This window comes from Neopelma chrysocephalum, unplaced genomic scaffold, assembly GCF_003984885.1.
Source record: "Neopelma chrysocephalum unplaced genomic scaffold, ASM398488v2 Primary Assembly neopelma1_71, whole genome shotgun sequence".
NCBI classification, from domain to species: domain Eukaryota; kingdom Metazoa; phylum Chordata; class Aves; order Passeriformes; family Pipridae; genus Neopelma; species Neopelma chrysocephalum.
This window is the reverse complement of record NW_020897731.1, coordinates 14,954,040-15,080,236: the sequence shown is the minus strand read 5'-3', so window position 1 is coordinate 15,080,236 and position 126,197 is coordinate 14,954,040. Positions and strand designations below refer to the sequence as shown.

Sequence of the window (126,197 nt, the reverse complement as noted above, 5' to 3'; positions counted from 1 at the left end):
GTTTGTATTTGCTGCCATTGATTTTAAGGAAGGAGTTGTGGATCAAAGAGCTACTTTGCACAAGGCAATTCAAGATTAGCATATTGAGAAATAGTCGTCTGTCCACAGGAACAATTAAAGCTTACATCACCACCAATATTGCAGAAAGTGATTTGTATTGGCAAGTAGATGGCAACTTCATTGCCAGGTGTTGCCATAGGTGCTCAGGCTATTCAGATCATGCCTGAACACTGTACTGGTTAGGAACATAGCCTGACAGCTGGCAGAAATGGAGCAGATGTAATGGACATACTGGTCATAGTACCACTCGTGTATCCAGTATGTCCTGTGCACAAGAGGCAACAAAGCCTGCCTTAAGTTGGGAATCTCATGTGTCCAAGATCAAGTACAAGGACATGCTGCAAATGATTTCCAGGTTGGGAAGTGATGGAGCAGAGGAGCTGTGAAGTTGGGTTTTGGAAAAATATGTAGTGACTAAGTAAAAAAATGAGAAAACACAAGGACTGGTTGTTCTGGAAAGAGAAGGAAGGCAAAAACATTTTAAGAATAATTGTGAATGTTGCCTTTAGATCATTTGGAGACCCTTTTCCTAAAGCTGCCATAACTTTCACCCCATGCTACCTGAAAAGCTGCTTCAAAAGTACATTTAATCATTGCATTCCTGTTCTGTGCTAAAACATAATTCAGCAATGGAAACAGCTGAAATCAGTTTTTCCCCAGAACAGCAGGACACAGATGTTACAGTGTACGTTCGTCCTTCATATGCTCTGCAAAATCCCCACAGGCTTGGACTTGCAGGGAGAAGAGCAGCAGGGGGTGGTCAGGCCCTGGGCTGCAGCACCCTGGCCCCATCCCCACTGCCTAAGCTGGGGTACAGCACTGGAATACGGATGAACCTCTAGCTGAGTCACTAAAGCAAGTACACAAGTACAGAAGTACCTACAAAATGCTTTGAAGGTCAAAATATTCACATTACTTATTCTACATGAACTCTCGTAAGCATTTTGTGATTCTTCCATCCAGCTCTGGGGCCCCCAACATAAGAAGGATGTGGACCTGTTGGGAGAAGTCCAGAGGAGGACCACGAAGATGATGAGACTGGAGAAACTCTCCTACAAAGACAGGCCGAGAGAGTTGGGGTTGTTCAGCCTGGAGAAGAGAAGGCTTCCAGGAATACCTTATAGTAGCCTGCCAGTACCTAAAGGAGACCTACAAGAAAGCTGGACAGGGACTTTTCGAAAGGCCATATAGTAGTAGGACAAGGGGAATGGCTTTGAACTGAGAGAGGGAAGATTTAGATTAGATAATAGAAAGGAATTTTTTACTATGCAAGTGGTGAGGCACCGAAACAGGTTGCCCAGAGAAATTATTCTGGTAGTGTTCAAGGCCAGGTTGGACAGGGATTTGAGCAACCTGGTCTAGTGAAACTCGTCCCTGCCCATGGCAGGGGGTTGGAACTAGATGATCTTTAAGGTCCTTTCCAACCCAAACCATTCTGTAAGTCTATGATTGCAATAATTACCTCTTGCCTTGTGATTCATATAGCCATAAGTATACCTTAGTGCCTAGTTTTAAATGCATAAGGTACATTTTACAGGTACCACAGTGGCTTTGCTGCAACTGCCTTGGAAATTCTCTTGGCAGGAAAGGTAAGGCTGCAATGCTGGTCCATAGGGACCCCAGACCATAAAGAGGAGGTAGCTGAGACATCCCTGGGCTGATTACCTCTGCAGATAGTGACCTTCTATTCTACAGCTGTGCTGGAGAACTTTCTAAACTTCAGTAAGTGTCAGCACATCACCATGACCAGCTATACTGCAACAGCTCCAGAAAATCTGCGATGCCACCTCTTCAATGCTGTACCCAGCAATAAAACACAGTAAGGACCTCCTTGGCAAAGATAAGCAGAAGGGGACAGCATGCAGAAGGGACAGGGGCCTTCACCTCTGCACATCCTCCCTTACCACCACCTGTTCCTGACAGCTCACATAAAGGGTTGTTCTGCGTGATTTGGGATTAGCTCAGCTCTACCTGCCCTGCTGGACTCTGTCAGCATGACTGTAAGGAATAGCAGCAGAGGTGGCCCTGTGCATTTCAGTGCAAGGGAGCAAAGGCTAACCAGGAGTGCCAGATGGAAGGAACAGGAAGAGCCCAAGTTTCTATGAAGACACCCTGGTGCTAACTTGCTCCTGGTTCCCTCAAAGAGGAACGGGTTAATTTAGGGCACTGGATCCCCTATTTGCACTTAAATGTAGCTTTGGAAAGTGTATCTGACCCTCAGAAACACACACTTCCATGACTAAGTTGTCCGCAGGGGCTAGAGTGAATGTTGAATGCTGGGTTGTGTGGCTTTAGGCACCAAAACACTGTCGTTTTATTCTCAGGGTTTGCTCCAATGTCATCAGCCTGGAGATGCAGCTAGCAACAGCATGCCTTCCAGGTTCATGAAGCAGGGGATGGCACCTATGCAACACCCAGTTCAGGATCAGCTTTATGTTTGACAAAGCTGTTTCTACCATGAGATTGTGCCCTAGTAAAATTAGATGTTCCTAACCCAACTCTGAGATGCAATGAAAAATTGGATGGAAGTGAACTACACAAGCAATAGAGTCTTTCTTTATGATGAAACCTCAGAAGAGTAATTAATTTAATCAGCAGACTTCAACACCGCTGTTCATAACCTGAGATGTATGAAGAGGTTAAGCTATAGGGGCCAAGTTATCTTTATGACCTTTACCACCAGGAAAGTTTACAAACGGCAATTAGTAGATTCAGAGGCCAAAAAAATTAACCCAGATAGAAAGCGTGTAATAAACCTCTGACATTTAACTTAGCAAGGTTGAAACAAAAAAGCCAAGGCATAAGCTGGGCTGTGCTACACCCACCAACAGCAGCAAAAGGAATTAGCATTGATCTTCTCAGGAGAACAGGTTTGCAAAACATCAGTTGTTATATATTCCAAGGTCATAAAAGTAAACCCATTTCTTTCATGCAGGATCCAGAGTTGTTGGACAGTATTTAAGAGAACAAAAGCAAACTATGAGTGATTCTATAGATCCTTGATAAGATACTTTTCTCCTAGTTTTGCAATAAACCTTGGAACTTCCAGCTCGGTACCAGAGTAAAACCCTTCTCTCTAAATAGTATGCAATTAGGTGAGTTACTTGGTATAGATAAACTGCTCTTTGGGGAGGTCCTACTTACAGTGAGACAGCATAATCCATAGGAGTGGTAAAAAGGGGGGGAAGCTCATGTACCAGGTAAAAAGTAATAAAATTCTAACAAAGCTGCACGCTCTCCCCACTGCAGCTCTTTCTGGATTAAATGAACTCTCTATTTCCTTTCCCTGCAGATTTAATCCATTTAAGAGAAATCTTTATATCTATAAAACAAATTGCTTGTGTTTGTTTATTCAGCAATAACACCTGGTGCACCTGAAGGGTCAACACATGAGAACTGCAGAGCTGTAGGTAAGCCCAGCATACTTTTGGGACACCTCCAAAGCAGTGGTCTTGCTCCCAGGGCATGAAGCATTCATGGGTGCCAGCAGCCTCAGTGGGACCCAGAGCTTAACCAAAGCAGCTATTCTAGCACAATGCTCTAATTTTAAAAGTACCATCTCTAAACTTGTAAAGAGATGCTTAATTTTGAAAGAAAAAAAAGCTACAGTTGTTAAATCAAAGGAATAGGGAAATCACTAATGGTACATGCTGTCCTAGCTTAGCACACCCACTAAACATAGCAGGCAATGAAAAAACCCCAGTATCACTCTGTTTTGTCTTGTATTCAGCCCCATCTAGAGCAAGTTATTCACACACCCTGCAAAAAAACTCCCATAGAGTGCTTGCTGCTGGGCAGGCCACAAGAGTAGACCTCAATCAAAGCAAGACCAACAGCAGCAGGACCATGGCCCAGAGGTATAATCATATTTTGGTGCCTCATTTTTAACATTCTAAAGCATCTCATCAAAACTAGATGCCACACCACTGCATTGGCTCTCTACAGTATGTGATAAAGCCCTATCTCCCAAGTGCAAAACCGTCAATTTTAGGTCCCACTGCATCCCCTCAAGGCTTCCTTCTTTTGGGTTCACTGCGTGTAACTTTTCAGATGTCCTTTATGGACAGGAATTTCTGAAATCAGTAATTGTGCTATGGTCCTTCGCTATAGGCAGGTCTTCATGTATTTATTGGATTTGAGCCAATACTCATACAGATCTGATTAACATTTACCTTCCTGTTCCAGCTGTTTTTTCTGTTTGTTGATTTTTTAAAGAAAATACAAGTTATAAAACAGCAATGTAACATTCACAGCTGCAGCACAGTGGAAATGAACAGTGGCTGACGTTTTGCTGCTGCACAAAGATGAAGTCCTGCTTCCCAAGCTGGCCATATGACCATTCAAGAAAATACACCCAGACTGATGACAATCTGTTAGTATATCTGCAGCCCTTCTATTTGCTCAGCAGCATTGCCTCCTCCCCTCTGCTGTACGCATGGAGAGTTTCATGTGTGAGTCCCCCTGGGGTAGAGAGGGAAGGTGAAGGAGTCACCTGCCTGGCTGGGCTCAAGAAGACCACCTACAAAGAGCAGGAAGAGATACAATGGAAACAGTGTCATGGGGGAAGGTTAGAGCATAGACAAGGACCAGGCTGCAGTTTAAGTGCTGTGGGTCTCTTGAACTAGACCAAATTGCCTCCAACACAGTCTTATTACATCTGTTTCCTCATAGCAGCAGTTGCACAGCCTCTACACTCGAGGAATCCTCCAGAGGATTGTAATCTGATGCAACAGTGAAAGTTTAGGTTGGTACGGTGCATTGACGCTGTCTGGACATCAGAGAGGTTCACTACGTCACTCTATCACTCCCCTCCTCAGCGGGACAGGGAGGGAGAAAATAAGACGGGAAAAAAAACCCTCATGGATCAAGATAAAGGCAGTTTAATAAAGCAAAAGCAAAGGCTATGAGCAGAAGCAAAAGAAGACAAAAGATTTCTTCTCTACTTCCCACCAGGAGGTAGTGTCCAGCTACTTCCTGGGAAGCAGGGCTTCAGTACGCATAGCAGTTGCTACAAAAGAAAAATTCCCCCTCTACACCCCCCCTTCCTCCTTCCTCCTAGCTTTTATAGCTGAACAGATGTCATATGTTATGGAATATTCCTTTAGTCAGTGCATCAGCTGTCCTGGCTTTGTTCCTTCCCAAGATCTTGCCCACCCCCAGCCTACTGATGAAGGGGAATGTTGGAGAGACAGCCTTGATGCAGTGAAGTGCTGCTCAGCAGCAGCCAAAGCACTGGTGTGTTATTGACACCTTTCTAGCTACCAATACAAAGGACAGCACTGTGAGGGCTGCTATGGGGAAAATTAACTCCACAACCTGGCGAAGGGCTCAAGTTCCTCCTGCCATAGCACCCAATGTCTCCAGCAGGCATTTTCTCTTGGTTCCAGCAATATACCAGACTATCCTGACCAGGTGTAGGGACCAACCTACACAGCTCATGAAACCTTAATCTGCAGTACTGCGAGGGCTAACAGACTACTTCAAATCAGATCTGTTCCTAAGATTGCTAGGCCCTGGATCACAGTATAAATTAAACCATGGCTTCTGAGGAAGTAATGAAGCAGCCTTTCAGAACAGCAGTCTTTGCACTAGCCCATAGGATAGAATTCTTCATTTATTTAGTCCTTAATGAAAGATTAACAGGAACAATTCAGCTAACAGGGCACCAAGGCTAAATCACTTCTTGCATCTTGGAGAAAACAGCACATTTAGAGCTAAGAGCAGGGTTTTTTTTGGTTTTTTATCTTTAAAAAATTGTCTACAAGCATGGCCTTGAATCACCTCCAGCAAATAGAACAGCACTTGTATGACCCCTAGAGGTCTCAGGATTTAGGTGAGCAAGTAACTCCACAGGAGGAACTTTTTGCAAGGTGCTTTCACAGCAGAGACACTTGGGCCCTGCACTCATTCTTAACATCACTCTTCACCTCTCCACCTCTCCCCCAGGGGCAGAACCTCTAGACTGGTTTTCTGCTGATGCCTTGGGAACCAAGGGTTCCAGTGTAATGCTTCTACAGACACAAAACTTGCTGGCTGGAAGCACTGCTGAGAATTCATACAGCTTGAGGGTGCTGTGCCAAATAGACACTTGTCCAGCCCAAACCACTTTAAACCATGGTGTTGAGAATGCTGTCTGTTACAGTTCAAACAATCTCTGCAGGGTAGTGAACATGGCATTCAAAAGCAGAACTGAGGAGGTGTACCTGAAGATGACTAAGTTTTGCCCATAACCCTGAGTAACATACCCCTGAGCTCATTTGCACTTCACTACCGTTTCAGTGCAAGAGGGTGAGAAACCAGTTTACCCTTAGGTTTGGGATGTTAGTGTCAAGTCTTTTTCATACAGTTTTTCATAAACTCTCATCCTTTAACTATGAAGAAAGGGATTGTCTCGTGACTACCATTATGTTTTCAGCTATGTTAAAAATACTAGATAAAAGCAACACGAGTTTCATTCACCTCATATATCTTGCTGGCAGTCAACTAGAATATTAAAATGCTAAACAAAAGTAGGCACAACCTGCAGGACAGGACAATATGCTTAAAACAGCTGTGAACGATGCCAGGCCTCCTGTAGAGGAAGCTACCAACTTTCTGTGAAAAAGTGGGTGAGCTGGATCAAAAATTATTTCAATAATCATGCTTTCAGAAGGAAATTAGGGCTATGATGTAGCCCACAGGAAGCCAACCTTCCAGACCGTATAAGTGACAATCTTCATACTGAGGGCCACCAGATACTTACCTTTGGGAACTGAGATGAAGTGAAACTACCAGTAGATGATGGCAGCAGGTCCTCAGGGGCCCACCTATCCATCAAGCTGGTGAAGGCTTCGACACATCAGCAGACTCAGGGTAAGCTGGCATCCTTGTCCTTGACTGACACAGTAAACCCCTACCCCAGAACAGACCCGCTGCTGCAGTACAGCCCCAGGGTAGGAACTGTGTTAAACTTGCTGGCAGTCCATCCCTGAACATAGACTGGCCAGTGAATGACATGTACAATGAAAGTAGCTATTTCACTGCTAGAACGTGCTCTAGTGAACAGTAGTCTCAGTAATTTTACATTTTTCAGCTCCTGTTCAGTTAGATTTCCCCCTCTCTTTCCTCTTCTTCATTTTGCAAACATTATGTAACGTTATGTAGCATTACTTAGCAATACAGATGTGTCTGCTGTCATCCTCTAACCAACTGTGGCCCTATGGAAGTCACATCATCACTTCCATCCCCACTTAAAATGGACTCCACACTATAGCCAATTGCTTTATCTCTGAAGGTCTTTTCTAACTTCTGGAGGCTACTCCAGATGACTTTACCATCTATTTAACTTTATTGTTAGAGTCCATTTTTGCTACGTTTTCAGCTAGAACTGAAAATACAGAATGAATAAAAGAGCCAAATCTATTACTTACCTATTGCACCCTAACAACAGAACCATAAAGATGTGTACGTTAATCACATTATCATTTTTCAGTTGCTCACACTATATTGTCTCAAAAATCTCCTGCTAACATATTCCTAAGATATCCATTATCTTATAATGGATAATTCAAAAGCAAACAAAACCAGAAAATGATGTGATTATACAGTATTTAAGACCACTGTTAATCAAAGTTGTCTGGTAGTGGTGACACATAGCAAGCAAATACCCAGTGAATCCCAGTTTAATCATTTTATTCACTGAAACACAATAATCTGGGTTAAGTATAAGCAATTTTTTAAAAAGCATGTGATTTTTTGTTCTGTTCTTCTTTTGCCAGCTCTGCCATTGCATTTAGATTAATCAAAACCAGTGCATTCGTCCAACCAAAGTGTAATGCAGGAAAGACTTTCTGGTGTGCTGTCTCCCGAGCAACTCCCAACACCATAGATAAAATCTTATTCAATGAAGAGTGATATGAATAAAAATAATGACATATTAAAATCTGTTCCAAGTTCTTTCAAAACAGAGTCAAAAGTTTATTGTTAGTAGCTGTATGAATGTCAAGGCACAAAACATGGTAATGGCAGAGGAAACAAACAGCAATACCTGCTCCCCAGAAAAATCCATAATTCTAGATGGGTTACTTACAAAGTAGTACTGAATCACTTTTTAAATAGATGTTTTCAGAAGCTAGAATAAAAACCAAATATTTGAAAGTGGAGCTAAAAGCCCTATTTGAAATTGAAGCTGCCCTTTTTTTAATCTCAGTTTGCATTTTCTGGATGTTCACTAGATGGACTTATGCTCTGAACGAGGAGTACCCAAGAACAGACCACGGCATGACAGTTCCAGGTGCGGTTTTTGCACAGACCATATTCTCCACCACCCTGCTATGCTTCGTCTCAACTGATATCCCTCCCTCAAAAGTTATATTTCTATTTCATCCAGTTGCAAAGATATCCCTGAATTGCCTTCTCAAACACAATGGCTAGAACTACACCTGACAGAATATACCGCGCTGTCATGTCCAGCCAAAGCAACTCAGGGCCCCGTGTGACTTAGGTATGACTTAGTTCACCACTAGCTTGCTGCAAGGTCAGTCCCTGCATTCCAGATAACCAGGAAGCAGGTTGCACCACTGAAACGCTCACCCTTGTGGTATAGTGTATTCCTGGTGGCCTTGCAGATCTTCAGTGGTCTGTGGCCTACAGACTAAGAATCAAATGCAAATCATCAAAAGTATTTAGAAAGACAGACATTAGGGCAAACCTTAGCTAGGTACTTGCTATCTCAGTTATTCCTTACTGCAAGCAATGTAAAAACATTATTGTTCACTGCCATCTTGCAGAATGGAGTTCTTAAAAGGTGTCTGGAGACAATGAAGCTCAATTTGCACAGTACAAAGTAGATATAAACTCCTCTGCTACCTCTTGTTCCTTCCACACTGCTGGACTTGTCTCTAACAAAGAAGATAGATTTCTGCTTTTTAGTAGACTTCAGAGAACAGAGAGAAAAGAAATGTTCAGCTTGCTCTCCTCCTTTAATTGACCTCTAGGTCACTCACTCTGCCTGCAAGTGTAAAGGAGGTGGCTGCACACAAACTCCTGAGGTTGCCTTTGGTCCTATATCCTGTCGCTGATGAAAAGATTTTAAGAACGAAAGCAAGAGTCAATATATTCTTTTCTTCAATGAGTAATAGAAGTTTGTAAGAAAAGATGGATTCTTCCCAGTTTTATAAATAGAATGAGAGGAGTTCCCTTTCACCCCCTAGTCTCCTTTTCCTATCTCCTAAACAATCACATTACAGATCTTCTGCTTCTCAAATTGGGACTGATGCAGAGTCAGGAGTTCTTGCTACACTTCTGCATTTCTTGAGAAACATGTCTGAGACACTTGCCATAATTCTGGCAGGGTCAGAGAACCAAGCTTTGTTAACCAGTGGACAAAACATGCAGATGCTTACGGTGTGATGTCTGTATTCCTGAAGCATGTTGAAAATCACGTCTCCATCTCACAATATCATTTATGTTCAGGATGATCCTCTTGGGTTTAGTTTGAATCCTTAGGCTGCAATTTCCACCAACAGAAACAGATTTTCTAGGTTAGGAAAGGGCTTCTGCCTAACTTTCTGCAGCACTGGAAATGCAATACCCCAACATCCCATCACACTTCAGCTCTGTAATTCTGCTTGTGAAGAGAGCAGTGAAGGCATCACAGGAGATAGGTTATGTTTCTCCTCATTTTAATACTGCAATGATTCAATACAAGAGAGGAGAGGTGATCTCTCTGCAAAAAGATGGTACAACAAAAGAATCTGTCAGCTCATTCCTCAAAGGTCTCTGCAGCACACACTCTGCAGCCGTATTTTTACGGCATCATTGTCTTCTTTAGGAAATATAAAGTCACCCTGCTGACTTCATGTTAAGCCTGCAGAGTTACTCAGACAAGTGTATAAATAGTTATTTTTCTGTTACTATAATCATAGTCATTCATCATTTCTGCATTTAATCTTCCTGAAAGGTTACTGGATCTAAGCACAAGGTGCACAAAGAAAAAAGTAAGAGAGCAAAACAGATAGAATTACATGAAACAGTCCTGTCTCCACTCAGCACTAGAGTTGTCACGTACAGTTCTGACTACTAACATACATGGTTGATTTAGAGCAAGTTTCTTCTTGCTGAAATAACTAAATACAGAGATATACAAACTACATTACAGATACACAAATCACAGGGCTAGAGGATGTAGCTTAAGCTGTACCAGGAGAGGTTCAGGCTGGACATCAGGAGGAATTTCATTGTGGAAAGGGTTGTAAGGCATTGGAATGAACTGCCCAGGGAAGTGGTGGAGTCACCATCCCTGGAGGTGTTCAAGAAATGATGGGACATGACACTCAGTGCCATGATCTAGTTGACAAGGTCGGTGACCAGTTAAAGGTTGGACTTGATGATCTCAAGGGTCTTTCCAACCTAAATGATTCTGTGATTCTGCAAACATTAAGACCTTGGAGAGATACCTAAGCTACTGTCCCTATGGTTTAGTTGGAAAATCCTGAGCTAGCTTTAAACCAGGTAGCCCTTTTATGGCAGCAGTAGCTTGGGCTTGTCAACAGAGTCATGGCCATGTGGCATCACATTATGTTTTTTACCCTGGAAAATTATCAAGTCCAAAGATGCAACTCTGAGGGTCCCAGCACAAAAGTTAAGGGACCAGCTTCTACTGGCACTCATCATCTGCTGGTCACAATCTTTATCCAATCCTCTTATGAACTAAAAGAGAAAAGCTTTTCTTACAAGAGCAAAAACAATCACTAAATGTAAATGAAGGAAGAAAGAAACACTTGAGAATGTCTTCTGATCCAAAGAAAAGGATAACAAAATAATTAACAAGCAAATTTAATAGTTAATAGGTTCAAATAGCAGCAGTATTTTTCAAATCCCATTCTCGTAAGATACTTCTTTAGTACCACCAGATTTTCACATAAAAATACTAAGGAAGTGCAAAGTATTATTTCAACATCCAAGATTGCAACATATGAAAAGCACCAACATGATAGAGGTCCACGATCCACCTATGATTGCAAACTTTCTCTTACACATGGACAGCCCACAACTGCAACATTTTGTTTTTAACAGAATGGCATGGACACAATCTGAATTCCTAAGAAAGATATTCTGAGTCAGACTAAAGGTCTGTCTAAACCTGGAAGCTGTCTCCAATGGGTGTCACCAGTGGGATGAAGAGCATTGAAGAACATGCAGTTATGAATCCCTAAAATATTGCTTCACCTTTCAACACTTGGTGACTGTATTTAGAAGTATGCCAATAGATTTTTTTCCATGTTTCTCCCATCTTTAAATCCATGTAGTCTTTCAGCATTCACCAATCCTGTTGCAGAGTTCCTCAGCCTTCTTACATATTGTACAGACTACTCCAACACTGTACCCATTTCATGTACCCAGTTCCTATATTGTAAGAGACTGTGAACAATAGCTCTTTATGCCACTCATAAGCCCTGAACAAACCCTTGGTCATGAGTTTTCCATGCTGAAGACTCATGTTCTGAATATTTTACCCTTATCTTTACATACTTTGCTCCCTCAGCTTTATAAACAATATTTTTTTCCGCAACAAAGTGCAAATCAGTTTGCTCAAGCAGGCAGTGTAAGTGCCAAACCCTGAATTGCATAGCAAATGGGTGCAATCATTTTTCTGCACCATGAGTGAAAATGAACAGTTTGTCTTCTAAAGGAGCTATTCAAAGTTACCCTGGTTGACTGGGAACTGATAATACGCAGAGAACACACTTGAGACTTTTTCCATATACTGAGTTTATTCTAGGCTAGACACCCAGTTTAGCTTTACATTAAAACCTGGACTTAAAGTGTTGCATTATGTATGAGAATCCAGATAAGTTTACAGCATTAATTATTCCACACAAAAGAAAACCTGCCATTAGCAATTCAATGCATCATTTACATCATCATAATAAAAATAAAGATTCTCTTTCTTCCAGTAAATTTGGGCATAACAACTGCCCCACTTTGCCACTTGGCTCCTTGCTCTTAAGTTACTTATTCACAGGTGTGCTCCTATTAACTGCAACAATTATGAAAATTAGTTTTATCACATGAACTTTTGACTGGTATCCATTACAGTGTCATTCTGCCTCTCCCACTGCATCTAGAATATCATGGTTTCAAAGTTCAAGGTGCTTTGTAAAAGTAATTTATTTGCCATGGGCATGCCCAGGGTACTGGTTTCTCACTTTACTACAAGAGAAATCCTTCAGACCTCTATCAATCTGAGAGGGTTAAGAAAAATTAACACACAGAATAGTGGGTTTTGGTGTTTTCAGCAACAAACACATTCACATACATGTAAGTACTAAGGTGCTGAGCAAGGAATGTTGATAATGGCACTACTTTAATAAGCCTGTAAGATCATGATTTTCTGCTAAGTAATGCACAGAGCAACCTTGGCATTTCTGTAAACAGTTTAAAATTTAAGTATTAAAGAGCATGTAACAGTGGACAAAGGACACATGGGGTGAACACTGGTGAAGGTAAATACAATGAGCAGAGACAAAAGTCACAGCCTCCTATTTTAGCAGTGGCAAGTAGCATTTGAAGGCCCATCTTGCACAAATGCCCAGAGAAATGAGACATGTAGGAGGGACAGAAGAAGTTCTTCCTATTTTTAGGCTCAAGAAAAAGAATTGAAGAGAGGCCCTTTGATCGGTGAGGAAGAAGCTCTGGTGATCTGGCATACTGGAGCCATGGTGACAACACAGTAATATTCAGCATCAGGAAACGATAAAGAAGAAGATCAAGGTAGCCATCATATTTAGTAAGCTCAATTGTATTACAAGGGAAAGGCACTGCAAATAGACATACAGAGCCTATAAAATGATAGGAACAGTGATCAGTGAAGACAAGCTAAAAAAAAAAAAAATGGCAAAAGGGCAATGCCATAAAGGGATGATTTCCAGAAATGCCACTGTGTCCCAAACCATTTTTTTCTTCTCCCTGGGAGAGAGAAAGGGCTGATCAAATTTTAAGGTGCAGAGATGCAGGCTTGTGAATACAGTGCTCACTGCTGGGATATCTGCTCCACTGATGCAATGCTCCAGCCCATTCCCTTGAAGTCTTGGCCACCACTTATCGAGGTGGAAAACAGAGTGCTTACCCTGCAGCCTCATCAGAGCTGCACTCCCATACTAGACATCAAGGACAATCACCAACAAAGTCCTCAGCACACTATCTCAACACACTATCACAGCCCACAGAATCAGTTTGTTTATTGTTACAGAATGCAAGACAAAGATCTCACAAGCACCCCGCTCCCAGAAGTCCAACAAAACAAACTAACCCAGTTATTCAGATTTACAAAAGGAATGTGTTTGTTGTCAGTTAAGCTGCTTTCCCAATGATAAGCACGCTCATAAAAAACACCATGACAAAGAAAATCCACATGAAAAACCTGTCCATAACTTTTGCTACTTTTTTCCACTCAATTCCTTTGGCCCTGTTTGCTTTATGGTCTCGAATACAATTAGCAATATACTCGATATTTTTAATAAGCATTTTGTAACAGGAACAGCAATTAACAGTCTCCCTAACATTTTCACCATGAACTCCATGCAAATTTCCATTGAGCTTCTCCCCAAGATTACAGTCATCAGTCCTATTGGAAAGAGGACTCCTTACCCCTTTGTGCCTCTTCTGACACCCATCATCCCCCTCAAACCTACGTTCTTCTTCTTTCTCTCTTTTTGGGCTTGTGCAATTTTCACCCACATCATAAACAAAAAAGATTTTTGACATGTAGTCCAAAATAACCACCCTGGCCCATTGTGGAACAGGCTTTGCTTCTGAGCCACAGTGATGGAGATTCATTATAATGATTGTCAGTGCAGTGGAAGCTGTGATCATGGTCATTGTTGCTATGTAATACTTTCCTGGAATACAAAATAAAATCATATTAGAGATGCTACCCTACTAAAAAAAAAACCAGTGAGAAAAAACGGGACAACATAGTGTTAAGCATAAATGCACATGAAACAAATTTTTAATCATGCCAATTCTCTGTACTGAGATCACACTTAATTTACCGCTTAAAAACAAAGATTAAAGCCATTAAAATAAAATCTCATCTTCATTGCTCGTATGCCTGTTATCAGATGAGTAAGTGACTATTGTATCAGCACTGCAAATATCTACAAGCCCAAACCTCTGATATCTTGAAACACACCCATTGAGAAAGCAGCTCAAAAATGTTTGTCAGGAGCCTTGCTCTTTTCCTAGTGTCTGCAAAATCCCAATGTCAATATCTTCACCTGGCACCCAGGGAATCCCATTTCTCGATGTATTAACAAAAGCAATGATAATGCTTTGTTGGAGCTATTGATGCACCCCACACCAGCAGATCAATGCCTTCACACTCACACAGGCCAGTGAATATCCAGACCGTGCTCGTATCCACAGCTAGCATGCTGACAGCTAAGATGTCAGGGCACAGAGCTGAAGGGTGGCGAGCTGAAGTGAACACAAGCTGTGCTCCTCTACCCTTGATTTTCACAACTGAAGTACAGAGCTGACCAGCCAACCAACCTACCCTGCCTTGTGCCTATACCAAGAGGCAGCTCCCAGGCCCTGCTCTGCCGCTGTGCAGCCTTTGCAGGAAAAGCAAGGGCTGGCAGCAAGGACACAGGACACACACAGACAAGTGTGATGTGATCCCAGTTTTCAAAGGAATTGGAAAGAATAGCGAGAGAGAGTGAGGGAACAGAGAAAACAGATTGAAGCTAGGTCCCTTTTGTTACACGAGTTCTTCTGAACTCTCAGACATAAATTAAATTTCAGCATAATGGATTTCCAGGAATTACAATTCAGTGAAGAAATTGTCAGATATTAAGTCAACTGTGAGTGTGTCAGCCAGGCCATCCAACCATCTGCATCTGACAGAAACGTATCTTGAAACAGTCTGACCTTGTGCTTATAGCTCTTGCTTACACTTCATGTGTTGGTTCTAAAATAGCTTTCCATTGTTAGCTTTATTTCAAGACATGATACCTTATTTCTAAATATCTAACTATACTTTATAAATATAAAATAGCTAATACATAATTTAAAATAAACACAAAATAACTTAAAAAAACTGCAGCATACCTGTAAAACTTCCACACGCATTTTAAGTATTTCACTATGTTTTAAAAATGTAGCAAATTCATCTTCCCAAAAGCCACAAGTTACATATAGATTCCATGACATATAGCCCTGCTATTAACAAGTCATGCTTAAAGACAAAGCATGTAAAGCTCACCTATCAAAGGTACGTTTTCAGATGGAGGCATGATCTCTGCAACCATCAGCTGGAACACAGTCAGAGCAAGAAGAACGGTAACACCTAGAGACACTTTTTCGCCAGAGTCTGCGGGGAGATAGAATCCCAGTGGAGCCAGGAAAGAGATCAAAATGCAAGGAAGCAACAGATTAAATATGTAGAAAGATGACTTCCTTTTCAAAATCAGTGTGAAGGTCACATCTGGATAAGGCTCAGAGCAGCAGCCATAAGTGATGACATTCTTAACTGCTGGCATACCATGAATCTCCCATTCCACATCTTCCACAAAGTCAGAGAGGTCACCACTATCAAGAGAATTGATGATGTCTACCTGATTACCATTATAGGTCCAGGAACCAAAGGTAAGGTTGCACTGCTGGCTGTCAAAAGGAAAATAAGACACATCCACTACACATGAGCTCTTCGTGATAGCAGGTGCATCCCAAGTGATTTTTCCATCATATCTCAGCACAACATTAGTATTCACTGGTTCTGAAAAGTCATCATCAGCCCTAAAAGATAGAAAAATGACAGCCAGGACTGACAGGCAACAACTTAAGAGTGTGGACCAGGGAAGAGGGGGCAAGGGGAAGACCCTCCTTTCACACCATTAAAAGCATGCTCTGAAATCATATTAATGCTGAATTTTAGTAGGAACTTACTATTAAGTAATATTTACAGGTACCACTGCCCATGTCAAACACCAGTGGTGCTAAACTATGTTGTATTTGTTGTCTACAGCTTCCTCAAACTTGATCTCAAACAGGAATCAGTAGGATAAGAGTCCATTAAAAGATTAAAACAATCTGTTGGTCACTACTGGTTTGGAAGGGCAGATAAGAAGTGCAGCCTTCATGTACCAACTTTTTGTGGACAATCTTCCAGAGCTCTCAAGGAGCCTCAGCAGAAAGCACTACAGACTGCCAGGGTATTCAATTCTCAGTGCAGAGAAATTCAGAAAAGCTTTGTTGTGTAGCATAATCAATTTCCAAATCTTGGCTATAGCTTTATTGCAAAATATTTAGATGATCAACAACAAACGTTAAGACAACAAATATAGCCCTTGCTAAGGTAAGGTAAAGTTCAGACTCTGTGGGTCAATTCCTCCTTCAACCCTCTCCCTCCCTCAAATATGCAAGCTAATATTTTCCAGCCACACTCACTTGTTATATAGGACAATATCTGGTCTCCAAACCAAATTGCTTGGAATCCTGATAGAATCCAGCCCATCATATTTATCTTTGTCCCATTTGAGATATGCATCATACCAGCTTTGTCGAATCCATAAGTAAGCTGACAAAATTTGGTTCCTTTCATCCTGCATAAAAACATAGAAATATTTCTAGCTGAAGGTGACAAAATCACATCTTAGATGCAGACAGCCTTTGTGGTATAGCTTTGATGTAGTGCTCAAAACAGGCCAGAATACTAACAAGGCCACAAAAGTAATTCTCAGACAGGTATCTATGCCTATACATTGTACAGGGAGATCACTCTTTTGGACTTTCTCTTGGCCAAACCTTCTTCCTCCTGCACCCTCTCTAGTTTTAATCACAGTGTCTAAGGCTCCCAGTATCTTAAGAATTTCCTTTTGTAAGCTTTAAAATACCAAACAGCTAACAGATTCAGGCCAAGAAATTCTTTGAAAGCTTGGTGAGGCCTTGAAGTTGTAATTCAGAAGTCACAAAAATAATCTTCCCTTCTCCTTCCAGACACATTTTGTTTTGCCTTAAAAGTATATCTAGCAGAACCATATTTATAAAAAGTTACTGAAGGCTGATTTTAGGGATTTTATGTAGAAATTAATTGCATCTTAGGAAAAGCATTTGCTATATTTAAAACTCAGCAGAAGTTGCCTGGAGGGTTCGATACCAACACCTAACTACAAAAGAAGTCTTAAAAATTCAGTGTTGCAAGCAGATAAGAATCTACAAAGAACTGGAGAACAGGACCCTCCTGAGGAAGCATTACTGAATTTGTCATAACAAAATGAAGGGTACTTTTCCTGCTCCTAACAAAAGGCTTACACCTAATACATTTCTGCATATTTTTAGAAAAACAGAACTATACTTTTACTCACCATGTCTTTAATTTGGGACAATGTGATCTGAAGGGTGACATTCAGTACTTTATCTGTGTCTTCCACTGGTCTTAGAGCATTGGAGTAGTCTTCAAACAGTTCGTTAAACAGCATGTGAGCATATTTTCCTTTGGCTGATTCTACAGCTAGATAACATAGATTTGTTCAGTAAATCAGACTAAGTATACTGAGCAGTATAAGAAAACATCCTCTTTCTACTGCTTCAAGTAGTATTTGCTGTAATTATAATATCATTATTATATATTATATGTTATATATATAAAATGGTACATTTATCGTTCATATACTGTCAAATATCATTAGTTCTGATACAAGAGTACACCTGATGAATCTATTCAAATAAGGACAGCATCCACTTGGGGTAAATTAATAGCTAACTTAAGCTTTTCACATCCACTGAAAAAACCCTGTATACAGCAAATCATTCAATTCTGGAAGATAAATATCATTACTCTTATTTTACCAATATCTTTCATAGGCAGAGATTGCTGACTGTTACAGTCAGCAAATTCTGAAGTCAAACTTGCTCCCAGGTTATTGATTTTCGGTGTGTCCCCAAAAGCAGCACTGGTAAGACTCACGCTACTTTCATAATTTAGTCTTTTTATTTTCAAACTATCACCTGTAAAAAGTCTGAGCTGCTTTTCTTCACAAATTGTCAATTATATGATGTATGAACACATCCTTGCACATCTTTTCAAAACCATGTATCTGGAGATGCTTCTTGTTATCCAGACTTAATCACTAAGGATAATTCACTGAAACTTGAGGTTTTAAATGACACTGTTTGGCTGTTCCATACTGTTTTGTACATCACAGTTTCTCCAGGTAGCCTCTGTATCACCTTTATGTAGATTCACATATTTCTGCAAGCAAAGAACAGTACCACTCTGTTACAAACCACCACTGAAGGTGGGGTAACTGAGGTTCTTGTTAATAATAGATCCCTCGGGGCAGATTAGAGTGAAATGACACTGAACGACCTCTCTGTGTGTGTGTGTATACATGGCAGGTTTATTTTAGAAAATTTGGTTGCAATGGAAAGGAGGTATGTACTTGTTTTGGTTATTACCTACAGAAATGAAACTATATAAAAGTATCAAGATATCACTTAAGAGAACATATAAGGAAAAGAAAGAAAGCGAAAGAAAGGATAAGAGTAGATGTAGGAGAAGAAAGATATCACCATATATGATAAAAAGCATTATCCCACATCTAAGGTCTATTTCTTATCAGTCTCCTCCCTTATCTGGTTCAAAACCCAGTTTGATCCTAAACAAAGGTTGTTTTGTAATGATCATCCTCCGGTGCTCAACTCCTTTGCATCGGGGCTGTTCGTATGCCGATCACCAGCCATCCGAAACCTTTCTTCCTCCCCTTCGGTGTGAGGGTGCAAACCTAGCCTTATCAAAGCACCTGCTGCTTTTGCAAATGGCCTATTGTTTGCATCCTTAGCCCTTTCACATTTCAATCTCTCATACATTCACAAAATTTATGCAAATGCCTGGTGGGCAATGTAGGGAACAAGTGTGCTTTAGAATACATCTCTCTCTGGTGATTCACACCGACTTCCTGCACTATTTAGAGTTGAAAGCAAATACTCCTGAATAAAAAGATATCCCAGCAAATCAAAGCTTCACAAGGAGCATTGCAATTCTGGTCTGCATGATCGTTTTGCCTATGCATCGGTGAGACAAAGTAAAACACAACAGACAAATACTCCAGGAGATTAACGATGTAAAGCACAGCAGGTCACAAGATCCCATCGGAATAAAATAAACCTCAATGCAACATTTAGCTATCAAGCAGTATTCTCACCTTTGAGTATCACTGCTGTGAACAGCAACCCCATAGAGACGTAAAAGGAGGACAAGCTCTTTCTCTTCATTTCTGGACCTTAAATAAAACTGTTCACCCAAGGGCACAAAAGTGTTTCTCACCATCCAAAACTAACCAAAAAAGTAAATAAAGTTGCACAGCTGCATAAAGATGCTGGTGCACTGATGCGCTGCTAGAAGCAACTCAGTCCTCCCTCAGGAGTTGACAGGGTCCAAGAGCTCGACTGTGTCTCTGCCACCGCCTGGGGCTCTGATGAACCCTCCCCTCTCGGTAACCTGAGCGCTGACTGCTCTCAAGCTAATACTGAGACAGAAAACAAATAAAATCCTTTGACAGTCCTTTGGTGGGCCATGTTTTACTGCTCTTTTGTTCTGCAATAACCTGCTAAGAACCATTTCTATGGAACTTGTGGACCCTCATAAAAAAGTGATCTCAGTACTTTAATTGGTATAGTTACACTGTACATCACACATCCAACATCACACAGAAAAAAAAAAAACAAAAACAAAAAAAACGAACGACAGTCTACTTACTCCCATGCTGACAAAATGTTTTCACCTACGGAAGTGATGCCACATGGGAGAGATGCAGCTACACCAAAGTCGGACAACACAGGCAATATTTGCAGTAGCCCAGTATCACTATGGAAAGAAGAGCTTCAGTGAATGTAGACAACTTTGAGACCAGTACTCAGCATAGTAAATTAGGAGCAAAACTGGACTCTGCAGATAAAATGCTATTTCCCTACCTATACAGTACAATTTTTACCAGGTGAACTTGACAAGTCATTAAAAAAAATTTACATAATTACTGGACAGCTCTTACATTTGGTCAGAAGAGTTATATGAGAGAAATATGAATATGAAACAATACCACACCTGTCTTGTCATCTACCCTGATGGTCAGAAATTCATTAGCTCTATCTGTATTACTCATGATGCCAAGTTAGTTTCCTAGTACCACAAACATTTTCTTTCAAGTTTCTTAGAGAAGAGGAGATTACTTCCTCCTTTTCACACTCCAATCCATCCTTCCTGTCCATTTTGCCATTCTTTTAGAACAGATAACAGAAAACAGTCACTAAAACAGAAAGTGAAAATATAGAATGAACTATCAGAAAAAAAACCCAATTGGTTCAGAATAGTCTTGATCCACAGAAAACATAAAATACCTTTTCTTTACTCTTGCATAGTCTTTTGGCATAGTTTTTTGGCTAGAAGAAAGGTGATCCCTCCATATGCGTAGTTTCTATATAGTAGCACTCCAGGCAGTCACTGGCTTGTTTGTGCTTTTGTGGAATCTATAAGCCAGTGACATTTATGGTCAGGTTTACTAGGTAAACAATAAATATTTTTGGTCAAAGCATGTGTAATGAAATCCACCCATATCACTTTATTTGTTGAATTGTCAGAGGGAAAAAAAAGTGGAAAACAGTTTAGAAGTCAAAAAGGTCACACAGTCCCTGAGCAGTAAGTAATAAACTGCTCTCTCTGTGGAATGAAGGTATATGCTGTTAGAGACAACAAAAATCAGAGACAAAGAGGAAAGATTTTTGCATACAGTCAGATCAGTGCATTCTCAGGGGACACCCATAGTCCACTGTAGTATATACTATAGTACATTGCCATTCTGTCAGCAAGTAGCTACTGCTTCACATCTCTTACTGTAATTACAAGGGTGATCATGGGTACTACTTTAAGTGAGCTGATATAAACACTACTGGAACCAGGACTAACCTTGCTTTACCACAGGCTTGAGACAACCTTGTGACCTGTTGCACCAGCAATACACACTTGCCAAGCTGTGCAGACTCATGTACTTTAATTTGCATAAGATCATGTATATTAAAGAACCCTACTAATTTATTGTAACAAAATCTTCAGGCTCTCAAAAGACAAAACCAAGAAGCATGTTTACATGTAGTTTACTCAATTTATTCTTATATGCATATATAATTTCATGTTATTAATTATAAACTTGCAAAGGGATAGATCATAATCTCTCAGTTATAATCTTTATTTCCATCACATTGGACATACAGACAGGCAAACATGAGCGCTCATATACAAGAACATGCTTGTTATGTTCGAGATGCTGCATTGATTACACAGTGCTTGTAAAAGTAAAACTAAAATACATTTTAAAGGCTTTTTATTATTAAAAACACAATTAATTTAACAATCTTAGTATGCCAGACCGTTTGGCTTCCTTATATTTGTTCACAGGAAATCTGATTTGTATTTTGAATCAAAATGTCCCTAATGTAGACATTTTGTGTGAAAAGCAAGCATTAACATTAATTGTTTCTTATTGATCTGAGAGGTTCATCTACAAACCCATGCTTCCTTGCAACATGGTTTTAAATTGTGATGTAATCTATGGGAATACTACTCCCAGATCAGACATCCCATTTATATTTATAGTTAAACAGTTCTCTATAGTAAGAAGTTCTGCTACCAAGTTAGGAATTAATATAAAATATGAAGACGCTTACAAAGCTAATCTAAGAAGAGACACGGGTGTTTGGAAGTTAGAATCAGGCCATTAACCCCTTCCAGAACTAGAGTCGTTCCCAGCAGAATTCACAGGGATGTTGTTAGAGTCCCTCTGCCAGCAGATGGCCCCGTCACCCAGTCTACTGATCAACCCAGAGAGTCAAGGCAATTTTTACCTATCACAAAAAATCACACCGCATTTTAGTCTACTTTGATTAATTTCGCAGATTATTTGCCTTACATTTGATGTAAGACAATGTGAGACAAGATGTTCTTTTAAACAGAAAGATAGGCAGAAGAAACAAAACTGTTTTGTGGGTGAATCCGGGGTCTTCCCTGACTTCCTTCTTGCGTCTGCCTACCATACATGAGACCAGTCACAAGAGGGTCTCAGGGTGAGCTAATATATATCATTGTCAACAATGGCACGATGATACAAAACCATGTTTAGACCAAAGGCTGCTTCTGCTGATGCAGAGAGTGATTAAGGCCCATGGCACAATATCCAAGCCTCCTTCCAGATATCTTGTTCAAGCATTTGACTTTATGGGAATGAGTGTGGGCTATTATCGTAGCAGAACATTGTGTCCATGTGTACACTCAGGGGGACAAGAGTGTACCACTCATTGGTGCACTGACCTATTACACCCCTCACATAACACATGTAACTTTTTATGGTTCTAGACACACACACACATGCTATTATCAAGACATCATCAAAAAATCTAAATTTAGTGTACTACCATGTAAGGGAAGTTTGACTTTGCATGCACACTAGGGACAGACTGAAGTGGAGATGACAAGGGAGAAATCTCTTTCATATTAAAACTTCCAACTTTAGATCTTTATCTTTGCCAAACAATAAACAAAGCAGTAGAGAAATGTAAAAACAGTATTTAAAATTTTGTTTTTTCAATCTTTCTTCTCCTACATAAAATAATAAATTGCTCCTGAGCCTGTGGTTTTGACAATTACATTTTCAGATTTTTTTTGATGGATCTTACCCTTTTTTGCATTACAAGTATTAAGAATTTTTAAACCTCCAGCTGGAAAAGCTACAGAAACTGTACTATTGCAGGCCTCAAGGCCGCCTGCACCATTTATAATCCATTCCTTCATCAGAGAACAATAAAGAAGAACAGATTGGTTTCTAAGCACAGTTTGTAAGAAGTGTCTCACAGTCTGCTTCTACTTGCCTTCCTGCCAATTTTTCTCCACAGAAGCTGTCGCATTCACGTTCTTCACAGCATTTGCTACAGAATATTATCTTGTGATAGGGTCAAGCAGCACACTAGCTGTTCAGAGTCAGACTTCCCTCCTTAGACTAACTGGTCTTAACAGCACGGGTAACAACAGCTCTTCTTGCCAGTAGAACAGCCTCACTGTGCCTGCTCTGGAGAATACAGTACCTCATTTAGATGCAATGTGTTTCTCTCTACCTCATTTTTTCTCACCCACCTACTGACTGCTCCTTCCTTCTCTCTAAAAATCCCCTACCATCAGAAATCAACATACTCATTCTTATTTTCTTCCACCCTGCTGTACACATGGAAGATAGGATATATTTTAGGAAGCATTCATAATTCTAGGTCATGACATAATGTAGAATATTAACCACATTTTCCAGGGATGAGAAATCCTTATTTACATGCTACATTTACATGTGGATTTTTTCTGAATATAAGTTTTATTTGAGTGACCTTACACAGGCAGCTCTGCTGACCACCTCCCAGCACCTGAAGAGAAACCTTTTGCACCTAGAAGTCTGGTATTATTTAATATGGTCTAAAATGCAGCATGTTAATCCTTTTTCATCAGCTTGCTTACAAGCTAACTAATATTTTGTCTATCGGTGTCTGGCAGGATTAAGAGCAAAACTAGTTTGTAATTTTAGCTATCAGAAAGCTTTTTTATATACAAATCTTTTTCAACTTTGTAGCATGCCTTTGATGGTGGGATCTGTGCTCTACACAAAGACAACCTCTGGGCCTAGACACTGTTCCAGATCACAAGTTTGCTCTGATAGACACCCTGATGCTCCAAAACAAACTGAATCAGAGAAATATTTCTACCTAGTTACAAGAGTGCTGACAGACTCGAGTATCTTCCTCTCGATGATCACTTTTGAGTCATGGAAGACAGCACAGCTTTTGCAAGTAAAGGGAAGCCCCCCAACTACCACTGCAGGCTGAAGACAGCTCTAGGTTCCCCAGAAAGCAATTTCTTCAGCTTGTATCTATGTCACAAAAAACAGAGATTAAATCACTATCTGAAGAAGTAAGACTGAAAGGCAACAGTTTAGATACTAACTCAGAACCAGTTTCTCCAAAATTTAGAAGAGAGTGGGAACATCCCTTTAAAACACTACCAAAACGTTGTCATGTTCACAAGAGTATCTGCATAGAGGATCATCCCCTGAAAACATATGCTTTCCTGGTAAGCTTACATCCAACTTGCAACACAAAATATGGTACATCTAAACATCTGTGTTCTTAGATGAGTTCTTCAGAGTTTAAGAGCTCCCTACAAAGAACTAAGACTAATGCTGTGCACTAATACAGTGCAGCTGGCTGAAAAGGCAGGATGTCAAAAGATCATGAAGACAAGGAAAAAAACAAAAAAAAGAAAAAAGCAGACCATAATGTATCAACCTAAACTTTGTGTTTGCAAGGAATTCACAGAACTCCCATTGCAAGATGACTGCTAAAACAGAATTCATATGTGGTACTTCACAAGTGTTGTCTATAATTTTACAAATCTCTCTGAAAAAGACAGTAAACAAACATTTATGCTGCAAAAATTGGCATTATCTAATTGTTTCTGTTCCATCTAATCACATGCATCAATCTGCCCAGGTGACTTTTCCATGTTCACAGAATTTAGAGGAAGAAAACACAAGTACTGCTTTCATGAGAGTCCAAAATACCCACCTTGGCAAACCACTGCAAGAGCAAGTTTTTTTCTAAGCCAAATGAACTAGTTTCTAAGTTTACAAATATTCCAGAGCTGCCTACTTTGAAAATATCAGACCAACTACATGGTGGAGAACACAACTCTAAATTACCCAAACAAACCTCCCTGTGGAATAAAGCAAGCAGCAACTACTCATCTCTGAGGGAAAAGAATTTTTGATAAATCATGGGTTAAACTGCTTAAATATCTTACGGTACATGGGTATTGTCATTCTTTAAAATGTCCTAGCATGAACACACCTATATTATGCTGTGGTCTAAGCAAAATTATTTCTTCTTGAGCAAAATATGGTAGTAAAAAAACTGAACTTTTATTCGAACTCTGCAACTACACTCATTCTGACACAATAGAATCATTTATATCTTGGGAACAAAGTATCACCATCTCAGCTGAAGACAGCATCCCTTGTCTTAAGCATCTCTGAGCGCAGTGGCTCATTTAAGAAAGGCAGTATTCATAGTGTTCATTTTCATCTGCAAAATTCTAAGCAATTGTCCAATGCCATTATATTGTTTTCTTCTTTTTAACCCATAACAAATACATTAAAATGAAGTCTTAGTACTTCCAAGGAAGAAAAAAAGAAGTTAAAGTGTTAGTGGGCTGAAAAAACTTATTTTGTCCATAATGACATAGGATTTGTCATCTAGAAATGTTAGCCTACAATACTGACCTAAATCTTACAGGTTTAAATAGCTGCTATTTTTCAAGTGCTGGGAAAGGTGATATGAGGTATAAATGCTGTTAAAACCAAAAAAAAAAAATTGTGCTTTAATATTAAAATACTACTATAACCACATATCATATCTGATTGGTTTGTGTGCTTTGGAAGACATTTGCTGCTTGTCTGCCAATAATTGGCAAGGGGCTGTGAAGTATCTTTGCCAATTGCTCAGCTGCCTGTAGCTTAAGGAAGGTCATTTTATTCTGGAGCAGAACCAAGATGATGGACAAAATGCAAGAGGGATTAGTACAGTCTATAGCTATAACAGAGCTATGAGAAGTCAGACTATCCTACAATCATCCTGTGGTTATAGCTTTTGGGAAATGTGTATAAAAGTGCAAGAGCCAGTTCCTCAAACTAGTATAAAAGAGGTAGTGTAAGAACATTCCTAAAATGTGGAACAATTTTAGCAACAAATTCCATATTAGCTTTACTCCAGAGCTGTAAAAAAAGGAGCATATTACATTGCCATTTGAGACAGCTGCTCCTAATCCAATAGTATTAATGACCGAGGTACCATCAGATCTGGACTCTGTTCTTGGTGGGGAGCTATACATAAGGAAAAAAACATGGGATATGTGGTACGCGTTGTTCTGTAATTTTTTTTCTTCTGCCAGTACTTCAAGGCAATATAAGTAGTTAGTGTGGTTAAGCTACACATTTCAGTGAATACACAGCCAAACTCAGAGAACAAGACAGAAACACATTATGACATCTCGTTGGAAGAGATGATTCAATGAGCACTTGGTGCATTCAGTGCCATGCTAATGCTTCTAGCCAAGCCTGCATCACAACATGTAAGAGAGCCTTCTTCACCTATCCTGACTGAAAAACATAGTTTTCCTTCAAAATAAATGTACTTTCAATTCTATACAGGTTCAAAGTCTTCAACATTAGTAATTACAAATCACCTGAAGAGGTATGACTTAAGAATATGAAATGAAACAAATTCAACAGAAAGCAAGAACAGAGTAAGTAGAGCAGTGGCACGTTGTGCCCAGCATGCTGCTATTACAGCTCCTGCAGATTGTCAGTGTCCTCCTTGCTATGGAGAGGAATGCTCAAGTCTCTTCAATGTGCAAGTATCATCACAACTGATGGATATACATATCTGAAAGCAAGTAAAAGGAAGAAGTCAATGTGAAAAAGACTTCTAAGTGTGCAAAGGGCACTTTGGGGATATTTAAAGTAGGAAATCAGTGGAAGCCCTCAATCTATAAGGTTTTCTTTTTCTGGGTACATTTCATCCAGGTGTTGGTTGCAAACAAGAAACAGAAGCATGGGAGACACAATTGCTTGCATTTGCAGTTTGTCTCAAAAAGTATTCTCAGCACTTTTTATAACACTTTATATAACCACTGAAAAGAAAACCCTAAGAGGTTTAAAGGCATTTGCCTATTTATCCTTTGTTTTCTGGACTTGGCTCTTAGCTATCCAAGCACACTGAATGCTGTTTAGGCAGACTATTAGGGAATTATTTCATTTTACAAGCAAGTACTCATGGATCCTGGTGTAAAACCTGACAGATATCTGATTTTGTTACTTACTTCATTTTCATTAGATATGGAAAGAATATCTTGAATTTCTTTCAAATTTCATCCATTTCAGGAACATGAATTCTGAGATACAATTTCAAAACTTAGAATTTTAGCTGTGTAAGGACATATGATTTACACTTGATTAATTATTCTGAAGTAATTAACAGGTAACATTATTTCTGTCATTCTAAGCAATATATATTTGATATAAGCATCACAATCAGAAGGGAATCAAATGCGTACCAACCAGGTCTGCAAAAATTTGTTGTTTTTTTTAATGAAAAATACAGCTAATCACAGATATGTAAACCAGAAAAGAAACGTCAAAGAAGGTGTATCCTCCCCCATAAACAATGCTAGAAAACTGGTAACAATGGATGAGAAGAAGGCTGAGGCACTTAACAATTTTTTTGCTTCAGTCTTCAATGTTTTCCCACACTTTTTGAGTGGATGGACAGCAGGATGAGGACTGAGGGAGCAGGGTGCTTCCCACTGTAAGGGAAGGTCAAATTTGTGACCACCTGAAGAACCTGAACATACTTAAGTCTATGGCACCCGATGAGATGCATCCCAGAGTCCCGAGAGAACTGGTTGATGTAGTTGTCAAGCCACATTCTATGGTATTTGAAAAGTCATGGCAGTCAGGCGAAGTCCCAGGTGCCTGAAAAGGGGAAACACTGTACCCACCTTTAAAAAGATTAGAAAGGAGGACCCTGGGAACTACCACGCTGTCAGCTTTGCCTCTGTGCCTGGGTAAATCATGGAACAGATCCTCCTAGAAGCTATGCTAAGGCACACAGAGGACAGGGAGGTGACTGGAGACAGCCAGCATGGCTTTACCAAAGCCAAGTCCTGCCTGACCAACCTAGTGGCTTTCTATGATGGATTGACTACAAGAGTAGACAAAGGAAGGGTTACAGATGTGATTTACGTGGACTTCTGTAAAGCCTTTGTCACAGTGCCCTACAACATCCTTCCCTCTAAATTAAAGAGAGCTGGATTTGATGAGTGGACTATTAGATGGATAAGAAATTGGTTGGACGGTCGCATCCAGAGGATAGTGGTCAACAGCTCAGAGTCCTGATGGACATCAGTGACAAGTGGTGTCCCTCAGACGTCCCTACTGGGACTAGTGTTATTTAATGTCTTCATTAATTACATAGATGAAGGGATTGAGTGCACCTTCAGCAAATTTGCAGGTGACCCCAAGCTGAGTGGTGCTGTTGACACATCTGGAGGATGAGATGCCATCCAGAGGGACCTGGACAAGTGGGCCCATGGGAATCTCATGAGGTTTAACAAGACCAAGTGCAAGGTGCTGCACCTGGGTCAGGGCAACCCCCAGTATCAATACAGGTTGGGGGATGAACAGATCGAGAGCAGCCCTTGCCAAGAAGGACTTGGAAGTGCTGGTGGATGAGAGGCTGGACATGAGCCAGCAATGTGCACTTGCAGCCCAGAAAACCAATTGTATCCTGGGCTGCATCAAAAGCAGCATGGCCAGCAGTGCTAGGGAGCTGATTCTGCCCCTCTACTCTGCTCTGGTGAAACCCCACCTGCAGTGCTGCATCCAGCTCTGGGTCTCCAGCACAGGAGGGACATCACCTTGTTGGAATGAGTCCAGAGGAGGTCACCAAGATGATTAGAAGGATGGAGCACCTCTCCTATGAGGAAAGGTTGAGAGAATTGGATTTGTTTAGTGTGGAAAACAGAAGGTTTAGGAGTAACCTAATTGCAGCCTTCCAGGACCCAGAGAGAGCCTAAAAGACAGCTGGAGAGGGACTTTTTACAAGAGCATGTAGTGACAGGACAAGGGGGAATGGATTCAAACTGAAAGATAATATGTTTAGATTGGATATTAGGGAAAAAATCTTTACTGTGAGACTGGTGAGGCACTGGAAGCCAGTGAATCCCAGAGAAGCTGTGGATTCCCCATCCCTGAAGATGTTCAAAGCCAGGCTGGATGGAGCTCTGAGCAACCTGGTCTAGTGAAAGGGGTCCCTCACGGCAGGGGTTTGGAACTAGATAATCTTTAAGGTAGCTTCCAAAACAAAGTTTTGTGATTCTATGCTTCTATTACTTCCCCTTTATTCTTGAAGAGTTTAATTACTTAAATTCAACACTTATACAAGAGTACTTTAGGTCTTTCTGGAGTCAGTATGCTTAGCCTTTCACCCTTAACATGATAAAAATGTGTGAAACCATTAATTAATATTTTAGGAAAGAATTGTGAATTGAAATAGTTCCCCCTTTTACGTCTTAAAGTGATACCCCTCTTATATCCCCTTCTGCTTCTGTTCAGGATCTTGAGAACAGCTAAATGGAAAAACCTTGCAAATATTATTTTGTTGTAGAGATAATGATTTTAGGATTCTGAGCTGATGAGATGTGAAACTCCCAACGTTCAGGAGAAAACGGGTCTCATTTACTTACCAACTGTCTCAGTTTTAGTTGCTATGTAAAAGAAGACTTATAACTCCAACAAGTAATTATAGATCATGCACTGCATTTATAATCCTGCTATCTGAAAATATGCCAGCCTATCAAACCAGGGGTTTTTATAAAGCTAATTACCTCCTTGATGACAATCCCTTAAAATCAATTTCCTCCCCATGCCAGGGTCAGAAGTTACTGAAGTTGGTAACTGTAGTTGATTTTTCCTCATTTCTCCAGCTATTTCCTAGGCTTCAGTTCCACTTGGGGGGGGTACAAAATCTCTGGCTACAGCTACAGAATGTAGGCATAAATAAGAACAAAGGTAATTCTCTCTTCTGCTTCATGTATAAGAGATGTAGAAATTACTGGTAAGATAGGCTTCTATTTTCCCAGTATTCCTGAGCAATCATCATGGCGTTTATTTGCCAAATACCATGTTCCCCAGAAGACAGACTTATATAAAAGCTTCCAAAACAGGACATATATTAAAGCTGCTAGTATTAACACAGCCATTCCTGCCTACTAGGACAACTATTTCCAAAACTAAAATACTTGCAAAAAACTTTCTTTTTTCCCCATTTTGGAAGCACAATTTATTGCTGCAACCAATTACATGGAAGAGTCCTAGCAGGGAGTAAATAGGTCAGGCACATCCACTGTTAAAAAGATATGGGTACTAGGAAACAAAAATATGAATTGGGCAGCCCCTTACCTCTTTCTACAGAGGCCACCCTTGCAGTCCCCCTCCCACCACTACCAAACCCATGTCACATACAGCCAATACACAAACCTTTCACAGCAAGGCAACAAACAGTACTAGAAGCTGGCATGTGAGCAGTGAGCACACACACATACACAGGGGACAGCAAAAATCCAAAGCTTCCAGAGTACAAAGCACTTCCTTATGGAGGTATGTTGAAAGCATCTATTCAGCCTAACTAGCAGCTGCAGCTGATGGGCACCTCAGAATAAAATCCTGGGTAGATGCTACATTTGCATCACCTTAGCTTTATTTACACTTAGATTTCATGCACAGAAACAGAAACTAGTATACAAACAAGCAATTCTAGTGAACAGCCACAAAATGAAAAAGCTTTAGCTGAATGGCAATTAAAACAAGTATCTCTGATATCAGCATAATCAGGGAAGTCTTGCTGCATTTAAGTTAATTCCCACAGTGAACACAATGCCACTTGTAGTAAAGGGTAGCAGATAAGTGCTGCCCTGCATGGACAGGGTGTATTTCTACTAATCAAAGTCTCAGAAATCATGACTAATTATCCACATGGAGATCAAGCCAGCACCAGATTTCAGCTAGCTCCCATCCTTCTGTTACCCATAATTTTCTTAGAAAATGGTATAGGGCAGAGCACGATACAAAACTAGCCTGTTGAGCTATAATCACAGTCCAGGTTTGAAGCAGTGATAGTAATAAGGGTGATCAAAAAGGCTTGCTCACCACAGTTCTCAGCCAGAGGACTGACTCACCAACTCCTATCCCAGTCCAGCCATATGGTGAAAATATATTCCACCACAAACTAGCAAAGTGCTACAAATGCTATTAACAATTAAATTAGAAATGCTGAGCCATTGTACTCTATAGTTATGGTCGAAAACTTGATTTTAAAAAATAACTTTAAATTTAGTAAAATAGCAGGTTGAATTAAGGACAGCAAGTATCACATCTCACTAACTGTAAGGTGACCCATGTACTATTTTTATTATTTAAAATACTAACTAAGCTAATTATGCTCAGAGGGAATTGAGTCTAGAGGATAAAATGAAATATTTTCAGAGGCAGTTTGATGAACAGTCACTGTCATCTGTTTAAACAGTAAAAGATATCGCTTTGAACATCTTGCGATGATCACCATTTTTAAAAGATCATCCTTTGGTGTCTGTTGTTTGGCTAATAGTGCAGCTTATACTTCTCTTTGGACCTTAGTGATATGTTAGTGTTCAAAAGTGTACAGCTATGCCAAAACATACTACCATTTAACTACTTTCTCTTTACAATTATTACCTTAAAGTCTCAGTTTTCCTTCAAAACTTAAGAGTCCGTTTGTCATTGATTGCTCTCAAAGCCAAGATTACCACTTCTGAGCAAAGAGGAACAATAGTACTAGTAGGCAGAAACTGTTTTTAAAAAGGCAATATTTATTAACTCTACTATACAAGATAAAACTGCAGTTCATGCACATCAGTTTTGAGACTCCCTCCACCTTCAACACCACAGAAGCACAAGCAAGTTCTGAGTCAACTTCAGATCACTGCATTGTGAGGTAGAAAATTAATTTCATGTGTTAATACTAAATTTCTGTCAAAGACTAGAAACTGTACAGCTAAAAGCTAACTCTACATAAAGAAAACAATTCATCAGCTTCCATTTTCCTCTTTGTCTCCTTGGCTAGAGTCTCTCTGGGATCATACAGGGCCATCTTGCCAGGCGAGTGACATCTTCTCTGGAATATCCGCAGCGCGCAGCAGTGACAGCAGTCCCCAGCCAGAAGGAATGCACACCATACTGCTCTGGACACAGCCCCAGCAGACCCAGGGCACATCGGAGAACGGTCAGGAACTCTCTCTTTGTTACAGTCCTATTATCCAAGTGCATAAAGAGTGGCCCTTCCAGCTGAGAGCGAACTGTCACATAGCTCCGGAGGGCCAGAACAGGGCACACCCATGGCTCTCCAGACAGCCAAAGGCTGATGATGTGTCTCTCCTGTCCCACAGGAGAGTTACGCAGAAAAAGCACCACTTTCCTCTCCATTAGCTGGAGGTCACTCAGGTACAGAAGCTCAGGCTGCAGTACATTACGGTGCTTTGCCACCATCTCTCCTATTCGAAGTGCCGCAAAAAAAGCTACAGTAAATAACGCACGGAACAGTAAGCACTCATAATGAGTTCCGCATACAGACTCCAGAGCTCCTAAGAGAGATCGCAACTTCTCAATTGTTATAGGCAAGTATCTATCCCTCAGGATACCCGCCTGACGTTTCAACCCTGCCACCATGTGACGGGTTATAGGATCTTCCAAAGGATCAGAGTAACCAGTCAATTTTGATAAATAAGACAGTGTTGCCAGGTACATGAGTGTCTTTGAGGAGGAATCATTAGATTCCACAGCCAAAAACCCTCTAACTTGCTCCACTGGAATTGGCCAGGCTGCAGGCATTCCCACGCTTTTCCTAAAGGCAAGGAATTTCTTCAGTCCTTCGAGGCAGTCTTTCCAAAGCCTATTATCCCCTGAGTACTCCAGCAACGACAAAGTCTTCAGAGGCCAAGGTCCCAAGGAATGTTTCTCATGACGACTAATCTCCTTTCCTGCAAGAGAGGATCCATATTAGCACATGAGGACAAGAGGCAAAAACATGCCACTTAAGGAGCAATAAATACAGTATCCTGAGTGCAGTACACCTCTAGACAACGCGGTGAGTGTATCTGATAGAGACAACTCACACACAGCTAATCCCGAGCTGCTAAACAGCAGAGATATTTTTCAAATGGGAAACAAGCAACATTCCAGGCCCATTTCAGGCACTGGATGTGGTAACACGCTGGGAAGTTACAAGGTTGTGAAGTAGTAATGGAGAAGACAAGCAAAAAGTACTTTTTAAACCAAGGTACGGCTTGCATAAGTACAACGGCAAAGGTCATACAGCAAACTCGAGCAAAACAAAGAAAAAGCTGCCGGGTCGGAGGTACGGCCGCCAGCGATGCTGTTGCCCCTCGCCAGCGGCCCGGCCCCGTCCCTCATTTACCGGCCCCGTCCCGCACTTACCGGCCCCCGTCCTGCACTTACCGGCCCCGTCCCTCATTTACCGGCCCCGTCCCTCATTTACCGGCCCCGTCCCGCACTTACCGGCCCCGTCCCGCACTTACCGGCCCCGTCCCGCACTTACCGGCTCCCGCCGCGCCGCGCTCCCCGCGCTGCCGGGACCCGCCCGCCTGCGCCGCCGCCTCGGTGCTGCACGGTGCTTCTGTGCTGCGACGTGGGGAAGTGACTGCCTGACCAGCAAGGCTCATCTCCAGCCACTCCATACCTGGCTCCCGGGCCAGCAGCGCCAGCATGTCCCAGAAGGGCGCGGCGACAGCCGCAGCCGAGGCGGGGGCACTGCAGGCCATGGCAGGAGGACCAACCCAGCTGATGCTCCGCAACCCCGCGCCACACGAAGCCTGCCAGAGCTGAGCCCCGCGGGGCCCTTTAATCGCCGGGGGTCCGCCCTTGGGAATGCGAGAAGATGGTGCGGAGCCGGCCCCCATCTGCGAACTGGAAGTTGTGAAACTTCCAGGTGTTTAGCACATTGTCTTCTGACAAAGCCTGGAATGTGATTGGATTTAGTGATAAGGTTAAAAAGGAGAGAAAAGTACTTGTGCTACCAGGCAGTTGTTTTCCTGGGTTCTCTAAGACAGGGCTTCCAGAAAGCTTCCTATAGAGATAAGCTCAGGGCAGCTGGGCAGCTGGGAGCTGCCCTGGCAGCTCAGGGCTCGGTTCTAATTTACTCATCAGTCCTCCTTCGCTGTTCATTATAGGCAATGCACTGAGATATTTTTGCACAGTGTAACGAGACGGCTGCCCTTCCACAGTAGCTATCCCTGCAAAATCCCAAGGAAACAGCAAAGCAAGCAGGCTATACAGCCAACAACTTGAGCTTTTGGCTTGGTATTTTCCTTTGGCGTGCCTTCACAGAGCCCACTTGCACTGGGGAGAAGGTAGCTCGGTATCCCAAGGGCTCCTGGCTGTATGGGACACCAGCTGCCCCTGTTTGCTAGTCCTCTCGATCTCGCTTTGAAGAAGGCTGTGAAGGGACGAGGTCAATCGCCTTCCCCGGGAGCCTCCTTTCCCTCAAGATTTAACCATTACTCCTGGCAGACATCGAGGCCGGTACCGTGTTTGTACCTCCCCCTGCTGCCAGCTCTCTCATTTTAGTTACACTATGGCACAGGTTTTAGGCAGCGGAGAACAGGGCCAGGGCCAAGAGGTCAACTCGGCCAGGGCCAAGAGGTCAACTCACCCACGGGCCAACCCTCTGCTCCTTCCTTAGCTCCCAGTTGCAGCACAATGAAGGCAATAACGGGCCTCTGAAGCAGTTCCCAGACAAAGTCTCACCTACAGGCGACTCCCACCCAGGCCTGTGGGAGGAGGAAGCAGGATGGGGGGAACCTCGCACTGACCCTCAGGCACAGGCTCGGTGTGGGGCGCAGCGGTGCATGCAGGGGGGCCGTGACAGTGGGATAGAAGTAAGGGCCGGGCTACAAAAGAGCAGCGCGGCGGCACCACTGAGGGGTCGCTGGTTCGTGCTTCTCACTGCGCGTCTGCTGTTTTGTTGTTGATGCAGAGAAGTAGGGTTGAGCTGCCGACTGCCCTTTCACCCTTCCGGGCGCTGCTGGCACTGCTGCGGCGGGAGCCCGGTATGGGGTGGCTGCCGTGCAACCCGGATGGCTGCAGCGGAGCACGGCGTACCCGCGGACTGGAGACTGGCAATGGGGAAGAGGCTGGTGAGTGTGGCCTTGGGGAGTGTTGGCCGGCTGTGTGGTGGGGGAGGTGGGCTTGGCCCGTTTTTTTATGGGGTCTGACCCCAGTGCTGGAAGACTTCTGGGACCTCTGTGCACTGCTGAATCTATTATTAGTTTGTGGTGGGTTTGCCACTCCCAGCCCCTTGTGCCTGCCGAAGGAGGTCTGAGGTCACAGAAACCTTGCAGTAGGGTGTTGCATCTGTCACCAGGCTTGAGATGTTGCTTTAAAGAGATAAATAGCTGGGGGGTTATGATTTTTGAGAATCTAATCTTTCTCCTGTGGTCTGACTGTTGGAAACTGTGCAGATGAGAGCCATAAGAATGCATGGGACTGGCTTTTTTCAGAGCAGTTCAAGTAAAAGCTGAAACATGTTGAAAGGGAGGGAACTTCTATCTGCTTTACTGTCTGTGAGACCACCTTTTTTGACATTGCTAATGTGTCTTTCTTTCAGCAGATGAGCTCAACCAGATTCCTGAGAAGCATCCCTTGGGCCCTTGGCCCCTGAAGGTTCTGCTGTTACTGGAGGACTCGGGAGATAGACAGTTGTGGCAAATCTACCATGAAGGCCTGAAAAACTTTCTTGCGTTTAGAGAAGGCATGGCTCTGTCTGCAGTCTGGCCAATTCCAGTCGATCAAATAAGAGAGTTTCTGGTTGCCATGGAGTCCCAGGGTCTGCCTCCCACAAAAATAATAATGTATATGGAAGGACTGTCCTTTATCTCCATAATGGTAGATTATCCTGATCCTCTTAAAGATCCTGTTATCCATTCCATGATATCAAGGTTAAAATGTAGGACTCACCCTTCAAATTATGAATACTCTCCTGTAACAATTGAAGTGTTAAGATCTCTCCTGGGGACTCTGGAGTCTGTGTGCAGCTCTCCTTATGAGTGTATATTGTTCCGTGCCATGTTTACTGTAGCTTTTTTTGGTGCACTCCGTATAGAAGAGATGGTGGCAAATCACCCAAGTATATTACAGCCAGAGCTGCTGTACTTGAGTGACCTCCAGCTGACAGAAGGGAGTGCACACCTTTGTTTGCATACATTTCATATGGGCCAACAGAGGTATTTGATCCAACTGAGATTATCTAAAGAGATGTGGGTATGTCCTGTTGAAGCTCTCCGTATCTATGTGGCAGCACGGCCACAAAGACAGGGCCCTCTCTTTGTGCACTCAAATAGTATGGCTGTGACGAAGAGGGAGTTCCTAACTGTCTTCCGCCATGCTCTTAGGTTTGCTGGACTTCCTCCAAACCAGTATGGTATGCATTCCTTCTGGCTGGGGAACTGCAACCGCAGTATCTCATGGGTATTCACATGAAGCGATTAATAAAATGGCAAGGTGGTGGTGAAGATTCATAAGAAGACATAGTTCCATCTATGTGTTGGGCTTCCATAGTACAGGGTATCTTCTGCAATGCACAAATTTTATATTTTATACATACTAAACTTTCAGTGCTCTGTAAAGTTAGAAAGAAGGGGAGGAACAAGTAGAAGGTGACTTTTCCCATCTATAGTGGTTTTGAGAATGAAGTGTCATGGTTTTAAAATTGCTGGGACTTGTGGGGCAGTGTGTATGCTATTCAGCACACTATTTGTTCTAATTGTATTTTGGACCTTTTGTATTAAACAATGTTTTCTTTCGAGAACTTCTCTAGTCTGTTTCATCCTGGTCAAAGGCTATTCATTGCAGTGGTGACAAGCATGCACTCTTTTTACTGTCTAATGTGATGAGAAGTAAAGCTATCTGATAGCTGGTGATTGGAAGCTGTGAGTGTGAAGCTGCTAATTGAATGTGACACCAGCAGGGAGGTTGACCCTCTTGTCCAAATTGCAGTTCTGTAGCAGCTGCATCCAACCTCACCTGCTGCAGTCTCAGTCTCCTTACGTATAGAAGCCTTCCCCTTGACAATTCTTAGTATCTTTCACTGATCCCTCTTGAAAGGATGTATCAAACTTGTATGCTGATCAAAAGTAGGCTTTAATTGAAGCATGACTAACACCTCAAAGTTGACTCTGCACAGTTCAAAAGTAGCAGACAACATAAAGAGAAAGATATCACAAATAACGCTCCCTCTGTAATTTGTGCACATGTTAAAGATGGACTTTTAATACAGATTAAATAACTATATCTGACAAGCAGGATCATAAGAAGGTTGAGTGTCACCTTTCACACATAAGGGTGTTTGAAATAATGGCATCCTGTGCAATGCTTTGCATCAGCATGTTCAGGACCTACCTTGGTGACAACTAGATACTCAGAAAACAGCCAGCATTATGCCACACTCCTCAGTCCTCAAGCTAGTTTCCAATAGGATCCTTAGTTACAGGAACTTCGCACTGCAAAGACAAAGCTATGATAGTAGATAGCAATCTGTTAATTCGCTGGCATACATTTGGCAACTCCCCTTCTACAGCTTTACTACAAGATGCTGCAGAATTAGGACAGTCTGATGCTGAGTCCCAGTCATCTTGCTCATATTCATGATGAAATGTGAAATGGTGTGTCAGAGTGGCTAGAGCTCTCTCTCTATGATTGCAAGGTAATTGGTTTGGTTAAAAAATCCCCATGAAAAATGTGCCAGAGGAAGCAGAGGTCTCAGGCTGAGTAATGAGAGAGAAGGAAGAGTTTGGCTCACCAGCCTTGGTTATTGAGGGGAGGCAGGAAGAAAGCTTGCTTCAGGAGTGAGAGGAAGACTGGTTTGAAGTCAGAATACAAAGGATTTTTCTGGCTCATAAATGTTTTACTCAAGAGGGAAAAGGGAGTTGTCAAGGAAGGACAAGTAGGATTTTGCTTTGTGCATGATGGTGGAGATGGAACTGACTGCACAGGCCCAAGTGTTTGTGGGCATGACTGCCCAGCCTTATGCTGTGTGATCATGTATGGAATCCTGGGCTGCCCTTTCATCTTGAAACTCAGGGGCTGGCATGTGGCAATGATATGTCGGAGGAAAGTGACAGGAGGACAAAAAGCTGAACTGACCCAGCTGAGGCCAAGTAAGTAAATGGCATAAGTTGGTTCTCCTGCCAATAAGTTTTCAAACTATGTCCTAAAAACACCTTTGTGAAGTAGTGTTTCTGGGGTGCTATCTTCCTACAGTGTGGGTAGATGCAGATAGATATTTCACTGATAGATACTTGTTTGTTCTCTCCAGGCTCAGTCAGTGGGGCAAAATCATATGTAAAAATTATCATCAAAAAGTCATGGTAAACTGATGTAAAGAAACACAAGCTCCTTATGAAGATCAAGCCTTAGACACTATATCCTACAAGTTTGGACTTGGAGAGCTCAGACCTTAAAATTATTAAAGCCTTTTGTGCTATTTCACACATGCATTCTGCATTGAGGATTTATAAAGAGATCTAATACTCTTTCAACACAAATTCCAACAGCGTTATGTAGGCTGGACCCCAATATCTAGTACAAGTCACTCGGTTAGATTTAGTCAGCTTTTTATTTCCTGGCATGCTACCCTCATTCCTTTAGAAACTACAATTTACTTCAAGACTAGGTCAATCTGGAGCCAAATCTTGCATCTCAGCTTGGCTTTCACGACAGTACTCTATGGCATTAGCTGCTCAGTCACTTCATGACACACTCCATCCTCTCACCCCCAGTTGCTCAGCAGTGTGATCTCTCACATCCTCATACCACAGACTTGTTTTGCAGTTTGCTACTGACCTTGGGAATGAAAGCCTTTAGGGAGTTAAACAGCAAAATTTATAAAGCATTTTACTGAAAATACTCTGTTGTTTGTCATGCACTAGAATAAACCAGCACATGTAATACTAGCATTCCCTGTGAACAATGTCTGAGGGAAGTTTAACTATAAAGTGAACTGCCACAAGCACAAAGAAACAGGGGCAATGCATGTTGTCTGTAGAGCTGCGGCAACTCAATCATTTTGTTCCTTTTACAGGTCTCTTCCTGCTCTGAATGTATGGATGTGGCTATATTTCTGCCACCAAAGTCACTTTAGTGTCAGGGCATTTTTTTCTTCTTTTTTCTTTTACTTTTCCTTTTTAATTTCTTTTTCCTTTTCCTAATAAAGATATTCTTTATTCAATTGATATTTGTTTTAACCAGCTAATACTTGGTCTTTTCATGCCTTGACACCAGATGATCACCAAAGTTAGTTCCTCCACAAGCATTTTTGCAAGCATCCAGACAGCATCCTTTTGGCACGCTTTGGCAGCTTCACAAAAGCCCATCCACTACAAACCAAAATGATAAAAGAGGTTTAGAAGATTCATCCACCCTGTCCTGAGAGGTGGGACGTGCTCACAACAAGCAGCAGTGTGAGCTGCTCAGGATACAGTAGCTCCCATTCCAATGCCACTCTGCTGCCTCAAGCATGCTCAACCCTCAGAGCAGCCCCTGTCTGCAAGACTTGCTAACTACAGTCACCCAGACACTTGAAGGCACTAGGGGTGAGACCAAGTGGTGGTGCATAGCACTCCAGACCCTGCTGCTGCCACCCAGAACAACTGCTGCTCTCAGGAAGCAATTGGTGGGCTCAGTGCACTGCAGACCATATCCATCCATGCATCTGTATGTGCTTTCATGCATGTGTTCATCTATGCATTGGTTCATCCATGCATCTGCTCAGAGGTGTGAGTAGGAGACGGAAGGCTAAGAGCTGTCAGACCCAGATGGGCTTGCAAGGCTCAAGGGATGGCTTTCGCGGGCCACAGGTTTTCAGTATGCATGGAAAACATATCAGATTTAGGCAGCTTGCAAAAAAAAAATTGCCTGTGCTTTTACTGGGCCATTTTAGCAAAGTTAGCAAAGTTAAACTTTTAGCAAAGTTAAAAGAGGCAGGACAATTTTTTTCCCCCCAGATCTTGACATTTAAAAGTGCTCCAGTTGGCAAGCCTCCCTTTTTTTGCAGGAGAAGCAGTGAATTGTGCACAGTGGGTAGCTGCCAAAAGGAGGAGGAGGCAAAAACGTTTAACTGTTTGTCCAGTCAGGCATTACAGACTGCCTCTCTTCTGCAGGTGGAGGGCTGTGAGCTGCCTTGGGCTTTTGGCATACAAGCCACATGTCAAAGAGTTCAGAAGGGACAGAAGCAGCCAGCTGCTCCTCCTCATGAAGCACCACCAAGCTATCCCTTCAGATTACTGAAATGCAAGGTCATTGTTCCAGCTGAGGACATGGTATCTCTTTTGGTGAGACAGAGAGTCCAGGCCACCCTGGGCAGTGCTGCAGCACCCCTATTTCTGCAGGACCAGGGTGGGTGTGGACCCAGCTGTTAAGATCTGATTAGTGTGAGATCTCTCTGCTCGAATTAAGGTGCAAAGGAATCCATATGCCAAAGTCAATAATACAGATTTTATTTAACAGTGACTGTGAGGTACAGAGATAGAAAAAAATAGAAGAGAGGAGAGGGACTGTCTTCAAGCAGAAGACAGTCACGACCTATGGATCCAGGGGTATTCTGTTGGTCCTTCCTTACCCTGGGTTTCTTGATGGAGGGGATCCTGAGATATTGCAAAACTTTTCACTATTTATACATTTTAGCAAACATGAATTAATGCTCATTGGCTACACAGTTCTCTTATTCTATTGGTTAAATGATTCCCTCACTTCTAATGCTTATTAGTCCATATGGCTCAGTCTTTCTCTTCTTTTGAGTTGGTGGGTTTCTTGAGTCTGTGGGCCTTGAGTTGGTGGTCACAATCTCCCCCTGCCAGAATTACCTTTTACCCAGTCAGAGCAGATTTCAGCACAGTTGCTTTCCTTGTGGCCTGTAAATTCTGCTTTCTCTGTGTCCATAATCAGTGATACATTCTTCTCCCCCAGCTTTTAATCTCCTCGTAGGTCTGAGATAACACCTAGACAATAGTATGACCTTTATCTTAAGTTCCCATTGTGGGGGCTTATCTTACAGTCCAAGTTCCAGGGAACCACAAAGGCATATTCAGGGAAGGGCTTCAGTGGTCATTAGTGGTTGCAGATGCCACCTGTCCCATAACTTGGGGTGATCTTTGTTTGACCAGTGATATGTGTCTGAGCAGTTGCTTCTTTACACAGTTTGCCACAGAGGGAACTTTTGTCTGGATCTGCTAACCAGATCTCACTTCTGCTAGGCCTGGAGTTATCACCATCCTGTCTCTCCATTCTGTGTTTACCTCATGGCAAAATCTTGTGGCCTTAACAGTTTTTGAGACAGACAATGGTGCTCTTCGGTCCGTGCCTGGTAATAACATACCTTCAACTAGGCTATCTGTGAGTTCAAAGTTCTCGTACAAAATACAAAAAAGTTCTCATACAAGATACAAAACAGTTCTCATACAAAATGTTCTCATGCAAACACATCTTACATCAGGCTCATACTCTATTCTCCAGGGAATAGAGTACAGTTCTGTCATAATTTAATCCTGACACAAAACAGAAACTGGCTTTACAGTTGGTGGGGTGTTAAGTGAAATTATTATCCCTTTTGAATTTAGTTGTCTTATCCCAGGTTGCTTTTTTTTAAAAATTTCAGTGGACAAAATCACATTCCTTTACAATTGCTGTCACAGTAAATTGCACCCACGACTTAAAGTGTGTGTAGTGCAGAATGTACTATAGTTACCATATTGATTAGCATAAATAAAAGAAGTGATGTAAAGTAAAAAAACTTCTTAGGACACATGATAGGAAACCCAATAGTACATTAGATGTGTTCAAGTGGGAATACAAGTGGCATTTTGTGATGTAATGTCTAACATGTTTGGTTCCAAGTAGAGTTGCTTGGAACTTTCTTGTGTTCTATCCATATTCCATTTGCAGTCCATGGTTGTCCCTCCTTCTGGTCTAGGAAGGGAGACTTAATCATTTTCCATGTAACATTTTCTTTTGTTTCATTCACTCGTTAACAAAAATCAAACTAGCAATACCTAAAATGGTCTGTCTCATATAATCCTGCTAATATTTGGCCTCCCAACAAGTCATTCGCAATAAAAACACAAATCACAAAAATTAATAAACTGATAATACAAGCAATTATGTGAGCAGTTAAAAGTTTCATTGGTTTCACACAGCTCAATCTCATCTGTTAGCAGGTTCCTATAAAAAGAAAAGTGAAAATTTGGCCTATTACACACCGATTATTAAAAGGAAGGAACAATCCACTGAATGTTGATCCGGTTTGCAAAGCTGATATTTGCGCCCCTGTGTCGACTAAGAAAGACACAGGGGTCCTATGGGACCTATGGGAAGGGTTATCATAAAGCTTTCTGTGAGCCTTCTAAGGTGTCTCCATTGCCCATCCCCTGGTTTGCTTACTGTGGATGGCCCGAGCAGTTTCCCAACTCCTGCCTGCTTAAATCAATCAGTTCCAATAGGCAGAGCTGAGGCATAGTCTCAGGTGGACAAGGGAGAGTTTGCCTTGGATGGAGAATTCACCCAATTTTCAATTAATGCCTTCAAATTTGCATCAGACTGGCCATCCACAAGGCTTCATGGAATGCCCTTCTGTATACCTTTAATTCAGAGGACATATCTTTCCCCTATTGCTAGTGTTTGCTCCTTCTGATGTTGTACTCCCCAGAGGAGGGGTGTTCTCATCTCATTCTACTGAGCAGCAGCAGCAGTACCTTGCCACTTAGCCTGGTGGATGGCAGTCTTGGAGGATGTTGGGTTAGGGTGTCCAAAACACCTGCCATAATTAATCTGGGCAACCTCATTTCTGCCATAATTAATCTGGGCAACCTCACCCCAAGTCCACATTTTTCCCCTCGGTCATTATTTATTCCCTCATATTGATATTCTGTTTTAATCAATGGCCATAAGTTTTTCATATCCAATTGGCACAGTGTGCTGCCTTGAATTTAAACTGATGTACCAAGTACCATCTCCTGACCTGCTGCTGAATGGCTGGAAGTTTCATCTGGGGCTTTTCTTTGTACAGCCCAAGTGAATGCAGCCTTTTTGGCAGGTGTTTCCTGCAGAGAAAGAAAACAGGTCCCTGTGGTTAAGCCACATATTTTACTTGAGTTCACTCACCAATTAGCACCAAAAGCAAGCAGCTCCCCCAACTTATCTGAGCCCCTGTGAAAAAGCTCCAGAACAAGGAGAGTATTTTAACACCCACTACTAACGTCTGTACTTAATGTTATCCAAAGAAGGTAACTTAAAAAAAAACACAAACACACAATAATTTATTTAGGTTTTTTGTAACAGTGGCTGCACAAGCTGTGCTAGGGCAATGGTCCATTGGGTGCTCCCACACCCAGGAAAAGCTTCCCAGACACCCCTGGCCCCTTAAGCACATCCTCATTGCTAGATTTGCTCATCCTAATCAGACTGGAAGTGTGGCTACCTGTCTCCTTTCCATCAGGAAGACTGAGGTAAAATAAAGACCTCTGAAGGCTCCTGGAGGAAAATTAAGCAGCAAAATTAAGATGAAAAAGCCAGTGATGGAATACATGGTAATACTCCCACAGGCAGAGCACAGCCAAGCCCAGCGTGAGTGCAGAAAACAAAGAAAGGCTTCCTGGGTTAAAGATTCGGGTGCATGTCTACCTCTACACCTCCAACCATACAGTAAGCACTGAAGCAAGTTCAGCTTTCTTCTTTTTTCACAAAATTTCCCCACCTTGTTCTGCAGAAGCAAGCAATAATCTTTTTTCTTGTTCTTTCTGTGGCTACAAACCCTGAAGAAGGGATTTGTGTGCCTACCAATTTAAATTGGGGTGTTGGCACCTGAGCTGAATTTGCCACCTTCAACACTCAAGCTCCCATTTCTGCCATCAGTCCCTTCCCTTTGCAGTTCTCCAGGGCTGACCCTGTGTGCTGCCAAGACCATGGGGAAGCCTGCAGGCACTCAGTTTGCGACTATAAGGTTTCTCAAACACTTGATTTTCCTACTACACATCAGCTTTGTTTTGACATCACATCTTCCTCATACCTCTCCTCACTCACCATCCAGAAACAGGGTGTTCCTCTGTTTAAAAGCATGGGCATATAAAGGAATTTAATTGATGGTGTGACTTTACAGCATGTCATTTCTTCCATGGTAACCACCCATACATACACACTCCTACTCAACAAAACATAAGGCAAAAAGATGTAAATGACTTCACACTTCACCAAAGAGCAAGAGCATTCACCCAGAGGTTTTTTAACCAAGCAGTTTACTCCACAGTAAGATTTGCCTTACTACTGATCTAATCCAGACTAGACTGTGTCTTCTCCTTTCAGGCAATTAGCTCCCTATCAAAGATAAAGCTTTCACATGTTCTTTAATCAAATTATGTGTCCCTATTTTGAGGTGTCATATTTCTCTTCCATGGTTTAGGATAAAAAACACTTTGACTCCTTTTTAAGTGGTCAGGCTTCCAGTGAACAGGACCTGTTATCTCCTATTAAGTAAAGGAGATAAAGTCCTTTTACTGGGTAAAAGGACCCAGTAGCCAAATACTTTTTAGTGCAGGAGTCAGAGTCACAGAGCTATCTAGTGGTTTTACTTATGTGATGGTATTTCTTCCCATCCTGGGTAAAAAACAGCATTTAAAATTCAAAAGAGGAGTGAGATTACACAATCAAGAGCTCTTATCTTGAGCCAAGAGTCTTATCTTCAGACTTGGAGTCGTACACTTGCAATTGATCAGGCTGGCTAAGTCAGAAACTTTCCGGTCAGTTGCTTTAATTTAAAGTTAAGCAGCCAATGGAATCTCACCACCTTCCTAATGGCATTTGTCTGTGAAAGAGGGGTGAAAAATGCTAAGAATGCAGATTACGAAGTTTTCAGTGAAATATTTTTTGTTCTGAAATCATCTAAGGAATACTCCAGGAGAAAGTTTATGTAAGGACTGGTGAATGTTAAAGGGGGAGAAACTATTTGCTGTAGGAGGATGACACCAAGCTGGGGGGAGTGTTGATCTACTGGAAGGCAGGAGGGCTCTGCAGAGGGAGCTGGACAAGCTGGAGAGATGGTCTGATTCCAGCGGGATGAGGTTCAACAAGGCCAAGTGCCAGGTCCTGCACTTTGGCCACAACAACCCCATGCAGCGCTACAGGCTGGAGACAGAGTGGCTGGAGAGCAACCAGGCAGAAAGGGACCTGAGGGTTGGATTGACAAGAAGCTGAACATGAGCCAGCAGTGTGCCCAGGTGGCCAAGAAGGCCAATGGCATCCTGGCCTGGATCAGGAACAGTGTGGCCAGCAGGACGAGGGAAGTGATTCTTCCCCTGTGCTCAGCGCTGGTGAGGCCACACCTGGAGTACTGTGTCCAGTTCTGGGCCCCTCAGTTCAGGAAGGATATTGAGGTGCTGGACCAGGTCCAGAGAAGGGCAACTAGGCTGGTGAAGGGACTCAGGCACAAGTCCTATGAGGAGAGACTGAGAGAGCTGGGGTTGTTCAATCTGGAGAAGAGGAGGCTCAGGGGAGACCTCACCACTCTCTCTACAACTCCCTGAAAGGAGATTGTAGCCAGGTGGGAGTCGGTCTCTTCTCCCAGGCAACCAGCAGTAGGACAAGAGGGCACGATCTTAAGCTCTGCCAGGGGAGGTTTAGGTTGGATATTAGGAAGAAATTTTTTACAGAGAGAGTAATCAGACATTGGAATGGGCTAATGGGCTGCCCAGGGAGGTGATGGATTCACCATCCCAGGAGGTTTTTAAGATGAGACTGGATGTGGCACTTAGTGCCATGTCTAGTAACCACAGCAGTGTTGGATCACGTGTTGGACTTGATGATCTCAGAGGTCTTTTCCAACCCAGTTGATTCTATGATTCTATGATATGCTGCATCCTTCTGAACACCTTCCCTATTCTGCTGGAGACCACAGAACAGGGAAGGTGTTCAGTACACAGAGCCCCGTGACTGTTGATAGGGTTTTTTTGGTATAGATAACAAATATGCCAAAATTAATATAATTTGTAACTGCATACTTTATAGTTAGAAGCATTCCCAAATCATAGGGAATGATGCTCAGCAGTGATCTACAGATGCACATAGTAAGGGAGAGCGAGGTTCGTCTGCTGTTAAAGGAGGGACTCTGCATCTGAGAGCTGCTGTTTTGTCTCTCATTACAGCCTTCTGATAAAAGCACAGGAACGTGCCCTCATCTCCCCAAACATTTTATATAGCAAACATTGTCTGGTACACAGACAGGAGAGGCCTCTATTTCACTGCAGTCTCCCTGAGCAGTTTCTTATGTGTGTGGACCTCAGAGGACAAGACCTAGTCCTTTCTAGACCTAGTCCTTTCTAGGTCTTGTCTTCTTTTTCTCCTGCATGAAAGTGGGAGAGCTCAGCTCCTCCCCAAAGGTACTATGGACTGAATTATTGCTTGAACTCTAAGTATGATGCCCACTGCAGCAGCTTCAGCTTTCCTCCCCCAGAACCTCAAGTAAAATTACTAAGTGCTTAGCCAGGTAGGAATAGTATTTCATTTTGATAATTCAGCTGGCATGCACTTCTATAATGAGACCACATCAAAATGAAACTGCAGTCTCATGCAGTTGTTTGCAGAGTAGATGAGTCAGACCTCTCTCTTTCCATGCTGCAGCTCACTAAACCTGTGCCAAGTTTAATAATTTCCATTCCCTTCAGGACAGAGGACCACATTCAAGCTGGGTGATTTCCCAAACACACTGCACCATGTAGTGAAAGATTTTTAGGTCTTAACCTTAACATGTAATTGATGAACAATTCTTCATTTAAATTGTTAGATTTATCACACATTTGCTTTGGCAGAAAAACACCATAGCTAAAAATCCAAGAGCAGACAAGTTTCACTGTTAATTCAATGTAAAAATGAACTCTGGATTCCTCTCTGGATTTAATTGCAGCTGCAAAGTTAAAAGGAACTGTTTTACAAGGGAGCATAGCTATAGAGGGAAGGCTACTAGGTCCTTTTACCTCCCACTTAATAGGAGATAACAGGTCCTGTTCACTGGAAACCTGACCACTTAAAAAGGAGTCAAAGTGTTTTTTATCCTAAACCATGGAACAGAAATATGACACCTCAAAATAGGGACACATAATTTGATTAAAGGACATGTGAAAGCTTTATCTTTGACAGGGAGCTAATTGCCTGAAAGGAAGAGACACAGTCTCATGAAGGCACAGCCTGATGCTAACGCTGCACATTCCTCACACCCCATCAGTGTCTCAAAAATTCCTGACATCAACTCATCACAGCTAACTTTATACTCCTTCCAATGGGAAGCTTGTGAAGTGGCTGATGTGAGATTGAATGCCTCAAATGCGCAGGGTAGGATATGCCTGTCTTGACCTTGATGCAGAAGTTGAACTTCAAACCTTTAGGTCCATAAACTTATCTTTGTCTCTAATTCCTCTGAGTTTTATTTGATTCTACATCAAATATAGATGATCGTACCTTTATGCTACTTGCTTGCACAAAGTCATTCCTGGCACTTTATAGTTCTGCCTCAGGTATGAGAGGTGGAGGAAAAAACCTTTAAAATGCAATTAACTTCAGAAAGACAAACAATAGCTATGACAAGTGCCTCCATCCCTCTTGATGGCATCATAATATAAAATAAGGTTTAAATGTAAGTAGAAATTTGTTTGTTATATCTCTGCCCACAGATTCAGTAGCAGCATCTCAGTCAAGCGTATTATGTTGCTGAATAGGCTATTTGTTTGGAAGATTTTTCCCTAGGGATCAGAATAAGCACAGAAATAAGGTGATCACTCTACTCACCTCAATTCCTAAGAAAACAAGGATTATGTGATTGATTTCTGCTTGTTTCCAACAACTTGTTCACAAATTGGTAAATTTCAATTAAATTCAATGGAGGAGTAAAAACCTCAGGGCTACTCAAGTCTTAAAAATGTCTTGGAAATGTGAAAAATTGTGATCTGAGTTGGACTCATCCACCTTTGAAACACAGATCCCTGGGAAAGACAGCTTCACCTGTTCTGCTGGGATGTACAGGCACCACAGCAGCAATAGCTGCAGCAGGACATGCCCCTGAGGGAAGGATATGTGGCTTGAGCCCAGGACAAGGTTTGGAAGAGGAGCAGGTGGTGGGAAGGCGTGCACAGGGCCATGCACGGGTGTCACAGCCTGCTGTAGCACAGGCACAAAGCAAAGTTGCTTTTTTATTACTCTTTGCCTTTAACTGCCTGAAAGCGCTGGGTTGAGGGTGGCCTTAGCTGTCCTTCCACAATTTTCTGTATGGTAGAGATCGACCTCAGAGCAGAGCCCTTTGATTTGACCATCAAATGCCAGTCATTCCTCATGCCTTTTGATCAATGAATTCCTAGTTTGGGATATCACATTGCTCTTCTGACAGAAGAAGCATCAGAATAAATTGTTCAAATGCTTTCTTGTGCTGTAAACCACACCACAAACAGCTTTTGAAAACAGGATCACAGAGTGAGCTGAGGAAAAGATTCCTTCAGCCACATGGTCTCTTGTCCAATTTCTTCAGTTCTCAGTACCCTTTTTCACTTTTTAGAGCCTCAGCTATTTCCTTTAACTACACTTGAGCTCCTACTGTTCTGCTTACAGCAGCCCACCTCTCTCCCCTCCTTCACCCTCCTGCCTTCTTTGAAGACCTTTTTGAGAGAAAACCACATCCTTACATTACTCTCATTGTTAGAGCCTCCACCAATGTTGCTGTTATTGTTCGTCACTACTTTTTGATAAAGCAGTCAAGCTCTGAACCTAAACTGCTCTTCAGATGTTCCCATCTGCAGGTGTGCAGACCATCCCAGTAAACTACATTTTATATATGTTTGAACAAATTTCCATTAACTACATCATATACACCTCAAAACTGTAAATTATTCCTTGCAATAAGTGCAAGCTGTCCATGAATTTGAAACTCAGTGCAGGTTTGTGGTCCTGTAAAAACAGTTTACTTAAACAAACTGCAGGGCACCTTAGACAAAGAAAAAAAAAGATTATTCCTGTTTGTGCTGGTTACTGTGGGCTTAATTTTGTGGCTGATAATGCTAAATCTGTGCATTGTTGTATCATTCAGGGATTGACTCAGACTTGAGCTTATTAAAGCACTGGCACACAACTGGATTCTTGTTACACCACTGGCAGCATTTGCATTACCTCCAAAGAGCATAGGGAAGTGATCACAAAACAGAGCTGGTGTCAGCTTTTGCAGACTGCATCATCTCTATCCTTCAGCTTGCCAATATTTTTAATTCTGTGACCCCAACTCTCCTTGCACTGTAGAATGTTTGGGTATATATTTGTCTTAGGGGAGTTGCCTTGCTATGATCAAGCAGCATCTCTGTCACATTCAATTGGATTTGCAGTTTGATCAACATTTGCTACATCAAGACGGAGCTTTCTCATTGACCTGGGACCCACTGGAGGCACAAGATGCAGACCTGCTACTTAAAGATCTGTGTCACACATGCATTCAGCCTGTGAAAGGAAAATTTTCTTGCCAGGGTTGTACAGCACATGTTGTAAGATCAACAGTGGAGGCCTTTGGACTGAAATAGATGGGAATCTACTATGCTAAACTGGCCAGATGGGGAGCAACAAGAAAGACCTATTGCTCTTTTGACACCTAGCAATTAGCAGCTTCTAATTCATTGTGTTGCTGATGGGTTCAAACCCAAAATGTGATCAGCATATCAGCAGTTGACACCTCAGGTCTTGTCCCAAACAACCTTCAGAATATGAATGCAGAGTAATTCACAAAGGACCTTTCCTCCTCAAGTATTTGGCATGGTCAACTGGAAGCATGGTCCTACAGGCTGGCTCCCTTGGTTAAGCTCTGTTCCTCATGAAGAAGCAAAAACATGACTGCACTGTTGAACGCAATGGATGCTTTACACCTCCAATTGGTGTAAATGAGGCAAGTGACAATTATACTTTCCATATCTCCTGCCTCTTACTTGAGTCCAAATAGGTATGGCACCAGCCCCATGCCCTGATCCTCAGTTCACAGAGAAAAATGGAGCTCCTGCACTGGCCTCTATAAGTGACAGTCCTGCCTACCTAGCTGATGTTCTTAAGCAGTTACCAGATCCCTTTAGTTATGCAGCCAGTGAATAAGAAGTAGTGCCAGAAAGCCTATTTTTGCAGCCTTGAGTCTGACCCTGCTGGACCCTGATTCTGTCTCCTGCTTGCCCTCTGTGTCCTGCACAATATTTGTGAGGTCAAGGATGAGCAGAACTCAGTCCACCACAGTCACTGCCTGATCCAGTTGTGGCTCCTTCACTCACATCCCATGGGGAGCACCAAATCATGAGATGCATGCAGGGATGCAAAGTCCCTTGCTGTCATGTAAAGCTGTGCACACACTGGAGGCATACAATGAACTTGTCATTATTTTACTTCAATTTTTTTTTTTTTGCACCTCTTGCTGTGAATGCTGTATTATCCTGGCAAGCTTCTCTTGCAAAGTCTGGTGCTCCAACCACACTCAGTGTCTTGCAGCCTGGTCCTGAAGCCCACTGCACCCTGTTAAACCCAGGCCAAAGTAGCACCTGGTGTTGTGGTGAACCCATATCTTAGTGCCACATCGACAGAGGCACAAGCTGCCTGCTTCAGGGACTAGTGACTTTAGCTCAGGCACCTCTGTCCATGTGGGCTACAGAAGTCCCTCAAAGGTCTGTCTTCTACACCCCTCATCCTCAGCCAAGCCAAGCCAGGGAATGGTAAGAATTAGGCTCAGCCTTGCTGTCAGATGTGGTCCTGCCACAGCCCCTGAGACGTCCACATGGCTTTGTGGACCCGTCACTGCTACCCTGAATATTGACACAGCTCCTCTCTTTTTTTTGTTGCACCTGCAAGTCCTCAGGGACCCTAGTACAACTTTTTTGCCGTAGCCTAGGGATTTTTCAGAGGTTACATAATTACTTTTAGCACCACAGTTGCTTATGTACCTCCACACTGTACAGAAATGAACGTTAAATTCCATTCACATTCATGCTGACTTTGCCCACCTCCTGCTGCAGCTTTGTTCATTGCTCTTTTGAAGAGCACCTCTGAGCTCCCAAGCTTTTGTCTCCTCCTTTTCCCATCCTGGGTGTCTTCTACCAGTTCTTGCAGACTCCAATAACATGATATAGTTTGCTGCTGCTTCTGCATCTCACTCATTGTGCCTGGCACACTCAGAGCTTCTCATGTTCGTCACAGCACGCACAGCTCAGCAGACTGATTTTGTGAAGTTAAAGGCAGGGTTTTTTCAAGCCACCCTGCCTCAGGTTTCAGTTTTCCCACTGTTTTGGTTCTTCTGTCATGTGTACAATATCAGGGCACTACCCTCCAGACATCTAAGCTCTTCTGCTTGGTGAATACTCTGTTAATTCTGGATCACTCAATAGCTTCCCTGAGTGATTTGTCCCAGATCTCAATCCGAACTTCTGCCTTGGATCTTTCTGAAAGCCATCTCTGTTTTCATATGCTATTTGTACTCTCAGCTTAAAGCTGTATCAGTCATGTATATAATACGCAAAGCAATGATATTCCTCCAGTCTCTGCTGTGCAGTTTCACTGGATCTAACTCCACCAGCATTGGCTGTCACCTGTTGCAAAGATTGACTACACCAGAACTAGCTATTCTTGATGGGGTGTGGGGTGGAAGCAACTTCCCAACTAATTTTTTGCTAGGCAAGGTTCATTGGATTTTTTTTAATCTGTAAATTAAAAGTTAAATTGTGACATATGTGAGAGTCAAAAGCATGTGTCAGCTATGAATGCAAGAGGGAAATACCTTCAGTAAAGGTGCCTCATTTTCTTTAAATGTCTCTGGATATTCAGGGAAAAAATAACAAAGCTATAGCCCTACACAACAGAGAGCCAAAAACTTGAGAATGCTACAGAGCAAGGATAGTGCATCAGTATTCTTGGCAGCCAGGTAGAAAGTTGTGAAAGACATGAAGCAGAGTTAGATGCTCCTCTCCTTGACTTAATCTCCTTAAGTTGTGTCTGCATTGGGAGCCAGGGTCTCTATATGAGTAACCCTGACTGCTCCCACTGCAAAAAAAAATCTTTGCCATCACGAAAGAGCAATTTGGGGAACATTGGTAATTTCTCTCCAGTATTTTATCATGGAAGGGTAAAATTCTAAGGGCAAAACTGCCAGAGTTTCTCACCTCACAGCTACTCTCCCAGGTCAAAGTCCCTAAAGCTAAATTCTTGCTGAGATTGTGTTCAGCCTCTTTTCTTTACTGGTAGAGGAAACAGTAATATTTTCAAGGTCATGACATTTCAATGAAACCTGTTGACTGGGAACTAAATCTTTACTGTAAGAATGTCCCTGTTGCATACATTGAGATCAGTCCATCCCAGAGTCCAGTAACTACGGAGAATGCAAGAGCATGCCCCAGAAAGAGGAACAGGGATAACTATGGAGAGATCTCTCTATTTTAGCCTCCCAGCATTCAGCATAACTCCCTCAGGAAGAATTAGATTTCTAATCACTGATGAATCAGGTGCTAACTCAGCCCATACCATGTTTTGTACAGTTAAAAAGGTCATTATGCTGATTACAAGCTGCTAAAACAGTAGTCGTTAATGCATCGTTATATTGTCCCTTTCTTTCTGTCCCTTATGCTTTACCTACTCCCTGTGACTTGAAATGCTGGAAAGCCCTAATCCCACAAAGTGCGTTACAGATCCATTCAGAACAAACTCCTCAGGTCAAATCTGTCAGCAGGAACATTTGACAGACTTGACAAACGCCAAAGTACCCACCAGCACAAAGATCTTTTATGACTGATCTGAAAGTACTTTAAAAAAGGGTCAATGCCATCTCCCCATATCCTGTGGGGGGCCAGCAGAGCCATGGCTCAGTGTCACCCAGCTGCGGAAGTGGGGCCAGGGACAGCCAGGGTGTCTGTGCAGTAGCGTTTCATGCCTGCAGTTTATCAGCCTGCCATCCACCAATCAGCCACGGAGAGCAGGTCGGTCACACCAGCAGTCTGTTTGGAGTTGTGCAGCCTTACACAGGCCTGGTCCAGAGCCTGGTAAAACTTAAAAGCTTCCCATTAACCTGATCTAGCTTTGCCAAGCTCTGCACAATGCAGGAGAGACTGAACAGCTAACATTCATCGTTGAAGCCACTGCTCTAATCACAAGCCAAGGCTGCAGCTCTGGTTTAGTTGGTCAGTAAGTCTATGACAGATCAGATACCAGCACAAATTCTACATACTAGATAATAATTTAAAATACATGTATATATTTTAATGCCCAAGATTCATTAAAAGTTCTAAACCAGTCTCTTAGGGAATCCCGCTTCACAGTGATAGATAAATGCAAGAGTTAAGGTAATAGCCAGAAAGCCACTCAGCATTTCACATCTTAAAAACCCCATAATTTTCTGGGAAAGAGAAAATTCAGCAGTGCTTATGTGTTGCATATAAGACACTTAATTCTCCCTCCAGTTGCTTTTACATATTTAATTCATATACCAAGTTGAGGAGTATCAGCTTTGGGTCTCTCCCCTCACACCCTGAGACTGGCTGTGCGTCTTCGGCCACCACAGCCGTGCTGTGGCTAGCAGATACAGCCACATCCTGGGCAGCTAACATTTGCAAGGGATCTTGGTTTTCAAAGCAAAGCCAGCACTTGAAAATCTCACCCTTTTGTGGTACCTGAACTGCAATGGAGCATTTTGGGAAGGCAACCCAGGCAGTGAGAGGAGACTCCCAGTTCTTGGTATGAGAGCTGCCCCAAGAACTTTCATCCTCCAAGGCAGAGCTGGGAGCTGCTGGGGTGCCTGTGGGAGCCAGTACCCGCTGGAGACTTCTTAGAAACGCTGCCAAAGCGGGTAAGTGAGCACTTCACACTGAGCGAAGACATCAATCATCATTTCCTTCCTCTTTTCCAGAGACAGAAACAACCACCACCAGGCCCGTGCCCTGCTGCTCCACCCCTGCATGAACATACCCAAGGTGAGAGAAGCAATGACAGAAACCCAGCCTTGTGTAAGGTGGTTGTGAAATACCTGAGACAGATATGTCACTCATTCACTTCTTCATAACCAGAAAGGCAACAATAACTATTATTTTGTTAGCTGTTAACTGATTCACAGCTCATGCAAGGCTGGAGGCAGCTAGCCACACTCAGGAAGGGATGCGCACAGGATTTAGCTTGGTGCTTTGAGACCCCAAAATGCAGCAGCTGGAGTCCTGCAACATGCTATCAGCACAACAGAGCCTGGATAATGACTTGGAGACTGACACTGATTTTAGAAATGGCACACAAAATAAATCTGTTACTGCAAAGGCACCTGCAAGTGACAGAATTCTGACTGCGGCATGGCCAGCTCTGTTTGCAGAGTAGGGCAATTGCCTATGATGCAGGTAAGAGGAGCCCTAAGCAGCATCTCTTCTACCCTGCTGAAAATGTAGGGCTGCCTGGTAGTGATGCTCTTCTGCCTCCTGGGTAACACGGACTTGCTGACACACAGCAGCTGTGTTATTGCACCATGATGGAGCAAGAGGTTGTTTATTGATTGCAAATATCAGGCAAAACAGTATCAGTTATATTTAACAGGCTTGAATAATGTTCCATATGAAAAATTGGAGGGCAAGATGGAAGACCTGAAACATATTATTATTATTTAATCTTATGAAATATTTATATTGTATGCTGCATATCAATAAGTTTGAAAAGCCTGGGAAATCTGTGTTTAAAATAATGCAACTTGTACACCCCTCATTTTGCAAATTACTGAAGGAAAATCCTTTTTTTTCTGCTATAAAAATATTTTCTAATTTTAATCACAACAACATATATATTCAACTTTTTATCTGACTTGCAGAATTCATTAAAGTGATCCAAAGTTACTTTTGCTGTCAAAACGAGAAGTCAGACAGTGGTGAAAATAAATAACACTGCTATTTCTTCTCTCATTTTAAGTTCCAAGTGTTCTCTGGTTTTTCTTAAACTGTTAACCTATGATAATAGCAAGCAAAAATAAGATTAGCAACAGAGTAACGAACTGAAAGGGATTGATTTGAGAAAAAAGAAGGAGAATATTTGGGCAAGGTCTCTTCCCTCAGCTGAAAGCTTGACCTGACTGAGGCAAGGCTCCACATTGTTTTGCTGTTTTTCAGAGCAAAAGAAGTTGAAATTTCACATGTGTCATTTGAATGTATTTTGAATTCCAGAGCTGGATTTTAACCCCTAAGCGATACCCAAGGACACTGTTGCCCAGGTAAACATAAGCAAAACTACCCTGGTAGGGTTTCACAGGAGACCTCAGCAGTCCCTCATTGTTTTACCACAGGCAACATGGATGCAATTGTGCAAGCCCCACACCCCAATAAGCCATTTGGCCAAATTTTCATCTGAATTCTGGTATGTCCAGATTTCAGCCTCTGTATTGGGGTTGTCACACTTCTTGGGCACATCAGTTGTACAGCTGCATAATTACAGGCACTAAAATATATGTGCTTTACAGTTGGTTCCCAGCGAAAAATGCGTTTTAGCTTTGAGAGTCTGAAAATAACCAGCCTATGAAAATTTGAACCGCTTTTTTCACAGAGCACCTAACCAAAATCCCACTGTTACTTTATACTCTTTCCAATTTGATTTTAAATATCAGCTGGCTTTCAGTGGTCTCACACCTTGTGCTGCCTCTAGGCACAATCAAGAGTATATCAAGCCACCCTAAATTCCCTGTGCATCCTGTATCATCAGCTCAAGCAACTCAATGAAGCCTCTCCACTCTGCTTCACTAAACTGCAGCAAACACTGAATTCTTAATTTTGTAGCTTTGTGAAGCTTGTTACGGTGTGATTTTGGAGCACACCTTTATCTGCATTGTCTGAGACAGCAAGTCTCTGGAGCCTTCTGGTCCCTGAATCTGGCACCCTGTGGCAGATACCACAACACAGCATTCTGGCCTAGCGGTTACTGCTCTTCAGCACATAAAAACATGAACTGTTGTAAACAAACCTTAACCCCCTGAGATAAAAAAAAAAAAGACCATTGAATAGAGCATGCTGGAAAAATATGTCTCAAAAAAAGCTGAAACCAGGTATTAAAGCCGTTAGTGGAGTGGGGAACATAACAAAAATGTCCCCAATAGTAATGTTCGAACAGTAACAATGGATACTTTCAAATTAGGGTTATAAACCCCAGGACTTTCAGTGAAGAGGCACTGCAAAAGTTGAGATATAGAAACATATTTCTCCCAAAAGCCAACAGGTTTTTAACCAAGGACCGCAAATACTCAGCCACTTGCATAACTCCACATAAGTTCAATGGCATTCAAATTCTTTTACAAATATGTCAGTTTTAGTGTTTCCCGGGCAAAGGATTTGCAATCAACACCTGAACAGAAAGAGAAGTAGGAAAGAGAAGAGTTCAGGAAAGATGGGTGGTGGTGGGAATCCTTGTCTTGTGTGTACAGGTGTAGAAGCTTGAAAAAATTTAAAATTGATATTAAATCCTCACATGAGACCAGTATATTTTTATGACCAGAAGCCTCCCTTATAATCAGGTTGATGAGGGGTAAATATTCACCAGTCTAGGAGCTGGTGGGACAATGACATCATGTGTCCTGTGCACCACTGGTATTCGAGGTGCCAGCAATGCAAATACTTGCTCACTTACATCACACGTGAGACAATCCTACTGTGCTGTGTGCCATCTTTTATGGTGCCATGCTATAAGCCCCTCAAAGGTCAGTGCTATAAGCTCCTCAAAGGTCAGTTCTATAAGCCCCTCACAGGTCAGTGAGCTAGTTGAAGGACAGGGAAAGGGACAAAGAAAATCTTGTTGTACTAAGAAATCCCGCAGAGGATTTCCTCTGTGGGCAGCAGAAACCTTAGGATGAGACAGATCTGCAAGACCCGAGAGATGGTGCAGGGCAGAGGAGACAGATAATCTGAGGGGGAGGGGACTGCCACAACTCACAAGGAATGTACAGCAATGTGTGTGCAGCCCACTCCATCTTCTAGCAGAGTTCTCTAACATACCTGGAGTTTCCACCTGCTTAGCCTGACTTTCTGTGCAGAAGGGTAACTTGGCCCGAGTAGGTACGTCAGGATTTGACTCTTAGAATTGACAAGCTCCCCAGGATGCAAAGCCTGTTTCAATCTTCCTTTGATACAGCCCAAGCAGTTAAACTTAGGATGCAAACTCAAAAAAAATATATTGTTTAGCCATTCTAAATACACAAATTTAACATTGCCATGTACTTAATTTTTTACTTATGTAAGTGACTGGTTTCACTAAACCCACTGCTTCGAAAAAAAAGTGTACTAAAAATATGTGAAAATTTTAGTGCTCATGAAAAAATAGCTTTCATCCCTGGAGACTAAAATCTTTTGTGTCCAGAATTACAGCAGGCACAACAGAAGTGATGGTAGGTAGCACAGATTCATCTCTGCCACCCCAACCATATGTCTAAACCAGCCCTGACTGCAAGCACTTCTGGGGTTGTAACCCGGTGAAGTCTAGGAAGAATCAGATTAGTTTCCCATGTTTGACTACATTGCTAAGGAACAAGATGAATGTAACAAGATAAATCTCACAGAGCTGCCAGACAGCTGCCAAATGCCACTAAGTTTTGATCATTCCTATACTGGATGTACTGGATTTGATGACTGTCATGCAACAACTCGGGCATGTCTAAGAAGTGCTAGGCTTCCCTGCAGGCCATTTTTGACATGGATAGGACAATTTGCTTCTGTGGTTAGCTAAAGGGAAAACCTCCAAAATACAAAAACAAACTTTCAGGATTTTACAACAATGTATACAAGATTCTTTTAAATAGAATACACAGCGGTCAGATTTTATATACCAAGTTCTTAAAGAAAAAAATCCACATGGACAGAGGTAGGGGTTGATCCAGGCAGAAGTTCATCATTAAATAAATGAAGATGCAGACAAACCATCAACTGAGGAACATCAACAGAAACAACAACAAAATCAGCACAGCTGTTATCTGCAGATCTCCAGGCTAGGCCTGCTCCAGTCCAGGCTAGCAAAGTCCAAACACAGGCTTGTGAATAAGGGCAGGTACCTGCACCTTTTGTTTTTCAAGATAGTGCCCATGTGTGTTTGGGGGGAGAGAATCAGATAGAGAGCACATCTGTCTCATGAGGCACCTGCGCTGTGGTCCTGCCAGGAGCTCTCCTTTGATTCACCTCCCATTCTCTCCGCCGCAGTATCTTTGTGTGAAAACAGAAAGAACGAACATGAGCAAAACCACTGCTGAGAGTCTTCAAAAGATTTTGCACTCGTTAATGGAGAAGAGCTTCCGCCTGTTCCGCCTTTTGTCTTGATTGACTGCTGTCCTCACGGCATACTCAAACACCTGCTGCACCCCTCGGTTGCTGAGGGCAGAGCACTCCAAATAGCCTTTGGCTCGCACATCCTGGGCGAGCCGCTTCCCATCTATTGGGCTGATGCAGGAGGAACGGTACGGACCCGTGTCACGCTGGTCAGTCTGAGTGGCCACCACCAAAACAGGAATGCGGGGCAAATGGCTGCGGATCTCGCCGATCCATTTATTCCTCAGGTTCAGAAAGGAACTATGGTTTGCCACCGAGTAGCACATTAATACCACATCTGCTTGTTGGTATGAAAGGGGGCGAATGCCTTTGAAGGCATCACTGCCAGATGTGTCCCAAAGGCCTAAGCTAATCTGCACACCATCCATGAAGACATCCACTCCGGTATTTTCATATACGGTGGGTCTGTAGTCATCTGGAAACATCTCAGAGGTGAAACGTACCAAGAGAGATGTTTTCCCAACCGCAGAGTCTCCCACCAGGACACACTTGACTGAATCCAGCATTTTATTAACATCCAAGGCCAAGAGCACCTTCTCCGTGCAGCAGGAGTGGGATGGAGAGATGTAGTGGTCTCAGAGGCTTTCTAGATAACTTCCATTTAGTGAGAAACCATCCAAATCTCTTTACTTCTTATGACTTGATTCTGCCACTTGAGACTAAAATCCCCTTTTGTCCCACATGGCTCTGTGGTGCTGTCGGTTTTAAATCTTCAGTGAGTCAAACGACGTTTCTGGAACGGTAAAAATAAAATGTAACATTTATAACCTACAGAGAACAAACCATTCCTCAGCAACATAAAGGTGCTTGGACATGTCTTTGGACAGCCATAAGGAGTACCCAACTGAGGATGATGAACTTTGCCATTCCCTCCCAGTCGGTTCTGTGTAAAACAGCCATTCACATAAATAACCTTCTTGCTGCTCCACAGGGGCTACCAGTCTTACCACCATCGCCATTTTCCACTGATACCAACTATTTTTTCCCCTCCAACTGTCTAAAAAGTAATAAAATTAATTTAACTTTGGTTTAACTGCTACTAACCCGCTTTAAGTGATACATTTCCTGCCTCTGACTTTCACCAACACTGACAGAATCCTGAATCCTTAAATGATCAATTCAGATTCTCTTGAAAATGTACCCATGCTGTCCAGGGGTAGTCAAGAGAAAAAGCCCTTCACTAACCAATTCAACTGTTTAAGCAATCCTATATGGAACAGTAACACAGAACCACTTCTGACAATGAGGAAGCAAAGACTTCAGGTGTGAATCTCAAGCGACATGAACCTTAACAATTTTCAAAAGCAATGAAGGATTCACAGCAAAAGTACATTAAAAAATTAATTTTTTTCTTAGAAATCACTTTCAACAAGTAAGAAGCACAAGTCATAGGAAGCCCCACTACCTATACCTTCCCCAATCAAATCATTTTATTTGAAGGGGACTCAACTGCCCTGACATTTACTTTCTTGTAAAACTGAACTAAGAGTACCTCTTCAGAGTATGTAATTGCTTTTGAGCTCCTGCCAGCATTCAGTCAAATTTTCCTATTTTGAAAGTGTTTGCCTCTTCCCCACTAGCTGTGTGCAAGATTCACTGCTCACACAGGGCGACACACAAGATGCTCCGAAAATCACTAGCGGCAACACTGAAGGCAAATTAGTTCTGCTCAACAAAAGTAATTTTAAAAAGTATCACTGCATAATTTCAAAATGTCATGTGTATGTTACATAAATAATATATTTCTGTTTCCTTCATATATGAAGAGAGTCATCACAGCAGAAGGTTATTTGCACAGAAATTAACGATGGCCCCCGTATGTTACTTGAACACTCTCCAATTTCAGTACCCTAACGCCACTGCCCCCACCCCTCACACACATTCCTAGTACACACAAAGCTTTGGTTTACTCCACAAAGGGGAAAAACAAAGGAAAAGGAAAGTGCTAAATGAGCTTAGAGAGAACATTTTACAGGCGCTGACAACGGCTATTGGCAACTCATCTGCTTTCATTTTGTAGTGAGGCAGCGCCCTACCTCCTCTCGTGTTGCTGGCATACCTGCACCTCTCCCCCGCGATGCACCGGCTGAAAGATGTGCGGCCGGAGCATGTTGCTTTATAGAGGAGGCACCAAGCCTGCGGGGCCGCCCTTGTGCGTACTTGAGTTACCGACAGCTACGGGAGGCATTGCAACAGACGGCGCTTCCTGGCCTGCCAGCGCGACCGCGCTCTCACCATCTCAGCTTTTTTCTAGGAAGTGGGATGGAGGTCTAGGCTGCTTCATGACATTCCTGGCTACCGGGAAACAAGCTGCTGCATGACTTTAAATTTTAGTGGCAGCAGTTGAAAATTTGCGCTTAAAGATTCATTAAGTCTATCTCCACTCTCTCACCCTTTCCATTCTCCAAACAAGCTCTCAAGGGAATTAAACAAGACCTTTACAAAATACATCTATGACAAATTCAAACAATATATGTAGGATACACAGTCCAATTGCTTAAATGCATCATCATCTCTCCTTCAGGGTATTCTACTTAAAATTTTGTCAGCAGTAAAGTTTGAAAACACCGCAATTCACTACAAGCCAGTAGCATATTATTCAGACAAAACTGCATGCTCCCAGGAAAAAGTTTCCATGTACTAAGTCTCCTTTTCAGAACAAACATTTCTTTGGTGCAAGTGGTCCTTAGTGCCTTCAGATTCATTATTTGTGTATATTGGAATGAGGGGGAAAATAAGGATGTCCAAAGCATGACTTTTGTGATTTCTTAAATGCCAGAACAGAGAAAGACAGATAAAAGGATTGTTTTCGTACTCAACTTGTTGATTACCAGGTTTGATTATACTGGCTATTTTGAGAGAAAGTATATGAATGATAAAAAGCTGAAAGAGATATTAAGGAGTAGTGAGTATGGCTAGTTGATAGACAATAACAAAAGCTGAAACATTCCACTGTGACAGTGTGGAATTGTTTCCAAAGCAAATTATATTGTTCTACAATCCATTGATGAATAATAAAAAAAAAAAAACAGAATATAACTAAGTCCATATTCTGGTCCCGTGGACAAATTGCCCTCAGTGGCCCTGATCTTGCATTTGTTCATAACCACTTGGAGTTCATGTGCTTCCATATATAATTGGGACTACATATGCATATTGAAGAATTATTTTTAATTAAACACATAGCTGGTCCTCATTGCAGCCTCAGGGTAAGAGCAGTATTAGTGTATTAAAATAAGTACACAAGTTCACCTCAATTGACTCTTGATTAAACATTAAAAAAAATTAGTGTCCTTTAAAGGACAGGCCAATTTTGGGTACTTCTACACCTCAGCATTCAACCAGTTCTGTAAATATTTGCAGAAGTTTTGGTCCATTTCTCTCATATTCTGTCTTGGTCTGACAGAACAGTGTGCTACACCCATTACAAGACCACACAAAACCTTCTGATCACAGATCAGAAGTGGAGTCTAAAGTGCTGATGGTTTGGGTTTTTTTCCCAACAATTTGATCTTCCAAATTTTACCAACTATATTAAGTTCATTTTGTATCTGGAATTTCAGATATAAAGCTATATCTTCTTTTATGCTTTTTTTGGTTTATGCTTTCGTCACTCCTAACAATCAAAGATATTTGAATAATAAGGTAAGACCTCTTATAATATCATTAAGTATAAGAATGCATGTCTTATTCTTGTGTAGTCATTCTGAGTAGTGCAAACTTCAGATTTTGTTCCCTCTGTCTTTGGAATACATAACCCTGTCTCTAGTGCGTGGTTACAGAGCCCTTGGACTTCACTGACGATGTGAGCACAAGAAGCCGTACAACAGTCGCTCTCCAGGCACTGTCTGACCTGCATCTCAGCAATCTCATGCAAGCAAAATGCTTCAGACTTGATCATGGCTGAATATGATACAGAGGAGGTGAGTGGTGTTACCAGCCTGCAATGCGATGGGATGGGAAGAGGAGCACAGCAGCACCACGCTCTTTCCAGGTGGAGGCTTCATGTGAATATACAACCCATGAAAAACTAATGTAGTATTTGTTGAAACCATTCTACCAACAAAGGAAAGCTAGACTGCTGTATCAAAAGGCGTAAGTTAATCAGCTGAAACAAACAGGATTTTCATTTATGCCAAGAATGCCTCTGGCATCTACTATAAGATCATTGTGAGCATGGCTCACTGTGGCTAAACATCTCCAGGGACAGCATCTTATGATGGGAAAATAAAAACAGCCAGGAACTTCTAATTTCAAAACCTCTCTTGGATATTGATAGTGCAGCCTCAGGTAGGCTGATATTTGAAGGGAATTAGCTCATCCGTAAACAAACCACGCAGGCAAGATGACAGGCTTTTTAGATCAGGCAGTCACAAAATGCTTAAGAGAGTTGAAGCAATTAACATGCTAACTATTATTGCTATTATCCAGTCCCTACCACAATTATATCTCAGTGTAGCTCTTGTTAATATCAGGATAAAAGCAGGCGAATTTTTCAGTTTGAGCACCATGTACACTAGTTCTTGAAGAGATCTGACATTGCAAGGAAATAAAATATTTATACTAACAGGAAAGGTTGAAAACCACTGGAGAGACTTCCATTTGCTGTGCAATGCTTGAATGTACATATTGTCTTTCCCTGTTTACACTACTCCTGTAAGTCCCACCTCACACAGAGGTTGGGTCTGCAAAACAGTGCCGACAGTTCTCAAGTGTGTTAATTGTAACCAATTCTCCTTCTAACTGCACCACAGATATGTCAGAACTCTCCTTGCATCTCTTAGTAAGAGGCTCTCAAGGAGAGGAAGAACACATGAAGACTGCCCTCACCGACCAGAACAGTGTGCAGCTTTACACCTTCACCTCCACGGGTGCAGTGGGCACTGTAGGGCACAGACAGGGCCTGAGAACAACTCCTGCAAGTAGAAGGAGAGGAAGGAGGAGGAAGGCTGGTAGGAATCAAGACAGGACAGAGATGCTGTTGCACCCAGAAGATGCAGCCCTTGTGGCAGAGAAACCATGGCTGTTGTGGATCCAGTCTGGATGCTCGACTAGATTATCAGGTTGTCAAGGTCATGCTACCTTGTTTTCAACTCTGTGGATGAGGTGTACTTGCTCCATTCAGATACAAACCTCTAGACTGCTGCCACAGCACAGGGCTCCTGAAAACTAATACATAAGCTGCAGTCCGTCTGGAGGCTGCAGCTGGTTTGCAAGCAAAAGGGCCCCTTGCTGTGAAGTTTCCCATCATGCATTCATTAAACTAATGCTCTGATATTTGAATTAGCTGCCTCCTGCTTTTTTAATTCCTTTTAAGACTATTTTGATCTACAGGACTAAGAGGTCTTGTCTTGCCAATCAGCCTCCCACCACCTCAAGTGTCAGCGTTTCAGTCAACAGTGGCATTCAGTTGTGGTACCACTGCTATGAAAGCACAGCCTTTACCTTTGCAAGGTGCTGCACATCTCCCACAAACTGCTCCACCAAAAATCTGCATTCAACTCATTTGCTTTCCAAGCAGGCTACCACAGGGGCCATCTCTACTCTCTGACCCAAGAGCAAGATGGCAGAATGCTTCAGCTGTCTGATATATTTATAATACTGATGGATTAATTGCCATACTATCTTTCAATATGGTTTTGTATTTTAAAGAGTTGAAAGAATGTTTAGAAGCTTGGGTGAGAGCTTTTATATGGATATTTTATCCTTAAGTACAATCATCTCTGCAACGGCTTCCTGAAGTTAGAAGAGTAAGCAACAGGCAGTGAACCTCTATTTTCAAAGCCAAGATGCCTTTTCATCTCAAACACAATCTCTTCCAGCATTAAAAAAAAAAATTCAGACATAAAACTTAAAAATTTTTTTCACTCCCTTATTCACAAAACTGACATGCTGTTAAATTTCAATGCTTTGTTTTGAAAAAACACAAAACTAAATTTTGCTTTTAATTTCTAATTTATGAAATTTAGAGAAAGCAGACAATCACTTCTTTAGGAGCCTTCACAAAAAATCACTTATGGATCAAGACAACACCTGAAAACACCTCAGTTTCTTTCTTTGGCAGTTTTAACAACTGAAACTGAAGAAAAGGATTTATCATCAAATATTCAGCGATCTTGTCAACTTTAGTACTAGCAAGGAAATTCAATTTATCAGACTTAAAGGAAATTCCCTCATATTGAGAATGTGAAATCTTGCTATAAAATAATAGCAAACACAGATCAATGTTATATACAAGATGAAATGAGACATGAAGTCCTAGTAATGGGATGAAAGCTTTCCCTATAACAAAATTTACATATTTACACACATACTTACACACTGCCCATATAAAAATGCTTAATGACATATCTTAAATAAAAAATTTCTATTTCATTACTTTAGTAACAGTACCTATAATAATATATATATAAACAATGGCTAAAGACTAAATGGATAATAGACTAAAGATCTATTCGATTTACTATAGTCACTGAGAAAAATTATTTAAATCTCATTTTAATTATCCAATTAGACAAAAGAAATATTTTTTATCTTCAAGAACCCTCTTGCTGTGACTAATCACACCTTGATTCAGCTGCTTACAAATTACACAAATTATTAGAACACAACACAAACACAAATTATTAGAACCACTCCAAAAATTAACAAAAATCCTGTAAGACTCTCAGGTACTGATCCAAGATCCTAAATTTAGTAGAACTCAATGAGATCTGGCAGTGCTAAGTATCTGCTTAAAGATTCAAGCCATGAGTCTGAAGTAATTTTTCTCCACATGTTTATGGCATGACATGGTAAATTAAGCCCTATGTGGTATTCATGGCACTATAGGGCATTTTCAAAAATGATCCATTTTCAGTATAAATGTTGCATCCTCTCCAAATTAAAATTTGGGTAAATCAAGTGTAGGAAAGTAATCCTGTCACAGAGGCCCAGCTCATAAGCCATTCTCAGTCTGATCCAATATCTTCCAAAGTCATCAGAAATGGAGTGGCATGTCGCGCCTGAAGTGTGGCACCCGCCCTTGCGTTTACCTAGTGTTTTCCTTATGCAAGATACTGGATATGTCATCTTTCTTTTCCACCCTTCTCTGTGATAATTTTTCTTCTCTGCTCTTAAGCAGAGAAGAAATCCTTGCGTCTCACCTCAGATACAGCCGTACATGGAGCAGCTGGTGTGCGAATGTCACACACGTGTCTGTTCGAGCACAGACGTTCGTCAACCATCTGTCCATCTGCCTTCCCTCATAGTCTCTGTCTTTGTACACACGCACATGCCTATATATATGTACATATATTCACCGCTGACATAGAACTACTTTTGGATCCAGATGGGGATACAGATATGCTTGCAGATGAACGTGGATAAAGTGCTACACACTGACTATAGCACTATCGCACATACCTATGAAAAGTCACGCTACCAGAACGGACTTACAGGTCAAAAGCAAATTTCCAGCAAGTCTAACTGCAATGTAGCCAAACCGAAGGACCAATATTATAAAATACATTAGATTTAAGGAACTGATCTCAATCAGACAACTGTGTGTGTAGAATTATTCTCATGTGGAAATGTTTGCAGTTTTGGGTCACAAACCACTTCAAATTTTTCATGCCACATCCTCTTTTAACACAGTTCACTTTTCTTGAAGTTTGAGACGAATCAAAAAGGCACTTACAACATATTTTTGTAGGGATTTTTTCTTTGCAGATTTAAGTCTTCAAAATCTCCCCAGATTCTTTTGGTTGACAAAATGTGAAGTATTCATTTATTTACAACCTTCAGCAATAATTGCATTTTTTTTCCAGAAAGCCCAACCTTTTCACTATTTCTGTTTGGGGTTTTTTTTACCATCTGCAGACACAGGCATAATCATAATGAAGTATCCATTTCCTTTTCATACACAACTAATATTTCTTAGTTTTAAAAAAGCATTTGTAATTTCTTGCAGAGTGATGCATTATTTGCTAGACTGGATTCATAGAAGTGTATATGCACACACACACATATATATATACACACTGAAATACTGAAAATAAATCAGTGTGTATTTAAAACATAACTATTTCAATAATGAGTCAATACATCCATGTACAAAAAAATTACATCCATATTTACATGCGTGTCTGTATGTCTATATACATATATATTTATATATAGACACATTTATATGAATTCATTGTAAAAGACATTGCTACAGATTGCTGTACAAAACAGATATATATTTTCAGCGAGATATCTGACCATCAGTTGAAAATCTGCATACATATTTAGCATCAAATGGATGCACTATTGAAATGACAATGGTCTTTAAATTTCTTTATTTCCACATATATGTATGTGTGTGCACTTACCTACACATAAGCAGAGATTACTGCTGTGCTTAATGTGGATTTGCAATAACCTAGGTATATAATTGACAGAGTTTTACAATTAAATTTACATAGTCACACATTGTAAACAATTACATTTCTACCGTGGATGCAGCCATTACATTTTTTAGACACATTTTTACAGTATGTTACAATGATTTGTTGTTAAGGAGACACATGGATTTATATTGAATCCCACAGATGTGTAGCATGGTAAAATGTTAAAACAAACTGGCAACTCCACATACACACTTGGATTTGCATGCAAAAGGGCTTCTTCTCTTTCAGAGCCTATGCCAAGCCCAGTGGAGAGGGCTGACATCTGTGTGTTTTGGCTCTAACCTGGGGTAGGTCTGCACTCCTCTTCCTTGTTTGCACACTACCTGATCTTCCTGACTGGGTCCCTTAAACACTACAAAGTAATCAATATTAACAGTATAGCTAAAAGTTAATATATGAATGATACAGGTCATACAACCCCCTCCTCAATATTAAAAAGTCTTAAAAAATTGTCCTCCCATTTCTCCACTGTCCTCCATGGCTTCCTTGCAAGATCTCCAGTGTTACTTTCAGAGATCTCTTAAGGTTTAACTTCACTCTGGTTTTATAAAATGCCTACCACAAAAAAAAAAAAAGGAATCTCTAAAGTCCAGATCTTCTCCCTTCATTTTCAGAGGGAGGGGAAGGCAGTTTTCCATCTTCATTAAGTTATGTATTTGCATAGGTTTGATTTCAGTGGGAGGAAAAAGTGGAGGAGGAAAATATTAGTTAGAACAGAATTTGACAATGTTTAATGGAAGATTATTTTTGCATATTTTGTGATAAGGAAAATATGTGTTGAATGTACAGATGTTCTGAACAGCAAATAATGATGCTTCAGTTGACCAAACAATTTACAATAATGCCCTCTTGCTAAAACATACTGTTTGTTTGTTTATTTATAATTTAGGAGGAACTAATATTTACTGCATGTCACTGTTCTGTATTGTTGTGATGAATATTAAACTTCTGAAGAAGTTAATGAGCAAAGCTAGTAAAGGAAGCAACAATAATTTCGTTGGTTATTTATTTTATAACACAGAAAGGCTGACCAGGGGAAGTTTAGGTTGGATATTAGGAAGAAATTTTTTACAGAGAGAGTGATCAGACATTGGAATGGGCTGCCCCAGGGAAGTGGTGGATTCACCATCCCTGGAGGTTTTTAAGATGAGACTGGATGTGGCACTTAGTGCCATGGTCTAGTAACCACGGCAGTGTTGGATCAAGAGTTGGACTTGATGATCTCGGAGGTCTTTTCCAATTTGGTTGATTCTATGATTATTTTAGCTTTTTCCCTTAGTTTTGCTAGCAACAAAAAGCTTTTTCTTGTCTCTGTATATATCAGTGTTTAAAAACATAGTCTACATTTCAGCCACAGGGAAACAGCCATCTTTAAGTTCATTCTTAAATTTTGTGTGTGCACACGTACATTAAAATGTTAAAAATTTGGAGGGTTTACTCAGAAATAATTTCAATTATTTTTCAAGTAGAAGGTGCAATACAAAACCTACAATTATCATAACTTGTCCTGCATTTGTAGATTTAAAGTCTTTATCCTTCTGATTTGTTTTATAAATTAAAAATGGAGTTGTCTTCCACAATCTATCCCACGACTAGTATTCATGCACTGTACCCGGTACAAGGATAAAATAAGAAATAACAGGTGTCTACAGTACAAGTTGGATTTTTTTTCTCACTATGTAGCTTCTCTAGAATTCCTGAATTGTAGCAAATTAAATTAGACAAAATAAACAGGCATGCATACTTGCCTACATCAAACTGCCTATGTCCTATGCATAGTTATAATTAAAGCCCAATTTCAAAGGAACGTGCTGTCAAGATTTCTTCTTTTTTCTTCTGGAATAAGCACAAATCATACCTGGAAGCTCGGATTTTACATTGATTTATATCTTACACCAACCATATGCCAGAGCAAAATATATATTTTACTGCCTGTTTTCCTTTACTTTTCTCTGGTTGCAGTACAACCTTAACTTCTTGCCACTTTTATATAAAACATATAATACTGCAGACAGCAGTGGGTCATATGGAATAGGTTAAGGGGAGAAAAGACTATTCTTGCCACCAAAAGTAACACATAAATCCTTCTCACTCATTCTTCAGCTGAGTATTTTGAGTATTCAGCTGAGTACTTATAGCTGACATCTACTTGGCTTTAAGTTGTTTTAACGATCATGCAAATCCCCACACTATGGTAAATCTTAATGCAGAGTTCTTCAGTGGGAAGCATAGAAAGTTTTCCTTGATTTTCTTGATTTTTACATATTTTGAATGAAAATGATGGCACATATGAAAAGAGATATTTTAGGAGAGCTATGTTTGAACATTATGAGACCATTTCCCATGCTTTATTTTTTGAATCCTGGTGGACTTGATTCAAACTCAGAGATATTTTACCCAATGGCTTTTCACCCAGAATTAAAATTCCACTGAAAGATACATGAATTTAAAAACTTACATTTAAAAACTTGCATTTAAACTGATGGAAATGAAAGAAATTACATGAAAGATTTTTATGACGGCTGTTTTATAGTATATTTTTATAATGAAAAAAATACAAGCTCACAGATGATGAGAGAAAGTTAATAGATAATTATGTTATTAATTCATTACCTTTGAACTCCAAAGACTTTTCAATAACTCTGCACTTAATAACTTCTAACTGTCCAAAAACAGTTTTTAAGCACAGTCATTTGATGAAAAAAAAAAAAGGCAAGCTGAAGACTGTGTGTCCACTGGCATGCCTATCAATGAAAGGAAAGTACAGTTTTCTTGCAAGAGTGAGAGGTTTCATATTCTTTCAGTGACCATGGCATAGGAGACAAACAGAAGAGACCCCTTGCTACCCAGGGGTCTTGGTCTCAACTTTTATATTAGGAGAGCCAGTTATATCTGTAGTTTGATATAAACCAGGATAATCTTCAAAAGCAACTCACTGTCACTCATGAGAAAAAGAGATATCACCAGATGGTACAGCAACCTCCAACTGGGCAAGTGTCAGTTACTGAGACTGGCACTCCACGCTCACACTTGTATGCGAGAAGCGACATTGTGCACAGTACGTAACCCTCCGTGCCGGCTTCTGCCAGTAGAGGTGTTTGTTCCTTTTCCAGCATATGTTGGGTCTTTCCTACATGATAAGTCACCACGACCCCCTCAGGGAAACCCCCAAACCATAGCAGAATCCTCCTGTGGTTTCCAGAAGGTTCATACTTTCATCAGGTAAAGACAAGCATGCCAAGTTCAGCCCCCACCCTCATCCCTTAGGAATTTACACTTCTTGGCTTCTGTAACCGAAGATCAAATGTAATTCCTTGTGCAAAAGAAATATGATGCAGACACAGCGGCAGGCAATTGTACAGGGTGGGAAAGATAAAGGATTTGCCATAAACCCAGGGCACAACCCCAGGCAGGGCTAGGCACAAGCGAATACTCCTGTACCTGCTCCATGAGGAATACATGCATGCAGTAAGTGTTCAGACTGTGTTCCCACCTATCCTCCAGCTGCCAGTGACAGCAATCTTCCAGCACAGCCTCCAGCAGAACGTGACTGCTAGGACTATTGCTCCATTTCACTTTGGCAGCTGCTTGTTTCAGACCGGATACACCAAAGTTTTGTACCCATGACACCCAGTGCTCACACTCACTGCTGCACTGCAGAGGTTTCACTGGCTCCAAATGTCCCCCCTCTCACTGTAGGCTGACACTTCTGGTGGATTAGGAAGGTTTTCTAGTTCTTCACTGACATAAGAATTGAAGGACAACTAAATTCTGCTAAGCACATAGGCAACTCTATTTGGTTTTGTGGAGAAGAGCTAGTAATAGGCTACAGCCCACAAATCTTGTTGTTACATTGCTTTTTGTATTTGTGTGATCCTGTTCAGTATTTTAAGGCCATAATGCTTTAATAGTTGGCTTGAGACAGCTGCAGCCAACTTCCTTTCTTAATTAATATGCTGGGGTTATCCCAAGACATTTTTCAGCTGTAAGCTGTGTCATAGCATGAAAACATTTGAAAACTGCTGATTTAATAAAACTACACACTGCTGGCCAAAAAAGCGAGAACCTAATTTGGAAATGATGTTAAGCTGTGTGGCGTGGTGTCTGAAGTATCACACTAAGACTTTGAAAAAGGCAAGTTTTACAGTTAATTCTTTTATCTCTTTTCAAACAATAATCAAAAGCATAATAAAAAAATCCGCAAATTTTCACTTTACGATCAATGTCAATCAAAATAATCACTTGAATAGTGCATTCGGTAACATTTGACTGTTTCTTAATGCAAACTATAGAATCACAGCACCAACATTTTACAAAGAAAATGGGGTGTGTGTTTGCTTTAGAGAGAAGAGGTCTTTTTCATTGAAAATTTTTTCATTGAAAATCTTTTTCATTTAAAGTGCCTAACCCAGCTGCTGCTATGCACCTAGAACTGCACAGCAAAAGTAAGAGGAGAAACAGCAGCATTTCATCTCCCTGCCTGGGTGTCCTCCTGGCTGATTATCAGAAAGCAACACGGAGAAAAGCTCCTCAGGAGCTTCTGCTGGTGCAGACCTGCTGCTCAACAGGATGGGCCAGAGGCTCAGCCTGTGAGACCGCCACCACAGTTGCTGCTCATTTCCTGTGTGCTCTGGGTATACTGCAAATCACCTACTTACATCTTTGAGGATTTATATGCCTTGACCCTCACTGCACTAGAGATTGCCTCCCTAATATTACTGGCACTAGTAGCTGTTACCAGCAATGCGACTTTAGCATCAGCCTCTAAGTTGATAAGTATATGCAACAGGGAGAGTGCTTCCATTTTCTCTCCAAATTCACACTCCCATTGCAGCAGCTGAGCCAGAATTTGTTAAACCAGTCACCAGGTTGGAAAAGTATTTTTAGTGTTTAATATTTGTAGTAACTTTGTGGAAGTACAGCTACAATATCATGGTTTTACTGCACTGCGTGTAGACATAGGGATTGTCCTCTGATACAGGCAGTCATGTGAGGCCTGATGATCTTCTGCTAGGAGCTGATTTCACACTGCTTTGGCATAGTAAAATTACCTTAATATGGGATTAAATGACAGTAATTTACAGCCATGTTGCCCTGCTGATGGACTATGCATTTACAATACATGAAAATCACGCCCATTTTTAAATTTAATTCTTTGCTCTGGAACTTGGACAGTAAGTACAGATTAGTTATAAAAACATAGATTCTCTATAAATACAAAACTACTATTTTTCCTGGTTTGCAGCACCTAATCTAGGGAATACAAAACTTGGCATTATGCCTCATTAAGACCTACTCTCTAAATTTAGCAGGAAGCAAGTGCATGTGCAGTTTTTCGACCCTGCAGTGACTGCCCAAGTCTCAAACATGGTATTCACATCACCTACCACTTTTTCTGGTATATTGAATTTCACATGTATGATACATCTTTAGACCTGTCTCTGAAAAAGAAGATGAAACCCCATTCTAAAGTCAGGTAAGTATACACATATGGTCCTTCCTACTGGAACATCTGTAATCACACACTGGTCTAGATTGTGGGGGGCGGAAATGTGAAATGCGAAACAGCACAATAAAAAGCACAATCCCACCTTATTCCAACAGCAGCAGACACCAAAATTTGCTAATAGATATGCCTGTTAACAACTAACTAATCTCATTTACCCTACCTTTTTCTTCTGCAAGTATTTTCTTCAGGATAAATCCCATGCTAAAGCTGGCCTCCACAAGATGCCACAGCTTCACTTCTGCCCCATCCACAGGTGGAAACACAGCTGAAAGAAAAAGTTAGAAAATCTTAAATCCACATTCAGATTTTTTGTGGAGGTCTGTGTCAAAGGAATGGTTCTGGCCTCAGTGTGCTCCATCCTCATTCATCTTTTAGGTTAACTGCATCTCACTGGCAATGTGACAAGACCATCCCATTGCCTCTAGAGCATCATAAGATGAAGGTTTTGTAAGCACAATCTAGAAATGGGTGTGCACAAATGTGCACACATGCATGCACACACAAACTGCTCTCTAAGGGGACCCCACACCATAAGCATGACACAGTTGGCTCAGAAAGCAGAAAAGAAGCTGTGGGGGTGAGTTGAAAGCAGAGAGTTACAGACATGGCCATTGAGACAGCAATCTTCCACCTCAGAAGGCGGCACACGCACTTGTTAGACCCAGCAGGAACAGGCAGCTGCTGGAGCCACAGCCAGAGCCAGATATCTTGGCAAATTAAAAATACATTGAATCTCACTCTGGTCCTAAGAGCAACTTTTCTCAAATTCTCACAATAAAATCTTCATCTAAATTTGCTTGGGAACTTTAAGATGAAGCAGAACAGTTTTCTCATAAGCATAATGTACTTCACAAATGAGGAAGAAAACCATCCTTTGAGGTGTTGCAGGTTTACACATGCCTATCACTCCCAATTTCATAGTTCATACAATGGCAAAGAGCATCAGAATCAGACCCACCATCCTTAGAGTAATTCCCATTTTCTCTTTTTTCTTCCCTCAGTTAACATGTTAAAAATTGGCATGCCACAGCCCATTACACCCCTCTTTCTACTTTATATAAGGCCTTTTTACGCTGAAGTGGAAAAAAACTCTGGAACAAGTGAAAATCCAGAAAATACACAACCCGGACCAGTGTTCAATTCTGTATGACAATACTGAATAGTTACCAGATAGTATTAAAAGTCAGACTGATTACACGAACCAATGTCACAAACTTATTAATAAAAATAATTAACAAATGTAAACCAAAAGATACTGAATTCAATTCAGAATATCAATTCACATTAAGACTTTTGGAAAAAAAAAAGAAAATGCAATGAACTCACCAGAGACAGGAAGCTGAAAGTGGCTGTTGAAAATAAATGTTACGGAAGTCAAGTATTTTAGACGAGACAGGGGAAGAAAAAAAGAAGAGTGGCGTTCTGTGTTCTTGGCTTTTTCAGATGGACTTTTTTTTAGCAGATTAGAACAATTATATTCTTGAAAGGACAAAAAAAACCAAAACCTCAAGAGGTAACCAGAGACCACTGCACATTCAGGCTAAATTAGTCCTGGCAACTGGGTCTAGTTCATCTGGAGGCAGCACTGACAGCAGACCCAGATGCAGTGTGACGAGAAAGAGTGGAGAGGTTTAGCGTAAGTCAGCTTCCTGGTGAGAGCTTCTCAGCTCTGCCTGTGTGGGTTTGTTGTGGGTTGGTATTTGAGTGTATATATCTTTCTCTCTGTGGTGACTATGGGAGCAGATGTAAAAACTTTGACGATGGGGGAGGGGGGGCAAAACCTCCAGCCTGCAGAAAGCTTTCTCTTTGCACTCTGCTGCTCCTACAGCTGCCTCCTCTCTGCTACAGGGGCTAATGGCGTAGGGCAGCCCAGCAGCTCCAGTGTGAGTAGAAACAGAGCAGACTGACGACTGCCTAGTAGTGCTACATGCAATTCACACTCCAGTAGCATGAATGAGACTTGGGATACTTTTCTGCAAGCTGGAATATGGTCCTGCCTTTAAAAGGAGAGTACACATATTCAGTTGACTTTGTGCAAAACTCAAGGCAGGTACTTTTGGGCTGATTCAACATTGGTGTACATGGCTTTGTTGTGATTCAGTGAGGATCCCTCTGAAGCATTAGTTAGGATTGATCAGTAGTATCATTTTATCAGTGTGTATGTTCTCTCTTCTACCAGCATAAAGAGGCTGAGCAGGTGGAGGGACTACAGTCATTGAGACTCCCACCTTTCCCAGCATAGACAAATTGAGCTGGCCAGATTCTCATCATTTGCAAATTTCCTACCACAACACTGAAAGCAAAGCTGTGATGACAGTTTCAGGATTTCAGGTGTCTATGGTCTACACTCCAAGGACTGTCAGCACAGGATGTTGTCCATTTTATGTGATCAGGCAATCAGACTGCAGGGACGGCATTCCTGTCCCATACTCCTTAAGCAGCCCAAGCACACCAGCACAGCAGAAGAGCTGCCCCAGAGCTGAACACGAGGGGCCCGGCTGACCAGTGCAGTGGACTCTCTGGTCCTCAGGCAGTCATGAGCAGTGGGTTCCCATAAGCTTTGAAACCCAGAGGCACAGAAATGGAATCCAAGTCCTTTTCAGCAAATATTTTGGGTCAGTAAAGCCACTTCAGACCATCTCTAGCCATGAAATAGTAGGAACAGGCTGCCTGATCCATATTGAAAGCTATGAATTTTATGTTCCTTGCAGGATGGGAACTCTCTGAAGACAGCTAACGAATTTGTCCACTTTAACAATATGACAGTTCAGTGCATTACAAGATAAATCTTGCTTCCAAGGAAGATTAAAACTCAACAAAATAATTTACTAGATAAAGCAAAAAGGAAACAAAAAAGAAAATTTATGTGTAGATGAAAGGCAGTTGTGCCAAAAATATAAATAGCTGCTGAAAGAACACAACCTATGTAAACATGCTGTAAACCCCTGCTGATACAAAGCTTGCAGAACAGTGCTGCACAGTTAGGATGGGGAATCCATTTGTTTCTTTCCCTATGAAATGAAATTGATTCAGTTAATTACCAACAGGGATGAAGGTAAGGAAGGATGGCTCAGAGAAGGCATTTTTGGAATTTTATTTTATTAAAATCTTCAATCTTCCTTTTAGCTTGGGACAAAATTTTGGATAAGGGGCTTCAGTGCACTATCAGCTTGCATGAGAACTTGTGTTACTTAATTTTCACATTAAATATCTATTCATCTGTTTTTAACTGAGTTTGGGTTTTCCAATACCAGCGTATGCAATCAGGCAGTAAGTTTCCAATGCAGTTGTGATAAAGAAAATCAGACACCCAAACACTTTAAAATGTTTCCATCAGAAACATTCAGAACTGTCAGAAGCAGAGAAATAAATACTATTCACAAATTATACTGATATAAATGTCTTTGGTGATCATCACCAATTATAGGTCTGCCACAGAGAGCAGATACTTAAAAATGCAACTACTCCTTTCTGTTTCGTGCTGAGACTAATCCAGATGTGAGGCCATCTGGCTAAGTAATTTGCATTTCTGGAAAAAGAGTGCATCCATCTGTAAAATACTCCATAAACAACTTTTGAATCGAGTGAACCCAGCAAATAAACAAGATTGTAGTATAAGAAATGTGATCTAACATGTCTTGATTTCCACCCATTTCCCTCCATTGTGCTCCCTGGAGGATCTTGACTGAATAACTTCCCAAAAATAGTTGAATTTGATTAATTTGAGACCTTTCTTAGGGATACACATGCTTCACACATTTGCACCATGACTTCACTTCCAAGTGACCTGAAACTCCAACAAAAGACCCTCAGCTCCATGCTCTCTGCACAACGTGTAAGCAATGCCAAAGGTAGGTGTAATCTTGCACCCTGACCTGTTTCACTTGATCCTTGGTTGGTTGTTGGGCTTTTTTTTTGTGTGTGCGTCTTTTTTACTGCAGTTTTTCTGCTCCCTTTCACCTCTTCATGCTGTGCAATGAAGGGGAACATCTGGCTGTGAGAGAATAGTTAACACATTAAAAAATACATCACTTCTCCTTTTTTTAAAACTCATTATGAGTCATTATCTGGGATATTCAGAAACGAACACTTTGTTGTGGAAAATATTTACAGGGTAGGGTGCAATTTATTTTTGCATTGAAAAGTAAGCTGAGAGCAAAAAAAAAAAGAAGTCTTAAACTACAAGTAACTAAGGGTTTGTAACAAATTATCTAAAATGACATGGGGTGTTGACGTGGTTCAGTTTACAATGAAAGGTCACATTTGTTCTTCATCCACTGATTTCTGTCCCTCTTGGAAAAACCAGCAAGCAGCTGATGGTAGGAAGGTGTTTGAGATTAAGGAAGGAAGCTGCTCCTATCCCCCCTGCCTGATTTCCTTTTTGTTCTCAGATTCACTCAGCTCTGATTTTGGTCTGCCTTAAACAGTATGGTATGTGCAATGCTCAGGAAGTAAACCATGACACTCTTGATATTCACTGTATTTAGCCCTACAAGCCTTTCTCCTGTCCTAGAGGATCATTATATTATAGAAAATAAAGCTAATTGTTGCTTATATCTAGCCACTGCACCAGAGCTATAAACAACACACAAGAAGAAGTATGCTTATTTTGTTTAAAAAAGAGCCTAATTATTTTTTTTTGTATCCTTTGCAAAGAGAGGTGGGAAAAATATATGTGGTCAAGATGCCAGCTGTGCGTTGGGAAAACTGTGATGCGGCTATTTGCTTTCCCTCAAGTTTCTGGGCAGCACAGGGGAAATCAGGTAGGTTGCCCAGACCCATTTCAACCTGGGGGTGAAAGTACTCCCTTCCCAGGAACAGATACCTCAGCAAAAGGGAGGCTTTCTCACAGTATGGCAGAGAGCATTGCTGAGAGAGTCTTTAAAGCAGACCAGGCACAGCAACTTCTGCAGCATTACTCACTGTGAGAGCACTAAATCTGAAAGGGGAAATGAAAACACAGTTTCATAAGAACTTCCTACATGGATTCCGGTGGAACTCTCACGCTACTATTTACTATGCCTTGATGAATTTAGGCTCTGGTTCCTCAGCAAGCCAACGTTGTGTGTTAGACACCCTCGGGTTTGGTATTGCAGTGGCACAAACTGAAGCATGTGGTGATAAAAGAGAATCCAAAATCTAGCATGAGACAGGTTTCTGACACATTGTGTGGGCAGGACTAGAAGCCTTCAGAGGGTGAGTCAAAGCCCTCCAGCATACTGAGGCTGGAGCATGCCTGACAGAGAAGCCTAAATAAGGGAACCTGCCTGAAATGCCACCCCCTCCCTATGGACCCTCCTGCCTCCCTCCTGAATTACAAAGTTCAACCTTCAACTCAATCCAGGTGGAGCCCCGTCCCATGCCACTGCCTCTTCCCCTTCAGTGACAGGCTTGCCTATGCTTCAGGTGGCCACAGAGCAGCCCTCCAGCTACACCTGCTCAGGGAATTTGGCTCTTGGCCACCCAGTTTCTGAGTGTAGTGCTGAGATGGATCCAAGGTACTGAGCAATTCAGACCTGGGCATGCCTGAGCAGCACAGACCTCTCAGGCCCAAAACAGATAACCTTGAGTTGTGCAATTGATGATCAAACTTGGGTTTGGCGTCAGCATTTGTGTGCAGGTATCTACATTCATCCAGCCTCTTTTCAAGACTGATGCAGCTCCATACGTTAAACCCATACACTTTTGCAGGTAAGGAAGCCAGAGATTTCCCCATTTTCTGAGACGAGAGCTTTCTGCTATCTTAACTACAGAACTACTCTTTATGACTTTTACGTGTTTTCTCACTGTGTACAGATTAATAATTAGCTATTTCTCTGGGATATTTCTGTTGAGATCATATTGTCAGCAACGTGTGCTGTGACAAAACTAATGTTTACACACCTTATTTTTTCTTGCAATCTGATACGGAGAAGTCAGTGTCCTAACTTCCTAGCACAATTCCTCCTGTGACGCCAGCACAAAACTACTGGTCAGCACAATGTACAGGAAGTGCTTTCCTCCAGAGCAACATGAAAACCTACATCCTCTTTCTTGAAAGTGAAGCGTGCCTAGGAACTGCACTGAGGGTTACTTAACTCCCCCGTCTCTCATTCTGGGACAGCCTGTGAAAGCAGTCCCATCATAGAATAATAGAATGTTAAGGGGTTGGAATGGACCTTAAAGATCATCTAGTTCCAAGCCCCCCTGCCATGGGCAGAGACACCTCCCACTAGACCAGGTTGCTCAAGGCCCTGTTATCCAACCTGGCTTTGAACACTGCCAGGGTTGGGACATCCAGAACCTCCCTGGACAATCTGTTCCAGTGTCTAAGAACAAATTCAATCTTCTTCCCCCAAATCAGGTACTATTCCCTAAATATCCATCCACCCTATTGAGGGAAGAAGATTCTTTCCGTGGTTGTCCTCTTGTTTTTTTGCTGGAGCTCTTGGGAGACATTTGCCCCCCACTGGGCAGCCCTGCGGCTGAGGGCAGCCCTCTCCAGCCGGCAAACGCTTCCACATGCAGAACGTGCAAGCCCACATCTGTTTCTCCGAACTGTCTGATTTGTGCAGTTTTCTCTCTCCCGAGGGACATTTACACTTCTTTCCCCCATCTGGATTTAATGCAAAAATAATCCCAGTGGCTTTGCCGAAACCGTGGAGGAGGTTCCAGTGGTTTCCTCTGTGAAATCACACCCAACCAGAGGCTGCTCCGTGGCTTCAGGGCCAGCCGAAGGCCCAGAGCCGCTGATGTGCTCCCAGCGCGGCTGCCCGGGGCAGCAAACGCTGGCGCAGGCGGGCAGCGCTGGAAAACGCTGGTTTCTCCTTTGGTTCCGCCCAGGAGGCGTCCGGCTGCGCTGTGTCGCAGCAGGGAAGTGCCGGAGGACGCCGCTTTCCTCAGCAGCCTCGTAGAGCCGCCCCGGGGCTCTCCCTTCCCTGCGCCCGTGCCCTGGTCAGGGGAGGCTCCGGCAGCTCGGCCCCGGGCCCGCGGAACCGCGAGGCACACGGAGCCTGCCGGCACCCACGGCGGGAGCAGGGCCCGTGCTCCCCGCTCCCTTCTCTCCAGCGGCTGCTCCTGCCCCAGCCCCGCTCCCGCAGCCTTGCCCTGCCCGTTGTTGCTGCTGTGTGTGCTTTAACCTTGTCAGGAAAGAAAACGCCAGCACAAACCGTGCCTCCTGCCCCAGCTGTCAGAAGCCGTTGGGGTTCCTCTTGGTAAACTCAGCAATCTGAAGGCAGCAGCTGGTTTTGTTTTGAATGTACTTTTCCCACTTGCTCCTGTTTCAAAGAAGGAGGTAGGGATAGTTACACTTTGCAGCCTAAGGCTCTCTGCTGCACCAGCCAGTTTCTCCTTTCTAGTCCATGAACATGGAGATGTTGCCCCAGAACAAGGCTCAGAACAGGAGCCTGACATAGCTGCCCTGAACTGCTCCCAAAGCATTCTTTTGTGAAAGCCTCCCTGCCGGCCAAGGTGCATCATCCCTCCAGGGATGTTCTGCTCTCCGTACAGCATATCAAGATAGCTACTTTACATGGTTATCTTGATAAGTGCCGAAAAGCTGAAGCTCCCCATCACCCGTGACTTGTCTATATGGCACTGCAAGACAGTGAAAGGAGATAATCTGGAAAGGCAAGAAGGATAAATAGGTGAAGAAGACTACTTCTGCCCTGATGTTGAGGTAGGAATCCAAGGCAATGCCTTGAGAGTTAGCTGACGTGGAGCAAGCACTATCATGCAGAACTCCCACAGGCCAACTTGACAGGACTACCATTCCTCCATTTACAGACCAAACTGATTAAATCTGTGGCACAAGCAGAGGACTTCCACTGCTTGCTCTGCTGGCCAGTATGTATGACTAGCCATGGATGTGTACACAGGAGGAGAGTCCTGTTTCTCAAGATACAGAAAAATAATATTGATCCATACAGTTGCTTACCAAGCTTGTAGAAAGAACAATTGTCATCGCAGCACTGCCACACTCAAATGTTCTACTGCCCAAAGAAAGTTGTAGATATCAGATCCTGATCACACAGAGGAAATGCATCAGCATTTAATATTTTGCTATTCTTTTAGCATTCTCCAAGTCATGTAAGATTTCCCTGGACCATGTTCCCTATTCACAAGGACTACACAAATCTAGTTTCAGACCCAGCACCATGACAGAGGACACAAAACAGCTTTGGACAACAGGGAGGAAAGAAAGCAAGATGGTGGCTTTTATCCTGTGGTCCCCCTCAGTCCTTTCTGTTTCCACAGCTTGAGTTAAAGGTCAGAGAGCATGACAGCACAAGGGTCTCAGGCCTCTAGTGGCACTGGGGATACATGAATGTCTTTTTCAACCCTTGAAGTGGCAGGGATTGCCATAATGTCCGTTGTGGATTGGATGCCAAAGCCCCATTTGTTCATCTAAAGCTACCAAAACTGCAAGTTGTCCCCACTGCACCCCCAAAGTCTGCAACATAGTTTTTTTTTCTCAGTCAAGACAAAGATCTGTGTAGTATTCTTAAAATATAAGTGTTACATAAATAAAGCTAAAATAGGATCCCAAACCTGAACATGGTACAAAACAAGGATGTTGAGCCCTATCTACTACATTTAATTCAGCAAGACCTCTGAATGGTGTGTGCCAGTGACAGCCTGCTCTGAGAGGCTGGTTTGGATATACCACCACTGCTCTGCTGGAGCTGAGGGAAATGGGCTGTCCCAGCAGTAGTGCCCCATCTACGCATAGTACCCTACTTCATGATCCTGCGGCCCCTCAGGGTCTCTGGACACCTCTGCACTGCCCACTCACCACTTGACACCTTTCCCTATCAGGTTTTGCAGATCCCTTCTAGTGTTTGCCATCCTCTCAATTCAATGCCATGTCCTTACTTAGTGCCACCATCCATCCTCCAGCATAATGTCCCTCATGCTGTAATAGGCCTTTCTTCTTCATCTCAGCAGTCTCTTGATATTGGTCTGGATCCAGTAGCCAGTCTTCCTCCACAGCTCTTTCAGGGCCTGTGCCTGCACCTGGCAATGTGGTCGCTCAGACATGGCCCATCTGTGTGCCTCCATAGATCTTCCCCACAAGATTCTTAGCGCTTACAAGGCATCTCTGTACTCTGTAGGCTCCCTCAACATCTCCCTGATGAATTTGCATCTGAGATGTGGGGGAGAAGGCTGCAGACCTGATTCAGCATCCCAAAGGCTCTCCAGCAGTCAGGGACACAGGGCAGACTGGCCCGGAGAGTGGATCCTCTGAAGGTCCTAACTGTTATTTGGGACAAACACAGGCTCCGTTCATAGGAAGGGTTCTCTGAGCTTATCCTCAGAAGACAAATGCCTCCCAGCTCCATGCCATGTAGAAGCCACTCAGGCTATAGGAAAAAGGAAACTTTTAATGATGCCAACTAGTGAGAAGCCACTGCTAGCCCAGCCAGGCCCCCATGATGCAGAACGTCAACCAACATCAAGAAGATCCACCCCCATGAGGGTTTTTAAGATGACTGTGCCACCAACATCCACAGTGGCACAGGACTTTACCTAACAGCACAATGCCTTTCTATCCATCTCCAAACTGATATATCCATCTCCAGACTGATCTGTCCAAGCAATTAGACAACCAACCTACAAAAACCAACACAGGACAGCTAATGGAGAAACCCCAGTATTATCATCTTCAAACCTGAGTGCAAAAATAAACTTGACTTGCCCATCTTTAGCACAGAGCAGCAAGTATATTTTAAAAACAAGCTACCCCACCCACCTGTAAAGAAGAAAAAAAAGTCACCAAAATAATACTCTGAATACAGGATTCTCCCACTGAGAAAGAAATGAACAGCTCGTGATATGTAATAACATCCTTTAGTGTCTGTCATACAGAGAAACAACAGCTCTGGTAAGGGCACAGTAAAAACTGCTGCCACCATCACTCTGAGCCGTTGGAAAGGGCACCACCTATTGTCGAGCTACCTGACACATTCCACCAGCAGACACATTTAATTATGCTTTAATAATTTGGGCTGAAAATTTCTGTTTGCCTCCAGCAATATTTTTATATTACCACACTTCAACTGTCAGTCTTAAAGTTCAAATTATTTCCTTAAGTAAGGACAGATAAAAATATTCCACTTCTCATATTTAAATAGGGAGAAAGACTCAGAAATCCCCAGAGTGCTGTTGAGGAGCATCTCCCGGCTGGAAGCAGAGAGGAGCTCAGGGCTATTCCAGGACTCAGAGGAAATAAGGGTATGAACTGAGGCAGAGGCTAGTGAATCAGGATGGACTGCTTTAGCAAGGGTAGGAGTTAAGATGGGTCTCCACACAGAACTGCAGTCCTGTCTCCAGAAAGAAGGCAAGTCCACTAGCAGTACCTCCACTTTAAAACGTCACAACTTGAGAGACTAATCCCCAAGCTGGTGCTTGAATCACACTGCCAGAAGGAAGTCCTGTAAGGAAGGAGCACACAACCAATAAGGCATTCACCAATGTTGTGGTCTAGTAACTGTGGCTCGGGATCAGCCATGTCAGATCTAAAACAAGATCTGCCAAGCTTTCTGTGTTCCCAAAACCTGCTTTCCCTGCTCTCTTGAACAGTCTGTGTGTTAGGGCTTTGCTGTGGAAATGCACAAGGCTGACTTGTTTCTGCAGCAATCCAAGCTACAAGGCAATTAAGTCATAGGAACAATTCTGCAGGAGTCAACTTGGGTCAAAGCCAGTTGTCCTTAAACTGAGCTAATAAAATAGGCTGCACTCTAGCCAGCACTTTGGTCTCAGGTGTCTTTCTGCACTTCCAGAACAACACAAAGGAATATCTGCATCTGACCAGAATAGAGCAGGCTTGGGAAAAGCCGGACAGGCTTACTTAGCTCCAAATCCACAACAGTACAGAGTTGTGCTTCCTCAGGATCCAGCCTGTCACTGGCCCTGACCTAAAGGGTCTTGCTAAATCAGGTCTATCCAGAACACTTCCCTCCCCCAAATTCCCATGATTCCAGTGGTCATACTGGCCTCTCTCCATGACATACACCACTGCCCTCACTCTCCCGTAAGTAAGCTAGGCTGGAATAGCATCTTTTCAGCTACTTCAGGCCAAAAAAAAAAATCTGACACCATGATCCTCATTTTCAGTAATGTGAGCATTCAGCTCCCACTTGCAACACTGAAATTCAGGCCACAAATCTGTTCCTTTTTATGCCTGCAGATGGTTGCTTCATCTCCATACAGATGGTATCCTGAAGTCAAGGCAAGTGGCTTTCATGAAGAACTCCAAGGCTACTATTTGTCAAAATTTGATACAATCTGAAGTCTGGTTTTCCAAGGAAAGACAGAAGGCTATAATTGTGGCAAAAAATCTTTATTAAACTAGATTTTGTAAATTCCTTTTCACATTAGAAATTCTAAATGCAGATTACAAAACTATTTCAGTAAAAAAATGAAAGTTATAGTTAACAGCAAAATTACAACTTTATACAAATAAAAAAATCATTTTTTATTTTAATTTAAAAATAGAAATTTATATCTCCCAATATACTTACTGGTCCTAACTGCTTTTACAAGTGGTAGCTGCAGTACTAGGTCTTCTCACATGCATATTCACATATAGTCATTTAATCCTCTGCACAATTTATTTAGCTGAAATAGCATGAACAGTTGGGCTTTGGCTGGGTTTGGGGGGGATGTACCACATGATAGTAAAAGCAAAAGCCAAAGTATCTTGAAATATTTTTTAAAATAAAATTTTTGCCCTATTACTTTCACAATCAACTGAAATGTTTTTCAACAGTCATGTTACTTCAGACAACTTTCTGCATTGCACCTCTGGGCCTTTTTTTTTTTGACTATAAGATCACCCATCAATGTTAGCACAAGCATTAATTTTGTACAATAAAAACAGGAAATTTTCCTAAATTAAAATTTGGGATAACTATTAAAATGTTTTGTAAAAAAGACACCAAAAGTCATATATTAAAGTCATCACAATCACATGCTGCTGAAGAACAGAATAAAAAGTGGTACGCAAAATAGGTATTTCAGCAGTCGCATGTTATTTTAGAGTGCTGGTGGCAATACTGCTGTTTTAATTAAAAGTGTAAGATGATATAGAATTTACATGATACTTCAGGATTCTCACTGATGTAACTGTAAAAGACATCAGAAAGGCTGGAACTTCTAAAATGTAACAATTTAAAATACCATTTGGAAACAATTATATTTCATAGAATTCATCATAGAATACATTATAAAACCAGAGAATACAAGATCTCCAGTGTTGTTTTTCTGGAATACTGGCAAGTAGCTGAAGGCATGAAGATCCTTACTGATAAATCTCTACTTACTAACTCCCTGTGCACTGAACTCCTACTCCATTCTGCATCAAGCTCAGCACAGCTTTTAAGCACACGCTTGAGATCCTACAAAAGAAAAAGCTTGAGCTCATCATATTTTCTCTCAGTTGGAACTGCAATGCCTCATCTTGAGTTGACAGAGGATCTGTCACTATTTTCAATAGAGGCAAGATTGGTTCTACCCATGTTACAATTTTAAACCATCATCTTCCATCTGAGTTCAGCTGGTAGTCAAACAACTTATATTAGGTGAATGATCAGCCTATAACCAGACAGGGTTTAGTAGTGAACCTAAGTAGAGTACTCTAGCAAACCTCAACCTGTACCCAAAAGGACAATTAAAAGAGGAAGAGAGAAAACTACCCCAAACTGCTCTTAAGCTGTGAATTTCTCTGCTGACTTTTGACAGACTGAAAAAAAAAAAATTCTCCGAGCAATGGGTGGAGCAATGGAGGTTTTGCCCTGAACATTTTAAACATATTTATCCAAATAGGACTAAGAGATGGAAAAATAATATGGAAGGACACTGAAGGCTCAGCGGGGACAGCTGCTTTTCTGAAGAGTCCTGGCCCACTTTCAGAGAGTGTTTATGCACTTTTAATTCTTCAACCTCATTTGTCCCCTTGATCTCGCACTCTTAGCTTGCAGTGGCGATTTTGAAAGAGGCTCAGGAAGTGGTGACTTCAAAAATAGTCCTGAGCACATTGGTCAGAGCATTTTCTGGGGAAGTGAGAGTCAAGTGCCATTATTATCACTCACTTGTGAAGCCAGAAGGCAAAAAGCTGAGTGTTTCTTATCTCCAGGGTAAAGTTGTCAACTAGATTATGATGAACAGATGGACAAGACAACAACTCTTTCTGTTCATCTTTCAAAATAAAATCTAAGCTGTCTTTGTTCATGTCGGGAATGGTATGAATATGCTTGAATGAATCAGGCTCCCTCCCAAAAAAAACAGAAGTGTTGGTACTTTCCTGTTTACAAGCACATCACTGTAGGGCTTGGGCATCCAGAAGCTCAACATGCAACAGCCACTGAGGCCAATCAACAGGGTTGGTACTTCAAAGAGCTGTCCCAGAGAGTTGCACCTTCATTCGTTATAAACAGTAGCACTACGGAAAACCTGTTCAGGAGCACAAGGAAGTTCCTTGGTCCAAAATAAAGATCCTAGCTCTGCTGGGACAAGACAGCTGATGGTCTGAACTGTTGTCTTGAGGCCAACTGCCTAAATAGCACCTCAGTCCATTTTAGGCACTGTCACAGAGGATGAAGTGTGAGCTTCACCACACAGGACATCGTGCAGTGGCAGTGCTCTGCTAGAGCTGTTTGGGGAACAGAGGTCTTTTGAATTTCACCACTGGTTACCAGAGCAGGCCCGAAAGAAACAGAGAAAGGACACAATTCAGATGAACTAAGTACCCACAAAAAATATAAAACTTATTATGGCAGTCTATTATTTTAGAAAGAGTCCCTTTGATTAAGTATTATTCAAGCTACTCTTCCACTTGAAATCACCATGAAAACATTATTATATCTGTTGAAGCATGACAAACTCATTTTTAAGTCTACTGTGCATTACATTCACTGTGTATGTATCACAGTAACCTGGGTATTCAGGAAACACCATGTCTTTCAGCTTGTCAGCAACTTATACAGACATATTTTCAAGTGAAATCTATTTCTGTGGACAGCTTTTCTCACAGAAGTTCCTTGCTTATTAGTACCCGCGCACACAAATGGCAGAACTTGCACACACATATGGATTCATACACAAACTCTTATGTGCATGTAGGTCCTGCAAAAGTGGTTAAAAACTTTAAAAACACTCCTATTAATCTTTAACCTATTAATATTATTCCTAATACACAACTCAGACCTGTTCTGAAAATGCCTTACAACAAAATTCATATTTTAAGAATATGAATATTTCAAGAGGCAAAGATGTAAATAAAAGTAGTAATGCATTCTAGAAGATATTTCTATTTAAAAAAGTGTTCTGATTGTCTACTGGAAACACTTGCCAAAGTACAGATGTTTATATTTCATTGTGGAGGGGTTTTGTTTGCGGTTTTTCTATGTTGTTTTGGATTTTTTTTTTTTACATAGGTATTTCTAGATGCTGATGCAACACCACCAAAACCAGAACTTTGGTACTCCCAGACTTTCCAGGTAGGCAATTACCAGTGCAGTATTAGCATTCACTTTGATGTCAAAAATACATTTTAAATGTTTCGCGATCATATTTTCTACAAAGAAATCACCAAACTTAATACACAGAGAATGAAGACATCACTATTAGACACTTAAGTGAAACAGTACTCAATTTGGTTCACTTAAAAAGCCATAAAATAAGAAACTCTTTTAATCCAGTAGATGGTAAGGGCAAAAATGTAAGGGCATTTCCTGCAAAATTACAGTATTAGCCATGTTTAAGAAGAGACTGAACTACAGCATTGTGGGTTTCCCTTTAACAGACCACACTAAGTCTGCAAAATTACCAAACACACAGCTGGTCTTAATGCACAGGCCATTATATGCAACTCCCAGACTTGGGAGAAGTTTAGAATGGAATAAAGACAATAGAACTGGTCAACCCATCACAACATAACCACTAAAGCAGACTTTTGAAGAAACCTGGAAATATTTAGCACTCAGTTGTAACTGTATTTGAAATATCAGTAGTTGCCCAGTTTCACCCTCTCCTTTTGTTCTTCTGAAGGGTTTAGCACAAAGTTCTGAATCACAAAATAACTTTGTACAAGGTACTATGTTTTAAAAGCACAGAAGTCACGGCAGTCAAAATGTGTGACGGTCAAAACAAATAGATTAGGTATGCTAAGAAGACAGTTATATTTAAAAATCATACCTTAACTTCCCTTTAAAACATCACATATTTCTCAGCAAAATTCTTGATCTGCACTTCTGAGACTTCAAATCCCTTAAGTATCTTCTTTTTGCAAGTTCAAAAAAGGATCCATTTCACACAAAAATTTTATTGGAAACATTCTGACAAAACCACTTACTGTAAATTGAAATAATTTCTAATAAAATATCATCCTTTAAAACAGATTACAAAATACTAGTACAGTTGTTCAAACCACCGGTCTTTTTTCTGTAATCTGGCTGTAATCCAACACCTCAGTTTCTATATTCCTCTTCTCCACAACTCCTCAAATAAGCATAACTTTCAGGCAGCCTGGTTTTATTTCTGTGAACCTATAAAACAAGAAAAAAAATGAAGTTTCACCATGAAAGCTATGTGCAATGCCATCTCCTTCAATCTTCAAACATATGGAAAGTGGTAAGGTTCTCAGTCAAGTATACGTGCATGTGAGTCAAGAAATCAGCACTATGTCCTCAGATGTGACAGTAAAGGAGGATTTCACAGGATCTGGAGATGCAAAGAGCTGGAAACAGCAGAAACTAAGATGAAAATTTAAGAAAAAGCTGCCCAGTATTCTTGGTTATATTCATTCTGCTTCTCTATTCCTGCTCCCCATTCACTCCCTCTTCTTTAAAAATGGATTTTAACCCTTGTATTCTGTAGAAGGTAAGAAGGAAATGGGGAAGGAAGGAAATGGAAGGAGCCACCTTCACACTCACCTTCACAAAGTGCTCTAGAGAAAAAGCAGCAAACACACTGATGCTGGCTCAGACTGTCTAAATTGCTATCCTCCATAAACTGAGCACTAAGGCAGGTATTGAGAACCAATAAAAAGCAGGATTAACAACTTTTCACAGTAAAGACAGCAACCTTGAATGGAAATATGTAATTGAACTATCTCAGAGGAAAGGATCTAACATGTAATAGGTGCCCTGTATAAAGTGCTATTGTGACACGCAATTGCACTGGATTTGTGAAACAGCAAATTTACTTTAATCTGAAACAGCAGACCTGCCTTAATCTCTGTAGTCACTTAATAGTATTCTAAAACTAACTTCAATTTTCAGTTATGTGGGTTGAGAAAAAAAATGTATCAGTAACAAAAATCTAAACTCACCTGAAGTTGTGGGTTGTGAGGTATCTGATAGCTGCTGGTCTGATGCGAGCAACTCCTCCCTGACTATGGCTTCCTCTTCCCGTGATAACAGTGAGATATGGTTTACCACCAGTCTGCTGGTGCTCTGTAACAGCAGGAATTGTAACGGTTAAAATTTTCCTCAGCAGAGAGCTGGCATTCAGTATATACCTTCAATGCATTCTTCTGAAAACTCTCACTATTGATTCAGAACCTTGCTTTGCCATGCTGGCTATGCATGTTTTATGTAAAAATAGCCATTTTTCCCCTGTTCTAAAAAAGATACTCTGAAAAACAAACATAGTCAAGCTTTTTAAATCTAGATTGCTTGCAATATGCATGTTGTGATCATCACAAAATCTTTCTAATTTCATAGCAGCTTTACTGTTTCTGTCATTTAATACTTAATTGGAATTTACATCCTGTGACATAAATTTAAATTGCAAAATTAAAAGACGTGAGTGTAATTTACTCAATTTTTAAGTGACACTATTGTTTCATATTGTATCTTAAATTAATGTGAATAAAGAAATAACAATAGTTTATATATTTTTATATATTTAACAATATTTATATATATTCAATATTTTATTGAATAAAGAAATCCAGAAGAAAGAAAATATAAATCCAGCATTTTTAACATTTAAGTCACACTTATATGGATTATCTTCTGCTATGCTGGAGCATGATCAACAGATCAAAACATTCCATGAGCTGTATCTAGCCCTGATAACAAAAGAAATTGCTCTCTTCCCAGAGATAACTTCTGAACCTCAATTGATGAAGAGTTTGAAAAAGAGGAAAAAAAAAAATTAAACTGGATTCTCAAAATGAGCCAAGATTTGCCAGTTTGGAATTATCAGTTTTCTTGACATCTTTCCTCACCTACCCCTCCCCCCCCTTGCATAACTTTATTTAGATTTTATATCAGTTTACTGCCAGCAAAAAGTTCCTAGTATTGATCTCTTTCCCATGTCCATACACTGAAATTAACTTTTTTTTTTTAGATTTAGGTGAATGGACTGCACAGAGAGTTACTACTATCAATTCCAGGACTCCTGATGTAAATGCAGTTCTGGAAATTTAGCTCTAAAAAGCATTAGGTTACAGCTTAAATTACACAATATCATTGCAAGAATAGCAAAACATAATGCAATATATTGCATATTGAAAGAAAAGGATTATCTAAGGCCCCACTGAACAATTTTGTTTATACTCTGTTGAGTAGCGGATTCAAAAAATCAGGTTTGTGCAGTAGTATCTTGCGTAAGAAATATTTCTTATAAAAGCATTCCCAGTGTGCTTAAATTTATAGGGTAAACTAGCAATGCAGAAAACGTATCTTTTTACAGCAAGTACACTCATGAAGTACTTGAACACTCCACTGGAAGAAAAAAAATGAGCCCTCAAGCAAAACTGCAGAAAATGACAGGTCTGGAAGCAGCAGTATCCTGATCACAAGAGACCCTGTTGACAAACTGATAGAGAAGTTTCTGAAAGATGGCTCCAATCACACACTTTCATGTAAAAGTTAAAGTCAATATAATCATTGTGGTTAGAATTCCAACATAATAATTTTTCTTTAAAGATTAAGAAAGCAACATAGTCCTGACAAAGTAACGCAAAGATGACATAAATGTTTGCACTATCACCTTGGTCAAAAATTTCAAAAGGACAGACCAAGTATTCCATACCAAAAAAAAAAAAAAGATAAAACAGGAGAAAGATTTACAAAGAAGTACGGGGGTTGGGAGTAGGGTGCAAGACAGAAAAAAGCAAGAATCATTGTCATGTCAAAGAAAAACAAATCATGGGGTACTTTGAAAATAAGACAACACAAAGTCTAGTTGTTTTTAACACACATTATTAAATTAAATTCATTCCCTCTAATATTGCCATGTATCTTGATAGCAAATGAGGAGAATAATTCTTAGGGAGTAAGAATCATTACCTAAATCCTACCTTCACTTTTTTCCTGCAGTACTCTGGACAACTGATTCACAGCTTCATCCACATGGAGACCATGCAAATCCAACACATTCATAGGCAGCAAGGAAGAATTTACTCTCTCAAAGATTTGCACAGCAGCAGCATGGTTGGCTTCCTTCATCTTCTGCTCGTGAAGGCGACTCTTTATTCATAAGCACAGTGACTATTACACACCAAGACATAATCAAAGCTCCACACCGGTCATTGGTTTCAAAATGACAGGACTGGCGGGGTGCTTTTAGCTCACGGTTTGAAGCAGTAAAATTTATAATTGCAACAGAACTTCCGCAAGAGGCTCAGTGAGACCTACTCACAAGGAGATTTCATGAGACCTGTTCATAAGAAACTACTCAAAGCTGGCACAAAGAAGGAATTATAACAAAAGCCTTACAAGGAAAAAAAAATGCCAGACAAGGCACGTAACCATAAGGTCTTTACATAAGCTGAAAAGTTACACTCCGTGCTGAGTTTCAGATTTATTTTTATAACAACAGATTTTTATTTTCTGCAAATATTTTGTTAAAATTGTAATGAAACAATGTCACAGAAACTGTCCAATAGCTAAGGAAAAACCTGTTGACTGTTACATTTGAGGTTAAGTCTTCCGAATGCATTCCCTAAATTTCAGACGAGCCAAGAGTAAAAACTCTTTTTTTTAAAAACAGTTGTCTATTATCTCTTCTAATACTTTTGACAGATCTTTTATGATTGACAAGGTCAATATAACCCCTTCTGGAATGAGGGGCAAGAAGCAGTACAAAGTTAGTCATCTTACAGAGTGAACAACTACCAACTACTTCCCATGAACCTTGCAGTGATAAAGTCTGAGAGATCAAAGCAACAAATTATGTCCTTGAAGATCTGCAGGCACAGTCTGAAAAGGAATGGAAGACTTAACTCCAGGTATTAGACTGACACGGGCTCAAGAGAACAGAAGTGACAGTCTGTCTTATACTTCATTAAAATGGATCATCTGAAGTGTATTAATGTCAGAACCAAGACACCAGCTCTGTAACTCTCACTTGCAGAGGATTCTCAAGACAAAGGCCACCAAGCATAAAGTATTTTTCATGAATAAAGGTAGCTTAGTTTGCCTTTTTATTACCTAAATGAAAGCGTATAATAAATGCATTTCCAGATTGTATTTGTTCATGTGGCTAAGAACAGAACAAAAGAGAGGACTTGAAATTAGATTTCTATTAAAAATCATGCAGACCTTTGTTTAGAACTTATAAAAGCTTCAAGAATGTATGAATAAAGAACATAAGTTCATTATAAAGACTGAATATCAGTATTTTCTACATGCACAGTAACAATCTAAACATTCAGAGTTATACCACTTATGTGAGAGCTTTTTTAATAAGCAAATTCAGGTGATTCATTATTACATTTTTTTCTGTTATAATGCAATTCATAGGTTAGAATTAAATGGCTCTATAATGTGAATTCTTATCAAATTTTTATATGCTATTAGATCAGGGAAAAACTATTGCCTTTGAAGATATTTGTAACAGAATTTTTAAGAGTGGTGTGAATAGAAGGGTCTCCTGTGAAGGCACTAAGAAACCAGTGTACAGGAACGTTGGTTACAAGAACAGTTGATAATAAAAATCAAGAATATGATCGACTGCAATGATCAGCAGTAATCAAACTGGTACATAGAGAAATGTGGTTGAACAAGACCAGAGAGCTTGTGCTCCAAGGCCACAGCACACAAGATTGATCAGCAGCAGATATACATGCCAAAAACCAGATGAATTGTGAAAAGCCTGACATGCTACACCTCCTTTATCCCAACCCAAGACAGACTGTAGCCATGAAGATAGACAAAAATGAAGAAGCAAAGACAGCCGGCAGCAATCTTGCCCAAGAGTTATGGTGGATGAAGCAAGCATGATTCTGTGGCAAAAGATCACATTTTAATACCTGTCTGACTTCTCAAAAGTACAAAAAACTGATGTTTGTTGCAGTACATGTCATACCCCAGTGAACCTGGCCAGACCGCATGGATACAAATTTTGGTGCTTACAACTTTGTGGATGTGAGAGATCTAGGACAACAGAACATATGTGACTAAGCACTAAGCATCACCTTTCATGAGGTCTCACACTGAATTTGGTTAGGTAGCTTCCTGTGCCAGTATCAATTCTATGAAAGGGAGTGTACTTGTGATTGTCACTATAACAATTACACAGGAAACAGTACCGGAGCAAATGTATCAACTCTAGTAGGCACAATGTTTTCCTTATCACTGCCAATTCAGTATTTAAGTATCTCCCTAAATTCAGACAAAAAGCACAATATTTAAGTTTACCTGATGTGCATAAAATGCTGCCACAGGCTTCATACCCATCCGGTAGGCCTCCCCAGCCTTTTTCAAACATTCTTTTCTCTTTTGCTGGTGACAAAAAGCTTCTGCTCTTAAATCATCATATTGTGGATACTCAAAGTCTTGAAATATTTCACTCAAAGGATCATCCTCTTCCTTACATTTTTTTGCCTGTAGGAATTTGCAATGTTGAAGGTAAGTATGCATTGTAGGGTGTTTTCATTAACATAGCTTTGGATATCCTTATAAGTACTATTTAAAAAAAAATAAAAATACCTTCTTGTCCCGGTTTTTTGCACTGTAGGAAGTAACAATTTCATTTTGCTGAACACTTTCTTGAGCTATAACTGTTTTTACAGGATCTGCCTCCAGGACACAGTTCAGAAACTGTTCAGTTTGTTCTAAAGAGTAGCTGTAAAGGATAAGTAAAATCTGTGACCTCACTGTCAGAGACTGAAACAGTTAATGATTTACACATTCTAAGATCGCCAAAAGACTTTTGCAAACTGAAAAGAAGCAGCTGCTCACCCAGCAAAGCCCACCCCTCCCTGAATACTGCCAAAGGGTCTTCTGATCAGATAAGCGGGTGCCAGTGTCCGATATCCCGGTTGCAGATGCCTGTCTGAGGAAGGGAAGAGGCTAACAAGCAGCAAGTCCTGCAAGGCAGGAAAATCCCTTTTATCATGCCAATGTCTTCATCTAGCCTGGGCTATGCATCTCAAATGCTGGACCATGACTGATGCTGGCACAATAGGCAGCTGCAGCTGTCTTTGGAGATGTCAGAGGCTCATGGTATGGCCCCGTGACACTATCCATTCTAAAACTCCCAGCCCCAGGGAGGTACAAGGCATTCCCACTTGAGCTGGAAGTGTATAATAACTCATAACATCTCTGAGTTATGGGGGGGGGTTTTCCCCAGCCCCAATGGACCAAGACCACCACTTCAACCAACAGATATGGCAGCTGCAACTACCAAGTTTCATTGCTAGACCCAGTGGGCAGTGACTATATACTTTGTTCCACCCTTATCCTTTCTTTCCCTTATGCATTTCCTAAAGTGTTACCTTTATGCTTTATTGCTATAGATGCTATGCTTTAACAATGCTTTATTGACATAGATGCTTTAATACTGCTATGCTTTAATAGTGCTATATTGCTATGCTTTAATCTACAGATGCTTTAGTATTAACAATGCCATATTGCATAGATGCTCTAATATTGCCATGCTTTAATACTGCTATATTGCTATGCTCTAATATTGCTTTACTGCTATAGATGCTTTAATATTACTATGCTTTAATAGTACTATATTGCTATGCTTTAATGTTGCTATACTGCTGTATAGATGATAACATACATACAGATGTTGTATTGCTGTAGAATGATAACACCCAACATGGCAACATACCTGTTTACCTTTGAAACAAAATTGTTATAAAATAAACCCTACATATACATGTTTACAAACCCTGATTATTCAGTGTCCTTTCAGTCTAATCCATCTCAAGGGATTTATTAATACGAACCTGGGTTACCCTCCCATTTCTAGGGCAGGTCACAACACAAATATATAATAGGTGCTATATTTTAACAAAAGGCATATTACAAACCTTGATATTTTACAGAAATAGACTACACTGGAAATAAAGCACTGGAATGGAATATTCCACTGGAACAGAATATTCCACCTTATTGCAAAAAGGCTTGCAGACTTCCTGGCATTACTGGCATCAACATACATGCAATCTTGGTTGACTGAATAGTAATTGAGGAGCACTTGAATATTAAAAAGAAAATGACATACTAAAGTAAATTGCATCCTACCTTGATCAAAGAGACAAAAGTAAATGCTGCTTTTTGGGTTGGAGAAGATACTTTATCTTAAATCTTCTCTGGTCAGGGTTAGATAATACATACTAATTTAAAACTAGCTCAGTTTTCTGAAACTCTTATGAAGGAAATCCTTGTATTTTTGTCAAGCTTTGTTATTCAATTTAATTAAATACTACATCAGTTGCCATCAGCTTTCTAATAAGCCCTCTTCTTTATTCTTGCTGTTCAGTAAGCTAACAAGAAAAAGACTGATCAAGAGTAAAGAAAGATTTTGGGAAATGCAACACTATGAAGAGAATTTAGAATGTGAAAAACAAGGGATGGTGAAATGTTTGAGCTACAGAGATGGATGAAGGACATATTCTAAACAGGAAAGATTTTTATAACAATCTAGACAAGCAGAATGACTGAGAGGTAGGTATGCAAACCCATGTGTAGAGACAGACGTTCAAATGACTGAGGATAAAAAAAAGACATTTCTCTCCAAAAAAAGTTCAGTTCTCAGAAACTTGGATTTAAGAAGGTAGACATGTACCCCCGAAATATATTGCAAAAGAGAGAATGTCAGCAGGAAGAGATGGAGAGATGGCTCATTCCTTCAGAGCTGCTGTAGTAGCTGGTAAAGTACTCACAGCTAACATCAGGTGATGGTACTTTTCCTCTTGGGCAGATGACAATTGAACTTATTATTACCACACCCACTAATTTCTCCCACTTGATTTAAATCTCAGGTCTAGAGCAAATATGCAGTTACACTGACAGTCAGTCAGTGGTCAATAGCCAGAGACATTCTTCTCCCAATGAAAGAAACTGTCTGTTCTCCCCCTCACAAAAAAAAAAACACAAACAAGTCTACACTGAGAGTTTTTATGCCCTTTTTGCCTTTAAGACCACCTAATTTTGCCTTTATTTAAATTACCAAAAAGTGTGCTAGTTTGGAAAAAGCCATTTTTTAGCAGTACCTTAACTCTTAATATTTAAGACAGTAAATGTGCACTACAGAATGTTACTGAGTACCATTTTTACAAAAACCTGTAAAGATTTCTTACTTGTTGTCCCTGAAGATATCCATTAAGAAACTCTGATTAATAGTTGGAAACATCTCAAAAAGTTGCTTCTCCTTTAGTTTAGCAGCACAGTCTTTTCTAGCCGTAGAAGGAACACGATTCTACCCAGAAGACAAAAGAAAAATATTACAAGTTCTTGGTTAGAACAAAATATCATAACAGGGGAGCCAATCAACTTTACTGTTATTTGTTAAGATTTAAAAAAAAATCTACTTGGTATGCGCCCACAGCAATGACAACATGCCAGTATCAGCCTGCCACACTGATCAGCATAAGGAAGGACAGGTGAGTTCTATTATACACCACTGCAGTATTCTGCAATCATTTGAAGTTATGCAGCTGAAGCTCTCTCATAACTTGGAAAAAGTAAAAGGAGGATTTTTTAGGAGTAACTTAGGTTTTGGAATTTATTCCCTGCTAGTCTATCTAGTCCACTGCTAAGCTTGTGCAAAGTCCACCTCTCTTCTCTAGACTGAGGGCCTGAGGTTGAAACAACATCGTATTATTAAGCAGCCTAAACAATTTTGGTTTGCTGTATCTGAAGCTGTACTGTAATACTCTTATTTGTGAAGTAATCTGAGAAGATGACATAGTTATAACTCCAAATAAATCAGACTCATCATTCCAATATTGATTTTAAAAAAATTTAAAAAAAAAAGTGGTCAAAATAAAGCCAAGCTCCATGAATTCAAACTGAAAATAAAGCTGCGGACACGACACTTGTTTTTATCAGTAGGACACACACACGCAGTTCAAAGAAAGAATCCACAAGACATTTTTCAAAGTAGAAGGCTAATCCGTCCAACTTTCTATACCGGTTCAAAGCTCCTCTTTTTTAGGACAGCTTCTTATCAGAGACAATTACAAATTAAAAAGCCTGTTCTGAACACCAGCAGGGCAGCAGAGGGCAGTATTAGGCACAGGCCAACATGCAGGGTATGGGAACTGTGTAGAAAATAAAGAACCAGTAAAGATCCATTAAAAATTTACTATTTTCTGACAACGGGGTACAGAAACTTGTTTGAGATTAACCTCAAGCACTTATTTCAGTGTCTCATCTGCTAGAAGTGTTGTGGGTTCTCCTTAAAAACATTAAAATCAATTCAATACACTTTTAAACAAACAAGGCATGGAGCCAATTAAGAACTTTTTTTGATATTGCTGTCACAATAAAAAGCATGGCAAATCACACTGATCTTTGCTTTTGGGTGAGCAATCAAAAAAGATTCAACAAAACAGAAATGCTAACCTATACAGTGAAGTGCACCATGATCTGTTCGTGAAACAATCAAAATATTACATTCTAAATGAGACTATTTTTCAAACAGAACTATCTACCAAAAGCAAACTCCTGTATCACAGTAATCAACAATACTAATTAGCACGCACTTGTCTCACAAATTCAGGCTGTAATCAGCAGCACAAATATGAGTCACCAAAAAGTCACATTCTGTTTTATTACTAGTAGTAAATCTAAACTGCATAAAAACAAGCATATCCATACCATGTCCTGTCTCTCCTGCATAGCTAGTTCTTCAGAAATTATTTGCCTGAGAGAAACTTTCTGAATCTGAGCATTCCAGTGATCCATAAAAGGAAAAACGTCTGATGTTGCTGTTTTTTTCATCTGTATGTCATTAGATGCGCCTGAAGCCCAGCTCATTTTTTTCTTCTGTATTTTACTGTCTGCATTCTGAGATAGCAGCATTTCTGAGTCATCTGTATCTATTTGCTGAATCACAGTAGGACCTTCAAAAGCAATAAAAATGAGGTGACAAATAAAATACTTATTAGCTTACATACACAAGCAATGCCAAAATAATTAAGACAAGTTTTTTAACCTAGACAGTTTGAGTTTTGTTAAAAGGAGATTATTAATGCTAAAACAGAAATCAACACATTGTTTTCACCTTCCTCACTTCCATTTTACAAAGACTGTCTGATATCTTTATCTGCCTTTGTAATAATAATAATGGCCCATCTTCGCGAACGAAGATTTAGGGAAAGGTCTTTTACCTTTCCAGCCTGCGCCATGGATTTTTTAGGTGAGACACAGCCTGCGCTGAACTGAGCCCACCCTTTAATCCTAAGGTTCATCTGCCGGGGCCAAGCAAGCTTGGACAATGGCAGTGAGGTCCTCAGGACGTAGGTTTGTTTAGAGTGTCCTTCTCATAGATGGATGGCCACACAGGGCTAACGGGTTCCATCTGCCCGGGAGGGACTGGGAATCGAACCCGGGTTGCAGCGGTGAGAGTCCCGCATGCTAACCACTAGGCCACCAGGGGTCCCCCTATCTGCCTTTGTGAAACAAAAGCAAAACAATCATACTTCCTCACCAAATTTTCAAGTGTTAAGACGTATCTTACAGCTGTAAACTAGCCTGTAGATACCTTAAGTGTGTGTGTGGAGTTGTTTGCTTTTATAAGAGAATCTGGTTTTACACTTCTACAAGTTAATGGCAACAGCTGAATGAAAACTGGGTTGCCAGAGATGTTAACACTTTTTGAACAAGGCATCCACCTTCCTGCTACAATCATCTTTGATAAGAACAACATGTGAATGTTGCATTTCTGACCTCCCTCCCTCATCTGCAGAAATCTTACTCTGCTAGTAATTCTCTGACCACATCTTTTCTTGTCACAGATATTACAGAAGTCACCAAACAGCTGTCTGGTTCAGCCAGAGATTCTTTTTAAGTTGTCTGAATTACACAAAATGATAGGCTTTTTGCTTGCATCTACCTGGTACTAGTGATTCTGCTTATAATTAACCTCTCTCCCCTCCTCCGCACCTCCACAAGAGAAAGGTAAATGGATCCAAGGGCAATAAGGTTTAGCTTAATAAATGAATCCATCATTTTTCATACAGAATATTTGCAACCTTACTTAAGTTTCAAAGAATTAAATATTTTTATAATGAGACTTAAGTATTTTTACAATTAAGAAAAATACACAACATACCTTCTGCAGACAACTTACATGATTCATCTCTCCTCTGACGCTTCTAAATAAAAATAGTAAAATCATTACAGTTATAAGTTATAAATTTCACAGCAAAACTTCAAGTAAACTTTTAAGTTTCTAAGTAAGCCAGCTACAAAATAAGATCTCACAGTATTTCCCAAAGATTCAATATTTTAAAAGAAGTATATTTAAGAAAAGTAATTATGAAGTGGAATTTATAAGCTAGAACTATCTTTCTGAAAACACAGAGTAGAGGAATATGCCCCACTGCTAAGACTTCGTAACCTTAATTAAATAAAACAAACAAAAATTTTATCCCAAACCACTCAAAGTTTCATATAGCTATGAAGGAACAGAGGTTGGAGAACTCAATTAATGCACATGGAGATGTTTTGTATATAGCATAATTAATAAAAGGATTCTTTTTACATGTCAAAAAAACAGTAATAAGTTTTGGCCAGTGGAATTTTTGATCAATTTGGAATAAAATTGTGCACTATCATCCTTCTTTTTTAAGAATCTTGGTTTCACGATGAGGCACTCGCGACATACCTTAAACTTTCAACAGCGTTGATGGTTATGACACACTGATATACTACACATATTTTAAATTACTATTATATTTTATCATTGTCCTTACACATTTAGACCAAGAAATATGGAGATGAATGGTCTGACAAAGCACAAATGTGCCATACCACATCACAAGCAAGAAATCTACTAACCAGAATAGATTCTTTCCATTTTTCATGAATCACTTTTGCCAAATTTAGATCAATGTGAACCACACAATCCTCAACAGTCAGTGATCCTTGTGGAACAAAGAAAATATATTCGTTAAAGCATTCTATAAAAACTTATCTAAGCAATTGAAGTACAATAGCCAGGACTTATAAATTCTAGTTCTGGAGATTCTGCATAAACCGTCAGGCTTGAATAAAACCTGCAACTGCCAAATTCAACAACAAAAAAGCATTCCACAGAAATTGTTATCTGGTGTTCAAAAACTCAGAAAGGGTAGGAAAAAAGCAAGTTAACTTTAATTGTATATTGTTGAAATGCGACTACCTGAACAACGGTGTTTTTTCCTTTTTTCCATTTTTCTAGCGAAACCTTCTTTTACAAAGCCGTTGTTAATTTACAACAGTTTCATTCGTGAAACTGTGACTCCCCCTATTCCACTGCAATCCACATGGCAACTGCTCTTCTGTGCCACAACATACCCACCACAGCCCAACATAAGTCACATCCCTTCTTTCAAACACACAAACTCAGAGAGGCAAATTCCAAATATCACCTCTAATTCTAAAGAAAATGGCAGGAATCATCATGGTATCAAAATGATACATCTTTTCCCTAAAAGATCTTTCTGATACTGTTTCTCATCCTTTTAAAAATAAAAAAGCAAGAAGTATATATGTGTCAAATAAAAATGCAGGGCATATTTCAGACGCAATAGAACACTTTTCTGCTATAGGAAACAAACTTTTTCTTTTGATGAGGTGGGCATGGAAGGCAAAGAGGTCAGCAGTCAAACCCACCAATCAATCAGGTATCCGGGGTATCACATCAAGTAATCTTCAGGATAAAAGAGGAAAAAAAAAGAAATAAAAAGGTGGGGGGAAGAGAGAGAAAACCACCAAGCTGTATATTCCTTCTATTTTCTTCTCTTCCTTTTTCAATCAGTCTGTAACTTTTGAGATGCTTGTTCAAGCTGCTTGTGGCTTCCTTAATCATAATCTCCCAGCAACAGACTAGTCTGTTTTCATCTTTTAAGTACAGCCACAGTTCATCTTCTCTCTAAACCATTTATCTTCTCCTTCCCCAACTTTACCGATGCCTAAAGCTTTCTTTTTTCTTTTTTTCCTAATCAGCCACAATTTGCATATTCCTCATCATCTTAATATCTCTTCAGTTTGAATCTAGGCTCAAAGGCCTGTTGTTCAAAATGCAAATAAGTCCATGTATTTTCTTAATATTTTAAAGTATGTACATGAACAAAAAGACAAAGGCAAACGGTAGCATTACTGCATTTATATTTTATGCCACACTTAATTCAGTTCCATTTTTGGATTAACAATAGCAAACAGTATCATGAGGAATTATGCAAATCTAATCCCTAAAACTGAAGCATGAAGGAAAAAAAGCACAGGCAAATAAAGAAAGGTTTTCTTACCTAAACTAAGGTTTTTTCATAAAAACACGGATATAATTATGCCCATACCTGCATCAATGCCAACAGGCCCAAATATCTCTTTCAGCTGGAGTGCCAGTTCAGGAGGTAATGTTAGTTCTAGGCAATCTATACTGAAAGCTGCATGTGATCCTGGTACAGGGCTTTGTCTCTTGGCTTTAGCTGCAGACCGGCTTGGACTTTCAATTTCTTCTTTACCACATATCTCCTCAGAACTTTCCCAGGTTTCTTTATCCACCTCCATTTCTTTATCACCCCTAGGACTGACCAGAAGTGCATGATCCATTTCCAATAAAGAAGCAGTCACTTTGGAATTCTCTGCATTGCTTTCTGAAGGATTAATGTCACTTTCATTATTTAATCCACATTTCAAGTTGGCAGAAGTTGTGTTAGGACCATGAGGCAAAGTCACGGGTGTACAGAAGCCCGCATCAAGTTGCAGAAGTGATGGCTTATTTACAGTTTCTTCAACAAGACTCTCAGACTCCACAGATTGCTTTCCTGAAATGGACAGCTCAGTGACACCTGCTGCTGAGCTGTTTGTGTCAGTTCTAGGGGCTGCATCCATGGAATTTTTCAGTTCCTCTGTATCATTCAGTGAGGAAGCAGTGAATGAATCAGATACATCAGCATCTGTCACAGCTGCCTTGGCAGCCCTACTTTCTGCAATGCTGAGTGATGAGTTCCTACCTGCTGAAGCCTCAGAGATACCACCAGCCCCAATTACTTCTGCTGTTTGTTCGCCATCTTTGAGATTCTCATCACAGTTTGTACTTGCCTTAAAATCAAGGTCTGCTTCTCTTACCTGAAAGCATTCAGTATCAACAGCTTTGCATAACTTTTCTTCAGAGTCTAACAGCAAACCTGTGGCCCAGTCTATGTCTTTGTTACACCTTTCATAGAGATCTTTCAGAGCTTCAAATGAAACAGACTCAAAGAGCTTACACAGTGTATCCAGCTTTTCAGAGTCATCAATATTGGTAAGTTCACTTTCTTCTACAAATGTACTTTTATCATATGTAACCCGATATGGTATTTTTTCCTGCGAATCTGAGGCATTATCAATGTGTTTGGGTTTGAAGCCATCTAGTCTGCCATGCAATACTTTGGTAGTGTCAGGAAAAAGCATTTTCTTTTCTAATCTCCACAGGAGAGCAAAGTCCTGTGATTCAGTCTGTGAATGGCTACTTTTTTGTCTACATAAGCACGTGTCCTGTTTCTCTTCTATATTGTTAAGGTTAGGCAAGTGGTCCTCTTCTTTGGGATGGGGCAAACTGTTGTTTGTAAAAGTGAGGGCTAATCTGTGATGCTTCTTTGTTCTCTTAATTTGCTGGCTTTTTTCCTCACCTCCTGTTTCACTGGCTACTATTTCATCTCGGTGCATAGGAATACTCTTTATATCTCGTTGCTCTGCAGTGTTCAGAGGTGTCCCACAAAGCACATCTACAGTCTCAAGAGCATTTATGTCAATGTCACCTTCAGAGTTTCTACCTTCATCAGACTGATTTGTCTTTTTCATTCGCCTTGACCTTTGTTGTCTCTGTTCTAATGAGGCTGAGATAGGCCAATGTCCTACCATTTGCAATTCCAGTGTAACTTTATCTGAACTAATAGAGGAGCAGCTAGAGGCTAGATTTTCTTCCTCATGTCCTCTCTCAACAGTATATGTCTCAGGCAGGCCCACTTGCTCTTTACCTATCTCAAGATGCTGCTGACATGGAGTTTCACTTTCCTTATCTCTCTTCAGAGAAGATTTTTCTAGTCTTCTAGATCTTTTGACTCTCTGCCCCATTGTTTGTTCTACAGGCCAGTCACCCAGGAAGTTTAGTAGTTCAGATTTTCCTGATGTGTCAAAAGCTGAACTGCTTGGTTCGACTGTGTTACTAGTTTGTGTTGATTTTGGTTCCATACATATGGAACCCGATTGTTGAACTGCAGTTTGAACACTGACAGTGTTGTTATCACTGTGTTCCTCAGCTCCTCCTGTATGCAAATTCGCAGTCTCTTCAGCTGTGATCACATCAAGCTCATCTATTTCTGTTTCAGTATTTTTTTCTACTTTTTCTCCCTTTTCTTCTTTCTTCTCCAAGGGCAGCTCTTTTTCGATGCACTCTGATAAACAGACATCCAAGTCATCTTGAACAACGCTGTTCTCAGAATTGTGTTCCACTGAGTTATTTTCCATTTCTTTTTCCTCTTGCTGAAAATGTTCAGGATCACAGCTGCTTTCTAATGTTAGAGAAGTACGGGGAGAAGTTTTATCAACTTCAGCTAATTCAAGAGGCTCCACATCAGAAGCAAAAGGTGGTTCTTCCTTTGCATCAGAATGTGCCTCTCTCTTTCTGAAACACAAACTGGAATAAAAGATAAACTCATCTCAAACCTTCTTAAAGCATTTTTCCACTTTAACTCCAGTTAGAACTAGAGTAAGAGTTTAATTCTAGTTAGAACTCTAGTGAGAGGAAAACAAATTTACAACAACTTCGCCCTAACTCCAACACTCCTCTACAAAAAAGAAGGAGCTAAGGAAAGACCAACTTTCCTTGGTAAGTATCCCCTTCTTACTACAGCACAGGACTAAGAACACTTTCTCAGGAGTCAATTTTCCCCCATTCCCAGCATTCAGTTATGTACTGAAACACTCTGCTGCCAGACATTTCCTCATTCAGATAGCAAATCTGGTAAATATACTTTTATTTAATGACTGTTGTTCTCTCCTGATGGCTTAATGTTAAATAAAATCTAGAACTAGGAGAGCACGTGCCATTTCTTGTCAAACCATTCTTCACAGTCAACTACATTCCATTAATTATCAGTGCCAATTTCATTTCAAATACATTAAGCATGCAAAACCCGCATGAAATAATAACTACAATAAAATCTGAGTTCCTCTGCATTATGATACACAGCATCGTTCAGATTAGCCACTACAAAACAGTCATGTATACAACCAACATAAGTCCAGGCAAGTTTAAATTAAGTATATTGAAGAGCAAATAGGTAATTCTGCATGAAGAATCCACCTTCTACCACAAAGATAACATCAATACTAACATACAGACTCAGAAATAGTAATTTGCTCCTATTTGGGACTACACTCTTCTAAAAAGATTTGAAGTGCTTCATATCTACAACATACACCCAACAGTATATTTCTATGATAAGAGAAAGTCAGTCAAAATTGGCTTCTTGAAAAGTAACACACAGCCATAATGGGAGGATTTCAAAAAGCATTGGAAAGTGACTAGATCCCTTGACTGCTCATTTCTAGAAATCCTGAAATGCTTAAAAATTAGGAAAACTATGTAGTGGGGTGTTTTTTTATTTTTTAACTCTCTTTTTTAATGCATTCACTGTTCAACAGTATTATTCAGGTTCTGTTGCTAAGAAGTCTGAATTTTTAGCCTTTTATTTGAGGCTACAAAGCTAGTGAAAGAATCTAACCTATGGCTTTCCTCCTGAGAAGGATCTTCACTCCAACCAGCAGCCTCTGATTTGTCTGGAACTGAAGAATCCAATATTGATCTAACAGTAAGGCAGCGTTCATATCGTTCCAACATTCTTTTGATCTTTTCTTTAGATACACCGTGAATGTTTCGCCTATGAATTAAAAAAAAAAGAAAAAGAAACATTTCAGATTTGTGTATTAGAGTGAAGAAGAGAAAAAGTAAATAGTAATTTCATAAATTTACAGCAAGACTAATCAAACAATTCATGGGGTCAGAAGAAAAGCTGTGAAACAGCAATTCTTCCTGCATCAGTGCATTAAGGCATTCCAAACAGGGCATCTCAGGCAAACTGCTGTTCCACTTGACTTCTCCACCCCATTTGGTGTCCCTGTACTGCAATGGGATATTTTGCATATTACTAAAATCTAGAACTTTCCCCATAATGCATCATCTTAAAATAAGTTTCAGAAACACACCATATCAGATCCTGACAGTGATGCAGGATACCAAACTAGATATGGAAGATTTCTGAATTCAGTCTTCTTGCTCTGGTTTTCCTAAACTAAGAACTCCTTGAGCCTTGAGGAAAACCTATTCACCTATTATTTTGGACATGAGTTGGCTTGAAATTTTCACTAACTCTGTTAAACAACAACTGGCACTGTGTTCTGCAGCATTTCCACCTAGAACAAGTGAATCCTGCCAAGGATGGCAAAACAGAAACTGAAGATACAGGAGAAAAGGTTTAAGATCTATTTTAAGAAAGAAACTAATCTTCCTTACCTCACTCAAAAAGCAGCCAATCTTGAGCTAAGTATGCAAATTCAGATGACAACAGATATTATGAAATCACAAAATAACTTATGTTGAAAGGGATATCTGGAGGTCACATACTTCTACCTCCTACTCAGAAGAGGTACAGCTAGATCAGCTTGCCCAGAGCTTTGTAATGTCCAATTTTGATATCCTAAACGACAAAGTCCACAAACTCTCTGGGCAAACTCCTTCAGTACATAACCAACTTCAAAGCAAGTTTTGAGTTATTTTTCTTTCATGTAATCAAAATTTCAGATGTTTCAACTTGCTGATGTTTGTTTTGCCCTATCCCTGCAGAGATCTTCGTCTTCTCTATAGACTCTCAAAAGGCAGCAGAAAACAATGTAATCCTTCCTTAATGTTCTCTTATTAAGGCTGAATAAACTACCATTGCTCAGTTCAGTATCATCTTCAAATTTTCCATGAGTGCACCCTGTCCCAGAATCCAAGTCATTAAAAGGACATTAAATAGTTGCAGTCCTAGTATTCATCATAGGGGGACATCAGCCTTCACTCTGGACTTTGGACACTGATCATACCATTTAAACCAGGCATCCAGCCAATTTTATACTTATTATTCACCTACACAGGGATTATGTCTTGCTTATTTTGGCTCTAGGTAACAGAAGGTCCTGCTAAAGAAGAGGTAAGCAACAGTGGTGATGCACAGGGGTTTGTCCCTCTCAGGCCATGAGGTGCTGATTGCCCTAAACTCAGTGACAGCAGAAACCTTTCAATTAAGGCAACAGACCAGCTGGATGCAAAACCAGCCCCAACTGGTCATCATTTTTCCAACCTCAGGAACCCAAAGGAGCAGTCATTGTACTTTAAATGCAAAGAACTTGGAATAATGAAAACATAACATAATAGCTATTGCTAACAGTATCTTTTGTATGTAATTAAACTAAGGTGACAAAAAAATCTTTTAATACATAGAAAATCCCATAAAAGTTAATATTGTAGAAAAAGAATGTTAAAAAGCTACTTATTATCACAAAAATCTGGACTGGTATCTTGCTACTTCATTAGCCTCTGTGCTAAGTGATACCTTTTTAAAAATCATAGTTTATAGACTGTAAAAGATATACTGTCTGATGTGGTATTTTCCTTTAAAGTCTTACCTTTCAAGTTCTTTTGGTTTAAACTTCCACCAAGTATCTGGTTCTCGGAACGTAACTTTGTATTTGAACTGCTGAGCCTGAATAAAACAGATATAAAACAGAACAAGCCACATCACCCATTTCTTATTTCTATGACAAAGCACACAATATGCCTAGTCTGCTTTTTCAAAGCTGTTTATTGTATTTTTTGATACCTGTTAAATACTTGGAATAACACTTCCATTCAGTGTTTCACTTATGTTTATGTAAATGGAGATTTTTAAAAACATGTATATGCATCTCTTACTGTAAAATTAAATGTGTGCCATGAATTGCCTCCTCTGAGACAAGACTGCAGAACATCTCCTCTTTCCAGATACAGCATGCACACATCTATGCAGCCTCTCGAAGACAGAGAAAAGCTCTCTGCTTACATTCAGAGCTGACCAGATACGAACCAGCTCCAAAACAAGCAATTCAGTTACATTAACACAGCTATTGTGGATGACCTTCCTGCCATATGGGAAACTTGAGTGAGCTGCAAGTAAATGGTTCCTATATGGTCTATTCTCACCACGACAAAAAAGGAGCCTAAGTCTAATCAGAAGAAACACTGTGAGTAGTACTGTGCTGTTTCTCCCCATTCCTGTTTTCAGAAAAAATTCTTGTCATCTTACCAAAGAACTTTTGTTGCATCTTTATTTCAATATACAGCAAAATCAAGGACATAATTTATGAAAGAAGTGCTAATCTGACAATTGTTAGTAAACGCAAGGAAACATTTTATTAATAAAAACGATTTGTGTTAAGTCCCACTGTTCACTAATCCATTACCACATGCAGCATATGTAGAGTATCTGCTAAAAACCGATCAATTCTATGTACTACACTCTCTGATGTCTTCCTAATATTTCTTCCAATATATTATTTCTGTTAATCACAACCAATTTCATAAAATAATGCAGTTCTATAACCAAAACACTGAACGCCCAACAGCAAAATAAGAGCTAGAGTCTGAAAGTGCTGATGCCCATTCAGAAACTATTAAATGAAAAGGTGAGAAGGTCCAGAAAACTGGAGTATGAGAAACCTATAACAGAAGTTCAACGAGTTATTTAAATAATTAAATATAACTTTGGAAGGTAAATGTAGATTGCATTAACTTAATAAAGTAAAGCAGGACACTTTTAGTCACTAAATAAAAGCACCACACTCCTACCATAAAATAGTGCATTATTTTGATTACATCGCTTCAGTAAAAAACATTAAGTAAATCTGCACAGCTTCAAGCAAGCTAGCAACATCTGATAACTCTAGACTTCCAACTGGTCAGCTGGTATCTGTCTCTATGTCATATTTAAGGTGAAACGGAGACTGAGTCTTCAAGTTTCACAGAGCATCAAATATCATTTTTACTGATTAATGTTGATTATATTTTAAAGTAGATTCTAATGTTACTAATCATATGAAAGAGGAAAAAAATTTATTTATTTTTGGCCCCAAGCACAAAGCACTTGGCTTTGCCTCTTGGAAGCCAGGTCAGGTCAATACTTGGATATGCACAGAATATGACGCTGGGTAATATGATTCCATGTAACACGTTTTTTACTCCAGACTTCATTGTGGAATAGCACCTAGACTGAGAAAGACAATCCCCTATTAAAACAATGTTGTTGCCATCCTGGTCAACAATCCCTTTTCACATTGGTCAAATTGTAATACTAACCAAAGTAATATAAGGCTTCATCTCCCATGCTTGTATGTTTGTGTTGTCTATTATTATAGGAGAGATTCCCATTTCAAACGCTTCTTTGGCTGAAAAACACACGTACAAAAGAATATGATACAGTTAATTTCATTATAATAGGGTGAACACATAACATTTATACTAATTCTCTAAATTTGTTTTATTTTAAAGTAGACAATCCATAATGATTAACCACTGTGTGAAAACCTGTTGCCACAGCTTGATCTCTTCCAAGACCCTCTATTTCAGAAATCCCCCCTCACACATAATGCTACTGAGATAAGGCATTATTCTTTTCAATTAAGGTATGTATGATAATCAAGAAATGAAAATGCAGATGTAAAATGCACCAAGATGACTAATTAATCAGTAAATTAAAAAAAACTACATGATCACCTTAAAGTGGACTTCATTGTTGCATACAAAATTCTTGGCTTTATAACAGTCTTAAGATTAGCCCACTCTGTAAACTGTATAAAATACGAAAAATCAAATGAATTATTGGAATTTAAATACACAGTAATGAAATGTTTAGAATCACTAGCTTTGAGACACAGCATCATGTTTCTGTAGCTATGTTACAATGATTCTGAACAATCACACTATTTGTTGAATCCTATATTTCTATCAACCCATTTCTCCACTGGTAAAAATTTGACAGCAGAAAAGTGATCATGGTTCAAATTTAGCAAATAAAAGCTTTAAAAGGGTTGTTCTGTGGGGAGTTTAGCACAAGGCACTGTCAAAAAATAAACTGACTATGGAAAGGGGAAAAAAAAATTCTGTCTTGCTCTTGTAATTTAGTTTTAAATTTCCCAACAATTTAGTGCCCAAGAGAAAAAAGGTAATGAAGAGCAGGAAAATATCTGTGTTACTTGTATCAACATCCTCATTACTTATTGCATATGCATATTATAATGGATTATCTCAGAAGTATTTCTGGGAGAGGGTATAGGTAACCACTCCAGCAAGGGGACACAATCTAAAATACACATCATGACAAAACCTGAGGATAAAATAATCTTGTGACAAAAACACTGGTATTTTCAGTTGCAAAACACAAAATGAATGGATGACTTCTGAGTTTGTGCTCATACTATTCTTCCACACATATTAAAAAATACTTCTATGATGGGATAAATGCTTGTCCTGTGATGCAGGCATTACAAGCCAGGCAGTTTTTTTTAAACAGCACACAAGCACTGAACTGTAAATGAGCAAGCTCATCCCTTATTTACTTCTCACCTCGTTTCCTGTTCCAGTCATGTGCTTCCCCTAAGCAATTGGGATCATAATGGTATTGTCCATGTTTATTAAAGTAATCATCAGTACTAAGAATGATTCCACCTGGGTTATCCTCAAGGATATTCCTGTAAAAGATCAAGAAGTAAATAGCTTTTCCCCCTTCTCCTCCCAAGCCCTGATACCTGCTACCATACATACATTTCTTTTTAGTCTCTTGCACAAAACCAAGATTATTTGGAATGGAAGCAGCAAATTTAGGTGGAAAAAAAAAATCACCCTCCAGGCAAATACGGTCTATAATACTTTCTGTCCTTTTTCCAAAAGCTGAGGATTTATCTAGGGGAGAGAGCTCACAAAGGTTCCCTTCAAGTCTCATTTCAAAAAAAGAAGAGAGGTATTTTTCCATCTACATGAAATGACACACTTTCACACTGACAAATACACAGTCTTAATTGCACCAAATGTTTCAAGTGCCAGCCAAATCTAGGCTTTTGGAGAGTAAGAAAATAAATCAAAAATTCACCCCAAGAAGCTTAAAAAATACTATTTATACAAAAGAATTCCCATAGTGGAAGGGGAATTTCTGCCTGTAAAGAGATGGCATATTTCCATAGATGGTATTCGAAGGAAACACCTGAAATAAACAAGGACTGGAAGAACATAGCAGATCCAACACTATGGCAATGGTACTCTGCTGACAAACTCCTTCGTCCAGTGACAAGTTAAAGCTCACCCTTACTATTTCAGTTTCCACTAGAGGTCAAGGAGCTGCAACTAACTTGGCTCTCAGCAATTCTTAGTCATTGCGCTGCATGTACTGTGTAGCTGGCATTTAGGGTATAAGCATAACTATTTACAAATGTCAGAAAATTGTCTGTGCCTGTGCTAAATCCTGTACACAATTAAGCAATTTTTTTAGAAGCTCACAATATAAATGTTCTACCTTGCCAAATATGATTTTCCTGATCCTGGAACACCTCTGAGAAGAACAAGTACTTGACCTACAAGATGCATCTTTTTTCTCATCATGTGACAAACACGTGGTTGCTGTACTTGCGAGAGGTTCAATTTTGAGTTTCTATCTTGATTTCCCCATACCTTCAGAGAAAGGTTGCTATCCCAGGCATTTGAAACCACTGGGGAGGAAACAAAAAGTCCTTTTTCCGAAGTCCTACAGTCTGAACCAGGTCTCCACTGCCCTGGACTGGCACCCACAGGAATTACAAAGCTGTGACTTGTACTGGATGGATAAAACACAGGAGCCATGAGATTCCATTGTTGTTGTGATTGACCTGATGGTGTAGAAAAATTTAAGTTGTAACCCTGCTGAGTTTGCTGAACATCTGCAGGTTTTTGTGTTTTCAAACTGGATGTTTCAAGAGAGACACATGCCTCTGGAAGAGAAGTGCTCTGGTAGCTGTTAGAGGCAGTCACTACCTCTTCGTGCTGTTCCAGGCACCTTGAATTAGGATCTCCGGTGACAGCTACTCCAAGTTCCAGAGGGCTTTGGGAGGACTCACCAGAAACAGGAGTGACACTACTTTGATCCAAAACAGTATCTTGTGTCTGATCAGAATTTTCAGATGATATTTCTCCATTTGATTGTTTATACACTTCAGAAGCTACATCATGTTGAGCATGTATTTCCAACAAATTAGAATCTTCTATTATCTGTGTAAAAGTGCCTGATGCAGCCGGTGAGCTTGTCTGGAAGCTCAGCTGACTCACTGGTGGCTGAGTACAGAAGTTTTCTAAAACCTCATTATTTGTCTCTGCTTGCTGTGGAAAAAGTAGGACATTGCAAACTGAATCAGATTTTTCCCACTCGGGAAATTCAATTAAGCCATCGTGCTCCACAGGGTGTTTATGTACTATTTGGTCATTTGCAGAATTAGGTAATTCATCACTCAAACTGTAACTCTGAAAGGCATTTTCTATTAAGGAATCCAGTTCTTCAGTCAGCTGCACATCAGATGACAGGACCTTTTCCATGGTTTCTCCAGGTTTACTTCGTTCTGCAGTACTTTCCCCCATTCTTTCATTTGCAACAGATCTTTGCTGATTAACAAGAGCTAATGATGCTGCTGCTGAATCAAAACCCAAGGTTTTTGAAGATGCTACTCCTTTGGCGTGGGTGGACAGCTCTAGAAGATGATCCATAGCATTTTCTACTGTTGAAAAAGGTAAAGAGAATAAAACATGGTCAATGAACAAACCCAACATGAGGTACATGCAATTTTTTTACTTGAAGAAGCATTTATCACCAATAAAGAAACAACCAAAAGACAGTTTACCAATTCATCTTTAAACACACCTTCTGCAACTCCCTTGATCTCATTAGAAGTAAAGGCAGAACTTAATACAGACATACTGAAAAATAATAACCTAATAAGCATAAAAATTACAAAGTTTAACTGGAAAAAATATCAGCACTGGATGTTTAAATGGATACTTATTTCTAATCTATCTCATATAGGTGAAGTAGTGTAAAAATATCTGAAAAACTACTACTGAGGACGAAAGAGATAAAAGTCCATGAAATATGTTCATTATGGCCCCATTTAAAACGTCCTGAAAAATCCAGTATCTGCATCAATCTTTGTAAAGACACTAAATCGGTTGCCAGTGATCAACAATATGAAAACCTGGCACAAGTACCATCTGAGCCCTAAGGCTAAGTTTCTGTTTTCCTGAAAGACAGTGTAGCAAGAAGTCTAAGTCCATTAAAGTCTGACTCTTTCTCCATACACGTTAAACAAAATCCCCATCGTCCTTCCATCTTCTCAACTATATGAGAGCAACTTATTACTCATATGAAAATATGTTAATCTTTCCATTTTTAAACTACTGTTGATAGTACAACACTATCAATTTCACGTGTTTACTGAATTCTCCAATAAGCTTTATATAAATCTGTTATTTTGATAAAGATGAATCTTATTAAATAAGAGTTCAAAGCATGAATTGGTAATTCCATCAAATTCAATTTTAAAGGGAACAACAATCATAATAGCACTCTCACGTTTTTTATTAAGTTATAAACTGTACAATTTAGGCAATAAAAACAGTCCTTTTAATGGCTACCTAGCTTTCACATATATAAAAAAAATTGCCAAACTCTGCCTTCTTTCAAATATTCTTAGAAAAATCTCAGCTAATCACATCTGATCATAGGAATACAGATTGATTAAAATGCTCCATATATGACATTCTCCTGGCAAATAACTCTTCAGACATTGCTATCCACCATCTCATCCAGTATTTTCATTAAAAGCAAATGAACTTGCATATAGAAGAATTTTAAAACCACAAACAAATGGAAAGGACTGGGCATAAACATGAAAACAGTCTGCCAGGAGAGGTGGGTATGTAGCTTGACAGAATACAGGGAAAGAAACACATTTAAAGCAAGGCTGCACTCTGCTCCATTTACCAGCCTCACAGAAACGTCATCAAACTTGGAGAACCTTGCCTGATTGTAAAATTTCAAAATATTATGACTCACCTACTCATTAAAAGCTAAACTCACAAATATGCTTGCAACACCCCCACCAACTTTCCTGGAGTCACCCTAGTTTAGAGCTGTCTGCGTATAAAACAAAACTGTAATACCAACTGTACATTATTTACCTTTAAAATCGCATTCAGACAGAACCATGTAAACCACGCTAGGATCTAGGATAGAAAACATCTCTGACATGCTGTTGAAAAGCTCTTCCTTATTGACATAATGCACTGCTTGAGACATTAAGTGACTTGGGTCCCCTTGGGATACAGCAAGAGCAGTTCTGTCAGAATTGCCACTCTTCTGAGAAGGACTCCCACCAGTTTTCCTTCTCCGTGGCATTTTGTTTTCTAAAAAACAGCGTGCTTTTTGTTTTAGTTTGTTCACATGAGGCTGACAGCACCAGGCTCAAAAGTCACAAAAAAAGCTCTCATAAATGGGATAGACATAACAGAAACAGCAGACCTGGAATAAAAAGAGAAGAGAGAAATTTCAATAAAATACACAGTCACATTTCCATGTCTCCTATTTAGATAGCTAAAAGATAAAAAAATACATAAGCATACAGGCAAGCATTTTGTAGAAGTCTGCCTTTCTTCTTTTCTAATGGCTGAAAGCTAAAGAGTAGCCTTATTTTCCAATTAACTAGATATTGAATCTCCATCTGGAAGAGAGAATAAATAAAACACAACTTAAAAGAAATCCAGAAGAGTAAAGTTTGCAATGCAAGGCAGTCAGTTCACAAATATTCTTCTGCTCCTGATGACCAGTTAACATTATGGAAAACCTATATTCTGTTAGCATTCAGAAATTTTACTCCTCTTACAAAAGTACTGGAAAACCAAACAGACATCTCCAAATCTTCTAGAAGTCTTCATGACTTCCCTCCACCCATGATCTTTTAAGAGTAAACAGTTGGGGTTCTTCACTATTGAAACACTGGCATAGGTTGCCCAGAGAGGTTTTGGAGTCTCCAATAACGCAGATTCTCAAAACCTGACCAAACACAGCCCTGCTTGACCCAGGTTGCTTCAAGGCTCGGGCAACCTGCTTCAAGCGCCCCTGCTCGAACTGCTGGGATGAACCAGATGACACTCAGAAGTGCCTCGGCCTGTGTGAAGTTTATTTCATTATAAACATTGTTTATAAACCATAAAGCAAGAAGAGGCTTCTCTCCACCCTCCAGACTTCTGTCATGAAGCCTTTGAATACATCTAGTTAAAACATTATGGTATCTATAACTGCAATTACTGCCTTAATCTTGTATAGAAAAGGAAACCAATTATTAATTGAAATACACACACACAGAATGGCATAGTCTCCCTTTTTTCCTTTATATCAACATCAAAGCTCTCTTGTGCTCTGGTGATGGTCATAGTAAACTATATTTTTTACAAATAATTATTCAGAAGACTAGCAAACCTTAGTAAGGCTCAGAATCTGAAGTTAATTACAGCAAAGAGTCACTGTTTATTGATAACAGTTACGGATTAGACCATAAAATACCTGTTTGTAAAGACTATTTTGCCAGTGATGATCAATTCAACACATGCAGATAAATCAATGGCAGCACTTCCACGTTCACTTAGTCCTTCCCACCCTGGATCTCTGGCACAAATGAAATGCCAGATTAGTGGCAGATTCAGACAGCACATCTCCATTATTCTCTAACAATCTCTTCCAGCAACCAAGAGAAGTAACATTTAGCAGAAGGTGGGCTGTTACATTCCCAAGTCACAGAAACTTAAGAAAGCAAAACAACTCCAGAATCTACCACATGTACACGGACCTTACACAGACAAATGAGACAGATGTCTGAAACAATGAAGAGGTCAAGAAGCCTGAAACACACAAGAAAAACAATACACAGGAAAAGGAAGAAGCAGACTTCCAAAAATAAAGGAGAAACCACAATGAAAAATGCTAGTTATCCAGACTGAGCTGGGACAATTGCAGCTGTTTTTTTCATCAAACATTTTTTGGTTCACTCTCTGATTAGTCATCCTTACACCATTCTTTACCATCATGAAAAAGTATTCAACAATCAAAACAAATTATAGCAAGTCCCATCTTTCAAATTTCTATTTCTAATTGATTCATCCTCTAGCCAGTAAAAAAGGCTGACCTAACTTCACACATTGTCAATGCTAAAAAATGTGACTGTTCCTACTAAAACAGGTTCAGTGACAAAGAAAAGATCCTGCAAGGGAGAAAGTTATTCATGTACTTTGACATTACTGTGCAGCAACACTTTAAGCAGAACATTTCAAGTGTTGTCAATGTTTTAATCCAGCTCTCATATCATGATCAATCCTGTAAGGACTTGTTGCTGAAAAACGTGCTCTGTAGCCAGGACTTCATAAAATTGATTGCCTTATCTCACTGCAGGATGTTCCTGCATGTATTTCCTGCATTGGGCTGTGTATCCCCCTATATACTAGGATGCTTTACTCTAAAAAAGCCACACACTTCAGTCTGGATTAATCTAAATCAGCAAATCTGCAGTGCATTGCTTCAGGATTATTAAGGCCTAAACTGTCAATCACAACTAATCACAGAAGGGGAAAGATGGCACAAGGGAAAATGACATCAGTCACCTCAGAAATTACACGCAGGTCAAAACCTTGGTGACTCCCACCATGTCCCAGTATGCTAAGGCAATGCATAGATTCACACTTCATTCCATCTCTCCATCTTCAACCTATCAAAAAGATAGATCCTCATTTCCCAGTATTTCACTTAAACAGGGTATTTATCATGGCCAGTACGTCAGACAGATATTTTGACAGAATCTCCTTTGTTTATCACAACATAGACAGATTCTTGGGAGCTAGCTTCTGTTGACAATGAAAATATATAGAAATAGATGCTGATGAATACTTCTTATGCAGGTGGCCTGACCTGCAAGCTGCAGATTGAGATTGAAATGCAGATTGAGCACTGGGTGGGAGCCCAATCTCTGGGATAACAAAGGACATGAAGATGGGTGACAGCCAGCCAGGTGAATGAACAACTGAAAGATACAGCAAGAGCCGGGAACTCTGAAGCCAGCCAGGTGGATGGACACGGAACAGTGAGTGAGGGGGGCAGGAGGGGAAAACAGAAAGAAGAATGAGACTGGTGCTCAGAGGAGACTGTGAGGGTATAAAAGTTTAGGGATTCTCGGGTTTGGGGCTCTCCTCAGAGGGATGGTCTCGAGTTGTTGCTGTGACACTGTGCCAGGAATAAACTGCCTTATGGAATGTGATGTCTTGGACTCTGCTATTGGAAACCTGGGGTCGAAGCAGGAAAGAAACCTGGCCTGGCTGCGTGTAAGTGGGCTGTGTGGGGAGCCAAGTGGGGACCAGTCAGCTCACTGGAGCCACCCACCATGAGGGGGCCTTGGTCCAGCAGATAAAAGTCTCTGGCAGTAGGAGTGTGACAGCCAGAGAGCCTCGTGAATGGTCAGACTGGGAAGTTTCCTTAACATAGGTGCCTGCACACAAACAAAGCACACTTTACTATATTTCCTAAGAGATAACACTAGCACACTCAACTGAAAGGAGTAATTTTCACTTGCTTTTAAGAGCATGCCCTGAACTTTACAAAGGGTTTTTATCTATGGGCTTGCCTTTTTATATACTTACGTTTCTTTTTGACTATTACCTTTACCAAGAAAGAGAAAATAATTCCAAATAACCCAATAGCCTGACATAAGGCTCAGTTATATTCATTGGTTCTGGATAACATAATATGAATCAGTCTGCAGTTTGCTGTGGGTGGGGGTGTTTTTTTTCCACCTGAAGTTGAAAATAGAGTTGTAATAACAATGATTAGGAAGAGCAGGGCTGTGTTGAACACAGTGATTGGGAATTCTAGACAATTAGCGAGAGGCTGCAATGTACTCAGAGGTTCAGTAGTCAGTTCTGGGTACCACATTTGACACACATCCAATTAGAGCAAACAGCTGTTTCATTTCAGCACAGATAAAAAACAATACTGCTGTGAAAAATCTCAACTTCGCCTTTAAAAACACAACAAAACAAAATCCCTAAGCACTTCTTCACACATAGTCCTTCAGATATACACAGCTCCTGACATTAAGGATCCCCTCACAATGTAATTCAACTACCATAAACAAGCACATATACAAAAATATGCCTGTAAGAAAATTATCTTCCAAATTATGCAATCTTACAAATAAAGCAGATATTAAGATACCTGCATTCTCTACAAAGTAAGATAATTTTCAAATGCTACTAACCTAGGAAAGAAGAAGTAGACTTGTCAGGTCAGGGTGCTTTAACATCACCATCTTTCTAGCTCGCCAGAGTTTATTTCTGATGGTAGATTACGAGCCTCAGGTGATGCCTGTTCCAGTACTGCTACCCCCCTAAGGAGCTGGACAGATGCATCATAGACATTCTGTAGATACAGACCAGATATTATTACAGGCAATCCAGTCACTACAGAAACAGGCAGGCACCTACGTAATCAACCTAACATAACACATTCTTCTTTTCTGTTTGACAGATAGAACAATGAAGTGTTGAGAAGTGGCCAATCTGGCATAGCAAGATAATGGACCAAGATATCAAATCTCAATCTGAGCACCTTACTAACAACATTCAACTTTCCTTTTCGGTGAAAAGGAAACCAATCATTTCATAAACTAGTTCTAAGAATGCATTTATAACTCCCATGGGGAACTTAACTGTAAGGTGTCCTTAGAAATATTCAAAGTGCACTCTTACTTATGACACATAATCTAAAGAACGCAAAACATTTAAACCATCAAAACAAAAATCTAAGGGGGAAAAAACAATCCGCAAGACCCTCCAAAACAGAATCCATTATTTTTAAAATATCTAAGTTTTCATTTATTTTAGGAAATAACCATTAACATACACCTGTCACACACGAGTCACCACACTGCTAACCAGTACAGTCATGTCAGCAAACTTTCGGCAAAGAATTCCTAGTACTTTGAAAAAAGTTTAAAAAACAAGGCTACAAATGTATTTTCTAAAATTAAATTAAAAGGCATGAGTGATGTTTGCACTGAGGCTATATTAAATTTGTCCAGCTAAACAGCCTTTGTTTTCCATAGTAAAAACTAGAAAAACTCCCTGGCTTTCTAAGAACTCCTATATATTGTTAAAGAGATGTATTTTTACAAAATCAGACAAAAGCTACTATAAAGAGTATTAGGCATCGACTGTTGTAAAATTTCTGGAAAAATAATATAAATCTCAGGCTTGTTTCTTTCTCAATGTAATATAAAAATGTTTATGTAGTTGCTGAATAAAGATCTGATGAAGGGCTGACACGTCATACATCTTCTACACTGGAATGTCTTCTTAGAAGATATGGTAGCTTGCCTTTTCAGGATATGTCAAAATTCTAAAGTAAATTAGACTGACCGCAAGTTCTGTTGGAAACCAGTAGTATTCAAGAAGAGACAGAACATACAGAATAATGGAAGAAATACACTAAACTATTTTTTAAGTGAGTTAGATAGTTGATACCAAAGTATTCACAAAGCTCTTTACATCAAAGATACTGCATTGGCAAACAATCAACAGTAAATATAATTTTTCAAAGTCATTACAAGAACTTATTTTTTAAGTAAACAGACCAGCAAAGTATTCTAACCACTATGGAAAATTTACTAAAAGCACTAAGCAGCATGAGAGACTTCTGGTTTAACTGTGATCAAGTTCAAACGACAAATGTTATCAAAATTATTTCTATTCTTCTTTTAAGGACAGAGGAAGTCTCCAGCCTTGACACAATGTAAGATTCAAGCAATATGAATAAAGCTGCCTGATTTACATGTATTTTTAAATTTCTCTGAACAATTTTAGGAAGTTAACTCCATACATATAAAAGAGGCTGGTTTAGTTTTGGTTCTTTGGTGGTGGTGGCTTTTTTATTATTTTGGTTTGCTTTTGAGGTTTTTGAAGCATATTTTAATTTTAAATGATATAAAATATTTCTCATGTAATGTTCATGTTTATCTTCCAGCTTTTAAAAAACACACATGCACATATATAGTGACATGATGGGGACTGAAAAAAAATCTCAACTGCTAATACAAATAAAATAGCAATGGCACAGAACTTACATTTTCAGCTTCACTGAATTGTTCTGTAATGAGCGTCTTCTCATCTTTCCAAAACCACCACTGATGGCACATTTAATAAAGATCTGCTGTTATAAAATATAATGCACTCTTCTGTCAGGAAATCATGCCTCCCAGCATAGAAATCAAACATCAGCAGAAGTAGATTCTTCCTCCTGACAAAAGAATAAGCAGCATGCAAATTAAAATTTGCATTTTGCTCACTATAAGCAAAGTTTTAAACACTTAATTGGTTTTAGCAGATTAAACACAGCTAATGCTTTAAGTAAGTACCCAATATACCAAGTTGAGCTCAAGTGTAAGTCTTCCAAGGATAGAAATACTTACTTGATTTCAGTTTTTAAATGATTTCTTATCTAAAAAGGCTGATTTATGTCAGGTAAAGAAATAACATAATGCAGAAAAATTAGTTACAAATAAACGTAAGTTTCCTCACTTGCCATTCCACTTGGTTCTTCACCACAGTTCTTAACCATCTTGAAAAGGTCTACATATCCATGCTGGTCAAGAAAAGATTTGTTCCGTCATGTGGGAAATTAGGCAAAGAAAACCTGGTACATCAAAATAAGATTATGTTACTTACACCACTTATTTGCAATGCCCTACTGATGCTAAAGAACTGCGCTTCTGTTCATCAAGCGGATGTAAACCCCTAAAACACTGTGTATACACCAGAGATGTTTACATCTACTCAAAGTCTGACTTAACTCCACTCTACATATTAGCCTAGAGCTCATGCCTGACAACAGTCTTGTGCTTTCAAAGTAAAAAAGAAATAAAACCAAAACCAAACACCAAACTAAGCATATACACCTAATCAGGCAAAGAATATGAAACAACTATTCTGTCACACTCATAACATGACAGGTTGATGGCTCAAATACTTTATAACATTCTTCACAAGAGATGAAGAAACTCATCTCGCATTTTGCATGTAACCTCATGCCACTACTCCTAAGCAATAAGAATTGCCATCAAAACATACAGAGCACTTCATGTAAGCAAGAACTTGATGATGAGTACCCAAATTTACAAAGGACAGGACAGGTTGCAGACACAGAATGTTATTCACCTCACTCTCAAACACATGGATTCAGAAAAACCACACCAGGAAAGGCTGAAAGTCATTCAGTGGTTTTACTGAACAACTTTTTAACAAAGGTTATTTCCACATTTGTTCATTTGCATTTTGAGGTTTCATAAATGGAGCAAAATAAGCATTTAAATACCAGCACAAGAGAAAAAAGCAGTCAATGAAATCAAACTGAGACCAACTCGTACTTTCTAGTTGTACTTATAATAAAAAAGAAGCTTTTATTTTGGACAATATTCCCCTCTCTAAAAACCAGAAGGTAAAACAAGGGAAGAAAAAAAAGGAAATGGCTTCCAGCAGATTTTTCTCAATAAGCCTGAAAGTAGCAAAGGAGATGGTTTAGGAGCCTTTTGTGTTCTTCCATTTCCACCAGCAGCCAGCAACAGAATGGGCCATCTAAACACTTTGTTATTGAATGTGAAAATCGATACCCAGCTAGAGATAAAGTGCTTCTAAAAACACTTCAAGCGTGTGTTCTACTCTTCCCTTCTGCCTCTCAGTATTATTCCCACTGGTTGTTCCACGGGCTTTGGCTAGTTCAACAGTTTGAAGTAAGATCCTCTTGTTCACATCAAATTCTGTCAAAGTGCATGACACCAACACATAGAGCTAATTCTTAACTAATGTGCATACACTTGCTTTATGCAATCTGTTCTGCTAGGATTTTTTTCCACTTTTATGATTTTAAAGTCTGGTCCAGGCCATACAGATTCTTTTGAAGCTGCTACAAAAAAAAATAATCTTCCTTTCAGTATGAAACAAAAATTTCATCCAACTACGCACACAGTTCCAGAGTACAAAACCAGCACAAACTCATCAGAAGTAGATGCTTTGGAAGTAAACAGAAGGAAGAACAGAGCCTGTTTGCTAGGATGGACTCAAAAGCTCTTCTCCACGTGCCAGGTCACAAGGAGAAGTCAACCTGCAGTGGCAGTCAGCTGGTAGTTGACAGGTGACAGAAGCTGCAAACTCCACATCATGCAGTTTCCTTTTAAGTCGGGAAGCTGCTCTTGCTAGAAGCCCTCCATACAGGTGAGCACAGGCTCCCAAAAAGGCACACCCAGATCTGCTGGGTGTACATGATTAAAGTAGCAAGGTAGGAGGAGGAGAGCCACCAGTGAGCTTGTTCTCCAGCACCAAGTCTGCTTCAAAAGAACTACTTTTGTACTCACCCTCCTTTTGCTGTGTGCTAAAGGTCAAAGTTTGGCCTTGGGATTATGGAAAGTGCAGATACGTAACCTGACAAGCTGGAAAAATAACAAGCGGTTGTTTTCCTTGTTTAGGTAGAGAGTGTTGTTGCTTGTAATGTTTTGAGTTCGTGCATTTTTTTCAGAAAATAGTAATACAGAGTATCTGCAAAATGTCTTTCCAGCCCTAGAGGAGTTTAGAGTTAGTTGATCCTTTCATAGCTTCCCTCCTACGTCCTTTGGTAGCCTCCCATCCAGCTCACAGCCCTCTCGAGCATGCTGAAGTAAGGGTTACCCATGGCGAACTCAGCTTTGAGGAGAGCTCTTCCAGGACACAGAGCTCTCAAGCTGTCCACACAGCTGTCCACACAGCTCAGCTACACTGCCATGACCTATGCCCAGCCTCCAGAGCAATGCCACAGGCTGCAACAAAGACCAGACTCGTGTTTATGGTGGTGCTTCCACGGTTTCACACTTGCAGTCATTACTACTGCTTAAGATTGTATTCCTGCTCCACGTTATGAAACACAGAGAGAGAGAGGTATTTGGAAAGAGGAAAGAGAACTCCTGCCAGGTGGAGCTGCGACTTGCCCACACGATGCTTCCGAAGACTGTTCAAAACTCAGGCTGAAGGGCAGTGAATGAAACCAACACATCTCTGGAGAATTAACATTTCCTCAGCATCACAGAATTTCCTTTCATGTCGTCTCCAGATGAAGTTTCATAACTGTCTCTGAAAAGCCATTCAAAAGACAGCAGTGCCTGGATCTTGTAATTCAAGGCTTGGGGCCTGAGTTGCAGGAAACAGTTTGTAATCTGTTATAATTTGCAACTCTGGCATTATCTAGCTAAGCGGCTACACCATAGTACATTTGAGGCTGATAAAAAAAGGAAAATGTAAAGATTTTTTTTCTGTGACTAATACCTGGCCAAAGGATGAGCATTTATTTTAGTGCTTGGAAAGCCGGCAAAAGGGTGGCAGTGAGGGTGAGGACTGGTTCTATCAAGATGAGAAGATACTGTAAAAGAGGAGTATTACTGAGTATCACAAATGATATTTATTATTATGGGCACACACCTGCAGGTGGCATTATGGAGGAAGGAAAAGTGGAACATTAAAGGAATACTTTAATTTAGACTTTTCTGCACTGGCAGCAGTCAGGGCTGGCAATAAATGCAAATGCTACTTCCCCAAATCTTGGCTTGCTTTAGCTGTTGATGCAAATGAAGACAGGTTTACTTTCTTCTTATAGATGATGCTGCAACTCCAATGCACCTGGGAACAAAGGGAAGTGTCTGTCAAAGACTGAGGCTCCAGAGCATGAATCTTCAGACCTCCGCAGACACCTAACAGGGCTTCTGCAATGTCCCCAGGTCTTGGTTCTGGTGCTTCCACATAGGCTTCCACAAAAGTTTCTCAGCTCTCCACCTTTCCTTTGTGTGTGATATATAGAACAACTCAAAGGTAGCACTATCTGGCCAACTCTCCAAAATAAGCTCTTCCTACCTGAAGGTCAGCTTACGTTCAAACCCACAACGCACACAGCGCTGCACTCCAGTGATCCCCAGCGGCCACTTCCCTCCAAACAGCCTCATACAGTTTTCAGTGCTGTGACTCTAAAGGAAGGTTTGTTGCACATTGGGACAAAGCTGAAGAAGCACAAGAAATTTTTGAACAAAATGATGTATTCAGGTTTGCAGAAAGCACTTGCAAGAACGGGAGCATGAGGAGATCATGCTGGAGCATCAGAACACAAAGTGTGCTGGAACTTAATATTTTTCACCAAGGTGTTACCTATTAACCACTGAGCTCAGAACGGTAGCAGCCACAGGGAGAGCAGGAGGCAGGTTAGAAAGAAACATAAAGCAGTTTGTGAATTTTCCTGATTGCCCACATGCAACAGCAACATAAGAACCACTCCAAAATTTCCTGAACAGGAACATACCATAGTGATACATAATACACTTCGCCAGCTCACACTGAGTCAAGTTGCATCATACAATTACAGCTTAAAAAACAAAGCCAGAACACAAATCACATAAAGAAAGCACGATAGCTTATTCATGGAGACACCTTAAATATTTCCGGGGGGGGGGGGGGGGGAAGGAAATAAAATCACAAGTGAGGTCCCAGGCTGGACACTACACTGATCTTATCAGGGCAATTATTTCTACTTCATATGTTCAAATGCACTTCCACTGCTTAGTTCACTAGGCCAGCTGAAAGTAGAACACACACAGCCATTATACAATAAAAATTCTGAGTTTAATATAACCCACAGACGGATGACCATCCTGATCTAGGTACATCAACAAAAAGCTTACAGCCTCCAAATGACTGTCATTACTTACTTGATAGATCTAGACTTAAACCTGTCATTTATTTTCAGAAAGCAGTTCACCTGAGATGACTAAGAAAACATCAGCCAGGACCATTTGAACAATTTTAAATGGTGGTTTGAGTTAACACAGGCAATTTTTGAGATGGAACAGAGATTAGTTACATAAACCAACCCATTGGTAATCAAAGAATCCCCTGCAGAATCATGAGAAGAAACAGCTGTAAAACAACCTCTTCCGTGACCACAGCCAGATTCAGGTGAAAATGTACAGCATTACTCACTTCTGAGGCAGCATAACTGACAGCTAATTAATGGCCTACTGACATTTTTATAGTAGCAGAGCCTCTGTGAGAAAAACAAAGGCAGCAACTTCATAAAACTTGAGGATTAATAATTCGGAAACTTTTACAGAACTAAATTCATATGCAGAAGAACTCTATTTAAAATAATAATTAGACTAATTAAGTCGGCGACTTAGCATAGACTATAGATCAGTACAGTGAGTGCACTAACAGTGACAGACTGGAGCGAAAGATGAGATTGTGCAATACATCAGATCTACAATCCCCCAAAGTCCCTAATACAATATCTCTATATCTTAATTCAAGAGAAATTAAAATTCTCTTTTGTAAAATGGACAAGGTAACAAGTAACAAGTCACCTACACCATAAAGTGAAAGAGCTGTAAGTTTGGATGGATGTTTCCTAACACCATGCCTAGGCTACCATTTTTGTCAGGTACTACTGCACTTTCACATTGTATCATTAAGAACTTCATTTCCCCCTACATCAGTAGCTTGCCCAGCTGAAATGCATTAACGTTAATACAACAGAAAAGCAGTTCTCTAAATAAAAAGTGTAAACAAGACTACAAAAGAATTAGAGGACAACTAAAAAACAAAACAAAACCCAAAAGACAATAGGAAAAAGCCTATTAAAAAGAAAACAAAGGATTTTAAGATGTGCTTCTATACTGTTAAATTTCCCTCACAAGTTCTTCACGTGATCTACAGGAACATAAACTATTGCAACCTGAAAAGCGCTGCAAACACGTACTGCAACCACATGACACACGCAAGCCCCACCCTACTCATGGTCACCCCACCTGGATGAACACGGGCTACAATTTTCGAGCTTTACAGACCTATACCATACTTAATTTTTCCTGCCCTTCTATAATTTTCCTCATGTTTATATTTCAACCTTTGGCTCTCCATTCACATCCAAAGACACATGATCTAAAACTTTTATTCTTTTTGGAGGTCTTTTGCTTAAGTTCTTAAGCTTGCTTGTTTTGCTTAAGTTCTATATAAACTATGCTCATCTTTTCACTGCAGGTCCTACTGCAAGACTGAGATGCAGACCAAACTTTGTCAAGACACTGTATAAAAGCATTGAAGTGTCTCTTAAGAGTCAAACTGCCCTTAGTCTTTTAGAACAAAAGTTAAGAAAAGTAATATGTTTTTTATTCTCGCCTTGGAAGTCAGACTTCCTCCCAAGCCCCAGTGACCTTATCGTCCGTGATCAGCAAAACTGCAAACCGTGTGCAAAGCACTCAGGGATACTACGCTATGGAGTAAACGCACGGTAAACACCTTTCAGCTGTTCTCTTGTTCAGAACGCACAAGCCCTAAGAGTACTTAGAACCTTTTGATTTCATTTTGAACGGGGTGAATTCATACTGCAGGGCTCTATTTTACGAGATGAAGTTCACGAGCGTTCCGCACTGTCTGCCCGGGGCAAGCGGGCGAACCCTTTTCGCCGACACGCCAACCCTGACCCTTCCTCCAGCGGCCACAGCCGCCGGCGGGGCCGGAGCCGCGATTTCTGCGGAAGGCCGGGCACCGCGGTGACGGGCGAGGAGAAGCCGCGGGCGGCCGGGGCAAACGGCGCCGGCCCCGCGGAGCGCCACCAGCGCTCACCACAGCGGCGGGGAGCGCCGAGGCCACGGCCAGGCCCTGGGGAATTCAGGCCCAAGTGGAGGACCCGGCCTGGCGGCGGCGGGGCCCTCCCGCGACCGCGCTGCCCCAGCCGCTTCCCGCCAGCGGCAGCCCCCGCCCCGCCGCCTCCCCTCCCACCCGCAGGCAACTCCTCTGCAGTGACGCCGGGGACGGGCCCCCAGCGCCGCCGGGCCCGCCGCCATGCATAACGCGCCGCGGGGGCCGCCCGCCTCCCGCCCCTGGGAGACCGCGACGAACAGCCCCGCGCCCTATCGGGAGCAGGGGGAGGCTGAAGCTCCTCCCTGGCCCCGCCGCCAGACCCGCCAGCCGTTACCTCGCTCGGCTCAGCTCCGCTCCCTCGCTGCCGCCGGCGGCGGGCGCGGGGCTGCGACCGCGGGAGGGGGCGGCTCGGGCGGGGCGAGCGCCGCGGGGACACAGCGCCGCTCCCCGGCCGCCCGGGGCAGCGCAGCCCGAGAGGAGGCACCGCCCCCGCCCCTTTCCCGCCCCGGCCGGTCCCGCGCCGGCCGGCTGAGGGCAGCCCCCGCCCCTTTTCCCGGTGGTTACCGGTCACACCCTGCCTGCCGATCCAGCTTCGCGTGCTCAGCTGTGGGAAGGGTCGCAATGCTCTGCCGGGGTGAGAAACCAGCGCGGGAGGACGGAGCTGTCTGTGAGGGCCGCGCTGCTGGGTACGGCACAGGTGAGGTCAAGAACAGCGGGAGACCCCCGGGGTTGAGCACGATGACTCAGCCGTGTAGTGACAGGTTTCACACGTTTAGTTTCTCGTACCGCTGCCCTGTGCTACTGAGCATTGTCTCACGTCGGGAAAGCTCCCACAGCCTGGAATGATACCGTAGGTCTGCGGGCTGAT

The 126,197-nt window shown here is 40.8% G+C and overlaps 3 protein-coding genes across 19 annotated transcripts; all 3 read right to left on the bottom strand.

The window, feature by feature from the left end:
• Positions 1-13,392: 13,392 nt before the first annotated feature.
• On the bottom strand, positions 13,393-19,314 carry CHRNA9 (cholinergic receptor nicotinic alpha 9 subunit). Its single transcript, XM_027686652.1, has 5 exons — positions 19,245-19,314; positions 17,406-17,551; positions 16,489-16,643; positions 15,305-15,837; positions 13,393-13,940 (listed from the first exon to the last, which is right to left on the bottom strand). Exons 1-5 carry the CDS (start codon positions 19,312-19,314, stop codon positions 13,393-13,395), a joined length of 1,452 nt encoding a protein of 483 aa, XP_027542453.1.
• A 36,618-nt stretch (positions 19,315-55,932) lies between these two features.
• On the bottom strand, positions 55,933-80,066 carry RHOH (ras homolog family member H). Of its 2 annotated transcripts, XM_027686760.1 has the most exons (4): positions 79,228-80,066; positions 77,963-78,025; positions 72,240-72,344; positions 55,933-58,871 (listed from the first exon to the last, which is right to left on the bottom strand). In XM_027686760.1, exon 4 carries the CDS (start codon positions 58,642-58,644, stop codon positions 58,069-58,071), a length of 576 nt encoding a protein of 191 aa, XP_027542561.1. In that variant the 5' UTR covers positions 58,645-58,871; positions 72,240-72,344; positions 77,963-78,025; positions 79,228-80,066; the 3' UTR covers positions 55,933-58,068. The 2 variants fall into 2 exon arrangements, with proteins under 2 accessions (XP_027542561.1, XP_027542560.1); XM_027686759.1 differs by lacking the exons at positions 77,963-78,025; positions 79,228-80,066 and adding an exon at positions 73,406-73,800.
• A 3,317-nt stretch (positions 80,067-83,383) lies between these two features.
• N4BP2 (NEDD4 binding protein 2) lies at positions 83,384-125,702 on the bottom strand. Of its 16 annotated transcripts, none has more exons than XM_027686744.1 (21): positions 125,664-125,702; positions 119,204-119,318; positions 118,750-118,922; positions 116,887-117,047; positions 114,150-114,251; positions 112,769-113,108; positions 110,082-111,309; positions 109,139-109,263; positions 107,873-107,961; positions 106,168-106,244; positions 104,226-104,381; positions 100,812-103,135; positions 99,313-99,398; positions 98,585-98,627; positions 97,129-97,373; positions 95,607-95,725; positions 93,001-93,136; positions 92,710-92,895; positions 90,369-90,537; positions 88,389-88,512; positions 83,384-87,603 (listed from the first exon to the last, which is right to left on the bottom strand). In XM_027686744.1, the coding sequence occupies exons 6-21, from the start codon at positions 112,983-112,985 to the stop codon at positions 87,558-87,560; spliced, it is 5,370 nt and encodes a 1,789-aa protein (XP_027542545.1). In that variant the 5' UTR covers positions 112,986-113,108; positions 114,150-114,251; positions 116,887-117,047; positions 118,750-118,922; positions 119,204-119,318; positions 125,664-125,702; the 3' UTR covers positions 83,384-87,557. The 16 variants fall into 16 exon arrangements, 15 of the variants coding, with proteins under 15 accessions (XP_027542545.1, XP_027542550.1, XP_027542555.1 ...); XM_027686749.1 differs by lacking the exon at positions 114,150-114,251 and having other exon boundaries at positions 83,384-84,456; positions 87,525-87,603; XM_027686754.1 differs by lacking the exon at positions 114,150-114,251 and having other exon boundaries at positions 110,082-110,430; positions 110,659-111,309.
• Positions 125,703-126,197: the final 495 nt, after the last annotated feature.

What these genes read in the sequence shown, in the direction of transcription:
- CHRNA9 (XM_027686652.1), bottom strand. Translation starts at nt 19,314, where the DNA reads ATGAAGAGAAAGAGCTTGTCCTCCTTTTACGTCTCTATGGGGTTGCTG. An exon ending in CACAGCAGTGATACTCAAAG is followed by an intron (nt 17,552 to 19,244) that starts GTGAGAATACTG and finishes TATGTTATCTAG; the next exon opens with CTGTAGAATCAGCCAAAGGA. An exon ending in TGAAAACGTACCTTTGATAG is followed by an intron (nt 13,941 to 15,304) that starts GTGAGCTTTACA and finishes TTTGTATTCCAG; the next exon opens with GAAAGTATTACATAGCAACA.
- RHOH (XM_027686760.1), bottom strand. Translation starts at nt 58,644, where the DNA reads ATGCTGGATTCAGTCAAGTGTGTCCTGGTGGGAGACTCTGCGGTTGGG.
- N4BP2 (XM_027686744.1), bottom strand. Translation starts at nt 112,985, where the DNA reads ATGCCACGGAGAAGGAAAACTGGTGGGAGTCCTTCTCAGAAGAGTGGC. An exon ending in GTCTGAATGCGATTTTAAAG is followed by an intron (nt 111,310 to 112,768) that starts GTAAATAATGTA and finishes CTTTTTCAACAG; the next exon opens with TAGAAAATGCTATGGATCAT. An exon ending in CAAAAAACCGGGACAAGAAG is followed by an intron (nt 92,896 to 93,000) that starts GTATTTTTATTT and finishes AAATTCCTACAG; the next exon opens with GCAAAAAAATGTAAGGAAGA.